Source organism: Quercus robur, chromosome 11, assembly GCF_932294415.1.
Source record: "Quercus robur chromosome 11, dhQueRobu3.1, whole genome shotgun sequence".
NCBI classification, from domain to species: Eukaryota; Viridiplantae; Streptophyta; class Magnoliopsida; order Fagales; family Fagaceae; genus Quercus; species Quercus robur.
Genome location: NC_065544.1, coordinates 16,008,150 through 16,152,328, shown reverse-complemented (window position 1 = coordinate 16,152,328; position 144,179 = coordinate 16,008,150). Strand labels below are relative to the sequence as shown.

The following is a 144,179-nucleotide window of genomic DNA, read 5'->3' as shown; positions in this document are numbered from 1 at the left end:
CGCGTTTTTTAAGCCGCGGCCTTAGGCCACGTTTGAAATGCGGCCTAGGAGTCCAGTCTTGGGCCGCGTTTGAAACGTGGCCTAAGGGTGAACTCTTGGGCCGCGTTTCAAACGCAGCCCAAGGTTGGACCTTAGGCCACGGTTAAAACGCGGCTTAAAGGTGTGTTAGAGGCCCTCAACATGGAGGGTATGGCCACACTTCTTAAACGCGGCCTAAGGGTCCAGTCTTAGGCCGCGTTTAAAACGTGGCCTAAGGTCCAACCTTGGGCTGTGTTTAAAACGAGGCCCAAGACAGCACCCTATGGCCACGTTTAAAACGCGGCCTAAGACGGGACCCTTAGGCCGCGTTTTAAACGTGGCTATAGGGCTCGAGCTGGGGCCGCGTTTAAAAAGTGCGGCCATAGGACCATCAGTCCTATAGTCACAGGTTTTAGGCCACATTCTGAACCGTGGCCTAAAAAAACGTGGCTATAATTTATAGCCACGTTTTTCTGGCATATAGCCGCGTTTTTAAAACGCGGCCAGAGGGCCTTTTTTTTGTAGTGAGAAAGTAAGAGGGTCCAATTTACAACGCTTTTCTCACTGGTAAGTTGTAACTTCTTGTTAGTAATTTTTTCATAGTCATCGTGATCTAAAAGTGGAAGACTATGGTCAGCGCTTCTCTGTTTTTTGAATAACATTTTTCTTTTTCTTTTAGGATTTGTTTGCAGCTAAGTTTCGATTTTTCATTTTCATTTTTTGGCTGTTTTCATTTTTCTTTAATAATTGGAAACGAAAACTTTTCTTCTATTTTCTAGTTTTGTACATTAAGCAAATAAGCTGAAAGCAAAGCAGGAGCCGATATTTGTTGTTACATGTGGCAGCACCTGCTTGTGAAGATCTATATCTAATCCCAAAATTTTGGGAGTAAAATTTTGATTATGACACAGTTTGTTCAGGCCATATATGATGCTTGCATTCTCATTCAACTAGATAGAAAGCGGCTATAATGATTCTTCTGTTATTGTGTTCTTAATGTAACTAGTTTCAACCGTTCAAGTTGTGCTGCCACTTCCTTGTACTACTAGTTGAAAACTTTAGAGCCAAAACCCTTAGTGAGTTATGGCTTATGAAATTGGACTAAGATAAGGAACGACTTTATAAAGAAACTGGAAAACCAGAATATATTACCTCGAATTCATTAAAGAGAATTTAAGCCCAAGTCCTGAGATTGTCTTATTGTAAAAAATGAGAGTTAGCTCTGAAAAGTGTTAGTTGATTGTAATGTAGCCCAAGTATAGTCACAGGTCAACGAATAATTTACTTTTTATGTAATTTTGTTCAATCAAAGAGGTAGCTTAATTACCAAGATTAAGAAACGAAAGTCTTCTTTTGTGGCTATACCTTTGGACTCATTTTCTTGAGCTTATTTACCATAATTCTGAGTCATATTAAAACAGTTAAATCCAAATCAATTGCATGCTCATATGCATATGCGTGCATACTCACACACACAGGCGCACATGTGCTTCATTTATGTCTAATATGATTTGATTTTTATGACAGTTAAACAAAGATGCCTCCTAAAAGAAGAGGAGAGATAGAGGTGACTACAGAGGAGAGAGTGAACTCATCGCCTCCAACTTGTTTTCAATCTTCTTCTCCCTCGAGTTGCAAACCTGCTCTTGGACCTCAGATCAATCTAACAAGACAGAAATCATATTCCTTTGAGGGGTCAAGCTTTCATCAGCTGCAGCCTATATGTAATTCTAACTCCAGCAATCAACTCTCTGCACTGCCTTTCTCTCATAGAATAAATCTTAGCACTTCAATTCCAGGACCCAGTATTGGAGCCATGCCAATGGAAGAAGACATTTGTCTGGATGCTGCGGGATTAAGTACTCAAACACCTAGTGGATCACAAATTGAATGTGCAACACCCAATAGAGAATTGTCATATCTAATTCTTTGTGACGGTAAGTATCGCTATTTGTGGACTAATATTTGCAGAAAGGTCTGTACATTGTACTAGAGTAATTGCCCATATAGTGCTTGCTAGATAGCTTTTGGGTTTTTGCCTGGTCAGAGTCCTATATTAGCCCTCAATGCTAATCAGATGCATCATTTCTCCAGCTAGGAAACGTTGATGGAACTTTTTTGTGAAGTATGAACACTAATTGGTATTGGATCATGTATATAGTTAAGTTATATCACTTTACATATTTATAACATATATGAGGAGACGTGAATTTGCAGAAAAAAAAGGGTACCAAAAAAAAAATCATTGCAAAGAGTGTGATGTGTTTTGTGGTTGGAAAATGCTGAAGCTACAAAAAAATTTACTACAATATATGTACAAATTAATGTGGCAATAGATGTGATTGATGGACTAATTAATGAATGTTTAGTTTATTTTTTGTTGATTGGTGACATCACTCTTTGTGGTTTGACAATTGGAGAACGCTATATAATTGCAAGCCTCTGATTTTTAAAACTCTGCAGGAAAAAAAAGAAATGACAACCACGCCTTGTGTCTAGCTGCACTTAAGGGTGACTGGAAAACTGCAAAGAGCTTCATCGATAAAGATCGGAGCATGCTCTATGCTAGATTGACAAAATCATGGGACAGACTGATTCACATAGCAGTTCATTCAAAATGCATATATTTTATAAAAGAACTGGTGGAATATGGGACTGTGGAAGATCTTGCTATAGAAAATCTAAATAAAGACACAGGCCTTAGTATTGCTGCTGTATCTGGAATGGTCGAAGTTGCGAAATTAATGATAGAAAAGAATAATAAACTAACAATGAAACGTGGTACTAGGGAATTAATACCTTTTGGCATGGCAGCTGAAGTTGGACACAAAGAAATGGCCGAATATCTCTACTCGAAAACTGAATTCGACTGTCTAGATCATTCTGGACGCATTAGGCTTTTTTTTATTACCCTTTCCAGCAATCTGTATGGTATAACTTCATTCCTTTGTGCTCCCAAATTTGTTACTTGTCTGTCTGAATATATAACTGATTACATTCTACTTTTTATCATGCTTTGTATTAGCAAATTAAAATATATATCATACATATTCCAATATTTTGTTGAACTTTTAGACTTTGTTTTATAGGTACAATCTATGTTAGAATACAGTCCCTATCCCAGAGTTTCTTTCAAGGACAAATCAACTTTGTCTGCAGTAACTCATATACTAACTTAATTTTTAATAATGATACTATGAAATTTTGATAAAATTCTTTGAATTTTTGATAAGTTCCTTGCTCTCTCTGCTTCTAATTTCATTGCATTACTTCTTAAAAAGTTGCATGCCTTACGCTTATGTTTTTGGGCAAGCACTTGACATAAATGTGGCACTACACTAAACGTTGCTTCTTACTACAATAAATCTCATTCCATGTGTAGGTTTAGCATTGGAGATACTGACTAGATATCCAACAATGGCTTGTGAACGAGACGAGAATAATGATGGGAAAACAGCTTTGCATGTGTTGGCTCAAAAGGCTACAGACATTGCCGGCGGCAGTCTGCTAAAGATCGTGGCACGATACACCAGCTTATGTACGTTTTTCTAAACCCAGGATCCAGTTCTCACAACAGATATTTAGTGTTCAGAATGCTATATACTCTTTTAAGTTCCCAAATCAGCATAACAATTTGGGAAATTATTGTTTTACACTCACATGATATAAAAGAATGTGGACATGGTTGAATTTAAAACATTTTTGAAAGGATCTGTAACGAAGCTTTTTTATCAGCATTTTGCATTACTCCAACATATTCTACTTTCTTTTTCAATTTAAATACTTTCATGATCTGAGGAACAACTTTGTTGCTTCCAATTTCCCATTGATAGAGGTCATTTTTTCAATTAATACTTTTAACCCTACTTCTAGACTTCAAAAACTTCTACAAGCAAGCATCAATGCCAATATTGGATCGTGATTTAATTGAAAGAATTTGGGAGCAAGTTCTACAGCGATCAGATGAGGAAATTTCGGACCTGATAAGAAGGCCTTCAGGAGTACTTTTCGACGCTGCATTGTCAGGAAATGTTGAGTTTTTAGCTTTGCTTCTTTGCAAGTATCCTGATCTTTTATGGGAAGTTAATGAAAAAGAGCAAAGTGTATTTCATGTTGCTGTTATGCATCGTCACGTTCATGTGTTTAATTTAATATATAACATAGGAGCAGCTAAGGATTACATAGTTGGAAATGTTGATGTTGACAAAAACAACATGTTGCACTTAGCTGGAATGTTGCCACTCGCGGAAAGACTTGGTGCCCCACGAGCAAACCTTCAGATGCAACGAGAGCTATTGTGGTTTAAGGTATTCCTTATCACTAGATCTTCTATTTTTTCTTGTTCTTTTTCTTTTTCAATTTACAATGGCATATAGATTTTAATTTTTGGATTTGGTAGGGTCGTATCATTTAAAATTTTTAGACTAAGTTTAAGTACACAATTTTTGTGTCACAATTGTTGGGAAAAAATGGCTAAGTAAAAAAATTTTGATTCAACAATATAAACCCTAAAATATTATCAATAAGTAGTGTTATCCTGCCATTGGAGAGAAAGAAAGGATATAAATAATAAAGCCCAAGAGTGATAGGAACAAGTCCAAGCTCAAGTCCAACAATTAGCCCATAATTTTTAAGATATCTCTTAAGTAGTGCAATGGTTTATAAATACATAAGATGACTCGTTTCTTAAGTTTGAAACTCAACCCACTCCAAAATTTGTTTGACTCTAACTTTTTCGTTTAATTTTTAACTTTTATGTTTAACTTTTTAAAATACACATGAATGTGAAAGTGATTATTGACTCAGTCAACCACTTCATGAAGGTTTGACGAAAGTTATAGTTGTAAAAACACTAAAATTATAAATGACATGATTATAAGCATGTTATTTAGTTTAAACAATGAAAATGAATCCACCTTATATGGAGAGGATCTAAACACCATTTCAATTCATCTTTGATATGCTATGTAATATTCATTTTCATATGTTAAAAAAATGAGTAAGACTTAGATACAGTACTTATATGCTACTCCTTAAGTTCTCTTTTTAAGATTCTGCCATGTGGATTTTTTCTCATGAGATGGAAGTGTATTTTTAAGTAGTCACATGGTTGAATTTTAAAAAGGGAATCTAAGGAACAACATTTAAGATACTATACCTAAGTTTTGTCCTAAAAAAATTATTTATGTAACGTTTCAACCCGCCTTTCAGTCCAGGAAGTGGAAAAGATTGTCCGACCATTTCATATGTATATGAAAAATTCTGAGGGAATGACACCCATAGAAGTATTCAATAAGGATCATAAAGAATTACTTAAAGTAGGTGAAGAAGCAATGAAGGAGACAGCCAATTCATGTATGCTTGTAGCAACTCTCATTTCTACAGTGGTCTTCGCTGCAGCTCTCACTGTTCCTGGTGCTAGCAATAAGATATTAAATACTCCTTTTTTTGGCAAAGAGGAGTGGTTTATGATTTTTATCCTTTCAAATGCAATTTCACTCTTTGCCTCTGCAGCATCAATAGTGTTGCTACTATCCATTCTCACATCAAGATATGCACAAAATGATTTTATGTATTCATTGCATGCAAGGTTGATGTTCGGGCTCACAACACTCTTCATCTCCATAACAACCATGGTAATGGCCTTTATCGCTGCCATCTTTTTGATCTTTGACTACAAGATGGAATGGGTTCCATATGTCATTGCTTCACTTGCTTGTGCTCCTGTTGTTTTATTTCTTGTGTTACATTCTAATCTTTGGGCTGATTTGATCCACTCTTATTACTGGTCTAAGTTTTTATTCCGGCCAAGCAAGTATCGAATTTTTTAGTGAGAATTTTGAATTGTAAAAGCACTTTAGTACTGATCAGTATATTTTATGATTTCCAGTTGTACTTAAAGACCCCATTAGTTGTAACCTGTTTTGAGCAATATGCATGGACCACGTGAATTTCTTTCCTCTATCAACGTATCTCATCTGTAGTTGTTGGCCAATGTGGATACAAAGCAGGCATAACAAATAATGAACTAAAATCTAAACCTGAATTTCTAAAATTTATAATGATTGGAAATTAAAGTCTTCTAGGCTAAATAAAAATATACTTTTGACATTTCAATAACTTGATATAATCCTCAACCTTTGCAAGGCATAACTTGAAATTAATTATCTTTTGCCTTCATCAAATTTGCAAATTGCAATTACCACAAATCTATATAATCTATATTGTGGGGGGTCCAAGGACCGAGGAGTCCTAGTCGAGAATAAATTCGCCCAATCTGGGCTAAGATGGGTAAAGCAAACTCTGAAGACTACGCCTACCCGAGGAGAGCAAGAGAATCAAGACAACTAATATCCCTTAGAAGCCTATAGGAGAAGAAATAGTGGCAGGAGCAAGGTTGGTGGGAGGAAGTTTCCTGAAGGAGATACCTTCCACCTCCACATTGAATGCTCTGCACTAACTTTATCAGCTGCATTAATGAAGAAATGACCCCTGAATAACAATATCATAGCTAACAACTCTCTCTACCACCTCCAAAAGGATCTTGATGGGACAAGTATCCTAAGGAATCACCTAAAGTGTACAGATCGAGGGCTAGGATGCTAGGGAAGGGACCATAAATGGAAAGGAACCCCCCATAAAAAGGGGATGAACTATTTCTAAGTAAAAAGAGACCAGTGAGGAGAATTTAGGATTACCTTGTAAAGAAATAGAACTTAACTTATATACAAGAAACTGATCCTTGAACTTGCCCAAGGAGGATATTATCCTCAATTGTTGTTCCAATTGCACTTATCTACTACTTTGGATTCTTCGGTTTTAAACTTGGACATATCCTTGTATTGTACTTGAGTTAGTTACCCGCTCTCTTAAAAATTCTATTGTTTGGGCTTGATTTGAGGGACAAGATACCATTGTTCTAGGTGGGCTTAGGCCTTTACTTTCTGAGTCCTTACAATTGGTGCTATCTGTGGGGATCATTTGCAATCTTCTTTATCCAAGCTATGACAAAATAGAGAGGAGTTCGTTGGCTCACTACATGAGGATCACTTTGTTAATCTGAAGCAGAGGAGAGATAGAGAGCATAATCGAACTCTAAGCATTAGGGTGGAAACGCAACATACAAAGCATACCAGCAAGATCCAATCAAGTACTGGAAGTCATGTGTCCCATGAGCAAGAGACCCAAAATCTCAAGTTGGAGATTGATCATTTGCGCAAAAGGCTATGTCATAGGGCGCATGTTAGGAGAGATCCAACACCCCCGTCAAGTTTAGGATCTGATGATGAGGGAGACCGTAGCTACAGACCGAGATCAAGGACTCCCCCCAGCGAATCTTTCTTTGCATGTTCACGCCTAGATATGGTGGAGAAACATAGTAGAAGGCAAGGTGAAAGCTCATCCCCTAGGAAAATGGGAAATGACACAATGAGTAAAGCTCTATGTCAGATTTCTAAGTCACCTTTCACACGAAGAATTGATAGGGCCAAGCTTCCCCATCGTTTTACTCAGCCTACATTTACTATTTATAATGGGAGGACTGACTCTGTGGAACATATGAGTCACTTCAACTAGAGGATGGCCATTCACTTGAGGAATGAGGCCCTTATGTGCAAGGTTTTTCCCTCCAGCCTTGAGCCTGTTGCCATGAGATGGTTCGACGGGTTGGAAAAGGGTTTAATAAGTTCTTATGAAGAACTGACTAATGCCTTTGGAGCAAGATTCATGACATGCAGCAGGGTTCTTAGACTTTTGGACTCTTTATTATCCATGGTGATGAGGGAAGGGGAGAATCTAAAAACCTACTCTGATAGGTATTATGAAACATTTAATGAAATAGATGGGGATTTTGAAGATGTATCCATAAGAACCTTTAAGGTTGGGCTCCCAACGAAACATGGCCTGAGAAAATCTTTGACTATGAAACCTACCCAAAATATGCATTAGCTCATCGATCGCATTGATGAACATAAGTAGGTCGAGGAAGACCAAACTCAAGGAAAAGGAAAAACCAAAATCCTCCCCTCTGAAAAGAGAAATCCTTGACCAGGGGGGTATAATCACAGTCGACCTAGAAGAGAATTTGCTAACCAATCATCAAGGGCTAATGCACAAGTAGTTAACTTGGTGTTTAAGGAGCCTGTGTACCAGATCCTTGAGAAGATAAAGAATGAATCTTACTTCAAGTGGCCCAATAAGATGAGAGAAGACCCATCCAAATGTAATCAAAGTCTTTACTGCTAGTACCAAAGACTATAGAACCTTGTGTGACCATTTAAACCAGTTAGTGAAAGTTGGGAAGCTGAAGCAGTTCATGCACTAGCCTTCAAGACAAGCAAGTTAGATTGGAGTAAGGTAGCAAAGGGAAATTGCTACTCGGCCATCCTTGGGAACAATCAATGTGATTTTTACCACCCCTAGCCACAATGCAGGTTCATTTTCTAGTGTTATGTTCGTAGCTTCGAAACCAGAGCTTAAGGAACAAGTTCGAGAATCTAAGAGGATTAGGTCTAAAGCACTGTTGACCTTAGGCTTCTCGGAGGAGGATAAAGTTGGGACTTTCCAACCTTACGATGATGCCTTAGCAGTGGCTCTTCATATTGGGGGATATGATGTAAAGAGAGTCCTGGTTGATGAAGGAAGTGGGACTTAAATTATGTACCTAGACTTATATAAGGAGTTGAATTTCAAGCTCGAGGATTTAAGCAAGTACGACTCCCTTTTGGTCGGTTTTGATGGGAGAACCATGGTTCCCTAAGGGATGATTAGGTTACTCGTGCAAGCATAGAACGAAGTGGTGGAGGTGGACTTTATTATGGTTAAAGCTTATTCCCCCTATACGGCTATTTTGGCGAGGCCTTGGCTCCATGCCATGGGAGCAATGTCATCTACGATGCATATAAAAGTCAAATACCCCACCAAGGGGTAAGTGGGAGAGCTTGTTAGAAGTCAGACAATGGTCAGGCAGTGCCTAGTGGCCGCAATTAGACATCAATCGTTGGATAAGGCTTCTTCTACATTAGAAGAGGCCTCGTAGCAATTAGCTAACCCCGAGGGAAAACTCGAAATTGAAATGCAAGGTTTACTTTGTGAGGAGTTAGCTAGAAAAAGTGGTTCTTGGATCAAACAAAGATAGGCATTTTCAAGTGGGGGCTTAACTATCCCTTGTTGAAAAGGAGGAACTTATAGGTTTTTTAAAGGAGAACGTGGATGTTTTTGCATGGAATGCTTATGAGGCATTGAGGATTGACCCAGACTTTATATGTCATCATCTAAATGTAAACCTTGCAGATGTACCAAAAAGGCAAACACCTTGGTGCTCTTCAAAGGAACATGTCGAAGCAATAAAAGAAGAGGCAAATAAGCTCAAGTGAGCAAGGGCGATTAAGGAAGCTTTTTACCCTGAATGGCTAGCTAACACTGTGGTAGTGAAGAAAAAGTCGGAAAAATGGAGGGTTTGTGTGGATTTTACTGATTTAAACAAGGCTTGCCCAAAAGATCATTTCCCCGTTCCTCAAATTGATCAGCTAGTGGATGCGATGGATGGACATCCTCGGATGAGTTTTCTAAATGCCTTCTAGGGCTATCACCAAATACCTTTGGCTCTCTCTGACCAAGAGAAGACAGCTTTCTTAACCCACACTGGGAATTACCACTATTGTGTGATGCCTTTCAGAACACCTAAATGACTTGGGAAGCGTGTTCTTGGTTCTTAGGAAGCATAAGTTGCATCTTAATGCCTCTAAATGCTCCTTTGGTGTCAATTCGGGCAAGTTTTTTGGATACATGATCACTCATCGGGGAATAGAGGTCAATCTCAATCAAATCAAGGCCATAAATGACTTGCACCCACCTCAGAACCCCAAAGAGGCACAGAAGTTGACAGGAATGACTGCCACTCTAAACAGGTTCATCTCCCAATCCGTAAACCAATTCCGGTTGTTCTTCCAGCTCCTTTACATATGGAAAAGCTTTGAGTGGATTAAGGAATATATTGTTGCTTTTGAAGAGTTGAAGCAGTATTTATCATGCCCTCCTGTTCTCTCCCGACCCGAGAATGAGGAGGTCTTATATACTTATATAGCGGTCACTAATCATGCAGTAAGCCTGGTTCTAGTCAAAATAAAGGCTAGGGTACAAAGACATGTCTACTATATTAGCAAGTCTTTACAAGAAACTGATCCTCAGACTTGCCTGAGGAGGATATTATCCTCAATTGTTGTTCCACTTCAGTTTTAAACTTGGACATATCCTTGTATTGCACTTGAGTTAGTTACCCACTTTCTTAAAAATTCTATTGTTTGGGCTTGATTTGGGGGACAAGGTACCATTGTTCTAGGTGGGCTTAGGCCTTTACTTTTTGAGTCCCTACATATATAATGTCTAAAATTTTAAGCATAACATTTATTATTGATACGGTACTGTTTAGCTACATCAGTATAGCATTTCAATCCATGCAATCTATTTTGGTCCATTGAGTCCACTTCAGCCCCTTTCGATCCACTGGTCCACTTAAGTCCATTTAGTTAACTTCGATGATACTTTGGTAGGAGAGGTTTGTGTAGAAATAAGAGTTGCTTCATTGACAATTGTGCCACATTCTTAGCATAATGTTGATAGGTTCTTGATAAAATTACATTTTTCTTATGTTATTAAAGTCTCATTTACAATTTTTTTTTCTTTAAAAAAAACAAAAAAAATTGTCAAATTTTTCGTGCATCTTGCGAGCCAGTGACTAGTTGAATCTATTACTAGAACAAAATCTAAAGGGTTTATTATATTACGTTGAATATTATTTAATTGGAGTTAAGGAATGAATTTTAATTTGGTAATCCTAGTATAAGGTTTAAGGTTATTTAACTCTTCGAGTCAACTTCCTTTGGAGTTGCATGCTCAACGAAGAGGAAAAATAAAAAGAAGGGGAAACAAATATAAAGAAGCGGGGCAAAATGTGTGTTTATATATAAAATAAGTGGTGTTTTGGATTGGGGGGAAATTACTCGTCGAGTGAGGTTTGTGTAGAATGAATGTGATAGCAAAATGGAGTGGACATATCGGCTATACAAAATGTCAATTAGTACTTTGTTGAGCCCACTTGAGCAAGCCTTGATTGAGGACATGTGAGAGTACAAAGGGGTACGAGCAAAGCTTAGTTGGATGTGGACTTGAATTTTGTTTGATAACATCTCAGGTGAGCCCATAAAAGCTTGCTAGAGCAATGTCTATCTCCCTTGAGAGAGTTATAAAAACTGTAGATTCTACAGAATTTTGCAAAAATGTGAGGGAATGAAACTTTTTTTTCTCTCCAACTAGTACAAATTTTAGGCCTTGTACAAACTAGACTAACTTTTCGAAAGAGCCTTTTCATGTAATTTGCTTACTCGGGCAAAGAATAGGTATAAATCAAATGAGATATCACAAATTTAATGAAATTACCCATTTTTCATTTTAATCGTGGAAAAAGTACATAATTTTCTGTTGAATGCATGCTAAATTTTTTTGTTATTTTCCATAAAAATTGGCACTAAGTATACCATTTGAAACCTTATAATTAAGCATGCAATTAAAATTCACAAGTCAAAAATGATTAAGGAATTTAATTAGTTTTCATAAATTACTAGTACGATTTTTATTCAAGTCTATTTCTTCATTATATTTGGTCCTTTTATTCTTATCAAGTCATACATGTGATTTAATTGATGGGTATGTCAAATTTTATTTGTGAATTTTTAACTGTTGATTGAAAGTTTCACACAATTCTTTTAAGTGTCTTCAAGTTTCAACTTTTAATCCATTGCACAAGTTTAGACTGAATGACATGAGTCACAATTGCTAAAACATTCTAAACATCACTCATGTGAGTTATGATGGGTTTGGGAGTGTTTGGTACATGTACTTAAAAATATGTGTTTTGTTGTTTGACGACTGGACCCATTAGGATACAGACACGTGTCCAGTCTTGGACATGTGTCTGCATCACAACGTGCCCAGTGGCACTGGCCACTGGGCACAAGTTGCACCCATTTGAAAAAATGTGTGAAAACATGTGTGGATGAAAAAGTATGTGAAAATACATGTATTGTTGTTTAAAAACTAAAAACATATGTTTGAATTGTCATAACAAACAGAGCTTTACATGGGAATGCCCCTTAACCTCTACCCAAAATCCCAACAGCCAACATCCCAAAAATACCCATAAAAGTCTCTCCTTTTCTCCTCTATGGCTCTACGACTCTACCTGAAAATACCAGCCCTTTGTAGCCACTACCCTTGAACAACAACCTCACTGCAAACTCCCAAAACAAAACCAAAAACCCCAAGCAAGAAAACCAAAACCCCTAAAGCAAATCTAGAAAACACAGGAAAATTCCATCCTTTTTCCATCAATTTGAAACTACAAACACAGCCAACTCCCAACACCATCTCCCCAACCTCCAAAACCCCAAAAACATAACCAAAATATAGAAAGCTCTCTCCTTTCTACCATCAAGCCAAAAAACATAGCGAAGATCCCTCCTTTTTGCCATTTAACAACAAACAATAAACAACAACAACCCACAACCACAACAAACAACAGTAGTAGCTAATGAGAAGCAAGAAAGGCAGAGAAGAAAAGAAAGTAGAGTATCAAGCATAAATGAAGAAGCAGCACTGAGCAGAGACGACCCAATAATTTTTTCTCGCTCTTTCTTGTTTCTTTTCTATTTGTTGCTTGAAATCTAATTTAAAAGTTTGTTCCTTTTTTTTTTTTTTTAGCCATAAACAATGCAGAACAAGAGAAGCAAGGAAAAAGCAAGCAGCGGAAAGGGAAGCAATAGCAAATGGCAAACCAAAATGGGTACAACCTACTTCCTATTTCATTTTTTCATTCTATGCTATTATTTTTGGAATGCATGCTCACACGATTATAGTAGCTCAAGTGTACATAAGAACACAAGACACATACACGGCTACACCTATTCCTGCTCTCATGTACAGTGAACACAGATTCCATACAAACAGAGCATGCTTGCACAAACGTACATTCATACACACAACAACAGTAAACCCAAAGCCCCTCAAAACCCCAGATTAAACCCCAAATCAAAAACTCACAGCAAAAACCATTCGGAACCCCAAACCCAAATCAAATTTCCAATCAAACCCAAAACCTCAAACCAAATCAAGAAACCCAAAATAGTCACACCCAGGACCTGAGAAGACGAGAAGGGTTAGGTTTGGGCCATGGGTTCAATTAGGAGAGAGAAGATCACTAGTAAAGGTAGTGGCATTTGAGGTTAGAGTGGATGGTTCTAATCTGAAGGCGAGATTTCAGTTTATATGAGAACAAGCCCAGCTCTAATGGATGGTTCTAATGGAAGAGGTGGGGTTCGTCCAATCTATTTGGGCACAAGCCCAGCTCTATGCATAGACCAACCCACTTTAAAAGCCTTAGGCCCAAAGGCCCTAAACCAATAACTTTAATCAAGAAAACTCCCAACCCGTGGGTCCATAAGCCACAAATACCTTTCTCAAAATTGCTTTTTGACCCCCACAACTTTCCAATAGTATTATTTGTTCCCCCAAGGTTTCCAAAATTACCAAAATGACCTATAAAAATTGCAGAAAGACTCTTTAGGCTGCAAAAATGCTTTTTCAATCCCATGTTTTATTAAAATAAAATGTTTTCCTTTAAAATAAAATGCCTTTACAAATGACACCTTTCTCACATTTTATAAGAATTTAATAAAATTGCAATTGATATGCTATGCTATGCTATGGAGTGAAGTTTTACTTAATTACCTATACAGTTTATCCTCCTAGTAAATGTCATACGATCACATGTGTAGCCATGCACTTTTTATCTTGCTTTGTAGAATAAAATTTTCACATGTCTATACATTTTGTACATGTCTCCATGCTCACACATGTCACCCTAGGGTAAATTATACATTTCATACATCCACATGTCATCCTAGGATAGGTTTTATCTTTTTTCATTTCACATGCACATGCATATCATTCTTTTTTCAAAAACCCAAATGCCAAAATTTTAGTTGTTCTTTAAATGGTCATATTAAGATTAAATTCAAAATAGCGTTGTGAGATTCTTAACACCTTTCCTACCAGTGATGAATTTACTTATATATGTTTCATTTTTAAGTCAATCAAGACGTATAAAAGATGAACCGTTTGTAAGGAATACTAGAAACAATTTCTAACACACATTACATAATTTATAAAATATCTCACCTTATATAATAATTGAATATAAAATGCATTATATTTCCTTAAAAAATTATTTTAAAATTTTAAATTTTAAAACACTTTCAAATAACAAATATAAATAGCTTAATTTAGAAAATCTAATATATTGTATCAACTATAATTTATTAAAAAATAATCACATCATTTTAAGAATAGTTTGAGACTAATACTTATAAGTTTTATCAAATATTTTCATTTTTCACTTAACAAAAAAACAAATCATCAAATTTTCCGCACATTGCGTGGGTTTGCAACAAATTAAGTTTAATACTGGAAAAAAAAAAAAAAACTAGAGGGTTTATTATATTAGGTTAAATAGTGATTTAATTGGGGGTTAAGGAATGAATTTTAAAATCTTTTGGGAATCCCGTATAAGGTTATTTAACTCTTCGGATTAACTTCCTTTGGAGTTGTATTTTCAACCAAAAGGAAAAAGAAAAAGAGGGGAACACAAATATAAAGAATAAACTAATCCTTCAACACAATGGCAGAGCTAGAATTTAACTTCAGGAGGAGGGCAAAATTTATATCTAATATATATAAACAAAAGATATGAAATAAGTGGTGTTTTGGGTGGGGGGGAAATTGTCCCCTTCGAGCGAGGCTTGTGTAGAATGAATGTAATAGCAAAATTGAATAGACATATCAGCTATACAAAATGTCAATTAGTACTTGGCTGAGCCTACTCGAGCAAGCCTTGAATGAGGACATGTGAGAGTACAAGGGGGTAAGAGAAAGCTTGGTTGGATGCTTCTTGATATTCCTTTGATAGGCTCTCAAGTGAGCCCATAAAGCTTGCTGGAGTGAGGTTTGTCTCACTTTCAGCTAGAGAGTTATAAAAACTGTATAGATTCTACAAAATCTTGCAAAAATGTGAGGGAATGAGACTTTTCTCTCTCTCTCTCTCTAACGACAAGTACAAATTTTATGGCTTGTACCAACATGAGTAACTTTTCAAAATAGCCTTTTCAAGTCATTCTTTATTGTCTCTGTATATATATAGCTTACATTTTAACAGAGCTTTTCATTATGGAATTCTGTAAGCCACTTTAAGGATTAAAAGTTCATTCTTAAATAGACATGTTCTATCTAGAGATTTAAAATTTAGTGGCATTAACCAAATTTCCTTATAAAGAGAATCAATGTTTAAAACATGTTTTATTTCCTATGACTATCCTACTCTGTGACTATGTGTCTAAGTCTAAAATTATTCTAAAGATAAAAACTACCAAGTGCTGTTGTGAAGTGTTCAAGACCCTTTCCATCTGTCTTTCTACGCTCTTATTTGATTCAAACACTCGCAATTATTTGAATTATTGCAAAGATTCATCCATTTGTTTCTATCTACAATGGTTGTAATACTTTTCGTCCTCAACAAATCATAAACCCGTGTATTTTATAATTCTTTGGTCAAATGAAAAGTGCTCTACACGTTATGCACATAAACATGTTGACATCACTTTTATTTTTTAAGTATAAACCTCCAATAATGCTACCGACACAGTTTTTTTCATAATAAATTTCACAGTTGCTGAATTGGTCGATTATGAGTGGTAGAGGAAAAGAAGTGTGTCAATAAGTATAAGTTGTGTCCATTAGTTTCTTCATACTTCTTTCCAAAGTCTTTCATTGTCTCCATTAAGGTCTCAACTATTTCATCATGGGATCTTGACTTCTTTCTCATTTAACTTCTTTGAGCTAACACTTCTAATAGGTATATGTGTTTGGGAACTAGAACCATTTCCATTGGTCTCTTCTATACCATCTTCTTCTCAACTTCATCTATAGCCTATAGAATTTTGGCTTTTTGTCTACCATCTATCTCCTCAGTAGCATCCATAGCATTGCTCTTTTTCCATTAGCCCAATCTTTACCAAACACAATTGCTACGTCACCATAATAAGGGAAGGGCTTGTTCTGCAATCCTTTAGCATCTAGATATGATCATGATACAAAAATAATATATATATATATATATACACACACTAAAAAAACAAAATAAAAAACAAAATATATCAATTAAATAATAATATAAAAATTGATAGTTAAAAAATAAATGACAAAAAATTATATAGGTTACCTTGACCCAATCTTCAAAAACTTGTTTCTCAACCGCCATCATTTGCCCTTTATCATTCCAACGAAAACTAAAGCATTTGGAAGTTTTGAGCCACGCATATCAGTTATTGCCCAATATTGCCTTTTTAAAGTTTCTAATTTAATTTCTATACGTTGATTTGCCTTTTGTCGTTAAGCATATTCTTAAACTGGCTTGAAGATTAAAATTGGCATAAAGAGTGGAATTTGATTTTTATCTATGGAATGGGATTCTAAAAATTGCAGAATTTTACGCTGGAACAAGTGGTGTAATCGAGGGTTCTAAAAATTGCGGAATTTGATGCTCGACCAAATGGTGTACTTAGAATTCTTTCTGTTGTTGGAATTTTTTAGTAGAAATTCCTTTCCTTTTCCGATAATATAAAACATAAACAGTTACACTATTCCATACCAACCATTTCTCTTGTTTCCTAGCTTCCTCATACACTTACCACTCTTTTTCGTATTATAAGCTCAAATAAATTTTGGAAAATTTCAGGTGAGTCCACAATTTGACCTCACAAACTAGAGAGACAATATATATATATATATATATATATATATATATATATATATCGTGCTAATATCTCAAGATAATTATTGTGAGGAATTTCATATATAGGGGTGACTCCAAAATAGACTAAATTTTTTGACCTCTGAATCCAAAATTTCAGAGATTTTATAAGGTTTTAGGAACTATTAAACTAACTATTTAGAATTTCAGACAAGTGTGACGTTTTTTATTTTATTTTATTTTATTTTTATTTTTATTTTTTATTTTTTTTACTAAAAGGTGTTCATTAACTTATGTAAATTTCCTTCTTAAATGCAGCAATGTCAACGGAGCAACCGGCACAATTATTTGAAATTTTTGTGGACCCATGTTTGCAAAAACCAGATCATTTTCCTCAAGTTGAATTTCTTACTTCCAAGACAGATTTTGCACCTGACAGTAAATTTTTTTTCCCCTTGTTCTCTACATAAGTTTCAGATTTATTACAAAATGCGACTTTCATTTTGTTTTATTTTATTTTTTCCAAATTCTAAAACAAATTTTTCTACTTTCTAAAAAAAAAAAAAAAAATCCACGTATGTTGGACAATTATAAATGTTGGTTCCCGCAAGGATGGAGATTTCATGTAGGACTATAGGAAACAATTGCAAACTAACACCAATCCCCAAATAATTTCGTTAGTTAGCAACGTTTACAAACTATTTAGGAAACTAATATCTCAAGTCTAAGAAACTCAATTTTGCTCTTAGAATTCAATTATGATAGAGTCGAGTTCCACAACAAAAGCGCAACAACCCAACAACTCCTAGCAACAAAAACGCAATTCCAACAACTCCAAGCAACCCAGCAATTCCGAGCACTAGGTTTGATGATCTTGGCACCGGAGTGGCTTGGTTTTGACAATTTCAACATTGGAGCAGCTTGGGTTCGTTGATCTCGGCACCAAAGGTCTTTTTTTTTTCCCAATTTGGTTTGTCTCTGGATTCATTTTCAATGTTCTCTAGGTTGGTTTGTCTGTGGTACCAGAGGGACACTTGGTTTGATTCAACAATACCAGAGAGACACTAGTGCAAAGATCAACAATCTGTTGGTGCTGAGATCAAAACTACCGTGGGTCTTCGTCAGGTTTGGTCAGATTCTTTTTCTTCTTTAGGAAACAACCTCCTTCGTGGATTTAGGTCTTCATGGGGTTGTGTTTTGGTTTGGTTTTTGATGAACTGCAAAAATTGGAACTCGTGGATTCGATTTGGGTCTTGGTGGTCTAGAAGTTGAGTTTTAGAAACTCGAGTTCCACGTTGATTTTTCATGGAACTCGAGTCTCAGAGACTTGAGTTACAACAGTGAAATCGAGTTTGTGAGTCTCGAGATGCTAGTTTCCTAAATAGTTTGAAAATGTGGCTAACTAACAAAATAGTTTGAAAATAGGTGTTATTTTGGGAAAAAAAAATTCCCTCTTATCTAAAGGGCAGAGAGAATTCTTAAGTACTTCACAAAGGAACCCAAGGCATTTTTCTTTTTTGCTGAATGATCCCTAGGCATCTAATTATAGATGCTTGGTGCCCTTTGATGAGATTCACTATTTGTTATTATTATTGTCTTAATTGTGGGGCTTATATAATGATTTTTAGCTTCGCGTACTGTATACTTTGTTGCCTTTTACCTTTTACAGGAGAAAGCTAAAAATATGAGGCAGGCAAAAAATAATAAGAAACAAAACATGTTTACCTTAAGAATAATTTTTAGAATCCCTCTCTCTCTCTCTCTCTCTCTCTCTCTCTCTCTCTCTATATATATATATATAATAATGCATTATACCAGAATTTGTTTTTTCAAAATAACACCAACTTTCAAACAATTTCATTAGTTAGAATGTTTTAAAAACTATTTAGAAAACTAACATCTCGAGTGCAATAGACTCGATTTTGGTATACTAAATCGAGTATAATGAACTTGATTTCAGCATCGTGGCACCAGATGATGTAGAAATTTCGTCCACATTGGCATAAAACTCAAGTCCATTAGACTTAAGTTCTATCATATAGAACTTGAGTCCATAGGACTTGATTTCCTTTATAATTTACCAATCATGATAGGACCATCATTTTTTTACTACCACAACTTTACGCAATTTTAAACCTAAATGTAACTTATAATAGAAAATCCATGTAATACAAATTGCTTGAGAGGACACCATTTATTTATTTTTAGTATATACTCACTTAAAAAAAAAAAAAAAAAAAAAATCCTATACAACCATTGTATTCATATATGTATATGATAATGTAATATTCAAGGGTAGGTTGAAGGGTTCAGTTCAGCTTCTACTTAGAGAACCATATGTCGTTTTCTTCTGCAACTTCAAGAGATAGAGTTAATAAACACCTACTTCGGTCTAATTTAGTCCATTTCGGTCCCCCTTGGCTTATTTGGGTCTAATTCAGGTCCAATTAAATCTACTTCAATCCAATTCGGACTACTTTAGTCCATTTCAATCCAAATCAACCCACTTCAGTCCATTTTGAGTGAGTATAAACTAAAAATAAATAGAGTTGCTATCTTTATTATATCTATCTCTTAAAGTTGATGAAAAATACATATTATTCTTTAAGCAAGAGTGGAACTAGACCCTTCTACCTAACCTTAAATACCGTATTAGCATATAGATATAAATACAATTGTGAAATGCATTTTTTTTTCTTTCTAGTGAGTATAAACTAAATATAAATAAAGCTTTTATCTTTTTTATTTTTTTTTTTTTTATTTTAGATGTGATCTTATTTTATTAAAAATATAGTATATAATGATATATTGTTATACAACTATACCTTTAATTTTTAATATTCTTCTCATTATATTTTATTCTATAAATTTGTTATTCTCTCTCAAAAAATGTGATTATGCTCTCTCTCTCTCTCTCACTCTCTCTCTCTCTCTCTCTCTCTCTCTCTCTATATATATATATATATATATATATTTTTTTTTTTTTTTCTTGCAACTAACTTTAGGTTCATGAATTTTTATGTCCTTTTTCTTTTTCTTTTTCTTTTTTTTTTATTTTTTTATTTTTAAATATCTCTACTTTTGGTTGATATGTTTTGGTGTTGTGTTTTATTAGTTCCCCATCATAGGTGTTCTATCTCCATTTTGTAATTTGGTTTGATTTTTTTTTTTTAGTTAATCCTTTATTAGTTTGGAAGTGAGAATTTGAGTTTATTTCAAAACACAATCTACTTAACTATATGTATTTAAATGTGCCTATCTATTATTTGAGTAATATCAATGATAATTACGTGATAAGTTTTGACCATCTTGATAATCTCCTTAAGTGTTTGAAACCCTAAATTGAAATTCTAACTCCACCACTAGTCTGACTTACCTAAGGGACTACAACAACTAATATATAGTAAAGAAATCCTAGGCAATTAGAAGACTCTAGAAAAGCCTAATTAATGTTGGGAATGAAATTAAGTTAGAACATTAAAAAAAATTATCAAAAGGGACAAATTTCTAATATATATATATATATATTGAGAATCAAATTTCTAAAAATACATAATTAAATACTATGGATTATAGGAATTATCACAGAAATGATGAGATCATTATGACTTATAATTTGCAATTATGAAAAAAAATAGTAAATTTGATAAATTGAAGGTATAAAATAAGGGAATTTAAAATTAAAAAAAAAAACTACCATAGATATATACATGTTGTGAGTTTTGATCCTCATAATGGCACCCTTTAGAAAACTAAATTTCACTACGTGATTCTATTACCGGCCTCCATGATTTATACCATTACTTTTCTACTTCCTAAACTTATTGTGACTAAATGTGTGATGATATCTTTGTTCAAGGAAAGCCTGTACCATTCATTCAATATCAGCACCCCAACTTGGAAGAACTCTGTCTCGTGTTCTCATTGTTCTACTCATCTAGTGGAGATTATTCAAATAGCTAGACAACATTGAAAGTAGAGGAAATACACATTTCTGGCTAGAGTCCGACAACGTAAGCATTGTTGTTAATATGCTTCATGATCTGGAATGGCCTATACTTCTTGTCTTTCAGCTTGTTATAGGTGCCAGCAGGAAAATGATCCTTCCATATATAGACCATCACCTAGTCCCCTTGTTGAAGATCTTCTTCCGAAGTGAGCCAGTGGCTTGTAATCAGCCATCTTCTACTTACCATTGGATGCCTCGAGTCATTTTCAGACCTTTTCTTGTATTTCCTAGATGAGATCTTCAATATTCTTTAACATGATTTTGATTTAAAGAAACTCAGGTAGTCATTGTCAGACCTCTTCTTGTATTGCCTAGATGCAATATGCCATAATTTTCTGTTGCGATGCTCGTTTCAAGAAGCTTAGATAATGGCACCAAGTTTAATGTATGCTTTGGGGTTACACAAGAGACTTTTATATTCTTATATTATAATACTCAAGACTTTTATATATATTGCAAGTCTCTGATTTTTAAAACTTTACAGGGAAAAAAAGAGATCACTCCCGTGCCTTGTGTTTAGCTGTACTTAACGGTGACTGGAAAATTGCTAAGCAGTTCATCGATAAAGATCGTGGCATGCTTTATGCTAGATTGACAAAAGCATGGGATACAGTGATTCACATAGCGGTTCATTTCAAAATGCATATCTTTTGTAAAAGAACTGGTGGAATATGGGACTGGGGAAGATCTAGCTATAGAAAACATAAATAAAGACACAGGCCTTAGTATTGCTGCTGTATCTGGAATGGTCGAAATTGCAAAGTTAATGATAGAAAAGAATAATAAACTGACAATGAAACGTGGTACTAGGCCTTTGATACCCTTTGGCATGGCAGCTGAAGTTGGACATAAGGAAATGGCAGAATATCTCTACTCGAAGACTGAATTTGACAGTCTAGATCATTGTGAACGAATTAGGCTGTTTTTTCTTACCCTTTCCAGCAATTTGTATGGTAAGACTAAATTACTTCGTGCTCCAAAATTTGTCACTTGTCAGTATGGCTATATAACTAATAACATGCTACCTTCAATCTTGCTTCTGCTTTAGTAATTCATTATATATCATATCCCACTATTTTCTGGAACTTTCAGAATTTGTTTAGGATATAATCTATGTTAGAGTACACTCCCAATCCCAGAGTTTCTTTCAAGGACAAATTAACACTCTGCGGTGACTCACATACTGAATTTCTAATAATGATACTAAGAACTTTTGTTGGAAGTCAAATTTTGGATATTCCTTGCTCTCTCTCTCTCTCTCTGCTTCCAATTTCATAGCATTACTGCTTAAAAAAGATGCACCTCACTTGACATAATTGTGGCTCTACAACAAAATCTGTTCGTCTAAAATAAACATAGTTTCTAACTACAATAAAACTCTTTTCTTGTATAGGTTTTGCATTGGATATGCTGCGTAAATATCCTACAATGGCTTGTGAACAAGATGATAATAATAATGGGAAAACAGCTTTGCATGTGTTGGCTCAAAAGGCTACACACATTGCCAACGGCAGTCCCCTAAAGATCGTGGCAAGATACACCAGCTTGTGTACGCTTTTCTAAACCTGGTCCAATTCTCACAATAGATATTTAGTGTTTAGCATAATGCATACTCTTAAGTTCCCAACTCAGAGTAAACATTTCTACCCCATTATAATTAGGGAAATTATTGTTTCTTAACTTCACTATATTCACACTTTTCACACTAGGTGTCCACAATTTCCAAGCAATATTTACATTCTACTCATGATGTAAAACAGTGTGGACACTGTTGGATGTAAAATATTTTTGTAAAATAACAGAGAGTAGAGAGAAACTGAAATTCTCATTAGCTAAATGAATTATACAAATGAATTAATTGAAATATAATTACTAACTGAGCTACTTATATACAATCTCAAAACAGAGCATCACTCCAGGTGCGGTGCAAAACTAATTAACTGTTTTTCAACTAATCAACCAATTACAATTTGACAACTGGCTTCCTCTCTAACTAAACTCTGTGTTCCTTTCGCACGTGTGTCCTGTGTGACTTCATTAATCAAAACGCTCCGTTTCAAGTCTCCTCTTGCTTCTGTCGTTCTGTTCTTCAGCCTTGTTTTTCTTCTGTCGTTTTCAGTGCTGTTGCTTCTGTCGTTTGTAATGCTCCTGTCTTCAACACTCCCCCTCAAGTTCAGAGTATTAGACTCTGTAACTTGAACTAAAGAAGCTATCTGTAATTGCTCAGATTGCACCTTTAACAGCTTTGGTTGAAAAATGTCTTTCAATCCTAGTTTCTCTGTCAATCTCACAAAAGATGAAAAACCCAAAGCCTTTGTGAAGATGTCTGCAACCTGTGAATTCGTAGCAACATGGAAAGTCTTAATCATTCCCTCCAAAATTTTATCTCTCACTAAATGACAGTCAACTTCTATGTGCTTGGTTCTTTCATGAAAGACCGGGTTTGCTGCTATATATAGTGCAGCCTGGTTATCACAAAATAGCATAGCTGGTCTTGAATGCTCAATCCTTAAGTCCTTCAACAATTGCAAGACCCAAGTGATTTCACAGGCTACACTGGCCATAGCCCTATACTCAGCTTCAGCTGAGGATTTGGACACGACTCCTTGTTTCTTTGATCTCCAAGAAATTAAGGAATCTCCCAAATATACTGCATAACCAGATAGGGACCTCCTTGTGTCTGGGCATCCAGCCCAATTCGCATCACAGAAGGCCTTGATATGCAACTCTGTGTTGCTTGGGAAGAATAGGCCTTTACCTAGTGACCCTTTAATGAATTGTAGCACCCTGTGAGCTGCCTGCAAGTGAGGTTCCCTTGGCTGTGAGACAAACTGACTCAACCTATGCACTGCATAAGTCAAGTCAGGTCTTGTCAAGGTAAGGTATAACATTCGTCCAATTAATCTTCTATACTGACCTGGTTCTTCCAACAGCTTGCCTTCATATTTGGACAACTTCAAGTTTTGTTCCATGGGAAACTTAACAGGTTTACTGCCAATAAAACCAGTGTCCTTGAGGATTTCCAAAGCATATTTTCTTTGGTTAAGACTGATGCCTTCATCAGTCCTAGCAACTTCCAATCCTAGAAAATACCTCAATGAACCTAGATCCTTCAAACCAAACTTATCATCAAGAACTTTCTTCAAATTATTAACACAAGCAACATTGTTTCCTGTCAAAAGTATATCATCAACATATACCAACAAAATTGTGAATGAAGCTCCTTGTGTATGAGTAAACAAGGAGTAGTCAGACTTGGATTGGACAAACCCCATTTGTAGAATAGTTGAGGAAAACTTCTCAAACCATTGTCTGGATGCTTGTTTGAGACCATAGAGACTCTTATTCAGTTTGCAAACCAAATGATGCTCCCCCTTGCTGTGAAAGCCAGGTGGTAAACACATGTAAACATCCTCAAGTAACTCCCCATGAAGAAAAGCATTATTTACATCCATTTGATGAAGAGACCATCCTTTCACAGCAGCCAATGACAAAACAATCCGAACTGAAACTGATTTTGCAACTGGAGAGAAAGTTTCTGAGTAGTCCAGCCCAAGCTTTTGAGTGAAACCCTTGGCTACAAGCCTAGCTTTGTACCTCTCAATAGTACCGTCAGGTAAGTATTTAACTCTATAAACCCACTTACATCCAATGGCTGACTTACCAGGAGGCAAAGGGGTTAAAGTCCAAGTATCATTCACCTCTAAAGCTTCAATTTCTTTGTCCATGGTAGCTCTCCATTCAGGAAATTGCATTGCCTACTGAAAAGAGACAGGCTCGGATGGAATGGAAGAAACAGCCATGACAAAAGAATGAAAGGTAGGTCCAAGATGTGAGTAACTTAAATGATCTGAAAGAACATAAGGCAGACCTATACTGGGTTTGGTACTGGCAAAGTTACAAGAGTAATCAGACAAGTAAGAAGGAGGTTTGTGGGACCTAGTAGACTTTCTAAGGGGAACATTGGAACCAGAAGGATAAGGAAGAGGATCACAAGACTGGGAAGAAGTAGGAACATCAGAACCAATGGAATCAATAGAAACAGGTTCTGTAGAAACAGGTTCCATAGAAACAGAAACAGGTTCTGTAGAAACAGGTTCCACAGAAACAGAACTAGGGTCAGGGATAGGAATTGAAGTAGAATGAGGAATGGAGGAAGAACAAGGAACAAGGACAGTCTCAACAGAATCTATGGTGGTATGAGGAAAAACAAAATCATCCAAATAAGAAGTAGAGGGTTGAGAACTGTCAGCATAAGGAAATAGAGTTTCATAAAAGATAATATCTCTGGAAATATAGACTGAATTGGACTCAACATCAAGAACCTTGTAACCTTTAATGCCATGAGGATAGCCAAGAAACACACATTTTTTGGCCCTAGGTGCAAACTTGTGCCTATTGTGAGATAAAGTAGAAATGAAACACAAGCAGCCAAAAGTCCTTAAGTGGTGATAAGATGGAGAAGAATTGAAAAGCATTTCATAAGGACTCTTATTGCCTAATGCTTTAGAAGGAATTCTATTGATGAGATGAACAGCAGTCAAGATGCAGTCACCCCAAAAACATAAAGGAATATGAGATTGAAACTTCAAAGCTCTTGCAACATTGAGGATGTGCTGATGCTTTCTTTCAGCAATACCATTCTGCTGAGGAGTATCAACACAGGAAAGTTGATGCAAAATGCCATTAGAATGAAAAAATTGTTTCAAGAAAAACTCAGTACCATTGTCACTTCGAATGGTTTTGATCTTACTATCAAATTGAGTTGAAACCATTGATGCAAATTTAGGAAACAGAAATTGAGTTTCAGATTTATGTTTAAGCAAGTAAACCCATGTGCATCTAGTAAAATCATCCACAATAGTCAAAAAATATTTGTAACCATCAATGGTATTAACAGAAAAGGGACCCCATAGGTCACAATGAATCAATTCAAAAGGCTTAGTGGTTACATGAGAGCTGGAGGGAAAAGAAAGCCTCTTTTGCTTTGAAAAATGGCATACATCACAGCAAGTAGCCTTATTTTGAACATCAATATCTACAAAGTGCTTCAACAATTGAAGTTTTGACAAAGAAAGGTGTCCTAATCTAGAATGCCACAAATCTAAAGAAGAAATGTGACTGACACTATTGGCAAGAGCAGCTGATCTTGATGGAGGAACAGAAGCTTGAAGCAAGTATAGGCCATTGCTTTGCTTACCCAGACCAATCATGCTCCAATGAGCAAGGTCTTGGATGAAACACCAATCACCAAGAAATATAAGGCAACAAAGTGTATGCTGAGTGAGTTTGCTGACTGAAATGAGATTGAAATTAAAAGATGGAACACACAATACATCTGTGAGTGTGAGTGTAGGAGAAATTTGCACAATGCCAATGTGTGTTACTACAACCTTTTCCCCATTTGGCAAATAGACACAAGAATGGACTATAGAAGTGATTGTGGTTAATTGTGATACTGAGTGCACCATGTGATCAGTAGCCCCAGTATCAAGAATCCAAGAATTAGACTTAAAACAATGTCTATCAATGACTTGAGCTGAAAAAATAGAATGAGACAAATTGGGGGCAAACCAAAAGGGATTACCTGAGAAATTGGCTGTAGGAAATGAATTAGCTATAGAAGATGAAGAAACTAAAGCAGCTATAGGAAAAGAATTAGCTGTAGGAAGAGAAAGAACAGGTGTCATCACTGAAGCAACCTGTGAAGCAGTCTGAGTACCAATACCATTTGGAGTACCAAAACTAGAACTGGATGCAGTATGAGCCTTTAGAAAATTGAGAAGCTGTTCACATTGAACCTGAGAAATTGGGCATTGAGGCTGAGTGGTCTGTTGACAATTTTGAGGACCAAAACCACCAGGAAAACCTCCAAAATTTGGCTGTGAAACACCAAAAGGAGTCTGAAGACCAATGTTGAACTGATTAGTATCACAAGGTTGAATATTAGGAAGACCATCAAAACCAAAACTTCCTGTGATTTGATTAGCCATAGCCTTATTTCCACCTTTTGGCTTATAGCCTGGAGGGTACCCATGAAGTTTGTAGCACTTATCTGCTATGTGACCAGTGAAGCCACAGTAAGTGCAAATTGGTCCCTCCTTCTTGAAGTTACCTCCTTTACCTCCATTATTCCGAGCATAACCTTGATTACCAGCATGACCTTGATTACCTTGAAATGACTTACTACCATTCACATACATAGCAACAGGATCCAATTGCTGAACCACATTAACAGTGTTCCCAATATTTCTCCTTTTCTCTTCTTGTAAAACCAATGAGCACACCTTGCTAAGAGGGGGAAAAGGCTCAATAAGCAAGATTTGCCCAATCAAGGTCCCAAAACTATCATTCAAGCCCATTAAAAATCGAAAAACATGTTCTTTATGCTGTGCACCTAGCTGAGACGACTTAGAACCACAAACACAAGCACAATTGCACACTGTGAAAGGTTGATTATTCACAAACTCATCCCATAGAGTCTTGAATTTGGTAAAGTAAGAACTCACCGAGAGTGATCCTTGAACCAAATGTGAAATCTCCTTTTGAAGCTCAAACAGTCTTGGAGTGTTGTCCTAAGATAACCTATTCTTTAGATCAATCCACAAATCCCTTGCTGAATTGATGTACATAACACTAGCCTTAAGATCAGGACTGAGTGAATTAGATGTTTTCAATAAGGATCATAAAGATTTACTTAAAGTAGGTGAAGATTGAAGAAGCAATGAAGGAGACAGCCAATTCATGTATGCTTGTAGCAACTCTCATTTCTACTGTGGTCTTCGCAGCAGCTCTCACAGTTCCTGGTGCCAGTAACAAGATATCAAATACTTCTTATTTCCACAAAGAGCAGTGGTTTATGATTTTTATTCTTTCAAATGCAGTAGCACTCTTTACCTCGGCAGCATCAATTGTGTTGTTACTGTCCATTCTTACTTCAAGCTATGCACAAAGTGAGTTTGTGTATTCATTGCACAAAAGGTTGATGTTTGGGCTCACAAAACTCTTCATCTCCATAACAACCATGGTCTCAGCCTTTATTGCTGCCATCTTTTTGATCTTTGACTACAAGTTAGAATGGGTTCCTTATGTCATTGCTTCACTTGCCTGTGCTCCAGTGATTTTGTTTCTTGTGTTACATTCGAGCCTTTGGGCTGATTTAATCCGCTCATATTAGAATTTTGAATTGTATGAGCCTGTTTAATACTATCAATATATTTTAGATTCCCAAATGTATGATGCTATTAGTCGTATGGTTGTATTGAGCTTCATCCATGGTCCACATGAATACCTTTCCCCTATGTATGTCACTAGCTGTTGTCAACCAATGTGAATTGCAAAACAGGTAAAACAAAAGCATGAAAAATTGTTATTAATTTTTTTTTTATGGTTTTACTTGATTTACTTGGTTGGTTCCCATCAAATTAAAATCCCATCTTATTATCCCTCATTTTAATTAAATACATTATGGAAAAATATTATCAACAAAAACTCAATTCTTACATACTGATTGTTGTGGTGAATACTAGTAATGAGTTTCAAAATTTATGTTCTGTCTTTGGTATTACTCATCAACTTACATGCTCAAATACGCAAAAACAGAACAGAGTTACTGAGCTCAAATATATCATTGAAACAACCCTCACCCTGCTGTTTAAAGCTACTATTCCTTCATCAAGTCTAATTTTTGGTCTTATGTTTCTCCATTGAAACCTTTATCATTAACAAACTTCCATCTAATATCCTTCACTATAGTGTAGAAGTGGAAATTTTGCAACTAATTACAAGATGCCACGTGTTATTTAGTGGGTCCCATTGTCATTATTTAGGGACTAATGAAAATATTCCAAGTGTTATGAATAGAAAGTTACAAAGAATGTTAGGTTCTAAGACTTTAGGTTTAAATGCATTAGAATTTCAATTTGTATTGTTGGCAAACCATGAACAAAATGTTTTAGTCTTGTTTAGACTTGCTCAAAGTATGTGGTTGTATGTAAAGTTGGAATCGAGTAGCTGTAGGATTTATTATGTAAATCTGCCTGGCTCAATTGATAGAAAATTAGGCTTGATTGATCGAAACTCGTGCAGATTTTTCCAACTCAGCCCAAGCCCGTTTAACATGTAGGGTTTTATGTTTTGTCTTAAGTATAAAAGGGAAAACCCTAGCCACGTTTTAGATCGCTCCTTATGCTGTGTGTGTGAATCTTTTGTGAGATCAAGAGGTGTTTACCTTCACACATACTTAGGGTTTCTAAGGTTCAAGATTATGTCAAGAACTTGGTGATCGATTTAGTTTCTGCAATAAGAGCTTAAAAATACACAAGCGGGAGTGCTTGTACTTGCTGTGAATACAAGAAAGAAGTAGTCCGTGGACTCGGAGTTGTTACGTGGTCGTAGTAATAAGTTTCCTACTCGAGGTAACAATAGGATGTTAGTGGTCTAAGTTGCTATTATGTAAACTTCAATTCTTTCATAGTGGATTCAAGTTTACCTTGAGGATAGTTAGGTTAAATCCTCCCCAGGTTTTCACCAATTTGGTTTCCTGGGTCATCATATCTTTGTGTTTTTTATTTTTCGCACTTTACATTGATATGATATATTTATGTTAACCTAGATCTGAAATTTTACTAAGTAATCACTTGGCTAATTTACTAGGTTAATCTGAGTGTGTTTTAAGGGATCTAAAAACAAATAAGTGGTATCAGAGCTCGGTCATAGGTTCGAGTCGTTGGAGCCACATTGTGAGGGAGGGATTGTGAGGGATTTCACAATTCGCTTCAATACCAATGGGCTTGATTTGCGATCGAATGCTATAAAAGATTTGTGCCCCCTCATCCTTCACCAATTGGTCATTGGATGGATTGGTAAGGCACACGGTCCGACAAAAAACACTCAAGAGCCAATCACACCTCAACACATGTTAATATTTAATTTATATGATATAAGCAGTCTAATTAAAAGCTGCCATGTGTTATTTTAATTTAAAACACTTTGGCTAGTCAAATAATGTCACATGTCCCTTAGAGAACAAGACATAAAATCCCTCCATTTAAACTATGACACGTGTTACCACTTGTAGACAATCATGTGTCATCACACCTTCTCAAAACTCCTATAAATAAAGACTCTCATTAGTCTGGTAGGAGGACATTGACACACATTCAGAAGTCTTGAAGCTCTGCCGGAATCAAGCTCCAAAGCCTCTGAGAACTTCAACCTTCGAATCTTTAGAACATTCAAAGATTGGAATCAAGTCCAAAAGTGTTTGGAAACTTCAAGAGATTGCAAGTTAGTGAAGATCTACGGATTCAAGCCTTCAAAGTCTCGAAGAACTTCCACTACAATCTTCAAAGACGAAGAAAACACAAAGAACATTTAAAGAACATACAAAGAACGAGAAGAACACAAAGTACACACGAAGAACGTGAAGCACAAAGGATTCCTAACAAACACATAGTTATAGATTCATTGTAATTCTACTTCAAAGATCCAAAGGAGTATTCTTTTGTAATAGGATTCAATTTTAGACAATTTTACTTATACATCAATACAAATATACATTTGTGAAACTATTTTGATTTTTTGATTTCCAAACTTGAAATTTAGTGTTTACATGGAAAGGGAATGTTTATTTCAAACAGATTATATCTCACTCAAAGTATTTGACCAAAGAGCGTGTTTCTTTGTTATGCTATTAATTCCAAAGAAATATCATTGTTTAGATTTAGCAACCAACATAATTTCAGCATGTTATTTTTGACAAGTCATCTGTTTCCTTTACTCATTAGTCTTTTTCTCCACTTTCTTGAATATCTAATTCCAATACTTGGCTTCCTATTCTTTTGTTTCTTCAGCCTTGCACTATTCCTTTTCTACTTGGTCCTCTTCTCTTCTTAGCTTCACATTATGTCAGTTCTCCTCCTTGACCTTTGCTTGCTCACTCCCACTTCAATGTACAGGAGATCATAGCAATATAATTATCGGAGTACCAAGGTCGAATTACAAAGAGTAGGGTAAATTCAAAGACAATATATTAAAACAATTTGGGTGAAGAAAAAAAGTCCTTTTGCTTGGTGGTTGTTAACAAGAATAATAAGAATAAATGATTTAAATCAATAATATAAATATTAGGGTATTGGGGTGTTTTCCTATATCGATATGAAATTCTTTGTGATCTAAGAAAATATATATTTCATAATTGATTGTTCTTATACAATAAAAAACTTATGATTTGGTTGAACTGAGACAATTCAAGAACGCATGATAACCTTAATTAATAATGTTGTTAAAATAGTTTTTAGAAAAACCCATTCACTTCAAAACATGATTTCTATTTGAAACTATTAGAAATTTATCTAAACAATAAGAAAAACATGATTGAACTTATTGAAAGCATGGAAAAACTAATACATCAAAGGTAATCTAATTGAACAATCAAATATGTTATTATCTAAAATCATAGAAAGAATCATATTGAATATTCATACCGTATAGAAGAAACATAACCTCTAGCCCTAGCAAAGAGTTTAGGCTGTCATTAGAGAAAAGAAAATACAAAATTTTCTCTCCAAAATTTTTTCTTCACAGCCTCTCTTCAATGCCCTAACGTAAAAGTGTACAAAGAAAAATAAAACTTTTACTATTAAATTTTCATCTAGATTTATAGTAGCAACTTGTGAGTTAATTTCGGCCTTTAAAAATTGTGAATTTCGAAAAACGGGGAAGTTGTAGATAACTAAGTCATGGTTCTAGCCCATCTAGCCTTAAGTCAATTGGATTTTTGAGGAGAACAATACGCCTAAAATACTGATCAGTGCTCAAATCTAATTTTTCCTTTTCAGATTCTGCCTCTTTGATTTCTTTCCTTATTTGAAACTTCCAAACATGGTAAAAAACTCAAATACTCCAGCTACACCTTGTTAGACATTTAACCATGGTCCTTTAGCTCCTCTTGAATTCTAGTTTGGCCTCTATTCTCTTACAAACTTTTGTAAACTCATTTTTTTCATATGCTTTCTTAAAAGTAGAAAATTACACACAATAAAAGATATCTTATTCAAAAATTTATATAAATATAAATAATAAGGACTAATGCAAATTATAGCTTAACTAGCCGCGAACCCGCGCATTGTGCGTGATAATTATTTTTATGGTGGTTTTATTAATTTTTTTTTTTTTACAATTTAAACTAATCTAATAATGAGTAATGTATTTCGTAATTGTATTTTTATTTATTATAGGAAGAATCATAAATGTAATATAGGAACAATCCAAAACACCAAAAAAACGTAAACTAAAAAAAATTAATAAAACTTAACAATAATTAATTGAACCAATATTAGGATAAAATTTTGTTTTTGACAATCTATTAAGGATATTTTCTTTGTAGAAATTATAATTTCGGCCGCCCAAAACATATTATGAAATAAAAAATTATTAGAAAAATCTACGAATTAAATTTCTATACATGTATTGTTATAAAATAATAATAATAAAAATAAAATTGCAAAAGTTAAAATTTGTCACCTATCTAATTATTTTCGTTTGGCTAACCTTTTTTTTTTAATAAATAAATGACATTATAGAGTACTTCTAATACAACTATTAAGAGTATTTTATCCACCACAAAGGATTAGAAAATAAACAAAAATTAGTAAAGTCTCATAGTTTAACATCTAAATTGAGTACTATAAAAAATCCTGCTATGTAACAGAATAAATGCCGAATTATCCAAATCATGCTATGTAATAGAATAATATTATATTTTTATATGCTATATTTAATTCTTTATAACCCAATAGGATAACATTTAACAATCAAAGAGAAGAGAATAAAAAAATTAAAAAATAAATTAAAAAAAAAACAACAACAACAACAACAATTTAAAAAAAAAAAAACTAAATCACAATTAAAATAAAAAAAAATAAAAAACTAAATTGCATTAACCCAAAATAGAGTTTTAAAGAATATAAAAAATTATCAACCTAAAGTAGAGATGCAAGAAAAATAAAAAAAAAATCCACCAAAACATTTAGAGAGAGAGGGAACCCTTTTTTTTTTTTGTGAGGGAAAACTATGCATAGAATAGAAGAGACAGTGACAAATTTATAGTAAAAGAGTGTGAATAAGAAGAGACAAAAATAAAGGAAGATGAAGGGAAAGAGGAAGAATGATATTAATGTAGAGGGTAGTGGAGAGATGACAAGGTAAGGGAGGGAGAAAGATTGAAGAAGTAGTGGGGAGATGAAATGGTAAGAGAGAGAGAAAGATTTGAGAAGTGTAAATATTAAAAAAATAAATGTTAAAAACAATTATAAGAAGAAGAAGAAGAAAAAAAAAAAAAAAAAAACCCTAAAGCTTTAAAGGGCAAAAGGCTTCACTTTTTTTTTTTTTTTTTTCCTTTAAGCTGAAAAGGCTCACACAAAACCCTAAAGCTAAACTGAAAAGGCTTTGGGTTGGGCTTGATAGTGGAACTAAATAAATAAGAGGTGGGCTGGTTAATTATACAGATTTATTATAGAGTAATAGTGGGAGTAAATAAATAAGTAGTAGGCTGCATTTATAGGGCTAAAAATTGTAAAAACCATTTTAAAATTGTATGACAAATTATATATATATATATATTTTAAAGAAAAAAAAGAATGACGTGGTAGCTGATATGACGCAACATGAGAGCAGCAGCATTAAACGCTACGCTTCAGCTTTTAGTAATATATAGATATAGATTATACAATTCAAGCATAGTAATAAAGATATAATGCCCACATAAATATATAACAAGTATACATTTTAAGGCATTATCAACGTCTATCTCAAACGTCTCCCTCCTCTTCTCCAACTCTCTTGACTACCCTAATGATGTTGCCGAAGCCTGAAGAAACTGCACGTGTAACACCCCATAATTTTGATACCAATTAAATTATTATACGTAAATTATAAAGGAGGCCTACAATTAAATGGATTAAATTGATTTGGGCCTAAGATATTAAAAAATAAGATAAATACTATGGAATATGAAGCCCAAGTGAGCTGGCATAAGTAAATATATGGGCCTTGATAACCATAGTCTTTTTCCTCTTAAGTTACACGTGTATTTACTGATGGGGCCTCCTTTTGCTTCAGCCGACTAGTGAACGTTGCTTTTCTTCACCGTGGCTGTGAGTTGGAGTCTATAGGTATGGTTTACCACTCTTATAGGAGGCATCTCTTATTTGTTTACCTGATAGAATAATAGGTATGGCTATCTTGGATCTAAATCTATGATTATTTTAATGGGGAAAGGATGTTCTATGGTTATTATATAATTGTATATAGCCTTAATGATTTCTCCACCTATCTATTTATTAAAGGGAAAAGGGTGATCGTGGTTAATATGTATTCACATATAGCCTCACTTGTTTACCGTCAAACCATAACACTTTTGTTATGGTCTAAGTACTAGTCCAGCAGCATCAAGGGAAAAATGTAGGCAACGGGATTGATAAATTAAGAATACTATATGTGGCTTCCAAGATTTGATTGGATAGATTTAATGTTAGATTGAATAGATAGGAATAAATCATATGGCTGTTACTTCCAGGTGGATCAGATATTCATTATTCGCCCATATTGAAGTATCATGAATACCTATGATTACTTTAATGGAAAAATTTGATTAGGCAGCAATATTTTTAAGTCCAAAAATCTAATCAAAGATAAAAGTGGATTGGATAGTTAAGTGAATAAATGGAGAATTTTGGATATATCAATATTGTCTAGGATAAAACCATTTTAAGTGTGAAAATAGATTTTTAAGTGGGAAATTGTGTATTGATGAACCTATTTTTGGTGTTGCTAGGTTCTAATTCTCCCGAATTGTTGTGATTCAAGGGAGGTTGATTTCCTTTATTTTTGCAACTAAGAGGTAAGTGGTGTTTACTAATTCTGGGGGGTTTTCCCAAAACAGTGTTGATTATTAAACTATTTTATATCAAAGAAATATGTTGATATTCTATATATAAATTGATATTTTATAAATGTTTGATGTGCTCATTAAATATTTGTTTTATGAAAAACTTGTGGGACAACCTAAATTTATTTAAACTTGTATGTGTGAATATATCTTTATATTTTGAGAATTATGAATGGATTATTTTTGTGAGCATATTGAAATGTGTTTTGAAAACCTATGGCAAGTCGTGATTAAAAGCTCAGTATTGTATTTAGTCTTTAGCAAGGGACAATCATACTATAGCTAGTCCTTAGTAAGGGACAGTCCTAGAAAAGGGGACAGTGCACATTTAATAGCTCCTTAGCAAGGGAGTATACTATTGAGGATCCAAAAAGGGAGCTCCTTAGCAAGGGAGTGCACCTTCAGGTTCCAAAGGAACCACCCATAAGAGAAGGGAAGAAAAAGGGGTTCCAGTCCTAAAAAGGGGACAGCACAACCCTATCAACGGGGCGTAAACGTTGACCACGAGAAAAGCCTAAGAATTTGTTTATATGATGGTATTTGATATATATTTATATATATATATATATATATTATGATAGCTCACAATATAAATATATTTTTTTATGTGAAATATTTGATGATAAAATATTGATGAGTTACAAGTTATGAATTTATTGTAAGAATTATTTATTTGAAAGGTTTGTTCCCACACCCCAATGTTAATGAATTCCACTTATTGAGTTATCTCGCCCCCCCTTTGTTTCCCCTTACAAATACATTAGAGAGATTATTGGAGTAGAGATTCCTGGAAGACAATAGTTATAAATTATTTTGTGGAACTAAGGATTTTATTATGATTTTTATGGCATTAAACATTGTACTGGGGAATTATTTTGAGGATGTTTTGTCTTTGGTGGATCAAAGCTCTGACATTTGTAATGAGATTTTAGGTTGCTGGTTTCTTTTATTTATTATTTTTATGGATTATTTAGATTAAATAGACTTTTATTGTTTATGATTTTGGGGCGTTACAACACGATACTCTCTTAATGAAACAGAAACTAAACTATTAGTTTCTGGTAGTAAACCTCGAATCCATGAGAGATTTTCCTAAATTCACAAGAAGATAAACTGGAATCCACCAGAGAAAAAATTTGACAAAAGTCTGTATTTTTATTGATAATAATCTAATTTGTCTTTGATGGCTACAAAACATATAAATACTGAGAAAGTAAAACCTTAGGACAATTAAGAAACATCTGAAACCCTAATTCGCACTGATTACGAGATTCAATGGCAAAATACTAAATTTTACCAAAAATAATAAAATTGAGTTAAATGCAAAATTATAAACTACTGACCCTAAGGGTCATTCCAATCAAACAGGACATTATTCTAACTTTTAAACTAAAAATTATTTTAAAAAAAATCAAATATTACTATAAATAGCAAAAACACTATTTTAGGAGCCTTAACAAAGAAATTTGCCTAAATTTAGGTGATGCTAGAAACTCAAGTCTAGATTAGAATGTCGTTTTCCTTCAATCTGCCAACTTTCATACAATTCCGACACTGTCGTCCCGATGGCCTCTACTGGCACTCCCTTGATCTTGCATTATGACTTCTAACGCCCCTACTACTCCAGGTCAGCATGTAGTGTCTATTCTACATCACCCAGGGCCATCTTCTCTCCTCCACATTCAGTGTCACCTCTTTCCCTACACAATTCAAACACACCTTTCCCAATTTCCCCTCCATTACCTACACATCCTATGAAAATCCGTTCTGGTATTTTCCAAGAGGAAAAAATGTTTTCGCTCTTTTATCATTGACTATTTAAACACCGAGCCTCCCTCTTTTCATGTTGCTTCTAAGATATATTTCACAATGGCATCAAACTATGGATGCTAAATTTACTGCTTCAGAAAAACAAGGCACCTGGAGTTTAGCCATTTGTTGGGTGCAACTGGGTATACAAGTTAAAAGAAGACACTCTAATGGTAGCATTGCTTGTTATTAGGCCTAATGTGTTGCTATGGGTTATCGTCAATAGTTTGGCCTAGAATTTGATGAAGATTCAGCCCAATCATCAAGCCTGCTATTGTTTGCATCATATTATCACTTGTTGTCCAATTTCAATGGTCTCTTCGATAGTTCGACGTCACCAATGCCTTCTTGCTAAAAGTTCTCAAGGAAGAGGTCTATATGACTCAATTACCTAGCTTTGTTGATCTGATAACCCCAATCATATTGATAAACTTCATAAATCCAAAAATGTTATCAAGCAAGCACCCCATGCTAGCTTTGAGCGTCTCACCTCTCATATTCAAACTCATGGTTTCCATGGATTTATTGCTGACTCCCGTCATTATTCATCCACTGCAATGGTCACTCCATTAGTCCATTACCTTATTGCTTACAGGGAATGATATTTCCTTCATTGACAATTTAATCCATCAGTTGGGCTCCTTCAGGTATATATGTCCACCAGCAAAATTATGTCTCTAATCTCTTAAAACGTCATAATATTTTCAACTACAAGCGTTGCAATACTCCTTGTGCTCCTGCAACTCAGTTCAGTAAACGCAATGGTAACCTCCTCTTCGATCCTTCTCTACATTGTAGCATAGTTGGTGCATTGCAATATCTAACATTTACACAGCCTAATATCTCATTTGGCGTGAATCAATTTAGAAAATTTGTGCAAGCTCGAATTGATATTCATTTCAAGTGTAAATTAGCTCACAGGCCTCTTTACTAAGGGCCTCAATTCTCAGCGTTGTTATCAATTGAAAACTAGACTCATGATCACCCCATGCCCTTTTGATCTATTGCAGTAAAATATAGAAAGCAAGGCATGTGCCATGTGGCTATACTATATCCCTTGTAACGTATAAGAAAGTGTTTTTTTATAAATAAATAATAAAAAAATAAAAAAAAATAAATAAAAAAAAACAATATAAGTGTTTGGTATAGTAAAAACAACTAAAAAGCCCAAAGAAAATATTACTCGTTAACTCAGACCAAGTACTTTTGTTTATAAAAAATTCATTAAGACAAAATAACATAATGCATAATTCAGTGGAACAATTCATAATAAGAAATAAAAAGTACAAACCTCAACTATAAGGGAACAAACTAATGGCTACTCCCACAAGGACTACTTCTGCAGATTCCACTAAAATTCAATTGTAAAGCCTATGTTTGAATGGTCGGAAGAGAAACCTAGACCAACATGTTGATCGGATTGTATCAGCCCAAAGGTGAAAATGTTGCCAAGCGAATAATGCGACTATGACACCAGCAAGAGACGCAATAACAATAGGAACCCGATCAAATTTATGATCATAGATCATAAAGATGGCTGCACCATAGGCTAGCACCATTGTAGCAATGGAGACAAATAGTGCCGACAGTCCAAACATCAACCTTGCAGGTAGTGATACAAGAAAATCGTTTTCAGCATAACGTGACGTAAGAATGGACAAGAACATTATTATTGAGGCTGCGGAAGAGAATAGCGCTACTGCATCTGATATGACAAAAATCAGAAACCACTTCTTTTCTAGAAATAGAGGAGCACCCTTTTCTAGAGGTGGAGGAGCACCATTGTCATTATTATCTCCTCCTGGCAGAGTAAAGATTGCCGCAAATACCACAGTTGCAATGAGTGTTGCAACAAGCATGCATGAAGTTGCAGTGCTCTTCATCCACTTCTCCCCTTCTTTTAATAAGTCTTTGTGCTTCTCCGTAAACAGATCCTTAGGTGTCTGGTTTTCTGAATTCCTCATCTTAATATATGAAGGTGGCACAATTTTTTCCACTGCCTATAATGGTCATTAAATTAAAGTTATACAAATCCAACATAATCAACAAAAAGGTCCAAGTCAAACTTACAAAAAATTTATGAATTACGGCAGATCAGCAAAATATTACTTGCAAATCTGTTATATGCAATCAACCCGAATACATTGAAGAAATATACTAGTTATTAAAAATATCAATAATTATAAATCAATTTGTGTTATTTATTTACCTTGAACCACAATAGCTCTCTTTGCATTTGGAGGGCAGCTCCTGATACAATTTGGAGTCGACTAGGAGGTGGCAAGTTTCCAGCAAGATGCAGAATGTTATTATTTTTGCCATCCTTGTATGCTGCTATCAAATCTTTAATTGCTCCAAACTCATATATTAGATTAAATATGGTCCGGTGACGATATAGAACAGCAATATGAAACAAACTTCGATTATTATCATCAACTTTCCATATAAGATCAGGATATGAGCGAATAAGGATAATCAGAAACTCAAGACTGCCTAATTCTGCAGCATCAAAGAGTAGTCTCGAAGGTTTTTTAATTAGTTTTGAAATCTCCGAATCTTGCTGCTGTAGAACATGTTCCCAGAGTTTTTTGACTAGTTGATGGGCTAACGTCCGCATCAAATCCTCATGATAAATCCCTTTGAAGCCTATAGGTAGAATTAATGTTGATTCAAATATGTCATTATACAGAAAATATGCAAACTAAATTAGATGCTTATTCCAAAATAACAATTGACTTATTTACAGCATCCTATTATTTATTAAGAAAACTGAAATCGCATGTTGACCCTAGATAACTTTAGGGGAAACACAAATCAGCCACTGGAGATTAAAAATAAAACATTTTATAACCTTGAACTTTCTAAGGCATTTAAGATGATCTCAATGACAAAGGGAATATGTATAAATGGATTTTTAAGGTGTAGAGTGGATACTGATTAAGTGTATTTGCCTATATAAAGTGGCCGCACCTTGATACATAAGTGTACTTTCCCAACACTTTCAAGGTTTAGCAAATAGTATATGCTAAGAGATTTTGAGTGGGCTCAAAATACTAACATGAATTGATGCATCTTTTCCAGATTCCCAGCTGACTGTTGTTGGCAATTCTTGAAGGCTTTCGAGCCAATACATGCAAGGCTGTCTCATTGTTCGCATCTCGAGCAAAGGCTAATGATGTGTCTCTGTCCAATATTTTCAAAGCTAGATCTGTCCACAAAACACAATGGTTCACTATTAGAGTTATAAACTGCCTCTTTATTCTTAGAGATATTCAGGTGTAATGGAGACTAAGAAGAGGATGCAAAGCATGTTGAACTGTCTTACATCTAAACCAAGTGTGACAATTTTATTAAGTTACTTTTAGGTTTCTAATTCAAATAACTAAGGTGTGATATAACCCAATTGGATAAATACGATTTTATGGTTTAAGCTATCTATGTAGCCTTCACACAGAATGAAGGTGCTTCTCAAAGAAATACATTAATACGGGACAAATGAATAAAATAAATCACTACATTGTGCACGCATGGTTAATTATTCATTGCATTTAACAGTCTTGGAGGATTTTTTTTGTAGAAAAACCTGTTTTAAACTAGAGAATCAAGTAACTTGTTATGCACAAATGTTACCAATTTTTCAATAGTTGATAGAATTACGCTTAGTGGCCAAAAAACTTTTTATTCAGTGCAATAAACAAAGATTCATTTCCTTGTGATCACTAAATAAGCACCATTAGCCTTGTATAGACAAAGTGAGCACCCTCTAAAAGGGCCGACTAGCAAGAGGCCATAGCACGAAAATTCATTTCCAAAATGCAATATGGGTGAGGCAATTGTGGAAGGTTATTTCATGCCATAGAAATATATAGATATAAGGGCATCATACCATATAAATCAGCTGAGATAGTACCAAGAAGGAGGCTAATTCGTTCCTCACGAGTTAGGCTTTCAAAATCAGTTTCATCATATAGATATGAGACCATATCCCTGTGTCCAAACAAAGCTGCCATGTATAAGGGTGTCTTTCCTTGATTACCTCGAATCAGAGGAAGGTCTTTATTTTTTTTCACCATCACCATAGCAATTTCCACAATTCCTGATGCGGCAGCAAAACAAATAGCAGTGTTTTCATCTTTATTTTTCAAGGCTAGGTCATCTTTTTCCATACGTTGAACCAGTTCCTTTACAAAAGCAGTGCGTTTTGCTGCAGCAGCAATGTGCAGAGCAGTCTCCCTTTTTCTCGTTATCCCAGCGCGAACAACATCACGATCTTTGTTAATGACATCATTAGCAGTTTTCCAGTCACCTTTGATGGCTGCTTCATATAATGGTACACAAAGGGAGAGGTAGTCCTTTCTTCTATCCCCTGAAAATTTTCAACCATGAGGAAAATGTATTTGAGTTTTACAAGACTATATCTTCCCCAATAGCCATTTGATTCCCCAATATTTCCCCTGCCTTTTTAAAATTTAACATGTACTTAACAATGTGTAATGCCACAAGAAATTGTATATTACTTGCATAGTAAATGAAACCTGCACCTTAACATTGTAAAAGGTCCATGGAGAGATTTGATTTTTGTATTATATGCGCCTGGAACAATTTAAGTGATTTTAAATGCACCTCTTAGAAACATGATTCCTTAAGCCAAAGAATTTGCTTCCTTCAAATTTTCAGGCAAGGTTGAAGGTGGAGATGGCAAAGAATGTTTTAATCTTGACAGTGGCATACATTGTGAAATGTTTCTTTCGGTTAACCAGACCAAAAAAAAAAGAGCTGCAGAATACTCCAAGACTTATTGAACCCTAAAGTTAAGTCAAAAGATTACACATTTATATGCATGAAACAAAACCCTAACCATGATAGGAAAATAGAAAAATCATGGAAAGAAAAAAAAATTACATCAAACCTGACAAATGAACAGAACCAACCAAAACAAGAAACCCTGCAAAAGACTGGATCCCAAATCCCCATAATTGACCAAAAATGAAATTTACCTGAGATGCTTTTTAAATGCCTTGAAAAACAATTGAACTTTTGATTTGGGGGTCTCAAAATTTGTTTGTTGCACTACTTTAATTCTCATTGAGAACTTTCTGTTAAGTGATTATGACTGTGAGTCTCATAACTCATCTCAAAACAAAAATCATGGCCTTTTAAGTTTTACAATGAAAGCCCTTCAATACCTTCTGCCTGGGGCTTTCATCTATCTTTTGACTCCGAAAGAGTCCATAAAGCTTCTTAGTCAATGCCCATGGCAGATATAATGATATATGCTGTTATTTGAATTGTCAATTCTTCAGTAGCATATATCTATAGTTATGATTCATGATATGCTAGTACTCCAGTGATCTACTCAAAATTGGAAAATTTACATTTATCTTGCTCATATGAAGTTTGAACGCTCAGTGAGAAAGGTTGCCTTTAGTTGTTTCATTTAGAAGCTAATTTGCAAAAATAAGACAATAGCTACCTTGCACTTCAGAGGTCATGATCTCTACACATTTCAGGAACCAAGGTATAGGTTTTAAGGGTGCTTTAACTAACTTAATATGAGCAAGATAAAAGTAAATTTTCCAATTTTGAGTAGATCACTAGAGTACTAAAATATCATGAAACATAATTATAGATATATGCTACTGAAGAATTGACAATTCAAATAACAGCATATATCAGGCATAGGCATTGACTAAGAAGCTTTATGGACTCTTTCAGAGTCAATAAATGAGCAAGATAAATGTTATTTGAGCAATGCCTAAAGCTGATGCCCTAGGTTTGTAGCTAATCTATTAGCAAATATATGGAGTTACTGATGCAACACAGACTTGAAAATGCGTATAGGGATTTAGGGAGAGAGCAGAACAATGCCTAGGCTTCATCACATAGAGGTTGTTTGAACCCCTAGGCTTTACCACCCAAGACTACTAGGAATTACTATCAAGAATGAGAGGAAAATCTTAATTCAATATTATTCATCAAATTCAAGATGTCCTACAATGTATTTTTGGAGTCTTTAAGTAGAGCTTCAAAGGTTAAAACTAATAAGAAAAGTAAAAATGTAATCAATTACATTAAATTCAGATATAAAATCCATCAGCATATTTCTGGTAGTGATCTCTGCATCAGTTGGCATGTAAACATACCATATTTATGTTGACCTACATTCAAGATATAGTTGGACTTTTATCAAATTTAAAGCTACGGGAGCCAATCTAGCACCCTAGAATCTAATTTAGGGCTATCATTCTGAGAACTACAGATGTGAGAATAACCTAAAACATGAGCATTTGGGCCTACAGAGACAACACTTCTACATTCCCAGCTAGCAAGACTAAACAAGTTTCATAGGCCATTAATAAGGCCTCAGGGTAGATTCAAGGACTACTATAAGTACAATTCCGCATCTACTCCCCTAAACTAATTTTTCACTCAACAGGCAGAGCTTTAGAAATGAAGGTCCTGAGTTTAAGTTGACTTTCTATAGGAAAATGGCACATTATGAGCCCAAACAGGTACTACATGCATGTCTGCCTGAAGTTGAATACTAAGTACATGTTATACATCATGTCATTCATAAGAGTTTATACAGAACCTTGCAATTATTTAATATTTTTCTGCAAAACAAACATACTTATATATGATATGGATATGTAAACTAAAATAACTCAACTATATAACAGTCTATCCACATGATCCAAAAAGTAAAGTGCCATCAAAGTCGGGCTGGTCATCCACCAAAACTGATTGGGTGTGTGATTAGCATTGAGGACTAATATAGACTCTAGTCAGGCAAAAGCTCAAATCTATCTAGGAAGCTCAATTTGGGAAAATACTCTAGCACTGCATACAGATGTTTCTGCAAATAATACCATACACAAGCAGTGATACTTACCTTCATAAGGAATTGGTTGTGTCAAATCTCTATTGGGTGTTGGACATTCTTGATGTCCATTAGCTGCTTGAGTACTCAATTCTGCAACATCCAAACGCACTTCTTCTTGCATTGGCACGGGTCCATCTGAAGTATCCATCATAGATGTTTGGGGCAACAAATTTACTCTTCCTGCTGTATTCACCTCTATCTCTCCGTTTCTTTGAGAAGACTTGGTTTTGACTGTGATAAACATCCAATCATATGAGAAGTAAATCAAGCACATGTGTGTGTTTGTGCATGCACATTCATGTGTATGTGAGCACACGCTTGATTTGGAGCTAAATTTTTTCATATGACACAGAATTATAGTAAACAAGTTCAAGAAAATGGGTACAGACTCAAGAGGTAAATGATGACTTATCTTTTCTTAATCTCAGTAATTAAATTCCACCTGTGATAGAACAAAATTATATCAAATGTAAACTATTCAGTCACTGGTGACTATATCTGGGCTGCATTACAATCAAATAACTCTTTTTAAGAGCGAATTTTCATTTTTTTTTTTTCAATAAAACAATCTCAGGAATAGGGATTAAATTTTCTTGTTGAATTTATTGGTAACACATTCAGCCTCCCTAGTCTGTTTTAAAGCTGCTCTTCATCTTAGTCCACCATGGATTGGGGTAATGGTAATGTGATACCCATTAGAATGTGAGATTCAGGTAATGTGCAGTGTGGCACAATCAACCAACCAAACATGATAGTATTCTCAAATTCCTGTGAAGTTGCGGTAATGTTGATAATATTCTACAAACTGAACACCACCTTAATGGTTTTGGCTCTCAAATTTTTGACTAGTGGTACAGGCAAGTGGTTGTACAAACTAAACCAAGTAATATAAAGAACACAAAGATAGAAGAGTTATTACTGCTAACAGCCCATCATGGAACATTATTTTCACCTAGATCAACCATTGATGCCACTTTTATTATGCACTAATCGCAACAAGCCATGTCAACAATTGGTGAAAAAAATTATGAAAAATGTTGTATTCTTTACCGTTATTAAATTTCTCCATTTGTTTCAACAATATATGTTTTCCAGGAAACGTTTATGGTATTTTTTGGTGTTTGGTACACTGGAAAACGTAATTCAACAGAAAACAAGCCCAATATTCCAGAATGTCACATACTCAATGAACCGTCACAAATATATTCTGCCTATTTTCAAGGTCACAACCAGACACCCAAAAGAAATAGGCCAATTTTCTGGAAAATGCTTTCTAGAAAATAACTAATAAGTCATATTCTGGAAAACATTTTCTGTTGAAACAACAACAAAAGATCATAATTGAATGAGAAATGAGAATGAAAACGTTATGTATGACCTGAATAAGCTCAGCCATAATCAAGTTAAAGTCAACTAGAAAAATTCTTCTATTCTTCTGTGACAACCAGCATGAAAAATATTTATATTTCTTCTTAAAATACTTTATTTCTTTCTCCTCTATTATTCTAATAAATTTATTTACACACAAGCATTACTGTTTGCAGCACAGGTAACAGGAGAATAAAAAATAAATAGCTAAAATATATAAATTAAAAGAAATAGTGAACACTAAACAAATCCCACATTTTGTAATGTTGCCATAAAACTATATAAACTCAAGAATGACTATAACAATTGAAAAAAATTACTAGGAACTTAATGACTTACTGGTAGATTGTACTCTCTTACTTTGTCACTCTTTGGGCAGCTGGACAAAAGCAGCAAAATTTTGATTAGTGCTTCAACAAGGCAGTACTGGATTGGTCGGAGTATTGAGTTATGGGAATTCACAACACAACAATGTAGTTCATGATTGCAGAGCTAATGCAAGAATGAAGAAGACTTTATATATTACAAGTCAAAAAGTAAGTCAATGATTGAAGTAAGTGTTAAGAACATTCATTATTAAAGACAAAAGAGTGTCTACGCGTCTCATGCATTAACGCTTTCACTCCCTCTCAACTCGGAAGGGAATTGAAATTATAAAATAATTTCAAAAAAATAAAATAAAGGAAAGAAACGAGAAGGAACCACAAATAAAAGATTAGTAAGTTCATGCGAAAGTTATTTATTAGCACTTATTCTCCATTAAATTAAAATTGTGACAAAGGTTATTGCCACAGTTGACCACCTATAACTATTTGTGGTGTGTCATGGCCTTAGAAATTTATTCTTTCACCTTTGTTTGTGTGTTTAATTATGACAAAAATTATAATAACATTTTGTATTGTTTGTCTTTTTCATGGAAAGAATCAGATTAGAATCTTCTTCTTCTTTTCTTATGGAAAGGGAAACGCAGTCGAAGATGCAAAATGCCACGTTATCGAGAGGTCGGTGGATGTCTACTTGGACTTTGTTGCCACTGACTTAATAGGGAACTTCCGTAACATAACATGGAAAATTCCCTTTCAAGAGAATATGAACTCATCTCACGAGTTTATACATTTATTAAGTAAAAACTAAAAAGAAACAAAATAATTTCATTACAATATTCACAAATTTTTGTTATTGTCTTGGGCTTAGCCAGGGGCCGAACTAGGTGCGCGCCCCCAAATTTTTGTTATTCTCTTTTACCTTTTCATCTCTCCACTACTCTCAACCTTAATGTCACTCTTCATCTATCCCTTCCTCTTCCTTTCATTTTGGTTCTTTTTATAAAGGAAGAGAATACCGTACCATATCAGTACATGTACCGATACCGAAACTTCAACATTTCGTATCGGTTTAAATATTGCTTTTATGTTTTTTTTTTGCACTTTTGTTATTAGCATTTTGATTCTCTCTTGTCAAAGCACCATTAGCATTTTGTTCACCATACTTTTGGAATTTTGGTCTTGATTCTCCACAATAAACACTTCTAAAGAACCCAAGGGGAGATTTGGGCCGTTCTCACATTTTTTGTCCTTGTCGCAAAAACGTCCCCTACAACAATGAACAATTAAAAGTCTAAAACCATGAATAATTTGCTCTAAATTGAGGTAATATTTTATGGTGAACTTTTATTTTTATTATATATATATATATATATATATATATATAATAGCGGTAAACTCAAAACGGTACAACGGTATTGATCAGTACCGAAATATATCGTTCCACTAGTCAAACCGATATAACCTCCATACGAGATTGACTCCCTTGCTTTTTATCCCCATTCTATTACTATAAATATGTCATTCTCTCTCCCATTCTATACATATTTTCTCACATGATAAAGGTTATTACTCTCTCTCTCTCTCTCTCATGTTTTATTTTTCTGTGAATTTTTTAATTTTTGTATCTCTATTTTAGATTGATGAATTTATGTGTTCTTTATAATTTTACTTTGGGTTGATGCAAGTTGATTTTGTGTTTTTAAGCTATTATCTTTTTTTTTTCTCTTTTTTATGATTTTTAAATGCTATTCTATTGCATATAAAGATAGTTTACAAGAATATAATGTTATTCTATTATATAGAATGGCTTAGATAATTTGGTGTTTGGCTTATGTCTATATTTTTACTTTGACGCTTCTTCATCTCATTTTATTTTCCATTTCTCTCCCAAAAAAGGTGATTATTCTCTCTCTCTCTCTCTCTCATATTTATTCATTTTTGCAACTTTACTTTAGGTTGATGAATAATTATAATTTTTTTATAATACTATTTTGGGTTAATACAATTTGGTAGTGTGTTTGATTTTTTAAGTTTTCCATCACAAGTCTTCTCTCTCCCACTTATAGCTTTTGTTTTGTTTTTGTTTTTTTTTTTTTTTTGACATAATACTTAGTTATTTTGGAAGTGAGATTTTGAATTTATATCAAAATACAATATTAGTGTGGGGTCCAATGATTGATGGGCCAGGCCCACTTGCTGATGGAGAGTTCAAAGGCCTAAGCCGAAAAAGGTCATGGCTCGAGCTCAAGAATAATAAGGCCCAATTGGCCCGGGGAAGCAGCCGAGGACAGTGCAGTCCTCGGCTGACCCAAAGATCCACCAAGAAGAGGGGCAAAACGGTAAAGGGACATGCTCGAAGGGAAATCAAAAATATCTAGGAAAGGCTGCCTTTACCATCTTCCCCATGCATATCTCTGCGCCTAACAGAGCCTTATCCTTCAACTTTATTAACCACTCCCAACAACTTTGGATTTGGATTGACAGGACAAGTATCAGTCTTGGAAATGTCAACCCTACACGTGGACGAAGGAAAGCGAATGCAGACTAGTATAAAAGAAAAAATAAGTAATCTAAGAGGGGGGCCTGGGACGACTGGCCAAAAAAGAAAGGCTCCCAGTCTACCTCTAGAAGAAAGGCCCCAAGGGTGAAAACGCTTAAATCACATATGAACACCACCAGAACCACCACTGGGTAACTAAGGCCTAGCCTTTCGAATCCACTCTCTACAAATGATATTGTTTGGGCTCATTCACGTGCGAACCCAACTCTACTGCGGTTCGTCGCGAAACGTGACCCTACAATTGGCGCCGTCTGTGGGGAAGGCTTGCGCGTTAGCTCGAGCGGTGGTGAAGTTGAGCTTCTGTCGAACAAGGGTCTATGAGGGTGCCTTTATGACCGACGACACATTGTTGTTATTCCAACATAAGTTCCCACTAGGGGCTACGTCTCACAGTGTCAATGGCATGGGCAAGTCTAGGGGCTTCAAACATCAGGCTAGCTTCCCCCACCTTGTTCGTGGAGATAAACCTTCGAAAGATAAATAAATAAAGAAGAATACAAGTTTTGGACAGAACCAAGGCCTTGCATGGTCCTCGGACCCAAGCCTCTGGGGAAACCAACTACTTACAAAGACAATACAAGTTTTGGACAGAACCAAGGCCTTGCATGGTCCTCGGACCCAAGCCTCTGGGGAAACCAACTACTTACAAAGACAATACAAGTTTTGGATAGAACCAAGGCCTTGTATGGTCCTCGGACCCAAGCCTCTGGGGAAACCAACTACTTACAAAGACAATACAAGTTTTGGACAGAACCAAGGCCTTGCATGGTCCTCGGACCCAAGCCTCTGGGGAAACCAACTACTTACAAAGACAATACAAGTTTTGGACAGAACCAAGGCCTTGTATGGTCCTCGGACCCAAGCCTCTGAGGAAACCAACTACTTACAAAGACAATACAAGTTTTGGACAGAACCAAGGCCTTGCATGGTCCTCGGACCCAAGCCTCTGGGGAAACCAACTACTTACAAAGACAATACAAGTTTTGGACAGAACCAAGACCTTGTATGGTCCTCGGACCCAAGCCTCTGGGGAAACCAACTACTTACAAAGACAATACAAGTTTTGGACAGAACCAAGGCCTTGCATGGTCCTCGGACCCAAGCCTCTGGGGAAACCAACTACTTACAAAGACAATACAAGTTTTGGACAGAACCAAGGCCTTGTATGGTCCTCGGACCCAAGCCTCTGAGGAAACCAACTACTTACCGAAGACAATACAAGTTTTGGACAAAACCAAGGCCTTATATGGTCCTCGGACCCAAGCCTCTGGGGAAACCAACTACTTACCGAAGACAATACAAGTTTTGGACAGAACCAAGGCCTTGTATGGTCCTCGGACCCAAGCCTCTGGGGAAACCAACTACTTACCGAAGACAATACAAGTTTTGGACAGAAACAAGGCCTTATATGGTCCTCGGACCCAAGCCTCTGGGGAAACCAACTACTTACCGAAGACAATACAAGTTTTGGACAGAACCAAGGCCTTGTATGGTCCTCGGACCCAAGCCTCTGGGGAAACCAACTACTTAAAAGGAGAAACTACGTTACATGGATTCTTTAGTTTGCCCTTGGATCCTCAACATTAAAGGGACCAGTACGGAATGGAGTAACGTGTTTCCAAAAGCATAATCGAAGTCATGCAATGCTCGGTCACTCCCTCGGATGAATTATTAAGAATTTTTCGTTCTCAGACAGTATTCTCGCACTTATTACAGAACGTTCAACCGTTATCTCGGTTAGTTTCCTAAGTTTAACTTACTATGAGTTATTATTATTATGCCTGATAGTGTCGGTAAATTAGAATTAGTTGGATTGTGTTTCAAGAGTTCTTGCTTTAAATACCGCCGAGGAGAAACACACACATGGAGCACACCCATTCACAAAGTAGTGTTGTCAAAGGAACAGTATTCAAAACAAGTAAAGAAATTTCCATTTTTTTTTTACTAAAACAAAGAAATAGTACAGCGTACAATGAAAAGCTGGAATCAGTTTGTGTCAAAGCTCACTACATAACCAAAAAGAAAGGAAGATACAAGAGAATAAGATAAAGCCGAGGAAGTAGATCAGAGGAGAGGTTGGCTACAGCTCCAAGACCCTGTTCTTTCTCAATGCTTTCACATGCCCACAATTCAAACAGCAAAAGAGACCCAACTTGAGCCTGACACCGCTGAAGGAAAGGTGCAGGGAGTTGGAAGTTGAGGGGCTTTCTCTAAATATTTGCCCGCCACAAGGCAGAGGCGCTGATGGCGGAGAATCTTTCTTCTGACACACCAAAATTCTAGCATGAACAGAACCTGCTTCGGATTTTGACTAAAAGAGGGAGAGACATCATTTCCCCTCGATCGAAATGGAGTATTCTCTTGAACTTATGCTTCCTGTGCCCATACCTCACTATTTTGAGTCTCATGAGGGCACGGCGCTTCCGTGGCGGAGAGAGTTCCTTCTTCCCAGCCCTCGCCTCAAACATGTTGTGCTAAGGGAGGACAACACTGAGTATAGGAGCTGTGATTTGGGAGGAAACTAAAGAATTGGTGCGAAGGTGAAGTAACTTTCTCTCCTATTTATTTAAAGAGATAAGATGGTGGCATTTAATTCATGCAGCGTCCCAAGGAACGCTACAGACAAGATGGCTTTGGCTCAATCTCCAACACCACCTGCAACCAGGGGATTAAAGGAGTCTCTGGAAGGTGCACCTCGAACATTGGGACGCCAAAAAGTACTGCGTAACCAAAAACTACATAAATACCCTTTAAGTTGTGGGCCAAGTGAATTCGCGGCCCAGGCCTGTTCTGCATGGGGGCCCAGGGACAATGGCCCACGCCGAGGAATAACCGTTGCCAAGGACAACCTCCTGCTCGGCACCTCGTGAAATACCTGAGGAAGGGGAGAATCTGAACTCAAAAAAGTTTTGGACAGAACCTAGGACTTGCATGGTCCTCGGACTCAAGCCTATGGGGAAACCAAGCACTCGAAAAGTTTTGGACAGAACCAAGGCATTGCATGGTCCTCAGACTCAAGCCTCTGAGGAAACCAAATACTAGAAAAAGAATCTAGGCCTTGCATGATTCTCGGACTCAAGCCTATTGGAACGTCAACTACTCGGACGGCAAAGTCCTCGGCTCAAATACTATAAATTATTAAGGCCAGTGTGTTAAGATGGCAAAATGACCCACTATTCAATAGCCTAAGGAAACTGTTCATTTTACGGACGACATGTCCTCGGATAGTTACTTCCTACACCGCATCAAGTAATCAATTCTAATCTCGGCATTGTTTTGGGGTAAGTATCGTTATTCACAGACAAGCATTGTTGTATCCAATAATTTCGTTAAAGTTATGGTGACGTCTTTTTATTAGCAAGTGTTGTGGTCTTAAATGCTATATTATCGTGCCGAGCAGTGCTTGCAAATTTATAAAAACATAGAAACAGAACATGCGAAGTAGAATAACAATAACTTTTATTAATATGAAAAATTATTACAACGTACAAAGAAGGGCTTAAACAAGCCTATACAAAAGATGAACTGCCAAAGCAACAATAGCATCCGCAATACAGATAAGTAAACAGTCAGGTGTCTTTTAAACTCGCCTTCAAAGTCTCTCCAATCTCTGCCTCAGTACTGCTCATATCAGGAGAAGAACCTTCTTTAGAAAAAGATGAAGGAGAAGGAAGAAGAATTGGAACACATGGAAGCACTTCAGCAAGCTCTTGTCATCAAGGAGCGCAAAGGAAGAAGAGGATGGAGGAGATGAATGAGGAAGATGGAGGACATGAGCAGAAGATGGAGGAGATGAATGAGGAAGATGGAGGACATGAGTAAAATAAGGAGGAGAAGAAGAGGGAAGAGATGAAAAGAAAGAAAAATGAGTAAAAGAAAGAGAAAGGAACAGGATGGATCTGGTGGTGGAAAGAAGAAGAAAGAGAGGCAGAAGGAGGCGCCAGTGAACGAAGAGAAGAAGAAGCAGGGGCACTTAGTCCCTGCCCCAGTCCTGACTCCTAACACACTGGTGCCATGTTAGATATGCTCATGACAGAGCGGAGGGTGGTGATAATGGATGTCTTTGACTCGGTCACACCGAAAGTGAGATGTGACGAGTCCCTGCTTCGGATTTTGGCTAAAAGGAAGGGGAGACAAATCTTGAGTCTCCGCCATCCTTGCCCTGACTGAGCCATCTTGAGCTTTATTAGGACATGGTGTTTTTGGGAATGAAGTGGTTTATTCATGGCTGACTACTGTGGTGAATTTTCTATCGAATAAGGTATAACCAGAGAGAAGAAGTGGACTCTGGGAGGAATCTGAGGGACTCAGGTATGAGAAAGTAAGTTTTTGTCTTCTCTCTTTATATAGGGGACGAGGAAAAGAGTACATAATACGTTCAGATCTCCAAGGAAATCTGCAAACATGAATGCGTTCGTTTCATTCCTCCACGCCATCAAAAACCGTTGAATCTGGGAGGCCTCGTAAAGGGAAGACATTAAAGACTCGCTTCAGATAACCAAACGGCATAAACACGTCGTGCGCAAATCAAGGGAAACGTCTTGTAGGCCGGTACATTCCCTGGACAGGTGAAGAGTCGCCAGCACCAGTCAAGGGATGAATTAAATGAGCCATAATAAAGGCTCGGTATTACCAAAACCCCCCTCTCCAACCATGATGTCGGACAGCAGGGTTTTGAGGGGCTATTGTGGGGTCCAATGATTGATGGGCCAGGCCCACTTGCTGATGGAGAGTTCAAAGGCCTAAGCCGAAAAAGGTCATGGCTCGAGCTCAAGAATAATAAGGCCCAATTGGCCCGGGGAAGCAGCCGAGGACAGTGCAGTCCTCGGCTGACCCAAAGATCCACCAAGAAGAGGGGCAAAACGGTAAAGGGACATGCTCGAAGGGAAATCTAAAATATCTAGGAAAGACTGCCTTTACCATCTTCCCCATGCATATCTCTGCGCCTAACAGAGCCTTATCCTTCAACTTTATTAACCACTCCCAACAACTTTGGATTTGGATTGACAGGACAAGTATCAGTCTTGGAAATGTCGACCCTACACGTGGACGAAGGAAAGCGAATGCAGACTAGTATAAAAGAAAAAATAAGTAATCTAAGAGGGGGGGCTGGGACGACTGGCCAAAAAAGAAAGGCTCCCAGTCTACCTCTAGAAGAAAGGCCCCAAGGGTGAAAACGCTTAAATCACATATGAACACCACCAGAACCACCACTGGATAACTAAGGCCTAGCCTTTCGAATCCACTCTCTACAAATGATATTGTTTGGGCTCATTCACGTGCGAACCCAACTCTATTGCGATTCGTCGCGAAACGTGACCCTACAATTAGCTATGTATTTGAATGTATCTATCAGCTACAAAACCTCCCAAGATGAATATATATAGACAATATTTTTGTTTTAATTTTTCATTTATTTATTATTTAGTTCTAACATCAAAATTAAAGTAGATGAACATATAAAGTTAAAACTGCCTCAGATGAATTTGTAAAGCCAATATATATATATATATAATATTGTCAAAAAATTAAAAGTAAAAAATAAATAATAAAAAGAATAATGATGTGGCGGATGAGAAGACTCAACAAGAGCATAACAACAAAAATACGATATTAAGATCCAGTTAAAGGCAATTCAATCTTAATAAATGAAAGTGTATATAGTCAAAAAAAAAAAAAAAAAAGTTACATCACATTCTCTTTATGTTGTTATACAAATTATTTTCTTTCATTTCAATATATAGGTGAAGTGTTCAATTTTAGACAAAGTCTAATTTTTTCCTACATATTATTGTAAATATTATATTTATAATATGGTATAGTCTCTTAAGAATGTCTAAGAAATTTGTAGTTCCAATCTCATGTATCTATATTAGTAAACAAAATTCAATCAATAGTTCAAAAGTACTCCTATGATAAGAAAAATTATAAATATAATAATATCTTTTTAAGAGAATAAAAATTTTGAATAATATATTTGAAATTCAAATGGTTTAGTTGTATAGGAAAAACAAATTAGGAAACTATAACGCATAATAACATAATTTATCAAAATATGGACCGCCTAAAAAATGGATAATATCAATCAAACAAATCCAAATATTAAAATGATGATATTTTGTTGATATAGATAAATGAAAAATAATTTTAGAAATTGTTTAATTTTTTCGGAAAACAAATTATTTGCCACAAAATTTAAAGAACAAATTATATATTATACCATAAATAAAATATAATTATCTAGTTTCACGTGCCCGAAGTCCAATACATCAGAAACGACACCCTTAGTCTTAATGAGGAACGACAGCGTTTTACTCTAGGCGATACCTGCGTTTTACAATCTGAACAGACGTCACCGTTATGGATTTTACCGTTGGAACAGTATCATCATCTTCTTTATTTGAATTCTCAGGTTTGCTGTTACAGCTTTGTATAGAATCCACTCCTAATGTGCGAGCCCGAAGAAATGCTTCGGGACTATCTTTAGGCATGCTATCCAAACTAGTTTGTGTCTTCAAACTTCATGAACCAAGCTAAATCCTTACAGGGAATGATATTTACTTCATTGACAATTTAATCCATCAGGTTGGACTTTATTTTCTAACTCAAGGATTTAGGCCCCTTTATACTACTTTCTAGGCTTATAGATTGAGTCCTTTCCTTCAGGTATATATGTCCACCAGCAAAAAAATGTCTCTAATCTCTTAAAACATCATAGTATGTTCAACTGCAAGCTTGCAAGACTCTTTGTGCTCCTGCAACTCAGTTCAGTAAACACAATGGTAACCTCCTGTTCGATCCTTCTCTGTATAGTAGCATAGTTGGTGCATTGTAATATCTAACAATTACACAGCCTAATATCTCATTTGCTGTCAATCAATTTAGAAAATTTATGCAAACTCCTACTGATATTTATTTCACTGCTGCTAAGAGAATTCTACTGTATCTCAAAGGTACCCTACATTATGATCGCCATTTTATGCCCATTTTTACACCTAGCTTTCTCCCCCTTTTTGTCTATACTAACGCAGATTTGGGATAATGACCACTCTGACCAACACTCAACTTCCAGTTATGTAGTCTTTCTTGGATCTAACCCCCACATGGTTTGCACAGAAGTAGTCCACAGTTTCTAGATCCTCAACCGGGGCCAAATAATGTTCTCTTGATTCTACTACTGTTGAGTTATCCTAGCTCTGAATGGTTCTTCAATATATGCATTTTTCTCCCCAGTGCCCCTTGCATTCGGTATGATAAAGTCTCTGCATTCGTTCTTGCATTGAACCGCATGTTTCATCCTTGAACCAAACCTTTTGAAGTAGATTCACTTTGTTTGCAGTGAATTTTTCGTAAAGATTTAACTATGAACATCATTTCAAGCGCAAATCAGCTTATGGACATCGGTTCTCAGCATTGTGATCCATTGAAAACCATACTCATGGTCACCTCCATGCACTTTCAACCTAATGCAGTAAAATATAGAAAAGCAAGGTATATGGATATACCCTATATCCCTTGTAACACATAAGAAATTCTTTAGTGCATTAAAAAGAACTGCAAATCTCAAGAAAATATTACTCATTAACTCAAACTAAGTACTTTTGTTTATATAAAATTCATGAACACAAAATAATATAATGTGAAACTTTGTGGAAAAATTCATAGTAAGACATATAAAATACAAGTATGCATCTCAACTATAATGCTTCTTTAGCATCTAGGGGAACAAACTAATGGTGGTTTCCACAAGGACATCAGCAATTCATTTATTCAATGGTAAAGCCTATGTTTCGGCTGAAAGAGAAACCTAGACCAATATGTTGAGCTGATTGTATCAGCCCAAAGGTGAAAATGTTGCCAAGCAAATAATGTGACTGGAACACAAGCGAGAAGCACAATAACGATAGGAATCCGAACATGTTTATGATCATATATCATAGAGATGGCCGCACCGTAGGCTATCACCATTGTAGCAATGGAAACAAACAGTGCTGAGAGTCCAAACATCAACCTTGCAGGTAGTGATACAAGAAAATCGTTTTCAGCATAACGTGATGTAAGAATGGACAAGAACGTTACTATTGAGGCCGAGGAAGAGAATAGCGCTACTGCATCTGATATGACAAAAATCAAAAACCACCTCTTTCCTAGAAATAAAGGAACACCCGTATCATTATTAGGTCATCCTGGTAGAGTAAAGATTGCTGCAAATACCACAGTGGCAATGAGTGTTGCAACTAGCATGCATGAAGTTGCAGTGCTCTTCATCCACTTCTCCCCTTCTTTTAATAATTCCTCGTGCTTCTCTGTAAACAGATCCTTGGGTGACTGGTTATCTGAATTCTTCATCTTAATATATGAAGGTGGCACAATTTTTTCCACTCCCTATAATGGTCATCGAATAAAAGTTATACAAATACAACATAATCCACAGAAATGTAGAAATTCAAACTTATAAAAATTTCATAAATTATTGTAGAGCAACAAAATATTACTTGAAAAACTGTTATTTGCAATTAAACCAAATAAATGGAAGAAATATGCCGCTATATATTAAGAAAAAAAAATTAAATCCAATAACTATAAATTGATTAGAGTTATTATTTACCTTAAACCACAATAGCTCTCTTTGCATTTGGAGTGCAGCTCCTGATACAATTTGGAGTCGACTAAGAGGTGCCAAGTTTGCAGCTAGATGTAGGATGTTATTATTATTCTCGTCCTCATATGCTGCTATCAAATCTTTAATTGCCCCAATCTCAAATATTAGATTAAATATATTCTCATGACGATTTAGAACTGCAATATGAAACAAACTTCGATTTTTATGATCAATTTTCCATATCAAATCAGGGTATAAGTCAATAAGGATAATCAGAAACTCAAGACTGCCTAATTCTGCAGCATCAAAGAGTAGTCTTGAAGGTTCTCTAATTGGTCTTGAAATCTCTGAATCTTACAGCTCTAGAACATGTTCCCAAAGTTTTTTGACTAGTTGATGAGCTAATGTTCGCATCAAATCCTCGTGATAGATCCATTTGAAGTCTACAGGTAGAATTAATATTAGTTCCAACATAGCATTACACAGAAATGATACAAAATTATTCGCAATAGTAAAAAAAGGGTGCCCTGTTGTTATTCCATAACACTTTGTGTCTCTTGTTTTTCCATAATAGTTTGTCCTTCATTTTTCCATAACATTTATCTAATTAGGTCTTTCACATTCTAGAATTTTCTATTACAAATTGAAGTGTCATTAGAATAAAGACAACTCTTGTAATTCCACTTGGTTGGAACTCTTTAAAAGGGAGTGGAGGTTTGGTGTGTAAGTGTGTGAGAGAAAATTGTAAAGAGTGAGAAAAAATTGTAGAGATTTCTAAAGGCAGCAATCTAATGTCTTGTAGTATGTTAGAAAAAGTTTTTGGAGAGTGCTCAAGATAGTAGCGTTATTTGCGGAGACTTCTATACAATGCAGCAGCTTGATTTCTCTTTATTTGTGTGCTTGAAGTATTCTAATAAAATTATTGTTTCCCCTCCTCTTTGTGACTATTTTGTTATACTTCTTGTCAAGGCTTTGTAAAGCCAACAAAGTGGTATCAAAGCTTTCACTATTCCAAACAAAATAAATGAGATGCCTATTCTAAAATAACAATTGACTTATGAATATTATTCAATATTTATTAAGAACAATTGAAATTGCATGTGGATCCTAGAGACTTTAGGGTTTTACACTAATCAACCCCTGAAGATTAAAATAGAATATTTTATACTCTTGAACTGTCTAAGGCATTTAACGTGGTCTCAATGCCAAAGGAATCATGTATAATTGGATTTTCAAAGTGTAGAGTGGCATATTAACAAAGTGTTTTTGACTAGATGAAGTGGAACCCAAAATAAACGTATTTGCCCAACCCTTTCAAGGGTCAGCACATGGTATTTGCTAAGAGATTTTTGAGTGGGCTCAATAGACTAACAAGAATTTATTCTTCTTTTCCAGATTGATAGCTGACTTGTGTTGGCAATTGTTGAAGGCTTTCGAGCCAAAACGTGCAAGGCTGTCTCACCCTTCGCATCTTGAGCAGTGGCTAATCATTGGTCCTCTTTCAATATTGTTAGAGCTAGATCTGTAAAGAAAACACAATGGTTCACTATCAGAGTCAAACCTTGCCTCTTTAACTCTTAGATATATTCAGGTGTAGTGGAAACTTAACAAAGAATGCAAAGCATGTTGAAGCTGCCTTATATCCAAACCAAGCATGGCAATTTTATTCAAGTACTTTGGGGGTGGGGAATTAGCCAGCTAGCTTATGATTCCGATGTTTACATGCTAGTTCAAATAACTTAGATGTGACAGAACCCAATTGGATTAATTTTATGTATTAAGCTATCTATGGCAGGTTTCAAACAGAAGGAAGGTTCTTCTTAGAGAAACACATTGATAGTTGATAAATGAATAAAATAAATGACTAAATTGTGCACCTTTGGTTACATTTCTGTTGCACTAAACATTCTTGGAGGATGTTTTCGAGGAAAATCTGTTCCAAACTACAGAAAAGTAACTTGCAATAGAAAAGTAAATTGCAATGCACAAATGTTACCACTTTACCAAAATATACTAGAATTACACTGAGAGGTGAGGTCCTTTTATTTTATCCTTCACAATGAACAAAGATTCATATCCTTATTATCACTAAATGAGCACCATCAGCCAGGTACAGACAAAGTGAACTCCCTCTAAAAGGGCAAAAACTAGCAAGAGACCACGACATGAAAAATCATTTCCAAAATTCAATAAAGGTGAGGCTATTTGGATGACTATTTAATGCGATACAAATATCTAGTTATAAGGGCATCGTACCGTATAAAATGTCAGGTGGAAGTTTAATATTTTATTTTCTGAATTTGAGCACAGAAAATGTCAGGTTATTTAAAATTTTAATGACAAGACATTGTATGCATATGTAATATTTAATATGAACAATGTAATGGGTTCATTTCAAATAAAGAGGATCTTAATACCATTTAAATCCATCTTTGATATGTTATGTAATATTCATTTTCTTGTGTCAATAAAATTGTCTATTTAACTTTTCACCCTGCTTATGATTCTAGGAAGTGGAAGAGATTGTCCAACCATTTCATATGTATATGAAAAATTCAGAGGGAATGACACCCATAGATGTTTTCAATAAGGATCATAAAGATTTACTTAAAGTAGGTGAAGAAGCAATGAAGGAGACAGCCAATTCATGTATGCTTGTAGCAACTCTCATTTCTACTGTTGTCTTCGCAGCAGCTCTCACAGTTCCTGGTGCCAGTAACATTATATCAAATACTCCTTTTTTCCACAAAGAGCAGTGGTTTATGATTTTTATTCTTTCAAATGCAGCACTTTTTACCTCGGCAGCATCAATTCTGTTGTTACTGTCCATTCTTACTTCAAGCTATGCACAAAGTGAGTTTGTGTATTCATTGCACGCAAGGTTGATGTTTGGGCTCACAACACTCTTCATCTACATAACAACCATGGTCTCAGCCTTTATTGCTGCCATCTTTTTGATCTTTGACTACAAGTTAGAATGGGTTCCATATGTCATTGCTTCACTTGCCTGTGCTCCAGTGATTTTGTTTCTTGTGTTACATTCGAACCTTTGGGCTGATTTAATCCGCTCATATTACTAGTCTAAGTTTTTATTCCGCCAAGCAAGCAACGAATTTTTGAGTTAGAATTTTGAATTGTATGAGCCTGTTTAATACTATCAGTATATTTTAGATTCCCAAATGTGATGCTATTAGTCGTATGGTTGTATTGAGCTTCATCCATGGTCCACATGAATACCTTTCCCCTATGTATGTCACTAGCTGTTGTCAACCAATGTGAATTGCAAAACAGGTCAAACAAAAGCATGAAAAATTGTTATTAATTTTTTTTTATGGTTTTTCTTGATTTACTTGGTTGGTTCCCATCAAATTAAAATCCCATCTTATTATCTCTCATTTTAATTAAATACATTATGGAAAAATATTATCAACAAAAACTCAATTCTTACATACTGATTGTTGTGGTGAATACTAGTAATGAGTTTCAAAATTTATGTTCTGTCTTTGGTATTACTCATCAACTTACATGCCCAAATACGCAAAAACAGAACAGAGTTACTGAGCTCAAACATATCATTGAAACAACCCTCACCTTGCTGTCTAAAGCTACAATTCCTTCATCATTTTGGTATTTGGTATTATGTTTCTCCATTGAAACCTTTATCATTAACAAACTTCCATCTAATATCCTTCACTATAGTGTAGAAGTGGAAATTTTGCAACTAATTACAAGATGCCACGTATTATTTAGTGGGTCTCATTGTCATTATTAAGAGACTAATGAAAATATTCCCAGTGTTATGAATAGAAAGTTACAAAGAACACTCAAGAGCCAATCACACCTCAACACATGTTAATATTTAATTTATATGATATAAGCAGTCTAATTAAAAGCTGCCATGTATTATTTTAATTTAAAACACTTTGGCTAATCAAATAATGTCACGTGTCCCTTAGAGAACAAGACATAAAATCCCTCCATTTAAACTATGACACGTGTTACCACTTGTAGACAATCATGTGTCATCACACCTTCTCAAGACTCCTATAAATAAAGACTCTCATCAGTCTGGTAGGAGGACATTGACACACATTTAGAAGTCTTGAAGCTCCGCCGGAATCAAGCCCCAAAGCCTCCAAGAACTTCAACCTTCAAATCTTCAGAACATTCAAAGAGAAATCATTCAAGTCATCTTTCTAAATCTCAAAGTGCATTGGAATCAAGTCCAAAAGTGTTTGGAAACTTCAAGAGATTGCAAGTTAGTGAAGATCTACGGATTCAAGTCTCCAAAGTCTCGAAGAACTTCCACTACAATCTTCAAAGATGAAGAAAACACAAAGAACATTTAAAGAACATACAAAGAATGAGAAGAACACACGAAGAATGCGAAGCACAAAGGATTCCTAACAAACACTTAGTTATAGATTCATTGTAATTCTACTTCAAAGATCCAAAGGAGTATTCTTTTGTAATAGGATTCAATTTTAGACAATTTTACTTATACATCAATACAAATATACATTTGTGAAACTATTTTGATTTTTGATTTCCAAACTTGAAATTTAGTGTTTACATAGCTTTCCATGGGAATGTTTATTTCAAACAGATTATATCTCACTCAAAGTATTTGACCAAAGAGTGTGTTTCTTTGCTATGCTATTAATTCCAAAGAAATATCATTGCTCAGATTTATCAACCAACATAATTTCGGTATTTTATTTTTGACAAGTCATCTGTTTCCTTTACTCATTAGTCTTTTTCTCCACTTTCTTGAACATCTAATTCCAATACTTGGCTTCCTATTCTTTTGTTTCTTCAACCTTGCACTATTCCTTTTCTACATGGTCCTCTTCTCTTCTTAGCTTCACATTATGTCAGTTCTCCTCCTTGACCTTTCCTTGTTCACTCCCATGTCAATGTACAGGATATCATAACAATATAATTCTCAGAGTACCAAGGTCGAACCACAAAGAGTAGGGTAAATTCAAAGACAATATAATAAAACAATTTGGTTGAAGAAGAAAAGTCCTTTTGCTTGGTGGTTGTTAACAAGAATAATAAGAATAAATGATTTAAATCAATAATGTAAATACTACGGTACTGAGGTGTTATTCTTTGTGATCTAAGAAAAAATATATTTCATAATTGATTGTTCTTATACAATTAAAAACTTATGATTTGGTTGAACTGAGACAATTTAAGAACGCATGATAACCTTAATTAATAAAGCGGTTAGAATAGTTTTTAGAAAAACCCATTCACTTCAAAACATGATTTCTATTTGAAACTATTAGAAATTTATCTAAACAATAAGAAAAACATGATTGAACTTATTGAAAGCATGGAAGAACTAATACATCAAAGGTAATCTAATTGAACAATCAAATATGTTATTATCTAAAATCATAGAACGAATCACATTGAATATTCATACCATATAGAAGAAACATAACCTCTAGCCCTAGCAAAGAGTTTAGGCTGGCATTAGAGAAAAGAAAATACACATTTTCTCTCCAAAATTTGTTCTCCACAACCTCTCTTCAATGCCCTAACGTAAAAGTGTACAAGGAAAAATAAAACTTTTACTATTTAATTTTCATCTAGATTTATAGTAGCAACTTGTGAGTTAATTTCGGCCTTCAAAAATTGTGAATTTCGAAAAACGGGGAAGTTGTAGATAATTAAGTCATGGTTCCAGCCCATCTAGCCTTAAGTCAATTGGATTTTTGAGGAGAGAAATATGCCCAAAATACTAATCAGTGCTTAAATCTAATTTTTCCTTTTCAGATTCTGCCTCTTTGACTTCTTTCCTTATTTGAAACTTCCAAACATGGTAAACGACCCAAATACTTCAGCTACACCTTGTTAGACATTTTAACCATGGTCCTTTAGCTCCTCTTGAATTCTAGTTTGGCTCTATTCTCTCACAAACTTTTGTAAACTCATTTTTTTCACATGATTTCTTAAATGTAGAAAATTACACACAATAAATGATATCTCATTCAAAAACTTATATAAAGATACATAATAAAGACTAATGCAAATCATAGCTTAATTATACAAATCAAGCATAGTAATAAAGATATAACGCCTACATAAATATATAACAAGTATACATTTTAAGGCATTATCAACGTCTATCTCAAACATCTCCCTCCTCTTCTCCAACTCCCTTGACTACCCTAGTGATGTCGCTGAAGCCTGAAGAAACTGTATACGTGTAACACCCCATAATTTTGATACCAATTAAATTATTATATGTAAATTATAAAAGAGGCCTACAATTAAATGGATTAAATTGATTTGGGCCTAAGATATTAAAAAATAAGATAAATACTATGGAAAATGAAGCCCAAGTGAGGTGGCATAAGTAAATATATGGACCTTGATAACCCTAGCCTTTTTCCTCTTAAGTTACATGTGTATTTACTGATGGGGCCTCCTTTTGCTACAGCCGACTAGTGAACGTTGCTTTTCTTCACTGTGGTTGTGAATTGGAGTCTATAGGTATGGTTTCCCACTCTTATAGGAGGCATCTCTTATTTGTGTACCTGATAGAATCATAGGTATGGCTATCTTGGATCTAAATCTATGATTATTTTAATGGGGAAAGGATGCTCTATAGTTATTATATAATTGTATATAGCCTTAATGATTTCTCCACCTATCTATTTATTAAAGGGAAAAGGGTGCTTGTGGTTAATATGTATTCACATATAGCCTCACTTGTTTACCATCAAACCATCACACTTTTGTTATGGTCTAAGTACCATCAAACCATCACACTTTTGTTATGGTTTAAGTACTAGTCCAACGGCATCAAGGGAAAAATGTAGGCAATCGGATTGATAAATTAGAATACTATATGTGGATTCCAAGATTTGATTGGATAGATTTAATGTTAGATTGAATAGATGGGAATAAATCATATGGCTGTTACTTTCAGGTGGATAAGATATTCATTATTCGCCCATATTGGAGTTTCATAAATACCTATGATTACGTTAATGGAAAAATCTGATTAAGCAGCAATATTTTTAAGTCCAAAAATCTGATCAAAGCTGAAAGTGAATTGGATAATTAAGTGAATAAATAGAGAATTTTGGATATATCAATATTGTCTAGGATAAAACTGTTTTAAGTGTGAATGTATTGATGAACCTATTTTTGGTGTTGCTAGGTTCTAATTCTACTAAATTGTTGTGATTCAAACCTTTATTTTTGCAATTAAGAGGTAAGTGGTGTTTACTAATTCTGGGGGTTTTCCTAAAATAGTGTTGATTATTAAACTGTTTTATATCAAAGAAATATGTTGATATTCTATATATAAATTGATATTTTATAAATGTTTGATATGCACATTGAATATTCGTTTTATGAAAACTTATGGAACAATCTAAATTTATTTAAACTTGTATGTATGAATATATCTTTATATGTTGAGAATTATGAATGAATTATTTTTGTGAGCATATTGAAATGAGTTTTGAAAACCTATGGCAAGTCATAATTAAAAGCTCAGTATTGTATTTAGTCTTTAGGAAGGGACAATCATACTGTAGTTAGTCCTTAGCAGGGGACGATCCTAGAAAAGGGGACAGCGCACGTTTGATAGCTCCTTAGTAAGGGAGTATACTATTGAGGATCCAAAAAGAGAGCTCCTTAGCAAAGGAGTGCACCTTCATGTTCCAAAGGAACTACCCATAAGAGAAGGGAAGAAAGGGGGGTTCCACTCCCAAAAAGGGGACAACACAACCCTATCAACAGAGCGTAAACGTTGACCACGAGAAAAGCCTAGGAATTTGTTTATATGATGTTATTTGATATATATATACATATATATATATATATATATATATATATATATTATGATGGCTTACAATATAAATATATATTTTTTTATGTGAAATATTTAATGATAAAACATTGATGAGTTACAAGTTATGAATTTATTGAAAGAATTATTTATTTGAAAGGTTTGTTCCCACATCTTAATGTTAGTGAATTCTACTTATTGAGTTATCTCACTCCCCCTTTATTTCCCCTTACAGATACATTAGGGGGATTATTGGAGTAGAGATTCCTGGAAGACAACAGTTACAAATCATTTTGTGGAACTGAGAATTTTATTATGATTTTTATGCCATTAAACATTGTATATATTGGAGAATTATGTTGAGGATGTTTTGTCTTTGGTGGATTAGAACTCTGGCATTTGTAATGAGATTTTAGGTTGCTGATTTCTTTTATTTATTATTTTTATGTATTATTTAGATTAAATAGACTTTTATTGTTTATGATTTTGGGGCATTACAACACGATACTCTCTTAATGAAACAGAAACCAAACTATTAGTTTTTGGTAGTAAACCTTGAATCCATGAGAGATTTCCCTAAATTCACAAGAAGGTAAACTAGAATCCACCAGAGAAAAAATTTGACAAAAGTCTGTATTTTTATTGATAATAATCTAATTTGCCTTTGATGGCTACAAAACATATAAATATTGAGAAAGTAAAACCTTAGGACAATTAGGAAACATTTGAAACCCTAATTTGCACTAATTACGAGATTCAATGGCAAAATACTGAATTTTACCAAAAATAATAAAATTGAGTTAAATGCAAAATCATAAACTGCTGACCCTAAGGGTCATTCCAAAACAAACAAGACATTATTCTGACTTTTAAACTAAAAGTTATTAAGGAAAAACAAATATTACTATAAATAGCAAAAACGCTACTTTAGGAGCCTTAACAAAGAAATTTGCCTAAATTTAGGCGATGCTAGAAACTCAAGTCTAGATTAGAATGTTGTTTTCCTTCAATCTACCAAATTTCATACAATTCTGACACTGTCGTCCTGATGGCCTCTACTGGCACTCCCTTGATCTTGCGTTGTGACTTCTGACGCCCCTACTATTCCAGGTCAGCATGTAGTGTCTATTCTACATCACCCAGGGCCATCTTCTCTCCTCCACATTCAGTGTCACTTCTTTCCCTACACAATTCAAACACACCTTTCCCAATTTCCCCTCCATTACCTACACATCCTATGAAAATCCATTCTGGTATTTTCCAAGAGGAAAAAATGTTTTCGCTTTTTTGTCATTGACTATTTAAACACAGAGCCTCCCTCTTATCATGTTGCTTCTAAGATATATTTCACAATGGCATCAAATTATTCATGCTAAATTTACAGCTTCAGAAAAACAAGGCACCTGGAGTTTAGCCATTTGTTGGGTGCAAATGGGTATACAAGTTAAAAGAAGACACTCTAATGGTAGCATTGCTTGTTTTGAGGCCTAATGTGTTGCTATGGGTTATCGTCAATAGTTTGGCCTAGAATTTGATGAAGATTCAGCCCAATCATCAAGCCTGCTATTGTTTGCATCATATTATCACTTGTTGTCCAATTTCAATGGTCTCTTCGATAGTTCGACGTCACCAATGCCTTCTTGCTAAAAGTTCTCAAGGAAGAGGTCTATATGACTCAATTACCTAGCTTTGTTGATCTGATAACCCCAATCATATTGATAAACTTCATAAATCCAAAAATGTTATCAAGCAAGCACCCCATGCTAGCTTTGAGCGTCTCACCTCTCATATTCAAACTCATGGTTTCCATGGATTTATTGCTGACTCCCGTCATTATTCATCCACTGCAATGGTCACTCCATTAGTCCATTACCTTATTGCTTACAGGGAATGATATTTCCTTCATTGACAATTTAATTCATCAGTTGGGCTCCTTCAGGTATATATGTCCACCAGCAAAATTATGTCTCTAATCTCTTAAAACGTCATAATATTTTCAACTACAAGCGTTGCAATACTCCTTGTGCTCCTGCAACTCAGTTCAGTAAACGCAATGGTAACCTCCTCTTCGATCCTTCTCTACATTGTAGCATAGTTGGTGCATTGCAATATCTAACATTTACACAGCCTAATATCTCATTTGGCGTGAATCAATTTAGAAATTTTGTGCAAGTTCGAATTGATATTCATTTCAATTGTAAATTAGCTCACAGGCCTCTTTACTAAGGGCCTCAATTCTCAGCGTTTTTATCAATTGAAAACTAGACTCATGATCACCCCATGCCCTTTTGATCTATTGCAGTAAAATATAGAAAGCAAGACATGTGGCTATACTATATCCCTTGTAACGTATAAGAAAGTGTTTTAAAAAAAAAAGTGTTTGGTACAGTAAAAACAACTAAAAAGCCTGAAGAAAATATTACTCATTAACTCAGACCAAGTACTTTTGTTTATAAAAAGATTCATTAACACAAAATAACATAATGTATAATTCAGTGGAACAATTCATCATAAGAAATAAAAAGTATGAACCGCAACTATAAGGGAACAAACTAATGGGCTCCACAAGGACTTCTGCTTCCACTAAAATTCAATTGTAAAGCCTACGTTTGAATGGTCGGAAGAGAAACCTAGACCAATATGTTGAGCGGATCGTATCAGCCCAAAGGTGAAAATGTTGCCAAGCGAATAATGCGACTATGACACAAGCAAGAGACACAATAACAATAGGAACCCAATGAAGTTTATGATCATAGATCATAAAGATGGCTGCACCATAGGCTAGCACCATTGTAGCAATGGAGACAAACAGTGCCGACAGTCCAAACATCAACCTTGCAGGTAGTGATACAAGAAAATCGTTTTCAGCATAACGTGACGTAAGAATGGACAAGAACATTATTATTGAGGCTGCGGAAGAGAATAGCGCTACTGCATCTGATATGAGAAAAATCAGAAACCACTTCTTTTCTAGAAATAGAGGAGCACCCATTTCTAGAAATGGAGGAGCACCATTGTCATTATTATTGTCATTATTATTTCCTCCTGGTAGAGTAAAGATTGCCGCAAATACCACAGTTGCAATGAGTGTTGCAACAAGCATGCATGAAGTTGCAGTGCTCTTCATCCACTTCTCCCCTTCTTTTAACAAGTCTTTGTGCCTCTCTGTAAACAGATCCTTAGGTGTCTGGTTTTCTGAATTCCTCATCCTAATATATGAAGGTGGCACAATTTTTTCCACTGCCTATTATGGTCATTAAATTAAAGTTATACAAATCCAACATAATCAACAAAAAGTCCAATTCAAACTTAAAAAAAAAAATTTATGAACTACTTGCAAATCCGTTATATGCAATTAACCAGAATATATTGAAGAAACATGCTAGTTATTTAAAAAAAAATCAATAACTATAAATTAATTTGTGTTATTTATTTACCTTAAACCACAATAGCTCTCTTTGCATTTGGAGTGCAGCTCCTGATACAATTTGGAGTCGACTAGGAGGTGGCAAGTTTCCGGCAAGATGCAGAATATTATTATTTTCGCCATCCTTGTATGCTGCTATCAGATCTTTAATTGCTCCAAACTCATATATTAGATTAAATATGGTCCGATGACGATATAGAACAGCAATGTGAAACAAACTTCGATTATTATCATCAACTTTCCATATAAGATCAGGATATGAGCGAATAAGGATAATCAGAAACTCAAGACTACCTAATTCTGCGGCATCAAAGAGTAGTCTCGAAGGTTTTTTAATTAGTTTTGTAATATCTGAATCTTGCTGTTGTAGAACACGTTCCCAGAGTTTTTCGACTAGTCGATGGGCAAACGTCCGCATCAAATCCTCATGATAAATCCCTTTGAAGCCTATAGGTAGAATTAATATTGATTAAAATATGTTATTTGACAAAAATTATAAAAACTAAATGAGATGCCTATTCCAAAATAACAATTGACTTATTTGCAGCATCCTATTATTTATTAAGAAAAATTGAAATTGCACGTTGACCCTAGACAGCTTTAGGGGAAACACAAATTAGCCACTAGAGATTAAAAATAAAACATTTTATACCCTTGAACTTTCTAAGGCACATAAGATGATCTTAATGCCAAAGGGAATATGTAGAAATGGATTTTTAAGGTGTAGAGTGGATACTGATTAAAGTGTATTTGCCTATATAGAGTGGCACCTTGATGCATAAGTGTATTTGCACAATACTTTCAAGGGTTAGCACATAGTTTATGCTAAGAGATTTTGAGTGGGCTCAAAAAACTAACATTTATTGATGTATCTTTTCCAGATTCCCAGCTGACTTTTGTTGGCAACTTTGGAAGGCTTTCGAGCCAATACATGCAAGGCTGTCTCATTGTTCACATCTCTAGCAAAGGCTAGTGATGTGTCTCTGTCCAATATTTGTAAAGCTAGATCTGTACACAAAACACAATGGTTCACTGTTAGAGTCATAAACTGCCTCTTTATTCTTAGAGATATTCAGGTGTAATGGAAACTAAGAAGAGGATGTAAAGCATGTTGAACTGTCTTACATCTAAACCAAGTGTGAAAATTTTATTAAGTTACTTTCGGGGTGGGGAATTTGCTAGCAATCTTATGACTCCCTAATTTACATGCTAATTCAAATAACTAAGGTGTGACATAACCCAATTGGATAAATAAGATTTTATGGTTTAAGCTATTATGTATGTAGCCTTCACACAGAATGAAGGTGCTTCTCAAATAAATACATTAATACGGGACAAATGAATAAAATAAATCACTACATTGTGCACGCATGGTTAAATATTCATTGCATTTAACAGTCTTGGAGGATTTTTTTTTTAGAAAAACCTGTTTTAAACTAGAGAATCAAGTAACTTGTTATGCACAAATGTAACCAATTTTTCAATGGTTGATAGAATTACCCTTAGTGGCCAAAAAACTTTTTATTCTGTGCAATAAACAAAGAATCATTTCCTTGTGATCACTAAATAAGCACCATTAGCCTTGTATAGACAAAGTGGGCACCCTCTAAAAGGGCTGACTAGCAAGAGGCCATAGCACAAAAATTCATTTCCAAAATGCAAAAAGGGTGAGGCAATTGTGGAAGGTTATTTCATGCAATAGAAATATATAGATATAAGGGCATCATACCATATAAATCAGCTGAGATAGTACCAAGAAGGAGGCTAATTCGTTCCTGATGAGTTAGGCTTTCAAAATCAGTAACACCATAGAGATATGAGACCATATCCCTGTGTCCAAACAAAGCTGCCATGTATAAGGGGGTCTTTCCTTGATTACCTCGAATCAGAGGAAGGTCTTTGTTTTTTTCCACCATCAACATAGCAATTTCCACAATTCCTGATGCGGCAGCAAAACAAATAGCAGTGTTTTCATCTTTATTTTTTAAGGCTAGGTCCTCTTTGTTCATATGTTGAACCAGTTCCTTTACAAAAGCAGTGCGTTTTGCTGCAGCAGCAATGTGCAGAGCAGTCTCCCTTTTTCTCGTTATCCCAGCACGAACAACATCACGATCTTCATTAATGACACCTTTAGCAGTTTTCCAGTCACCTTTGATGGCTGCTTCATATAATGGTACACATAGGGAGAGGTAGTCCTTTCTTCTTTCCCCTGAAAATTTTCAACCATGAGGAAAATGTATTTGAGTTTTATAAAACTATATCTTGCCCAATAGCCATTTGATTCCCCAATATTTCCCCTGCCTTTTTAAAATTTGACATGTACTTAACAATGTGTAATCCCACAAGAAATTGTATATTACTTGCATGGTAAATGAAACCTGGGCCTTAACATTGTAAAAGGTCCATGGAGAGATTTGATTTTTGTATTATATGCGTCTGGAACAATTTAAGTGATTTTAAATGCACCTCTTAGAAACATGATTCCTTAAGCCAAAGAATTTGCTTCCTTCAAATTTTCAGGCAAGATTGAAGGTGGAGATGGCAAAGAACGTTTTAATCTTGATAGTGGTATACATTGTGAAATGTTTCTTTCAGTTAATCAGACCAAAAAAAAAAAAAAAAGAGCTGCAGAATACTCCGAGACTTATTGAGCCCTAAAGTTAAGTCAAAAGATTACCCATTTATATGCATGAAACAAAACTCTAACCACGATAGGAAAATAGAAAAATCATGGAAAGAAAAAAAAAATTACATCAAACCTGACAAATGAACAGAACCAACCAAAACAAGAAACCCTGCAAAAGACTGGATCCCAAACCCCCCATAATTGACCAAAAATGAAATTTACCTGAGTTGTTTTTTAAATGCCTTGAGAGACAATTGAACTTTTGATTTGGGGGTCTCAAAATTTTTTTGTTGCACTACTGTAATTCTCATTGAGAGCTTTCTGTTAAGTGATTATGACTGTGAATCTCATAACTCATCTCCAAACAAAAATCATGGCCTTTTAAGTTTTACAATGAAAGCCCTTCAATACCTTCTTCCTGGGCTTTCATCTATCTTTTGACTCCAAAAGAGTCCATAAAGCTTCTTAGTCATGCCCACGCCAGATATAATGATATATGCTGTTATCTGATTGTCAATTCTTCAGTAGCATATATCTATAGTTATGATTCATGATATGCTAGTACTCCAGTGATCTACTCAAAATTGGAAAATTTACATTTATCTTGCTCATATGAAGTTTGAACACTCAGTGAGAAAGATTGCCTTTAGTTGTTTCATTTAGAAGCTAATTTGCAAAAATAAGATAATAGCTACCTTGCACTTTGGAGGTCATGAACTCTACACATTTCAGGAACAAAGGTATAGGTTTTAAGGGTGCTTTAACTAACTTAATATGAGCATGATAAAAGTAAATTTTCCAATTTTTAGTAGACCACTAGAATAATAAAATATCATGAAACACAATTATAGATATATGCTACTGAAGAATTGACAATTCAAATAACAGCATATATCTGGCATAGGCATTGACTAAGAAGCTTTATGGACTCTTTCAGAGTCAATAGATGAGCAAGATAAATGTTATTTGAGCAATGCCTAAAGCTTATGCCCTAGGTTTGTAGCTAATCTATTAGCAAATATATGCAGTTACTGATGCATCACAGACTTGAAAATGCGTATAGGGATTTAGGGAGAGGGAGCAGAACAATGCCTAGGCTTCACCACATAGAGGTTGTTTGAACCCCTAGGCTTTACCACCCAAGACTACTAGGAATTACCATCAAGAAGGAGAGGAAAATCTTAATTCAATATTATTCATCAAATTCAAGATGTCCTGCAATGTATTTTTGGAGTCTTCAAGTAGAGCTTCAAAGGTTAAAACTAATAAGAAAAGTAAAAATGTAATCAATTACATTAAATTCAGATATAAAATCCATCAGCATATTTCTGTTAGTGATCTCTGCATCAGTTGGCATGCAAACATACTGTAAGGTTGAATTTATTCAACCATCTAATTGGCTTTATTCCGTGCCAAATTTGCTTGTAATTCAGCATTTAGTAACCCTGTATTTAGGTGGGTTTGTTGTAAGGGTAGTGAGTGAGATAAAGTGAAGTTTGCTCAAGAGTGTGCAAGAAAACAGAGACTCGCGGCTGGGACTCGCGGGTGGACTCGCGGCTGCAAGCCGCCAGAAGCAGCACACGTGCCAAGCATGCTGGAAGATGAACAGTCATGCTAGCTGGAGCACTACAGGACAACTGGCCATACGGTTAACTCGCGACTGGATCTCGCAACTTGGTCAAGCCGCGAGCCACCCCTGTTTTGTAAAACCTGACGTTTCACATTCCTCTCCCACTCCAGTATAAATACCCCTTTTACCCACGATTGAAAGAGAGTTTCCAGAGAGAATTTTGAGAGATAAACCCTAAAGAAAAACCAGATTGCTTCACTCACAATCTCTACCTTAAAGTCTCTTCAAATTCCTCAACTCTCTTCCTCTCCATTGTCAAATCCTTGAGAGGCATTATACCAAACCTGGTTCTCACCATTATCATCTCTGTGAGACAGTTGTTTGGATTTCTGGGAAGCAGTTAGAAAGGAACCAATCTTCATTGGTTGATGCTATGGTCTAGTAGCGGAATCCGGAAAACTAGAAAAGAAAAAGGTTCGGCGCAACCTCGTTGGAGCAAGAAGCTTGGAGGGCTTAGGTGCACTGGGTAGATTAGGCTTGGAGGGTCTATTGCTGTCCTTGTATCCCAACTGTATTTTCTAGTTGATTGATTACCGCTTGGAGGGCGGCAGAGAGGTTTTTGGCCGAGGACTTCGGTTTCCTCTTCGATAACACATCACGTGTTGTCTTTGTGTTTGCATCTTCCTTCCTCTCTATCTTTGCCTTTATATTATCTGCTGTGGATTTTATTTTATTATGGCTTAGATAGTTTTTAACCAAATTCAGATTATAACATGTGTTAAGTTTCCGCACACTAGTTGTTTGACATACTGCTTGTTTTGGTTAAGTTGTATTTTGGGGGTCTAAACGTTCAAAGGTGTTTTGTACACGTTTTTGAACTTTCAATTGGTATCAGAGCGGGTACACTTGTTGTGGTTTTATTACCTAAGTGTGATCCCAGACCCCTGAGTTGTGGTTGTTGTTTTGGATTATACCATGCTGAATTGTAGCTTAAGTGTTTGTGAAAATGACTCTATGCATATGTCTGAAAGGTGTCTTACTGATGATCTTGTAGAGTAGTTAAAAACTAAGAAACATGCTAGAGTTATTGTTCACATGCTGGAATATCTTGAAAATCAGAATCTTGTCTTACACAGTAGCATATCTGAATCTAAATCATTGATTAAGAAATATAAAAGAAAGAATAGAATGTTGCGTGAGATGATTGAGAATCTGAAAATAAAAAATCAATCTGAAAGAAGCATGAAAACTGATGATGAGTTTGAAGGTCAAGAATGTCTATCACATGTGAACCTATTTGTGCATACCTCATTGAAGGTGTTTAATGCGTGTTTGTGGTATCTTGACAGTGGGTGTTCTCGCCATATGACAGGGGATAAGTCACTGTTTAAGACACTCAAAGAAAAGGTTGGTGACTATGTGACCTTTGGTGATGGAAGTCATGCTCAAGTCCTAGGCAAAGGAACCATTGAGATACCTGGTTTGCCTCTGTTGAAAGATGTGTTGTTCATAAAAGGGCTGAAAGATGTGCTGTTCATAAAAGAGCATCACTCAAATTTGTGATGATGATTTCCTGGTACAATTCTCTAAGAAAGGATGTTTGATCATCAATGAAGAGGGGATTCAGGTTTTGGAAGGAAATCGGACTACAGATAACTGTTATGGAATAGTTCCCACGGCACCAATATCGTGTAGAAGTGCTCGGGTGGATATGTTGGAGCTGTGGCATCACAGATTTGGGCATGCCAACTTCAAACAAGTAGCAAAAGTCTCCAAACTTGAAGCAGTCGAGGGACTTCCTAAGTTTGGAAAAGTGAAGAAGACCGTTTGTGGTGCATGTCAAATGGGGAAGCAAACTAAGGCAAGTCATCACAAGGTAAATGTGATAGCCACCTCTCGGTGCTTGGAGTTACTTCATGTTGATCTAATGGGGCCCACCAGAACTGAAAGCCTAGGGGGGAAGAGATACATTATGGTCATTGTGGACGACTACTCAAGATACACTTGGGTTGAATTCCTTAGAGAAAAATCAGAAGCTTGTGAGAGGTTGGAGATTTTGTGCAAGAAACTACAAAACGAAAAGGGGATTTCGATAGCCAAAGTTAGAAGTGATCATGGGAGGGAATTTGAGAATGCAAGATTCGAGTCCTTCTGTGAGAAGAATGGAATTAAAAGAGAGTTTTCAGCTCCCAAAACTCCACAACAAAATGGAGTGGTAGAGAGAAAAAATTGTGTGATTCAGGAGATGGCAAGAGTCATGTTGCTAAACAAGCAAATACCTCAAAAATTTTGGGGAGAAGCTGTCAACACCTCGTGTCACATTGGCAACAGGATTTTCTTTCGAGTTGGTACCAAGAAGACTGCATATGAGATATGGAATGGGAAGAAGCCTAAAGTGAAGTATTTCCGGGTATTTGGAAGTAAATGCTATATCTTAAATGATAGAGAGAATCTTGGGAAGTTTGATGCGAGAAGTGATGAGGGTATTTTTCTTGGCTACAAGAAGACTGCATATGAGATATGGAATGGGAAGAAGCCTAAAGTGAAGTATTTCCGGGTATTTGGAAGTAAATGCTATATCTTAAATGATAGAGAGAATCTTGGGAAGTTTGATGCGAGAAGTGATGAGGGTATTTTTCTTGGCTACTCTACTACAAGTCGAGCGTATAGAGTGTTTAACAAGAGAACAAAGGCTGTGATGGAATCCATAAATGTCAAGATTGATGATGCCTTACCTAAGGTGGAAATGATTGATGATGTAGAAGGGCCGAGCACCGAAGAGCCTGATGTTGAGGTAGAAGCTTTGGATATAGAAGGTGAAGAACCTATACCAGAAGTAGAATCAACTCCCATCAACCCAAGAATGGAAACGAGATCGATGTCTAGAACTTCAAGTCCTCTTACTCCTCCAGAAGTTCATCCTCCTATCTCTCGTAGTGATGAAGTTTCCACTTCAAAAAGGCCATCTTCAAGAGTCATCAAGAATCATCCGGAAAGTAATATCATAGGATCACTTGATGACGGTCTTCGCCTCAGGAAAGGAAATATTCTGCTAGCCAATCATGTAACATATCACTGTTATCTTGCACAGTTTGAACCAAAAAGGGTTGAAGAGGCTCTTCAAGATGAGAATTGGGTTGAGTCAATGCATGAAGAGCTGAATCAGTTTGTGAGGAATGATGTGTGGGAACTTGCTCCACGGCCTGAGAACGTTCATGTTATAGGCACAAAGTGGATTTTTAAAAACAAAACTGATGAAGATGGAGAGATAATTCGAAACAAGTCTCGGTTAGTAGCTCAAGGATACACTCAAGTAGAAGGAGTGGATTTTGATGAATCATTCGCTCCGGTGGCAAGACTTGAATCCATTCGAATCCTCATGTCCATTGCGTGCACTTTGAATTTCAAACTTTATCAAATGGATGTTAAGTGCGCATTTCTGAATGGATATCTAAATGAAGAAGTATTTGTTGAGCAACCAAAAGGATTTGAGGATCCTCATTTTCCAGATCATGTATTAAGATTGAAGAAAGCCCTTTATGGCTTAAAACAAGCGCCTAGAGCCTGGTACGATCGTCTTACACATTATCTTCTAGATAGAGGTTTCAAGAGAGGGTACGCCAATCGAACTCTGTTTGTCAAAAATGATGAAGATTATCTCTTTGTGGCACAAGTCTATGTTGATGACATAGTGTTTGGGGCAACTATCGAAGATCGTGCTACTGAATTTTCTGAGGAGATGAAGAAGGAGTTTGAGATGAGTATGGTGGGGGAGCTCACATTCTTCTTGGGTCTTCAAGTCAAACAACAGAAGGAGGGTATATTTGTATCTCAAGAGAAGTATGCTAGAAACATTGTTAAGAAGTTTGGACTAGACTCCAAAAAACATGCCTCCACTCCCATGAGCTCTTCCACTAAACTGAATGTGGATTCGTCGGGAGTTGAAGTAAGTCCTACATTGTATAGGAGCATCATAGGGAGTTTGCTCTACCTTACAGCCAGTAGACCGGACATTGCTTTCAGTGTAGGCGTTTGTGCCAGGTATCAAGCTAATCCGAAGGAATCTCATCTGACTGCTGCTAAGCGAATCATTCGATATGTGAATGGTACTGCAAACTATGGTCTGTGGTATTCAAAAGACTCAAATGCTTGTCTTGCTGGGTATTCAGATGCTGACTGGGCTGGCAGTGTAGACGATCGGAAAAGCACTTCAGGCGGCTGTTTTTATCTTGGTAACAATCTTGTCTCGTGGATGAGCAAGAAGCAGAATTCAGTGTCTCTATCTACTGCAGAAGTAGAATACATCGCTGCTGGAAGTTGCTGCACTCAGCTTCTTTGGATGAAGAAATTACTTCATGACTATGGAATTCCTCAAGAAACGATGTGTGTCTTCTGTGACAACACCAGTGCCATCAATCTTTCCAAGAATCCTGTCCAGCATTCAAAATCCAAACACATAGAGATACGTTACCATTTCATTCGGGATTTGGTAGAGGAAAGAGTTGTGTGTCTTGAGTTCATACACACCGACAATCAAAAGGCGGATATCTTCACCAAGCCTCTCGATGGTCCACGGTTTGAATCACTCCGTAAGACCATTGGTGTTGGTACAATTCCTTGACTCTCTTGTGTGTTGTGTGCTTCACATCTTTATAATATGATAAGTCTGTCTGTGTTGGGGCACACACCTCTTTGATTAGCTTTTTGTGCAACATGTGTCTTGTTTGTTTGTCCATTTGTGAATACTGTTGCTTCTTTTTATGTTTGTTCAATCATTTTTGTTTCTTGTGTCAAAAATCGAAAAATCACATAAAAAATTAGAAAATCAAAAAGCTTGATTGACTTTGTTGAGTATTGTCTCAAAACTTGTTTTGCCTTGTACCTTTGTGTTAATGGCTTTGTGCATTTTCGAGCATTGCTTGCTTTCATGCACTCATATCACTGTGGGAAAAATCTTGAAATCTATGTGATTGTTGTAAATAGATCTTCAAACTTGTCATGAATGATTAGTGAATGGTTATGTTGATCTTGAGACATGCATAGACTTGTGTCTACATATCTTCCCACTTTTTATTTTTGTTTTGCTAAAAAGAGCTCACCAAATGTAAATCTCCAAATGAAAAGAGATATTGAGCTGCAAAAGCCTGTCGCACATTCTAGTATTTGACTAGGAAAAAGGGTAAGCGACCTTATATTAAAGTAAATGTTTATTCAAAAAGGCCAAAGGCCTGTTTCTTTAAAGTGAAATGTCATATATCACTCTCACAATGAGAGATGATTGCCTCAAAAGATCAAAAAGATCAAATGTTATGATTGAAAGTGGAGTCAAATGATAAGCTCCAAGTTATGATTATCAAGTTGTGTGGGAGGTCATATATACATATTTCTATAATTGAGATAGGTCACATGATCTAGCGCTAATTGTGTATGCCTTGGTTGAATCGATCATTGAAGCTTCACATTAGACGAAGGACTATCTCATTGTTGATATCCACACACAACACACAAGTTTATGTTCATTAAATGCCATATTCATTTGTGTGATTGTACTTGATGAAATGTGTTTTCACATGCTCAATCTTTGTTAATTCAAGCACAAAAAGATTTTTGAGTGTTTTAGGTGTTTTTGGAAAGTATTTTGTTTGAAAAATCTGAAAATTTCAAAAATACAGTTTTGCCCTGTTTTGGCGGCTCAGTCGCGGGTATGTCAAGTCGCGAGCCTCAGTCGCATCTTCGCTGGTCATTTTTGGCGACTTGTTCGCGAGTGGAAGGTCCAGTCGCGAGGTTCACTCAGAGATTTTCGCGGCTCAGCTCGCGACTCACTCGCGGGTAGACCTTCCAGTCGCGAAAAACACTTAGAAAAATTTTTCAACTTTTTGTCCTTGAGTGTTTTGGCGGCTTGATCTGGCGACTTTTTGGCGACTCGTTTCAGTCGCGAAAATCGCGTGTTTTGGATAAATAGGGGCAGTTTTTAAACTTTTTATTTTTCCCTCGATCTTTTTGTGACTGTTCATTGTCTTTCTCATCTGCTCTTACACATTGTCACCGTGCCTCCATTTTCGATCTCCAATACTTGCTTCTTTTCAGCTCAAAATCGTCAACTAACAGGTATGGTTTTCTGTCCTGCACTCTATTTTTACTTGTTGTTATGGTTTTCCCTCTGGTTTATTCACATTTGAGTGTGATTTTGTGATGGGTTTTTAGCTCAACTATTATTCTTTGTCCATGCTTCGCTTGGATGCTTGTGTTTCTGTTTTTGAGCTAGTTTATGTTGGTGGTTGTGTTCTTCATCATGTGCTTAGCTAGGGTTAGCTATTTTTGTCTGATCTGCTGTTGATGTCGTGTTTCCCTATGATCCTGTGTGGTATCATGTTGATGTGTTGTTGGATGTGGGTCCTTTTTCAGCTGATTATGTGGTTATATTTGGTCTCCCTATACTGTGTAGTTCAATTTGGGCCATTTGTGTCCCTCATTGCTATTTTATGACCATTCTCATCCAGCTATTAGGGTTTCTTCATTGTCCCTAAAATTCCACTAACCCACTGCTAATTTAGTCTGTTGGATTGTGTTCTGTCATTTCCCTTGTTCATAATGCAGACTGGTCATGTCACCATTCAAGAAAGCTGCTGTGAAAGGAGGTAGTTCCAAAGGGAAGGAACCCGTAATTGATGTTGATGATTACCCACCTCAGCCGAAAGGGACTCGCTCTTCATCAAGGAGATTCGATCCCAACAAGTTCAGATCATATGCAGCCTATCAGTCTTATGAGAATTTCTTTCTACATGCCACACCATTACTAGAAAGAGCTTTGGATCAGTCCTCACTTCATGACACTGACATTCCGAAATGGTTTGCTCACAAGGATTGGAATTACCTTCTATCTGATCCGGATGACGTGTATGAAGAGTTGGTAAAAGAATTTTATGCTAACGCAATTGTGGAAGGAGATGAACTTAAGTGCTGGGTTCGGAACAAGAGCTTTTCTGTCTCTCCTACATATCTGGCAGAAATTCTTCACATCAACAGACCCATTTTCCGACATTCACCGGTTTATGATGATCTCTGTCCTGATGAGGAGCTTCTCAAAGAAAGTCTTGGTCAAGACTTGGAGTTCTCACCCAATGGCAAATCCATCAGTGTTTCCTCCCTTTCTCCAAAACTGAGAGTGCTTACAATTGTGATGTTTCACAATTTGTACCCTTTATCAAGCACTGGGTATATGAACCTCGGACGTGCTTTGTTTCTTCATGATCTAATCTCTGATGTGGAAATAGACATCTGTGCTCATATCTTTCATGTTCTGCGCAAAACGGTTCTTCGAAATGAGTCTCGGATATGCGTTCCTTTCTGCAGTCTCATTTCACGGATCTTGAAGCTCAAGGGAATTTATCCAACGGCTGATGAATCTCCTCTCTCCAAACCAAGTCCAATCAACATGCGTACATTCAATGCAAGCATTGGACATAGTCGGAAGAGAGCCAAACCAGAAACTTCTGCATCTCACAGTGACTCTCAGTTTAGCACTCTCTCCCTAGATGAGAAACTTGATCGCATTGTATCCTCTGTCCACGAGTTGAATACCAAGATGTCTGGACTCACAGCTTCTCTACACCATCACAGCACTCGATGGGATATGAAGTTTACTTCTCTTCAAACTCAATTGGATCAAATTCAGAGAAAGCTGGAAGAGGATGACTAGCCTATTCCATGACAAAAAGGGGGAGTGATGGGCATGATCAAAGGGGGAGAATATTACTTAAGGGGGAGTGTCTTTACATTCTTCTTCAGTTTCAATTTTTTTCTTTAAGTTGATATATTGTGTTTTGTAAACTGTTATTCAGGATATTTTTTTGGTGTTTGTACCCATGTGCTTTTGTAAGCTTTTAGGGTTAATGTTTTATGCATAGTTTGTAGGCTTTATGGTATGTACCTTGCTTAATGCAGCCTTTATGCTATGTTGTAATCAGTACTTTAATCTAAATGTTCTGCATTTTGGTTTATGTACTGTCACTCTTGTGCCCTTGTAGGATTGTTCCTAGATGCATATGCCTTGTGTGTTATGCATTGGTTGAGTGTTGAGCATACAAGTGTCTTGCCTTGTGCTTGTTAACTTGTATGTCCTTGTGTTCATTCCAAGTGTGAATGAGCACTGTGATCACTACCTTGTGGTGTTCACTTGGTTGATCAAGCCATGGTTTGTTTATTAACCCCATCTTTGCTTGATCACATATTGCCTGTTTCATATGCATTTATAATTTTCTGCTTACAATGATCATGGTGTATTGTTGTGTTTCAGGAGTATTATGTTCATATGATTCAAGTGCTTCACAGCTTCTAGAGTTAGGTGTGAGTGAGTTTTGTTCAACTGTTCCCAACTCACATGTTAAGTCTAGAGTCTGTTTTAGGGTTTTGTCACGGAATAGCCAAAGGGGGAGATTGTAAGGTTGAATTTATTCAACCATCTAATTGGCTTTATTCCATGCCAAATTTGCTTGTAATTCAGCATTTAGTAACCCTGTATTTAGGTGGGTTTGTTGTAAGGGTAGTGAGTGAGATAGAGTGAAGTTTGCTCAAGAGTGTGCAAGAAAACAGAGACTCGCGGCTGGGACTCGCGGGTGGACTCGCGGCTGCAAGCCGCCAGAAGCAGCACACGTGCCAAGCATGCTGGAAGATGAACAGTCATGCTAGCTGGAGCACTACAGGACAAAACAGGACAACTGGCCATACGGTTAACTCGCGACTGGATCTCGCGACTTGGTCAAGCCGCGAGCCACCCCTGTTTTGTAAAACCTGACGTTTCACATTCCTCTCCCACTCCAGTATAAATACCCCTTTTACCCACGATTGAAAGAGAGCTTCCAGAGAGAATTTTGAGAGAGAAACCCTAAAGAAAAACCAGATTGCTTCACCCACAATCTCTACCTTAGAGTCTCTTCAAATTCCTCAACTCTCTTCCTCTCCATTGTCAAATCCTTGAGAGGCATTATACCAAACCTGGTTCTCACCATTATCATCTCTGTGAGACAGTTGTTTGGATTTCTGGGAAGCAGTTAGGAAGGAACCAATCTTCATTGGTTGATGCTATGGTCTAGTAGTGGAATCCGGAAAGCTAGAAAAGAAAAAGGTTCGGCGCAACCTCGTTGGAGCAAGAAGCTTGGAGGGCTTAGGTGCACTGGGTAGATTAGGCTTGGAGGGTCTATTGCTGTCCTTGTATCCCAACTGTATTTTCTAGTGGATTGATTACCGCTTGGAGGGCAGCGGAGAGGTTTTTCGCCGAGGACTTCGGTTTCCTCTTCGATAACACATCGCATGTTGTCTTTGTGTTTGCATCTTCCTTCCTCTCTATCTTTGCCTTTATATTATCTGCTGTGGATTTTATTTTATTATGGCTTAGATAGTTTTTAACCAAATTCAGATTATAGCATGTGTTAAGTTTCCGCACACTAGTTATTTGACATACTACTTGTTTTGGTTAAGTTGTATTTTGGGGGTCTAAACGTTCAAAGGTGTTTTGTACACGTTTTTGAACTTTCACATACCATATTTATGTTGACCTACATTCAAGATTTAGTTGGACTTTTATCAAATTTAAAGCTAAGGGAGCCAATCTAGCACCCTAGAATCTAATTTAGGGCTATCATTCTGAGAACTACAGACGTGAGAATAACCTAAAACATGAGCATTTGGGCCAACAGAGACAACACCTAGCTAGCAAGACTAAACAAGTTTCATAAGCCATTAATAATGCCTCAGGGTAGATTCAAGGACTACTATAAGTACAATTTCTGCCTCTACTCTCCTAAACTAATTTTTCACTCAACTGGCAGAGCTTCAGAAATGAATGTCCTGGGTTTAAGTTGACTTTCTATAGGAAGATGGCAGATTATGAGCCCAAACAGGTAGTACATGCATATCTGCCTGAAATTGAATACTAAGTACATGTTATACATCAGGTCATTCATAAGAGTTATACAGAACCTTGCAATTATTTAATATTTTTCTGCAAAACAAACACATTTATATATGATACGGATATGTAAACTAAAATAACTCAACTATATAAAAGTCTATCCACATGATCCAAAAAGTAAAGTTCCATCAAAGTTCGGGCTGGTCATCCACCAAAACCAATTGGGTGTGTGATTAGCATTAAGGACTAATATAGACTCTAGTCAGGCAAAAGCTCAAATCTACCTAGGAAGCTCAATTTGGGAAAATACTCTAGCACTGCATACAGATGTTTCTGCAAATAATACCATACACAAGCAGTGATACTTACCGTCATAAGGAATTGGTTGTGTCAAATCTCTATTGGGTGTTGGACATTCTTGATGTCCATTAGCTGCTTGAATACTCAATTCTGCAACATCCAAACGCACTTCTTCTTGCATTGGCATGGGTCCATCTGAAGTATCCATCATAGATGTTTGGGGCAACAAATTTACTCTTCCTGCAGTAGTCACCTCTATCTCTCCGTTTGTTTGAGAGGACATCTTGGTTTTGACTGTGTGATAAACATTCTATCATATGAGAAGTAAATCAAGCACATGTGTGTGTGTTTGTGCATGCACAAGCATGTGTATGTGAGCACACGCTTGATTTGGAGCTAAATTTTTTCATATGACACAGAATTATAGTAAACAAGTTCAAGAAATCGACGGATTTAAGTGAAAAATGGGCCGCAATCTAGAAAAAAGAGGCCGAAATCTGGAAAAAAGTGGCCGGATCTAGAAAAATGGCCGGAATCTGGAAAAAATGGCCGGATATTGAATGGACTTCGGTTCGGGTCGGGTTAGGAAAGTCGGAAACCGCGTCCGGCCGCCGGAGTCGTCGGACCGGGTGGCGGCGGGTCGCCGGTTTGCCTGGACACCCTATTTTCAACAATTGGTGAAAAAAATTATGAAAAATGTTGTATTCTTTACACTTATTAAATTTCTCCATCTGTTTCAACAAAATATGTTTTCCAGAAACGTTTATGGTATTTTTTGGTGTTTGGTACACTGGAAAACGTAATTCAACAGAAAACAAGCCCAATATTCCAGCATGTCACGTACTCAACAAACCACCACAATTAAATTCTGCTTATTTTCAATGTCACAACCAAACACCCAAACGAAATAAGCCAATTTTCTGAAAAATGCTTTCTAGAAAATCACTAATAAGTCATATTCTGGAAAACATTTTCTGTTGAAACAATAACAAAATAGCATAAATGAATGAGAAATGAGAATGAAAACGTCATGTATGGCCTGAACAAGCTCTGCCATAATCAAGTTAAAGTCAACTAGAAAAATTCTTCTATTCTTCTGTGACAAAAAATATTTATATTTCTTCTGAAAATACTTTCTTTCTTTCTCATTCTTTATTATTCTAATAAATTTATTTACACACATGGATTACTGTTTGCAGCACACGTAACAGAAGAGAATAAAAAATAAATAGGTCAAAAATATAAATTAAAAGAAATAGTGAACACTAAACAAATCCCACATTTTGTAATGTTGCCATAAAGATATATAAACTCAAGAATGACTATAACAATTGAAACAAATTACTAGGAACTTAATGACTTACTTGTAGATTGTACTCTCTTACTTTGTCAGTCTTTGGGCAACTAGACAAAAGCAGCAGGAATTTGATGGTTGAGTTTGATGAGTGCTTCAACAAGGCAGTACTGGATTGGTTGTAGTATTGAGTTATGGGAATTCACAACACAACAATGTAGTTCATGATTGCAGAGCTAATGCAAGGATGAAGAAGACTTACTATATATATTACAAGTCAAAAAGTCAGTCAATGATTGAAGTAAGTGTTAAGAACATTCATTATTAAAGACAAAAAGTGTCTACGCGTCTGCATTGACGCTTTCACTCCCTCTCAACTCGGAAGGGAATTGAAATTATAAAATAATTACAAAAAATAAAATAAAGGAAAGAAACGAGAAGGAACACAAATAATTGAGAAAGATTGTAGAAATAACTTTTGTGCCCCAACTCAGTGATTGAGATTAAAGATCAGTAAGTTCATGCGAAAGTGATTTATTAGCACTTACTCTCCATGAAATTAAAATTGTGACAAAGGTTATTGCCACAGTTGACCATCTATAACTAATTGTTTAGAATATACTTTCTCAAAAAAAAAAAAAAAAAAATTTATTTAGAATATAGATTCGATAACATCGTAATTATGACATTTTGAATGGAGTTTGTGGTGTGTCATGGCGTTAGAAATTTGTTCTTTCACCTTTGTTTGTGTGTTTAATTAGGACAAAAATTATAATAACATTTTGTATTGTTTGGTCTTTTTCATGGAAAGAATCAGATTAGAATCTTCTTCTTCTTTTCTTATGGAAAGGGACACGCAGTCGAAGATGCAAAATGCCACGTTATCGAGAGGTTGGTGGATGTCTACTTGGACTTTTTTGCCACTGACTTAATGGGGAACTTCCGTAACATAACACGGAAAATTCCCTTTCAAGAGAATATGAACTCATCTCACGAGTTTATACATTTATTAAGTAAAAACTAAAAAGAAATAAAATAATTTCATTACAATATTCACAAATTTTTGTTATTGTCTTGGGCTTAGCCAGGGGCCGAACTAGGTGCGCCCCAAACACCCCCCACCCCCCCCCCCCCCCCCCCCCCGCCCCCCCCCAAAAATAAATAAATAAATAAATAACAAAGTCAAAATTAAAAATTGGGAAATGTCATTTTTAGAAACTTTTTTGTGAAAAAAAAAAAAAAAAAAAAAAAAAAAAAAAAAAAAAAAAACCTGATTTTTTACCACTTTTTATATTCCCATAAAAGTAGTATCAAAAATTTCCTAAAATTATCCATTATCAAAATGTCCTTGTTGAGAAATGAGAATAAATAATAAATTAAGGGTACGCTTGGTACACTAAATGAAAATTATGACAGGAATTGTAATCTTTATTACTAGAAATAAAATGTGTTATAACGTAATAACTAAATCAATTCATAAGTTTGGTTATAAGTTATAATTTATATTATATCTAAAAGCTGAAGCGTAACATTTATTGTTGTTACGCCCATGTTGAGTCATATCAGCAATCACATTATCTACCTACTTTCCATTTCTCTCCACTACTTCCAACCATAATTTCCCTTTTACCTTTTCATCTGTCCACTACTCTCAACCTTAATGTCACTCTTCATCTATCCCATCCTCTTCCTTTCATTTTGGTTCTTTTTATAAAGGAAGAGAATACCATACCGTACCTGTACGTGTACCGATACCAAAACTCTAACATTTCGTATCGGTTTAAATATCGGCTGAACTGGCCAATTTCAAGCATTTTGGCTGGTACTGGGCATATTGGCCGATACAAAAAAAAAAAAAAAAAAAAAAAAAAAGGCCCATTTTTTTTAGTTTTGTAATTTTCAAATTTTTGTAAGAATAGAAGGATAACTTATTTGTTTTCTTAGTATACAATTGTTGATACCCATTTTTGCGACACATTCTCTATAAGCCCAACTCAATCGAGCCCGACCTTATTATGGGCCCGATTCATGTATTATATTATTTCTTTTATTCTTTTAAGTATGGCCCAAGCCCATGTGGTTTATGGGGGAAATTTAGGAAGTGTGGTTTGGAGGTTATGGATCGGTTTCTTTCGGAACTTTGTATGAGCCCAGACCAAGCATGCTACCAAGTGGGTAAGGGATAGTAGTAGCACCTTAGGCTCATTAAGGAGGTCTTGTACTCGAAATTTCCACCTCAAAAGAGTTTTTATGCTCTGACTGACTATGGCCTAAATTTTTTGCCCTAACCCACTTTTACCTTTAAAACATAGTTGGCTCTTATTGGCCAACTCCTGCAACTAGTCCTCACTTAGGTGAGTATTCCAATAATCTGAAATGTTCAACCAAAGGCAGCCAATTAAAGCAAACCCCCTTTATTTCCCAAATGATGTTTAAAGCATGTCAAACTCTTCCCTAAATAAAAGCAACCCAAGCCAAGACACCAAATTAGTGTCATGGGGGATAAAAGCCCCTTCTACTACCAAAAAACCAATCATTAACAACACCCCAAACTTAATATAAGACTCTTTCTTAAGCTCAAAAATGATCCATCCATGTTTTCCCTATAAAGCTAAAACTTGAGAGCAAAAACCCATTGAGTCAAGAAACATTCTCACAATTTTGAACCTTAGAGGTGGAAATATGAGTATAGGGAAACATTCCTTCTCTTCCTCACAATTTCCTTTTCTCGCTGACTGTGGGTCCAACTTTTAGACCTGTTATATTTTTATACTTTTTTTGCACTTTTGTTAAGCCCATTCAGCTAGCTAACATTCTCGTAATTCTGAAGTTTAGGGGGGGGGGGGGGGGGGGAATATAGGTACAAGGGAACCTTCCTTCTCTTTCTCACAACCTCTCTCAATTTCCTCTTGTCGTTGACTGTGGATCGAACTTTCAGACCTGTTATGTTTTTATGCTTTTTTTGCACTTTTGTTATTAGTATTTTGATTCTCTCTTGTCAAAGCACCATTAGCATTTTGTTCATCATACTTTTGGAATTTTGGTCTTGATTCTCTACAATAAACACTTCTAAAGAACCCAATGGGAGATTTGGGCCGTTCTCACATTTTTGGCCCTTGTCGCAAAAATGTCCCCTACAACAATGAACAATTAAAGTCTAAAACCATGAATAATTTGCTCTGAATTAAGGTAATATTTTATGGTGAACTTTTATTTTTATTATATATATATAATAGTGGTAAACTCGAAATGGTAAAATGGTATTGACCAGTACCGAAATATATCGTTCCACTGGTCAAACAGATATAACCTCTAGTATGAGATTGACTCCCTTGCTTTTTATCCCCATTCTATTACTATAAATATGTCATTCTCTCTCCCATTCTATACATATTTTCTCACATGATAAAGGTTATTACTCTCTCTCTCTCTCTCTCTCTCTCTCTCTCTCTCTCTCATGTTTTATTTTTGTGTGAATTTTTTAATTTTTGTATCTCTATTTTAGATTGATGAATTTATGTGTTCTTTAGAATTTTACTTTGGGTTGATGCAAGTTGATTTTGTGTTTTTAAGTTATTGTCTTCTTTCTTTTTTCTTTTTTATGATTTTTAAATGCTATTCTATTGCATATAAAGATAGTTTACAAGAATATAATGTTTTTCTATTATATAGAATGGCTTGGATAATTTGGTGTTTGGCTTATGTCTATATTTTTATTTTGACGCTTCTTCATCTCATTTTATTTTCCATTTCTCTCCCAAAAAAGGTAATTACTCTCTCTCTCTCTCTCTCTCTCATATTTATTCATTTTTGCAACTTTACTTTAGGTTGATGAATAATTATAATTTTTTTATAATACTATTTTGAGTTAATACAATTTGATAGTGTGTTTGATTTTTTAAGTTTTCCATCACAAGTCTTCTCTCTCCCACTTATAGCTTTTGTTTGCTTTTTTTTTTTTTTTTTTTTTTTTTTTGACATAATACTTAGTTATTTTGGAAGTGAGATTTTGAATTTATATCAAAATACAATATTGGCTAAGTATTTGAATGTATCTATCAGCTACAAAACCTCCCAAGATGAATATGTATAGACAATACTTTTGTTTTAATTTTTCATTTATTTATTATTTAATTATAACATCAAAATTAAAGTAGATGAATATATAAAGTTAAAAATGACTAAGATGAATTTGTAAAACCAATATATATATATATATATATATATATTTAATATTGTCAAAAAATTAAAAGTAAAAAATAAATTATAAAAAGAATAATGATGTGACAGATGAGAAGACTTAATAGGAGTGTAACAACAAAAATACGATATTAAGATCCAGTTAAAGGCAATTCAATCTTAATAAATTAAGTGTATATAGTCAAAAAAAAAAAAAAAAAATTGTTACATCACGTTCTCTATATATTGTTATACAAATTATTTTCTTTCATTTCAATAGGTGAAGTGTTCAATTTTAGACATAAAGTCTACTTTTTTCCTACATATTATTGTGAATATTATATTTATAATATGGTATAGTCTCTTAAGAATGTCTAAGAAATTTGTAGTTCCAATCTCATATATCTATATTAGTAAACAAAATTCAATTAATAGTTCAAAAGTACTCTTATGATAAGAAAAATTATAAATATAATAATATCTTTTTAAGAGAATAAATTTTTTGAATAATATATTTGAAATTCAAACAGTTTAGTTGTATAGGAAAAAGAAATTAGGAAACTATAATGCACAATAACATAATTTATCAAAATATGGACCTCCTAAAAAATGGATAATATCAATCAAACAAATCCAAATAATAAAATGATGATATTTTGTTGAGATAGATAAATGAAAAATAATTTTAGAAATTGTTTAATTTTTTGGGAGAACAAATTATTTCCCACAAAATTCAGAGGACAAATTATATATTATACCATAATAACTAAAATATAATTATCTAGTTTCACGTGACTGAAGTCCAATACATCAGAAACGGCACCGTTAGTCTTAGTGAGGAACGACAGCGTTTTACAATATGAACAGACGTCACCGTTTTGGATTTTACCGTTGGAACAGTATCATCATCTTCTTCATTTGAATTCTCAGGTTTGCTGTTACAGCTTTGTATAGAATCCACTCCTAATGTGAGAGCCCGAAGTACTGCTTCGGGACTATCTAATTTTTTTCCCTGTAGAAGAAGTTCAGAAGAGCCCAATTCCACAACGCCAATTTTGAAGGGTACGCACATCATGGTCTGGAGCCCAGAATGCTGGCCCTGACGAGCCCGGTCATATGGCGAACTTGCCAGTGAGCTCACACTAGGCAGTAGCCACCCAAACTGGATTTGAAGTGGTAAAAGCTTTGCCTGGGAGCTCACTGCCGTTCACGAAGGACAACATTTTCGATGCCAAGAAGAACCACTCGGTGTCGGTGAGCTCTTGTTCGTCAACAGAATCCGAGCTCAATAAACTGAGGTTTCCTTGTAAGGACATACAACTTTACTCCAACGAAGATCTTCGAATTCAGGCACATCTATACTCTCATTTTTACTTTTAATATTTCTTTTGTTTTCTTTTGTATTCCGCATATCTTTAGGCATGCTATCCAAACTAGCTTGTGTCTTCAAACTTCATGAGGGAATGATATTTCCTTCATTGACAATTTAATCCATCAGTTGGACTGTACTTTCTAGGCTTATAGATTGAGTCCTTTCCTTCAGATATATATGTCCACCAGCAAAAAAATGTCTCTAATCTCTTAAAACATCATAGTATGTTCAACTGCAAGTTGCATTGTAATATCTAACATTTACACAGCCTAATATCTGAATCAATTTAGAAAATTTATGCAAACTCCTACTGATATTTATTTCACTGCTGCTGAGAGAATTCTACTGTATCTCAAAGGTACCCTACATTATGATCGCCATTTTATGCCCATTTTTACACCTAGCTCTCTCCCCCTTTTTGTCTATACTAATGCAGATTTGGGATAATGACCACTCTGACCAACACTCAACTTCCAGCTATGTAGTCTTTCTTGGATCTAACCCCCACATGGTTTGCACAGAAGTAGTCCACAGTTTCTAGACCCTCCACCGGGGCCAAATAATGTTCTCTTGATTCTACTACAATCGAGTTATCCTAGCTCTGAATGGTTCTTCAATATATATGCATTTTTCTCCCCAGGGCCCCTTGCATTTGGTATGATAACGTCTCTGCATTCGCTCTTGCATTGAACCGCATGCTTCATCCTTGAACCAAACCTTTTGAAGTAGATTCACTTTGTTTGCAGTGAATTGTTCGTAAAGATTTAACTATGAACATCATTTCAAGCGCAAATCAGCTTATGGACATCGGTTCTCAGCATTGTGATCCATTGAAAACCATACTAATGGTCACCTCCATGCACTTTCAACCTAATGCAGTAAAATATAGAAAAGCAAGGTATATGGATATACCCTATATCCCTTGTAACACATAAGAAATTTTTTAGTGTGTTAACATGTATTAGGGTATGTGGGCTTTAGGCCCACTTTATTTACTTGTATAGCACACTTACTTATACTACACACTCTGCCTCCTATATAAAGACACTTATGTATATTCTATTACTTGAGAAATACAATACAATCATTCAGTATTTCTAACATGGTATCAAAGCCACTACTCTAATCCTTTGGTGTGCCGCTCTTAAGCAGTCTTGTCTTCTTGGGTGTCCTCTATAGCCGTTTTTGTGAGCAGCACCGTTGCCTTCACCGCGACTCCAGTACATCAAAGACCACTGCCTTGCCGCCACCACCGCTTCCGCTTCTCCGATCAGACCACAGATAGCATCATTGGAAAGTAATCTCTCTGATCTGCCTTTCTATGAAATTTCGTCTTCATCGGACCTTCCACGCACCCCCACGCGCCACCAGAATTCTCGGTGTCATAGGCACGCGCCACCACGCGCCACCAAAACTCGTCACGCGCCTCCTGTCTCAGTCACGCGCCGTCATGCGCTTCCCACGCTCCAGAACTTGTTTGCTGACGCCATCATCCAGCCTGCTTACGTCAGCCCTAGCTGACGTCACCTGCTTACGTCAGCGCCACATCATCTGCTGACGTAATCACCTGTCAGCCTGCTGACGTCATCCGCTGACTTTGACCAGGTTGACCGTTGACTTTTAACCAGAGTTGACTTTTTGCAGTCCAGGTCCTCCTTACCCAGTTTTTCGCGTAGATTTCATTTTTGCAGTCCATTTTTGCATATTTTGCTTCTAAATGAGAAACAAGGACATGTCTTCTTCTTGTTGTAATAATTGTCGCCAACAATCCAGCAAACGTCTTTACAGTTTTTACAAACGTTTTGGCCACAATATTGAGACTTGCTATCATCGCAATAAATTAGCTGTGTCTATTTCCGCTGCTACTGTTGCTAACACTGAGAGTGTCCAACCAATGGCTCTCGTCTCTGCACAGTCTAAGTCTTTAGGACGCACTTTCACCATGTCCACAGATGACCTTAAAAACATCATCACCAATGTCATTCGTGTGGTTGGTAATGCATCTTATTCCTCTTCTCTCTCATCTTTATCTGGTATGTCTCCTTCCTCTTGGCTTATGGATTCTGCTTGTTGCAATCACATGACTCCTCACTCGTCCTTATTTTCTGAACTTAAACCTGCACCACACCCTCTTAATATTCACACAGCAAATGGTTCCACTATGTCTGGTCATAATATAGGTTCCGTTTCAACCTCCAGTCTCTCGGTTCCTAGTGTCTTTAATGTTCCTGACCTTTCTTACAATTTATTTTCTGTGGGCCAATTAGTTGAGTTAGGTTATCGCATTATCTTTGATTATTCTGGGTGTATTGTGCAGGATCCAAGGACGGGACAGGAGCTTGGGATCGGTCCCAGAGTTGGGCGTATGTTTCCCGTTGACAACCTTCGTCTTCCACTTGTTGCTCCTGTTTCTGTTATTGCAGCTGCTGTAGTTTCTTCTACTCCTTCCCTTGCACTTTGGCATGCTCGACTTGGTCACGCATCTTCCTCTCGTGTACAACAATTGGCTTCTAGAGGTCTGTTAGGTTCAATATCTACAGAAAATTTTGATTGTGTTTCATGTCAGTTAGGAAAACAACCAGTTTTTCCTTTCAATACTAGTGAATCAATATCCACTGATATCTTTGACCTTATTCATTCTGATGTTTGGGGGCCTTCCTCTGTCTCTAGTATTGGTGGGCCTCGATATTTTGTTGTCTTTGTTGATGATTACTCTCGCTATAGCTGGATTTTTAATATGAAACATCATTCTCAGTTATTGCAAGTATATTCTAATTTTGCAAAAATGGTTGAAACTCAATTTTCAAAACGTATCAAAATTTTTCGATCTGATAATGCTCTTGAGTACACTCAATATACTTTCCAAGCTGTTTTGCATTCCTATGGCACTGTTCATCAACTAACTTGTCCAGGTACCTCTCAGCAAAATGGTAAAGCCGAACGAAAACTTCATCATATTCTTGACACTATTCGTGCTCTTCTTCTCTCTGCCAAAGTTCCTGCTCCTTTTTGGGGTGAAGCTGCCCTTCATGCTGTTCATGCTATTAATCGCATTCCAAGTCCTGTTATTCAAAATCAAACTTCATATAAGCGCCTTTTTGGGTCACCTCCAGACTATCACCACCTTCGCTCCTTCGGTTCTGCTTGTTTCGTTCTTCTTCAGCCACATGAGCATAACAAACTTGAGCCTCGGTCAAGGCTTTGTTGTTTTCTTGGCTATGGCGAAACTCAAAAGGGGTATCGGTGTTATGATCTTATCTCTCATCGTCTTCGTATCTCCCGCAATGTTGTCTTTTGGGAACATCGCTCCTTTATCGAGCTCTCTCACTTCCGTGCCTCCCTATCTTCCTCCTCTGTTTTAGATCTTTTTCCAGATGAGGCACATATTCCTTCTGTAACTACTCCTGATCCTTCTATAGTTGCTCCTGATCCTCCTATAGACTTCTCTATCTAACCACCAAATACCTTTGATCCCTTTCCTAGTTCATACTTTAATGAACAGGTGAAAGATGCACAGGTTGAAGACGAGCTACCCAACCCTGAGCTTGGATCCCCTGCTCCTGCTTCGCTTGAAGATCTTGCACAAGACATTCCACCTCGTCACTCAACTCGGGTAAGATCCATTCCTATACATTTACTTGATTATCATTGTTACACTGCCCTTACTACATTGCATGAGCCTCACACCTATTATGAGGCTTCCACTGACCCTTTATGGCAGATTGTAATGAAAGAGGAACTTGATGCATTATCTAAAAACCATACTTGGGATTTGGTGACTCTCCCCCCTGGGAAATCTGTGGTTGGTTGTAAGTGGATCTACAAGATTAAGACTCGCTCTGATGGGTCCATTGAGCGCTACAAAGCTCGTCTTGTTGCAAAAAGTTTTACACAGAAGTATGAGATTGATTATGAAGAGACCTTTGCTCCGGTTGCTCGTATCACATTTGTTCGAGCTCTCTTAGCTGTTGCTGCTACCAGAAAATGGGACCTTTTTCAGATGGATGTCAAAAATGCATTCCTTAATGGGGATTTAGGTGAAGAAGTTTATATGCAACCTCCTCATAATCTCTCTATTGAATCAAATAAGGTTTGTTACCTTCGGCGTGCTCTTTATGGCCTTAAACAAGCTCCACGAGCTTGGTTTGCCAAATTCAGCTCTATCATCTCTCGCTTAGGTTACATGGCCAGTCATTATGATTCTGCCTTATTTCTTCGTCGCACTGACAAAGGCACTATTTTACTTCTCCTATATGTGGATGATATGATCATAACTGGTAATGACCTCAGTGGCATTCAAGAACTCAAGGATTTTCTCAGTCAGCAGTTTGAGATGAAAGATCTTGGCCATCTCAGCTACTTCTTGGGTCTTAAAATCACTCATTCTACAGATGGACTTTATATTACTCAAGCCAAGTATGCCTCTGAACTCTTGTCTCGAGCTGGACTCACTGATAGCAAGACTGTTGACACTCCAGTTGAGCTTAATGCGCATCTGACTCCATCAGGGGGGAAACCGTTGTCTAATCCCTCTCTTTACAGACGCTTGGTTGGCAGCCTAGTTTATCTCACTGTCACTCATCCAGACATTTCCTATGCTATTCACCAGGTGAGTCAATATCTGTCTGCTCCACGATCGACTCACTATGCTGCTGTTCTGCGCATCCTTCGATACCTAAAGGGCACTCTCTTCCATGGTCTTTTCTACTCTGCTCAGTCTCCTCTTGTTCTCCGTGCATTTTCTGATGCTGATTGGGCAGGAGATCCCACTGATCGCAGGTCCACCACTGGTTATTGCTTTCTTCTTAGTTCTTCTCTGATTTCTTGGCGAAGCAAGAAACAAACTCATGTGGCCCGCTCCAGTACTGAAGCAGAATATCGTGCCCTTGCTGATACCACATCTGAGCTCCTCTGGCTACGGTGGCTTCTCAAAGATTTAGGTGTATCCACATCCTCTGCTTCTCCTCTTTGTTGTGACAACCAGAGTGCCATTCATATTGCTCACAATGATGTCTTCCATGAACGGACTAAACACATCGAGATCGATTGTCATTTTATCCGTTATCATCTTGTCCATGGTGCTCTCAAGCTGATCTCAGTTTCTTCTAAAGATCAACTTGCAGATATTTTCACCAAGTCACATCCTAAGGGACGTCTTCGCACTTTGGTTGACAACCTCAAGTTGGTCTCACATCCACCTTAAGTTTGAGGGGGGCTGTTAACATATATTAGGGTATGTGGGCTTTAGGCCCATCTTGTTTACTTGTATAACACACTTACTTGTACTATACACTCTGCCTCCTATATAAAGGCACTTATGTATATTCTATTACTTGAGAAATACAATACAATCATTCAGTATTTCTAACATAATGCATTAAAAAGAACTGCAAATCTCAAGAAAATATTACTCATTAACTCAAACTAAGTGCTTTTGTTTATATAAAATTCATGAACACAAAATAATATAATGTGAAACTTCGTGGAAAAATTCGTAGTAAGAGATATAAAATACAAGTATGCATCTCAACTATATAATGCTTCTTTAGCATCTAGGGGAACAAACTAATGGTGGTTTCCACAAGGACATCAGCAATTCATTTGTTCAATGGTAAAGCCTATGTTTCGGCTGAAAGAGAAACCTAGACCAATATGTTGAACGGATTGTATCAGCCCAAAGGTGAAAATGTTGCCAAGCAAACAATGTGACTGGGACACAAGCGAGAAGCACAATAACGACAGGAATCCGAACATGTTTATGATCATATATCATAGAGATGGCCGCACCGTAGGCTATCACCATTGTAGCAATGGAAACAAACAGTGCTGAGAGTCCAAACATCAACCTTGCAGGTAGTGATACAAGAAAATCGTTTTCAGCATAACGTGATGTAAGAATGGACAAGAACGTTACTATTGAGGCCGAGGAAGAGAATAGCGCTACTGCATCTGATATGACAAAAATCAAAAACCAACTCTTTCCTAGAAATAAAGGAACACCCGTATCATTATTAGGTCCTCCTGGTAGAGTAAAGATTGCTGCAAATACCACAGTGGCAATGAGTGTTGCAACAAGCATGCATGAAGTTGCAGTGCTCTTCATCCACTTCTCCCCTTCTTTTAATAATTCCTTGTGCTTCTCTGTAAACAGATCCTTGGGTGTCTGGTTATCTGAATTCTTCATCTTAATATATGAAGGTGGCACAATTTTTTCCACTCCCTATAATGGTCATTGAATTAAAGTTATACAAATACAACATAATCCACAGAAATGTCCAATTCAAACTTATAAAAATTTCATAAATTATTGTAGAGCAACAAAATATTACTTGAAAAACTGTTATTTGCAATTAAACCAAATAAATGGAAGAAATATGCTGCTAAATATTAAGAAAAAAAAAAATTAAATCCAATAACTATAAATTGATTAGAGTTATTATTTACCTTAAACCACAATAGCTCTCTTTGCATTTGGAGTGCAGCTCCTGATACAATTTGGAGTCGACTAAGAGGTGCCAAGTTTGCGGCTAGATGTAGGATGTTATTATTATTCTCATCCTTATATGCTGCTATCAAATCTTTAATTGCCCCAATCTCATATATTAGATTAAATATATTCTCATGACGATTTAGAACTGCAATATGAAACAAACTTCGATTTTTTTGATCAATTTTCCATATCAGATCAGGGTATGAGTCAATAAGGATAATCAGAAACTCAAGACTGCCTAATTCTGCAGCATCAAAGAGTAGTCTTGAAGGTTCTCTAATTAGTTTTGAAATCTCTGAATCTTGCAGCTCTAGAACATGTTCCCAAAGTTTTTTGACTAGTCGATGAGCTAACGTCCGCATCAAATCCTCATGATAGATCCATTTGAAGCCTACAAGTAGAATTAATATTAGTTCCAATATAGAATTACACAGAAATGATACAAAATTGTTCGCAATAGTAAACCAAAAGGTGCCCTGTTGTTTTTCCATAACACTTTGTGTCTCTTGTGTTTCCATAATAGTTTGTGTCTTTCGTTTTTCTATAACGTTTATCTAATTAGGTCTTTCACATTCTAGAATTTTCTGTTACAAATTGAAGTGTCATTAGAATAAAGACAACTCTTGTAATTCCACTTGGTTGGAACTCTATAAAAGGGAGTGGAGGTGTGGTGTGTAAGTGTGTGAGAAAAAATTGTAAAGAGTGAGAAAAAATCTAGAGAATTCTAAAGGCAGCAATCTAATGTCTTGTAGTATATGAGAAAAGGATTTTGGACAGTGCTCAAGATAGTAGCTTTATTTGCGGAGACTTCTATACAATGTGTGGTGTGTAAGTGTGTGAGAAAAAATTGTAAAGAGTGAGAAAAAATGTAGAGAATTCTAAAGGCAGCAATCTAATGTCTTGTAGTAAATGAGAAAAGGATTTTGGACAGTGCTCAAGATAGTAGCCTTATTTGCGGAGACTTCTATACAATGCAGCAGCTTGATTTCTCTTTATGCATGAGCTTGAAGTATTCTAATAAAATTATCATTTCCCCTCCTCTTTGTGAGTGCCTATTTTGTTATACTTCTTGTCAAGGCTTTGTAAAGCCAACAAAGTGGTATCAAAGCTTCCACTATTCCAAACTAAATAAATGAGATGCCTATTCTAAATAACAATTGACTTATGAATAGCATATTATTCAATATATATTAAGAACAATTGAAATTGCATGTGGATCCTAGAGACTTTAGGGTTTTACATTAATCAACCCCTGAAGATTAAAATAGAACACTTTTTACTCTTGAACTGTCTAAGGTATGTAACGTGATCTCTATGCCCAAGGAATCATTTATAATTGGATTTTCAAAGTGTAGAGTGGCATATTAATAAAGTGTTTTTGCCTAGATGAAGTGGAACCCAAAATAAACGTATTTGCCCAACCCTTTCAAGGGTCGGCACATGATATTTGCTAAGAGATTTTTGAGTGGGCTCAATAGACTTACAAGAATTTATACTTCTTTTCCAGATTGATAACTGACTTGTGTTGGCAATTGTTGAAGGCTTTCGAGCCAAAACGTGCAAGGCTGTCTCACCCTTTGTATCTTGAGCAGTGGCTAATGATTGGTCCTTTTCCAATATTTTTAGAGCTAGATCTGTAATGAAAACACAATGGTTCACTATCAGAGTCAGACGTTGCCTCTTTAACTCTTAGACATATTCAGGTGTAATGGAAACTTAACAAAGAATGCAAAGCATGTTGAAGCTGTCTTATATCCAAACCAAGCATGGCAATTTTATTCAAGTACTTTGGGGGTGGGGAATTAGCCAGCTAGCTTATGATTCCGATGTTTACATGCTAGTTCAAATAACTTAGGTGTGACATAACCCAATTGGATTAATTTTATGTATTAAGCTATCTATGGTAGGTTTCAAACAGAAGGAAGGTTCTTCTTAAAGAAACACATTGATAGTTGATAAATGAATAAAATAAATGACTAAATTGTGCACCTTTGGTTACATTTCTGTTGCACTAAACATTCTTGGAGGATGTTTTGGAGGAAAATCTGTTCCAAACTACAGAAAAGTAACTTGCAATAGAGAAGTAAATTGCAATGCACAAATGTTACCACTTTTCCAAACTATATTAGAATTACACTTAGAGGTGAGGTTCTTATATTTTATCCTGCACAATGAACAAAGATTCATATCCTTATTATCACTAAATGAGCACCATCAGCCAGGTACAGACAAAGTGAACTCCCTCTAAAAGGGCAAACACTAGTAAGAGACCATGACATGAAAAAAGAAAAGTAACTTGCAATAGAAAAGTAAATTGCAATGCACAAATGTTACCACTTTTCCAAAATATATTAGAATTACACTTAGAGGTGAGGTCCTTTATATTTTATCCTGCACAATGAACAAAGATTCATATCCTTATTATCACTAAATGAGCACCATCAGCCAGGTACAGGGAAAGTGATCTCCCTCTAAAAGGGAAAAAACTAGCAAGAGACCATGACATGAAAAATCATTTCCAAAATTCAATAAAGGCTATATTGGATGGCTATTTAATGCGATACAAATATCTAGTTATAAGGGCATCGTACCGTATAAATCAGCTGAGATAGTAACAAGAAGGAGGCTAATTTTTTCATCATGAGATAGGCTTCCAAAAGTAGTAACAGAATAGAGATATGACACCATTTCCCTATGTCCAAACAAAGCTGCCATGTATAAGGGTGTCTTTCCCTGTTTACCTCGAATCATAGGAAGCCTTTCGTTTTTTTCCACCATAACCTTAGCAATTTCCACAATACCTGATGCAGCAGCAAAACAAATTGCAGTGTTTCCATCTTTATTTTGCAAGGCTAGATCGTCTTCAGTCATACGCTGAACCAGTTCCTTCACAAAAGCAGTGCGTTTTGCAGCAGCAGCAATGTGTAGAGCTGTCTCCAATTTTCTATTTATCCTAACGCGAACAACATGAGGGTCTTTGTCAATGACAAGTTTAGCAGCTTTCCATTCACCTTTGATAGCAGCTTGATATAAAGGTACACATACGGAAAGGTGGTCCCTTCTTCTTACCCCTGGAAATTTTCAACCATGAGGAAAATGTAATGGAATATCATCAAACCATATCTACCCCAATAGCCTGCATCCCCAAAACATTTCCCCTGCCTTTTAAAAATTTAACATGTGTTTCACTATGTGTCATGCTACAAGATCCTATATTACTCGCATTGTAAATAAAACCGGCACCTTAACATTGTAAAAGGTCCACTGAAAGAATTGATTTGCATATTATATGTCTCCAGAACAATTTAAACAGCCCTAAATGCACCTCTTAACATGATTTCATAACCCAAAAAATTTGATTGTTTCAAAATTCTAGGAAAGGTTGCAGGTGGAGAGAGTACTCCAGAGATTTATTGAACACTAAATTTAAGTCAGAATATTGCAAATTTATACTTGGGAATCAAAATCCTAACCCTAATAGGAAAATAGAAAACTCATAAAAAAATAAAAAATAAAAATAAAAAACTGCAAAAGACTGTACCCCAAGCCCCAATAAATGACCAAAGCAGAAATTCTACTGGAGATGTTTACTAAAATTCCTTGAAAGACAATCGAACTATTGTTTGGGGGTCCCAAAATTCATTTGAGGCACTACTTTAGTGCTCATTGAGAGCATTCAGTTGATACAGTGTAAGTCTCTTAACTCTTCTCAAAATATAAAATTATGGCCTTTCTAAGTTTTACCACGAAAGCCCTTCAATAAATTCTGCTGGGGCTTTGATCTATCTATTAACTCTAAAAGAGTCCATAAATCTTCTATGTTATTTAATTTTGTCAATTCTTCAATAGCTTATATCTTTAGTATGTTTCATGAAAAGCTAGTACTCTGATGACTCAACATTGGAAAATTTACATTTATCTTGCTCTATAAGTTAATCAAAGCACCTTTAAAAGTTACCTTTGTTCCTGAAATTTGTAGAATTCATGCCCTCTGAAATGCGAGGGTGTTTGTCTGTCTTTTGCAAATTAGCTTCTAAATGAAACGACTAAAGGGCAATAGAATGGAATACATCTAACAGTGACAGCCCAACAGCAAAGAAAACAGAACATTGTAATTTTTGAAAGATTAATGTATACAACAAAAATTGAAATGAAATGCATGACCGTAACAGTTCATTAATTTGAGTAATAATTCTTATTTTAGAATTCTATTTGAGATTAGAAATGCCTAAAGCTGAGGCCCTAGGATAGTAGCTAATCTATTAGTAAATGAGCGGAGTTAGTGATGCAGCACAGAATTGCAAAGGGCATATGCATAGGGATTTGGGAGAGAGCATAAGAAACCCTTAGGCTTCATCACATATAACTTGTCTGAACCATAGGCTTCACCACCTAAGACTGCTTAGAATTACCATCAAGCAAGAGAGAAAAATCTTAATTCGATGTTATTCATCTAATTCAAGAATCCCACAATGTTTTTATTTTTTATTTTTATTTTTAGCCTTCTACGTAGAGCTTCCAAGGTTAAAACAAATAAGTAAGGAAAAAATGTAATCAATTACATTAAATTCAAATATAAAATCAAAATAAAATTCAAACCAAATAAAATCTATCAGCATTAATTCTGGTTGCACTCCCTGCATCAGTTAGCATCTAAAAGATACCATATTTATGCTGACCCACATTCAAGATATAACCAAATATTAAGAATGAGGATGATCAACATTCAACAGAAACTCTCTCTCTCTCTCTCAACAAAAAAAAATAAAAAAAAAATCTAATTCACATCTTGTCACACAAACGACAGCCAACATTCTCAATTTACCAAGTAGAAATGAAGGCTAAACTATTGTCTATTGATGCATGTCTGTTCTTCACTGCTACTTTCCTCTATTTCTTTGATATTTATAAAGGTGTGTGGTTAAAACTTGAAAAGGCATTCAGAAAATTATTTAATCCTTCTTGTACATTTCCATTTATTAGTGTTTCAAAATCAGTTCTTAGGTTTCATAGAAACTTCAAATGTGTGAAATAACCATGTTAAACATGACATACGTTTATGGGTACAAAAAATGTGCCCAAGCCCAACAATACACACTGCTGAACCCACTAACATGAGCATCCGACAAAGCATCAAAGGCACATAATCAGATAATCCTAGAAGATGCAATGTTTTGGCAGAATAAATTACATATGTTTGACAAGATATATGGCACCATTAAATGAAGAATAGAAGCAACTGACGGTGTAATGATTTAAATATGTCTCTGTACAAAACAGCATACAAACCCAGTACATCAAATAGAGAAATTTGTCCTCATTAAATTAAAAAATCAATATGGTTGGCCTTTTATCAACTTTAAAGCTAAGAGAGTCAATCTAATAACCTAGAATCTAATTTAGGGGCCTTCCTAGTGAGCAACACTAAACAAGATTCCTAGGCTATGAATAATGACTCGCAGTAGGTTCAAGTACTGCACTCACTACAAATTCTGCTTCTACTCTCCAAAACTATTTTTTCACTTGACAGGCACACTTTCTACATAAAGATGGCACAATGTGAGCTCAAATAGATACTACATGCTTGGCTTCCTGAAATTAATCGAATTACATGCTGTAAATCATGTCTTTTGTAAGAGTTATACAGCACCTTGCAATTATTTAAGATTTTCTGCAAAACACATTTGCCTATATATTTTAGAGATATGTAAACTGAAATAACTTACGTATAAAAGAGTCTATCCACACATGCTCCAAAAAGTTTTCACAAACAAGTGCCATCAAAGTTCTCAAGCTGAAGAAAAAATGCCTGTAAAGTTTGGGCTGGTCTAGATTTAGCGAAAAGGGTTGGGAGTGAGATTAGCATTGAGGGCTAGTATAGGACTCTAGTCAGCAAAACCAAAGCTATCTAGCAAGCCCAATTTGGGAAAATACACAAGCACAGTGTACAGACCTTTCTGCAAATAATACTACACACAACCAGTAATACTCACCGTCATAAAGAATTCGAGGTGGCAATTCCCCATTGGGTGTTGGACATTCAATTTGAGATCCATTGGCTGTTTGAGCGCTCACTAGTGCAATATTCAGACGCACATCTTCTTGCATTGGCATGTCTCCATCCTCAGTAATGATCACAGATGTTTGAGGATTAATGGTTTCAATACCGGGTGCCAAAGTGGAGGTGCTAAGACTTATTACATGAGAGGAAGGCACTGCAGAGAGTTGATGGCTGGAGTTTGAATTATATATAGGCTGCTCCTGATGAAAACTTGTTCCCTCAAAGGAGAAAGAATTCTGTCTTGTTGAATTGTTCTGAGATACATGAGCAGTTGTGTAACACGGGGGAGAAGAAGATTGAGAATTGTTTGTAGGCAACGAATTCACTCTCCCCACTGTAGTCACCTCTATCTCTTCTTTTCTTTTAGGTGGCATCTTGGATTAACTGTGTGATAAAAATCAAACATATGAGAAGTAAATCAAGTGCATGTAAGCGCAGATGCACGCGCGCACATGTGTATGTGAAAACATGCTCAAATCGGATCTAACTTTTTTCAAATGACACAGGATTATGGTAAACAAGCTCAAGAAAATGAGTCCAGACTCCATAGTTAAAGGATGGGTTTCATTTCTTATTCCTGGTGAATAAGTTTCATCAGTGATAGAACAAAATTATATTAAAAGTAAAATATTCAATCACTGGTGACTATAGATGGGCTACCATACAATCAAATAACTGTTTTGAGAGCTAATTCTCATTTCTTACAATAAAACAATCTCAGGACGTGGGCTTGAATTTTCTTGACGAATGTCAGGAGCATATTCAGCCTCTCCCATTTCTTTTAAAGGTGTTACTCATCTTAGTCCAGCATCCCATGGGATACTAGTAATGGGATAACCATTAGAATGTGAGTTTTCTGTAATGTGTTGCACAATTAACAAATCAAACATGATAATTTTCTCATACATTCCCGTAAGGTAACAGAAATGCTGATGACATTCCAAAAACCAAGCACCACCTTAAGGGTTTTGACTCTGAAATTTTTAACTTGCAGTACAAGCAAGTGGCCGTACAACCTGTAACAAGTCATATAAAGAATACATTGTTCCCAGAAGAGTTGTTACAGCCTCATTTTTCTAATGAGTAATGTTAGGGAACACAACCTTGTTTACAACGGTTGACATAACCTGTTGTAATTTGGAATAACATCACTTTCACCTGGATCCTCTACTGATATCATTTTTATTACGCATCAATTACAAGAAGTCATATCAACTGTTGTGAAAAATGCTGTGTTCTTAGACTTATTAATTGTCTCTGTTCATTTTGATGGAATATGCTTTCCGGAAAACGTTTTCTGTATTTTCCCCTGTTTGGCACACCACAAACGCGTCGATAAAAACGTTTTCTACCACAAACAAATTGTGCTCATTTTGAAGGTCACAACCAAACACAAAAAACAGGACAGTTTTCCAAAACATGTTTTCTGGAAAATAACTAACAAGTCATTTTTCTCTAAAACATTTCTGTCAAAACAAAAACAAACGGAGCGTAATTGAATGAGAAATGAGAATGAAAACATTATGTAATTCAAACTTTCAACTCTCTGCAGTGCCTTCCTCTCTGCCATAATCAAGCTAAAGTCCACTAAGAAAATTCTTCTATTTCTTCTGTGACCACCAGCATGAAAAATAATTATATATACTTCTTCAAAATACTTTCTTTCTCAATCTTCATCATTCTTCCAAATTTATTTACACACAAGCATTACTGTTTGCAGCACAGGTAACAGAAGAGAATAAAAAATAAATAACGAAAATATATAAATTAAAAAGAAATAGTGAACAGTAAACAATTCCCACATCTTGTAATGTTGCCATAGTTAAAGATATAAGCTCAAGAAGGACTATAACAATTGAAAACTTTACAAGGAACTTATAACTTACTTGTAGATTATACACTCTTACTTTCTCAGACTTTGGGTAGCTCCTAGATTTTGATGGTTGAGTTTGATGAGTGCTTCAACAAGGCCTTACTGGATTGGTCGGAGAACTGAGTTACGTAAATTCACATCACAACAATGTAGTTGATGATTGCAGAGCTAAAGCAAGAATGAAGAAGACTTACTATATATATTAGAGATCAAAAAAGTCAGTCAATGATTTAACTTTAAGTATATATTGAGAATCTTTATGAAAGACAAGAGTTTCTTTTCTATCCATTTTATTTTTCTACACGGCTGCTTTGACTCTTTCGCTCAACGCGTATGGGAATTGAAATTATAAAATAATCACAAAAATAAAATAAAGGAAAGAAAGGACAACCACAAATAATTAAATAGAAAGCTTGTATATAACTATTTTCTTTTATAATAAAATTGGAGTGGTGACAAAAATTACAGCAAAGCTTATCACATACAAAAGTAATTGTTTAAAATGGTTAATGGATACTTTTTACTTTTATAACATTTAATAGTGGACAGTTTTATGAAAGTTTTAATAATACTTTTATAGGAAATACTAAAAGTTTTAATATTAGTACAAAAGTTTGGCTATTTTGTAGTTGCACTTTGATTACATAATATATGATAAACCTAGTTTAAAATACTAATATCATTATTTTTGTATGTGTTCTAATAAGTATTATTGTTTACTAAAAAAAAAAGTTATAAAAAAAAGTTAATTATTTTTTACTTTTTTTATAAAAAAATTAAATTTTTTTTTTCCGTAATACAATAAAAGTGTATTTTAATACAATTTATGTAAAATATTAAATAAAATGTTAAATGCACACCTGAAAATATCATATTATGGTTTTTTTTTTTTTTTGAAAAATATTTATGGTTTTTTAGTAGAACTTATGATGTTCATTTGTTTTAGAACCATATTTTTTCTCCTTTAAATATATATATATATATATTTTTTTTTTTTTTAATACCATAATTATGATAAAAATTATAGCACAAAAAGTTGTGATTAACTAATTATATATTTGATAAACACACACATATATACTAATTATATATAATTGTGGCACAAATTATAATTATACGTGGCAAAAGTTTTGAGAGTCAATGGTATTGTTCGGACTTTTTCATGGAAATAATCAGGTAGAACCTTCTTCTTTTCTTATGCTTACAGTTGAATTATTAAAATGGGTATAAAAAAAAAAAAAAATTGAATTATTAAAGCAAAACATGGCATAATTTGAGAAAGTATAATGATACAACATTATACTACATCATTGGAATGATACAACATCATTGGAATTTCCCAAAACAGAAAAAGTAAACGCTGTCCACGATGCAAAATGCTACACTATTAAGAGGTTGGTGGCCACCGTTTACTTGGATTTTGCCACTGACCTAATAGGAAACTTCCGTATACCTTTCAAGAGAATATCATTAACTCGTCTCACAAGTCAGTGGGTCACAACCTTATACATTTATTACAATATACACGAATTTTCTTTATTGTCTTGGACTTAGGCAGAGGGAAAGACTGAAAGGATTTCCAATGTTTCTGACAAGACAATGATATGAAATTTAACTGAAAATTAGTGAGGGGGCCATTTATGATGACATGAGTTGCTACGAGGTTTCATTAACTAGTAATCTGAGTGATATTACAAATTTTACTCCCTCAAAGTATCGAAAACAAGTTGATGTATGATGTATCAACCTTTTCTTTTTCAATAATAATTGTATAGTTACATCTCTACATGATATATTAACTTTTAAACATAAAATAAGAAAGAAATTTACTTTTTTTTTAAATGTTATTAAGATGGTATCAATTATTGTTATGAACTTATTATTACATTAATTTTTGTAAATTATTTTTTAGTGAAATTGATAATGTTTTTAGTATTTTTACTCACTAATTATATCTTTTTTTCAAAAGATAAATACACACACAAAAATAGAGGGAAGGAGATTTTGCAATGGGACTCTATAAATTTTTTGGTTATTAAGAAATTTAAATTAAATAAAATTTATTAAAAAGAGAACTTGAATATATCTAGTTATAAAAAAACTCAAATATATGAAATTTTACCATTCCTTTTTATTGTTTTCATATTTTAAAATTGTTATATGATAATTTATTATCAATTATTATTATCTATTGTAAATGTGCAACGCAAGACTTTAAACTTGCACACATCACTCTTTTTCCCTCAATGTGAGAACTTTACCTCTTGGAGGACTTTTTGTCAACTGTACATAGGGGTGTCAATGTTCGACCCAACCCGCAAATACAACATAAACCTGACACGAGTTTTTGAGGGTTAGGGTTGAGCCTTAGCGGGTTTGAGTTATAAACGGGTTGATTCGAAAGCAACACGATAAGAAAATGGTCATAAGGGGGTCAACCCGCAATAAACAAATTTGACACGTCAATTTATTTGTGTTAACCTAAAATGACTCATTTAACGCAACCCGTTTAACTTATAAACTTAAAAGGCTACATTGGGTATGGCATTTATTTAGGCTTTTGACCCACCAATAGTTTGGGCTTTAATAAAGTTTGAATACACGGATTAAGTTCATTGCCAACATTTTTTCTTTACACAGATTGGGTTACGGCCCATGTTCTCTCTCACTCTCTTCACAACTTGGATCCCACAACAATCAGTACACTTTATTTACGCAAAATGCGATTGGGTATAAAATAAGCCCATGATATTAGAAGACAAAGAAGAAATTGGGCTTATTCTTCGAGACAATACCCAAGCCCACCGTTTCTTTTATCAATCGGGCCATTGAACCATAAAGCACTCAATGCTCACACCCTTAATAAAGCAAATGGGCTCTTTCTATAAAATAAGCCTTCAAATCCCATTTTGCTTACAGCTAACACTTAAACAGGTGGACAAGGATAACTTCTCTTATATAACGCAAAATTACAAGTTTTCTATCAAAGAGTTTGAGCTCGTTTGCTTAGGTGTTTAGAAAGCACAAAACGGCAGTTAAGCAAAACACAATTTTGATGATACATTTGGCTAGGCAATGTTTGTGGAATTGCCTTTTTAATTTCGCAGATTTTTATAATTTATAAAATGCAATTCCCACTACGTTTTCAGCATCGCGCGATTTACAAGATTACGTTACTGCTTATATTTTCTATTGAAAACCTAAATTAGCCTCAACTTCATGCTTATGGTCTGTTTGGATAGAACTTATTTTGCTGAAACTGAAAACTGAAAACTGAAAACACTGTAGCAAAATAATTTTTAAATGTGTGAATAGTACCGTGGGACCCATTTTTAATGAAAAAGTTGATAAAAAATGAAATTTGTGGGTTCGTGAACAGTGCACTGTTCACGGAAGACCGGTCAAAAGTTGCGGCTATTGTTGAATGAACAGTAGCCGCTTGTGGGAAAAACGCGTGAAAAAAAAAAAAAAAAAAAAAAAAAAAAAAAACAGAAGGCAGAAACGCAACGCAGCAAAAACGCAACGCTATCCAAACATTACCTTAATGACCAAAATACCGAGCTTTCCCTTTCCCATATATATATATATATATATATATATATACACACACTCAGTCCTTGGTTCTCTTCATTAGTTTTACGATATTTGGTTTTCTACTCTCTGTTCTTGCTCAATTGCTCTGCTACGATTCCCTTCGTTGTTCTCCATTACCAAGACACTAAAACAAGCTAATTTCTTCAAAAATTTGACAGGTTTGGCTTATATCCAGTACTTTTTTAACAGGAATCTTCTTTTATTTTAATGAGAAACTGCCACATCACCCACTAACTAAATAGAAGGTGGAGATTAAAACCTACTACCACTTGTCATTGTTATTTAAAACATAAGGAAGTGTCCAGTTAAAAAAAGTACTGGAGGTAAGCTAAATCCAAATTTGACACCTACAGCAAGGAGATGTGATGATTTGTGTCATCAAACTTCGTGAACCAAGCTAATGCTTTGTGAGGGTTCGTTGGGAATTTGGTGTTATTTCTCACAGAATGTGAATGTTGAAGTCTAGGTGGTGCCCAAAACTAATGGAAAAATATTGTAATTCACCAAATTCTGAGCTCTTAAACGCAGCCAAGATCGGATCGCTGATCAGAATAAGAAACTAAGAAAGGGTCATTCTCATCAAGACCAATAATCAAGGAGGCAACTAGAAATCTTTTAGAGGGCTGACCTCTAGAATTAAAATAATTTGTGCGAAACTCAAGTCATGTATACACACACACACGCTTACGTATGAGTTTTCTACTCTGCTTGGATAAGTGGGTGAGAATTTTCATATCATATTTAGAGAAATTCTTAATTCCAATTTCTTCTTTTTTTAGATTTAATGAAGTCAAAAATGGTCATCAGTCAATAGCTTCGTTAGAGCTTATGAGGAGGTTACGTTCCCTGCAAAGATGAGAGAAAAAGACACGACAGTAGCGTTAGCCAACAGTTATCCGATAATTAAGAGCCCGTTTGGTAAAAGATTTCTAGTAACATTGTTTATATTTTTTGGAAATACGTGTGAGTGAAAAAAGTGTGTAAAAATATGTGTATTATTGTTTAAACATTGAAAAATGTTGTTTAAACAACGGTAACAAACGGGCCCTAAGTCAATAAAGTTCTCAATATTTCTCAGAGAATAAGAAAGTAATTCTGTAAGTTTTTATTTGTGTACCTTGTTTCTGGTGCTTGGTGGCTTATTTATAGCCTTGATATAGTCGTTGGCCTCTTAATGGCTCTTTTGGCTGTTTTAAGTAATGTCTGTCTAAGCTTAAATGAGGCTTAACTAGCTCATGGCTAGTCATTCTAATTGTTGGAGCTCATCAGTTACGAAACCATTAATGACTACACCATTAATGCTATATGGTCGTCTTCTCATATGACGACCTTGTAGATTGTGTACTTGTCATCTGTGTGGACAAGCTTGTGGCTTGAAGGTTCGTCAGCTATATGACGAGCCCGTAATTTTAGTAGTCATCAAGATTCTTTATTACATCATAATATCATATGTTGTGATTGGGAATGTATACTATTTTTCAAAGAAAATTGAAAAGGTAATATATAATTGAATATCTTTTTTAAATTCATATTACCGAGTAATAAAAAATATGAAAGTTTTATGTTAAAAAACAAATTTAAATTGAGCATTTACATGGTATCTATAGTATATTTCTAACTTTGTTCACTTTGTATGAGATCATTTTTGTTTTATTAGAACTTTCACTCTCTTCAACATTTGAAATTCTGACAAGCATGTCAAATACATTAGATTCCTAATATCTATACAAAAATTATTTGACTCACAAATAACGAAGCTATACAGTCATCAGGAATTAGATTAAAAAATAAATATCTCAAAATAACTCGTTTTTTTTTTTTTTTTTTTTTTTTTTTTTTTTTCACTTAACATCTCATGTGACTTTTCACTCTTTTATATCCTAAAGATCAACAAAATACTAGATTAAAAAAAAAAAAAAAAAAAAAACATATTTGAATACTATATAATTACAAAAACTAAGCATATTGAAGTTGATGGTGAACTAAAATCGAACTATCTCCAATTCGTCCATAAGAGTCGTATAGGACCAAAAAGGTTAAGCCAACATAAGAAGGTCGTCCACCATCAGGAAGTCGTCCGTGGGTACGAAGGTCGTCCATCAAGAAAGCGTCTGGATGACCTCTCAACACTTAGAAAATTTTTAGAATGAATTTATGTACAAAAGCTTATAATTCTGACCATGTTATACTATTTCAAAATATGAGTAAAATCCTTGTTCATCGTAGGCCCTGACGTGATTCTAAACTTTGATTAGTCTGCGACTTGGTTGGTGGGAAGATTGTTGATATGGAATGAGAAATTTGTGAAATCGTTTCATTGTGTGCTAAACCACTAGAACAAGAATCTTTTGCTAAGAAAATTGATGCTATGGAAGGAATAATTGCATGAATGTGAAATGCTATCTTCACTCATTGGGCTACTAGGAGGAGATTTGGTGGGTGGGGCAATTGATTCCATCAAAGAACCAGAGAGGTATAGAATTTCTAATTATTAGGAAACATATTGTAAGTTTAAGTTTTCAACCTTCAAGCCGTATATCTCTACCATGTCTTTTCAACTGTGTCCATGATTGCCAACTTCCTTCAAATAAAATCACACATAACCAACAACTACGAAATCAAATAAGTTATGAATTTCAATAATCTCATTCAACTAAAAACTTACTTTAAATTTAAAATCATTACCTTATGAGTGGTTCCAAATTCCAACAGACTAGACTTTGGGATCAATCCGCTGCTGCGACATGAGATTTCGAAGCAATATTTGACAACGATGGTTGAAGTTTGAGGTGCATATCAACTGAAAGCTCATTTAGTGTGTAAAACACTAGTAAATATTTAGACCCTCAATTTCAAAAATACCAACACAAGCTTATTATATTCAAACAATATATGTGCGGAATGATAAATATAAGTTATATCCAAATAAACAAACTACTCTAAGCCATAATTTAATTACAACACAGCAGTAATTAAATGCAAAGAGTAAAGAATAGGCGAGGAAGTTTCCTGTGGATTCTTTTGATCACTTTTTTCTTTTCTTTGGAAGAGTTTTGAAAACTTGACTAGCATTTTGGGGATTCTTTTGATCACTTTTTTCTTTTCTTTGGAAGAGTTTTGAAAACTTGACTAGCGTTTTGGGTGGTAGAAGACTTTTGATAACTTGATTGTCCCAAAATCTCACATGTCAGCTAGGCATTGATCCCGAACTTTAATCTGTTGGAACTTGGAAGCTGGATCCACTCACGAAGTAATAATGAAAAGCAAGCTTTAGTCAAAGGACAATTTTATGTTTTCTTTTCCTTGACAGTGTCCCCAAATCCTCAAAGGCTCAAACCCAAAAGGTCTAAACCCCCACCTCCATTCCAGAAAGTATTATTATTCTCCCCTATTGAAATGGATTCAGAAAAATTGTCATCCATAAAGCTTTTTAAAGCCAAAGACAATTGACATTACCAAAATGTTTAGGGTCAGCTGTTCAACTTGCACCCAAGAAGGGTCTGATCACCTTCCTTAGCATTTGCCTTCGCTTCCTCTGCATTGTGATCGAAATCATAAGCTTTCTAGACTATTTCTTTTCTTTTGTAAGCCACTCTTAATAAATTTCCAATAATAGATTTCTCACTGTCATAAACCATGAGAGTTTGAACATTGAGAAATTGTTAATTGTTGTAGAATAGATAACACAGACTTTCCTTAAATAAAGAGAGCATCGTAAGTCAATATGCAAGCAGTTCAGAAAGAAAAGAAAGATTAGTAGAAATTTTCAATGCAAATGAAATTAATTGATGATGTGTGAACTCGGGTAACTTGAAGGGAATTACTATGAGGATCAACATATACATGATCAACATAAGCCAATTAACAAAGTCAAAATTAAAAATTGGGAAATGTCATTTTTACAAAAAAATTTGTGAAAAATAGAACTTTTATATTTCCCATAAAAATAGTATCAAAACTTTTCTAAAATTATCCATTATCAAAATGCCATTTTGAGAAATGAGAATAAATAATAAGTTAATAGCTAAACCGTTGGATTTGATGGACTATAAAATGCTGACTCTTCATCTGCTTCTGACCGGATTTCTTCCAAGAATACTCTTCTGGCGTAGTAACAGCGATTTCGGAACTGTTCAGTGGGACCTTAATTGTTCTCTTTCACCCGTTTAGAATGAGAGTATATTTTGTATCTTTTAATGGATCTATCTCTTTCTTTGCATTCTAAACTCTCAATCTGAGACTTGGTTGGCAGGAAAATAAACGGTATGGCAGGCAGAGTACTTGATTCCATCAAAAAGAAGCTAGCCAAATTAATGGGAGATTAAAATGGTCAATTGTTGTAGAACAGACAACAAATTTTCCTTGAATAGAGAGGCTGCTGTAATTCAATATGCAAGAAATGCGTAAAGCAGGAAAGCATTATTACAAAGACAAAATTTAGCTACAAAATTGATGGTAGTTTTAGTATACAACTTTACTCAATATTTTTTTATTGGAAATGAATTTTAACAAATCCACTATTAGATTACATTTTCTTCTTATATCCTCCATGCTTATAAAATTTCTAAAAAATTAAAAATTAATAACCATGTCATTAATAAATTGTTTAAATTGAAAGTTTTTGTAGTTTAAAATTACGTATAAAATATAAGCATATAGATCATATAATAAATAATATCCGATTGATACAAAATTTGACATGTGTATTAAAAGTGTAAAGAGCATGTAATTCAACGGTTAGATTTGCAAAATATGTAGTAATGTTTATTTTATTGAGTAAAGTTGTAATTTTAAGTTACAACTAATTTTGTAGCTAAATTTTATCATTTTTACAAATTATCATAGCAAACAAGTTAAACTACGACAAACGTTGGTTACAAACTTCATTGTAGTCAATCACTACAAGTCCTACTAAAAAACATTAATATATCTATATATTTTGAAAATTTAACGATCGAATTTCAAGTATAGGATCCATTCCTGATGTGAGAATTCGAAGTACTGCTTCTCCCGATGTGAGAGTCCGAAGTACTGCTTCGGGACTATCTAAATTTTCTTCCTGTAAAAGAAGTTCAGTAGAGCCCAATTCCACAACGCCAATTTTGAAGGGTACGTACATCATGGTCTGGAGCCCAGAATGCTGGCCCTGACGAGCCCGATCATATGGCAAGCTTGCCAGTGAGCTCTCACCAGCCACCCAAACTGGATTTGAAGTGGTAAAAGCCTTGCCTGGGAGGTCGCTGCCGTTCACGAAGGACAACATTTTCGATGCCAAGAAGAACCACTTGGTGTCAGTGAGCTCTTGTTCGTCAACAAATCCCGAGTTCAACAAACTGAGGTTGACCAACACCTTCTTAACATGCTCCTGTTCCACCTCAGATGTTGTCTTGGCCTTAAGATTGTCTTTGTTGCCTTGGTAGTATCCGAAATCCCAGGCCAAAATTGACTCACCAGAATAGTCGTGCAATAACTTCCAGAAGACGGCATAGGTCCATTTCATGTGGACGTCGTCCTCAATCAGCCACTGGAGCCGCCTTTGAAGGGTTTGCTTGTAAGGACATACAACTCTACTCAAATGAAGATCTTTGAATTCAGGCACATCTATACTCTCTTTTTTACTTGTAATATTTCCTTTGTTTTCTTTTGTATTCTGCATATCTTTAGGCATGCTATCCAAATTATTTGTATCATCAAACATGTTTGGCGGGAAGATTGACGATATGAAATATTGAGAGAATCGTGTTAGTCCTTCATTGGATTCTGAACTTTGATCAGTTTGAGAATTGGTCGGCAAGAAGATTGAGGGTATGGAATGTGAGAATTGTCCAAATCTTTGATTGGATTCCAAACTTTGATCAGTTTGAGGCTTGGTCGGTGGGAAGATTGGAGGTATGGAATGTGAGAATTGTCCAAATCTTTGATTGGATTCTGAACTCTCAGTTTGTGACTTTGTTGGTGGGAAGATTGACGATATGGAATATTTAGAGAATCGTGTTAGTCTTTGATTGGATTCTGAACTTTGATCAGTTTGAGAATTGGTCGGCGGGAAGATTGAGGGTATGGATTGTGAGGATTGTCCAAATCTTTGATTGGATTCCGAACTTTGATCAGTTTGAGACTTGGTCGGTGGGAAGATTGAAGGTATGGAATGTGAGAATTGTCCAAATCTTTGATTGGATTCTGAACTCTCAGTCTGTGACTTTGTTGGTGGGAACACTGACAACATGGAATTTTTAGAGAATACTTTTAGTCTTTGATTGGATTCTGAACTTTGATCAGTTTGAGACTTGGTCGGTGGGAAGATTGAGGATATGGAATGTGAGAATTGTCCAAATCTTTGATTGGATTCTGAACTCTCAGTCTGTGACTTTGTTGGTGGGAAGATTATCGATATGGAATTAGAGTATTGTGGAATCGTTTGATCAGATGCTGAACCACCAGACCTAGAATAGTTTGGTGGGAAAATTGAAGCTATGGAAGGAGTAGCATGTGGAACTCTATCTTCACTCATTGGGCTACTAGGAGGAGATCTAGTGGGTGGGGCAATTGATTCCATCAAAGAATTTCTGAATATTATGGAACATAATATAAATTTTCAAACTTCTTGTCGTAAATCTCTACCATGTCTTTTCAACTGCGTCCATGATTGCTATCTCCCTTCAAATAAAAACACACATAACCAATAATTACGAAATCAAATAAATGACGAATTTCAATAATCTCATTCAACAAAACTTGCTTTATATTTAAAATCATTACCTCATGAGTGGTTCCAAATTCCAATAGACCAGACATTGGGATCAATCCCTTGCAGCAACATGAGATTTTGGACCAATCTTTGACAACGATGGTTGAAGATTGAGATGCATATCAATGGACAATGATTAGGCAACGGACCGTGCATATAAAGGCCAAGGGCAAGTCAAGTTATCAAAAGTCTTCCATTTCCCACATAAAGAAAGAAGAAAAAAAGTGATTAGAAGTACTAAGAATCCACATGAAACTTCCTTGCCTCTTCTTATTTCTCTTGAGATTTCATTGCACCTTCCTTCTTCTTTAGCTTGAGACATACATGGAAGGATTTACAGATGATGAAGCAACTGATGATGTAATGATTTAGTGTGCGTTTGAATACCACTTATTTTGCTGAAAACTGAAAACGACAAAAAATTATTTTTCGGTTACTATTCACTTTTAAAATTACTGTTCACATGCCTATTTGCATTGTTCATGTCCCACGAACAGTGCAATAGGCGCTGGTTTAAAAAAAATAATAAAAAACACCTGAAACGCGGACGTCCAAAATGCGGACGCGCAAACCAAACAAACCTTAATCAATTGTTTGAACGAAAACAACATAAAAACCTAGTACATTTATAAACAATTTTTCCTAATTGAGGTGAGAAATCAGTATAGTTGGCCTTTTTATCACCTTTAAAACGAGGACCAACTCTTCAACTAGCCACTTAGGCAATGTCCTAAGACCCCCAAGTTAAAGGAAGCCCGCTCTATTATCAATGTAAGATTTCAATGGTTTTTAAACAAATGTGTACAATATTATTACTTCTAAAAAAGTATAGTACATACAAAAGCAAAAGGCAAGCCCAATGATCAAAAGTCTTAAACCAATTAAAGACAGTCAAGTTATGAAAAGTCTTCCACCACCCAAAAGGTAAGTCAAGTTTTTACAACTCTTCCAAAGAAAAGAGTGATTAATCAAAAGTAATAAAGAGGAAACCTCCTCGCCTCTTCTTATTCCTCTATGAGATTTTGTTGCACCTTCCTTCTTCTATTCCTTGACAGTGTCCCCCAAATCCTCAGGGGTCAAACCCAAAAGGTCTAACACTCACCAAACCAATTAAAGGCAGTCAAGTTATGAAAAGTCTACCACCACCCAAAAGGTAAGTCAAGTTTTTACAACTCTTCCAAAGAAAAGAGTGATTAATCAAAAGTAATAAATAGGAAACCTCCTCGCCTCTTCTTATTCCTTTATGAGATTTCGTTGCACCTTCCTTCTTCTATTCCTTGACAGTGTCCCCCAAATCCTCAGGGGTCAAACCCAAAAGGTCTAACACTCACACCCCCCCCCCCCCCCCCCCCTTTTTCTCTTCCATTCTAGAAAGTATCAGCATTCTCTCCTATTGAAATGGATACAGAAAAATTGTCATCTATAAAGCATTTCAAAGCCAAAGACAATTGACATTACCAAAAAGTTTGAGGGTCGATCAGGTGTTCAACTCGCACTTCAGAGGGTCCGATCACCTTCCTTAGCATTTGCCTTCGCAGTGCATTGTGCTCGAAATCATAAGTTTTGGATTTGTTATAACCATCCAATTTTATCCCTACACTTTTCTTTTGTAAGTCACTCTTAAATCTTAATAGATTTCCAATAATGCATTTCTCACTACCATAAACCACGAGAATTTGAACATTGTGAAATTATTAATTATTGTAGAATAGATAACACAAACTTTCCTTAAATAAAGAAACTATCATAAGTCAATATGCAAGAAGTTCGGAAAGGAATAAAGCTTAGTAGAAATTTTCAAAACAAATGAAATTAAACGATAATATATGAATTTTGGTGACTTGAAGGAAATTACTAAGAGGATGCAAAACACATGGCCTTATGGTCATGATTAACATCTCTTTTTGGGTGAATTCCCTCATTTAAACTTGATAAAAGCAACCAAATTAGCCTAATTAGGTACAAAACCTATACCAGACATTTAATCGATCATCTAGAGTGTACCATCCACTCCAAATATCTTAAATTTATTTGAAACGAAAACGTCATTTTAAATTGATCAGATGGTATTGATATGGAAAGGCCCATACCCATCACAAGACAATCTCCCTAGACCGAAAGACTCATACCCACCAAAAGACAAGTTATGATGTCAGCAATACTACAATTTTACTACAATTTTTACTCCGTTGAAGTATCAAAACCATCAACCTTGATTTTTTTTTTTTTCAATAACTATATAGTTACAACTTACAACAAACCGAGAGCCATCTCAATCTAATGTGTTTAATCGTAAAATATAAAGGCAATTGACTTTTTATAAAAAAAAAAAAAAAAAGTAATTGACTTTTGAGAAATGCTATGTACTGTACATAATATTTTTACAATAGACTTTAAATGACAAATTGTTATTAGTGAGTAAAAAGGTTATTTCACTGGTGTAAAAGTGTTATGAAAATGTTATTGATGTAACACTTTTCATAATTTCTTTTTTAAATGCTATTAAGATGATATCAATTATAGTTATGAACTTATTATTAATTTGTAAATATTTTTCAAGTGATATTGATAATAATTTTAGTATTTTTCCTCATTAATGTAGTGGAGGACTTTTTTGTCTTTTTTGGGATCATAACCCGTTTTTATTGGTCCACTAATGGTTCCATAATACAAAAATTTCTTGTACAACATGTGTAAAGTCTGAGCCAATCACTCTTAACTTCATCTACATAGCATGCGCCTTAACCAACCTGAATTTCTACATGAAATGAGTCATCCAGTGAGTTAAATATACTTCAGTTCAACAATTAATTTTATGATTAGTAAGTAAAGCTTTAGGACTTTTAATTGTTTGAATTATCAAGGATTTTTTTTTTTTTTTTTTTTTTTTGGCCAAAGACCTTGTAGCTGAATTGGCACCTCCTCATGTACAAAGTGCTTGGGGGTCTGGGGGGAAAGGGTTCGAATTATGGGGTTAGCATCATGTTGTAATTATCTCTCAAAAAAAAAGTTTTTTTTTTGAGAAAAATTTAAATTATCAAGTTCAAGTGATATACAAGTAATAATAACATTTTTTGTAATGTTTTATGTATGTAATTAGAACTCCATCTCCCTAAGGGTCTGTTTGGTTAGAGGGGTAGAAAAGTGAGAGGATAGAAAATAGTGGGAGGATGGAAAAGTGAGAAGAGAGAAAAGATTTTAATTTCCCTCATTTTTGTTTGGTTGAAAGTGAAAATGTGGAGGGATGAAAAAAGTGAATTTGGATAAATTTACACAAATAACCTTGTTAAAAATGATGCCCAATTAAAACAAAAAAAGTGACCTAAATTTATTATAAAAGTAAAAATCATGTCCAAAAAAGAAAAGAAAAGAAAATAATATGAGCATTGGACAAGCCAATGTCTCCTTATGGGTGCAGGTTTGGGGTTTGCCTTTTGATTTGCTTAATGCAGAAGCGGGCTAGTGATATTGGCCAAGGTGTGGGGCAGGTCATTGAAGTTGACAACACGACATTCTCCTCTGAAAAAGCTAGGTTCCTCTGGGTTAGAGTTGAAGTACCGCTGGATCAACCGCTACGATGGAAAGGTCCGATAGTTAGCTCGGAAGGCGACAAGTCATGGGTTGCTTTTAAATATGAATGCATCACTAGGTTGTGTTTTTCATGTGGCAGACTTGGACATGAGATGTGAGCATGTACCCACTCGAATCCAAGCACAGGTGAAGGAGTGATGCCGTATGGAGATTGGCTCAAGGCCAATGGCCGACGAAATCCGATGGGAGATAAACGAAGATCCAGTATCCTGCTGAAGCATTCTCCAATGAACCCAGCCCTACCATAGACGGCGCCACCCAATCTTAGGATACCATAGTTGACTTTGAGCGTGGAAACCCAAAAAGGAATGCCTTAGGAAGGAAACTCTAACGATGTAATGGCCCACCATGTTCAAGAGAGAATCACAAAACCTAATTTTAAGCATATTTTTTTCCCAAAAAAAGCCACAGGACCAAAATTTGACACAACTATCCCACCCCATCTAGAGCAAGTAATTCCAGAAAACATTAACACCCCTTTGCATGGCCATGCAACGTGCCTTGACACTAACACCCTTTTGCATGGCCATCCAATGTGCCTTGACCTCCCACCACAAGGGACTTTGACAAGAAAGTGAACGAAGATATCAAGGCCACAAAACCAAAATATGGAGACAACTGAACCACTTATGATTGCTAGGGTGGGACAGAAAAGGCAAAGTGAGGAAGCGCTTAAGACCCCTAAAGTGAGTAATGATGGTGACCAGAAGAAGAGTAAAAACACAGGAGAATATCTTTTCTCATCCTAACAATGGCAGAGGCTGGTGCCCAGCTCTGTCGAGTGCAATGATCATCATGAGTTGGAACTGTCGGGGATTGGGAACCACTATTTAGTTTAAGTACTCACCGACATGGTGAGATCAAAAGGACCCATAGTCTTGTTTCTCATGGAAACGAAACTGTCAATACAAGAATTGGATCCAATCAAAATTGAGATAGGCTTCAACTCCACGCTAGCTGTTCTGAGTATTTGAAGAAGAGGTGGTATCACCCTGCTACGAAAGGATTCTATCATGGTTGATCCTTAAACCTTTTCTCTTAACCACATCGATGTATGCATTTTTGTCCCTATGCAAGAGCAATGGTGACTCACTAGGGTTTATGGCCACCTTAAGGACCAACGGAAAAAGGAGACATGGGCCTTAATGGGACATCTCCAGAATTGGACAGAGAAACCATGGGTGTGCATCGGGGATTTTAATGAAGTCCTCTGGTCTGATGAGAAGAGGGGCAGGCTAGCAAAACTGTTGAGTGTGATGTAAGAGTTTAGGAGTGCCTTGCTACATGGTGACCTAGCTGATTTAGGGTATCAAGGTTACACCTATACGTGGTGGAATGAGTGCTTTAGCGATGACTTTGTGGAACAATGTCTAGACCAAGCTTACGCAAACCCAAAGTGGAGGGAGATGTTCCCAATGGCCAAAGTAACACAACATACAACCTCATATTTGAACCATGATCCCATTACCTTGAACACCGAGTACGATAGTAGTAGGCTGAGACGAAGAAGGAAGATGCAACGGTTTGAAGAAAAGTGGGTGGCACATGTGGACTGTGAGAACTTGATTTAGACTTCCTGGACTGAAACTCAACCGAGGGGTAGTCCGATGTACTGTTTGTTCAAAAAAAAAAAAAAGTGCCGACATGACCTGGTGCAATGGAGTCGTGATGTCTATGGGGATACGAGGACCAAGCTAGGTGCAAAATAGCAGGAACTCCAGGACTTGACAACTATCGACTATGCTCATAACTTGGACCAAATCAACTCGGTACATAAGGAAGTAAATGAGTTTCTTAATCATGAGGAGGTATTTTAGCGGTAGCATTCTTGGATTATTTGGCTCCTAGCGGGAGATAAAAACACCAAATTCTTCCTCCAAAGAGCTAGTCAACGCCGAAGGAAAAACCATATAGAGGGGTTGATCGATGAAGATGGGATTTGGCAAACAGAGGAGAATAAAGTGGCTGAGATGGTGGAAGAGTATTATAGGGGTTTGTTCACGATCTCAAATCTGACAAATATTAGTGAGGTCTTAAACGCTGTGGAACACGTAGTAACTGATGGGATGAGGCAGTCACTACTACTACCATATTCAGAGGACGAAGTACGGGTAGCTTTGTTTCAAATGCATTTGTCAAAGTCACCTGGCTCGGATGGAATGTCCTTATACTTTTTCCAAAAGTTTTGGCATATTGTAGGTACTGATGTAACCTTTGCAGTGATTTCGGTACTCCACTCAGGCCGATATTTACACAAGATGAATTATACCCACATCGTGCTCATACCGAAGTCGAAAATCCTGAAGCACGTCATTGAATACAGACCCATTAGCCTGGGAAATGTGGTCTCTTAGTTGGTGTCGAAGGTACTAGCCAACAAAGTAAAGACCATCTTACCAAATGTTATCTCAGACTCTCAAAGCGCTTTCGTACCCGGTAGATTGATTATAGACAATACTACAGTGGCTTATGAGATGCTTCATTGCATGCAAAATAGGAAGAAAGGAAAGATTGGCCACATAGCGGTCAAGTTGAATACTAGCAAAGCATATGACCGAGTGAAAAATACTTAAGGTTGCCAATGGTGGGTGGCAAGTCCAAAGTGAGTACCTTTAAGGAGCTGCGTGAGAGGGTCACAAAGAGAGTGCAGGGATGGAAGGAGAAACATATCTCAAAGGTCGGGAGAGAGGTGCTAATCAAAATGGTAGCCCAAGCCAGACCCACCTACTCCATAAGCTTGTTCAAAATTCCTAGAATTATCTGTGATGGGATCAACTCAGCACTATCCAAGTACTGGGGCGGACAAACTTGGAATGAGAAGATAATACATTGGATTAATTGGGGTAAGTTGCGTGGCTCGAAGAAGAAAGGAGGAATGGGCTTTCGAAATATCCACGTGTTCAACTTGGCCATGCTGGCTAAATAGGCGTGGCGGCTGATTAAGGAGACACATTCATTGTTCTACCAGGTGTATAAGGCAAGGTATTTCCCCCATTGCTCATTTATGGAAGTTGAATTAGGCTCAAACCTTTCTTTGGTTTGGAAGAGCCTGCTGCAAGCTTGAGATGTAATCCGAGAAGGGTTTGTATGGGAAGCGGGTGATGGGAGGTCCATAGGAATCAGCTCACATAAGTGGCTCCCACACCCTTCACAGTTCAGAGATGGGGTCGTTCGAGATTTGAGAGTATGTGGCTTGATCAATGAGGTGACCCACTAGTGGGACTGAAGTATCCTTGTTGCCACCTTCACTCAAACGAGCCACAGTGGATTACATATCAAGTGGCCCTCTAGCTCAAACATAAAGGATAAGTTGATGTGGAAGGAAAATAAGCTTCAGGAGTTTACGGTGAAGACGACATATCAAGTGGCCCTCTGGCTCAAACACCCCCACTCTGGGGAGCACTCCTTTACCTCCCAAGATCAGTGCTTGTGGAAGAGGCTGTAGTCCCTAAATGTCCCTCAGAAGGTTCAGACTTTTATGTGGAGAGTGTGTTGCAATATTCTCCCTACGAAATCCAACCTCGCCTAGCGAAAAGTGCAGATTGATCCAAAGTGCTCATTTTGCGGATTGAAAGATGAAACAACCGAGCATATTTTATGGGAGTGCTCATTTGCTCGGAATCTATGGGATTTGGTAGGGCCGGCCCAAGCGTTTCCGAGACCTAAAGCGAAATTTTCAAATGGGGCATTTATGTTATCACTTAAATAATATTTAACTAGCATTTTATATAATAATTTTATTAAAATCCATTCTTTTTACTCTTTAATATGATTTTTTTTTTGAGAAAATGCTAAAGTTATATCAAATTTTACTACAAACTGGTGTTGTAATGAATCTGATCAATGACATGGGGCTTATAAAAATACTAAAAATATTATAAAATTTACAACATGAGAATTACAAAAATATATTACCAATCACAAATATTCATTCAAAAATACATTCAATAGTTTGTTGAAATCTATCTATTATATTCATTGTCATATCAAATTATAAAAGTTATGGAGACCACCACGCATCCTTGGTACAATGATCATTCCATAAGTATAAGTTTTTGTGGGGTGTGGGGGGCAATGACCAAGATTTAAGTCTCTAGAAGAGAGTTTCACACATATATACACTTAGATTAGGCTATAGTATAATTTTTATCTTGTATAAAATAATTAAATAAATAAAAGTTATGTAGTAAAATTTATAGTATTTTTAGCATTTTCCTAATTGAATTATTTGTGATCAGTAACACGTCTATCTCTAGCATTATTTAATTCTTTGAGCCTTCTTAATAGTGAAAAAAAAAAATGTAAACTAAAATGTTTTAATATCTTCCAAAAATATTTATATATAAAAAATAAAAAAATTTGCCCCCAAATTTGTGGCCTTCTCTAGTAAGGGGCCCTAGGCAATGGCCTAATTGGCCTAAGCCTAGGGCCGACCCTGGGCTTTGGTTTAGGGTAAACTGTAGAAGAGCAGCTTCAGGACAAAAGACTTCTTCATGCTCGCACGACAAATGGTACACATGCTTGGCGGAAAAGACCTTGAGTTTAAGCATGTTCAAACCCACCCGTTCGAGATTTTCAAGCGGGCAGACTTCTTACTTGAAGAATACCAGAGACTTGCAAAGTCTCCCCCCAAGGATGATTTATACATTTACGTTGTATGCATGGCCCTTTTTTTTTTTTTTTTTGTCTTAAAGGTTTGAGAATAAGGTGGCCAAAATAGGCATTTGCTCCTTTCACTCAAAACAAGTAGCAAAATGTCCATGTTCTAAAACTATTTAGCCATATGCCTCTTTTTTAAACTCGATTTTCCAAAAATCAAGTTTCAATGAAAAACTTGATTTTTAGAAAATCAAATTATAGGCAAAAAACTTAAAAAAAAAAAAAAAAATTACATGGAACTCGAGTTCCATGTAACATTTTGCAAGTAACTCGATTTTCATTAAATCGAGTTTTTCATTGAAACTCAAATTTTTAAAAATCAAGTTTCAGAATAAGGGTATTTTACTACTTGTTTTGAGCGAAAGAGATAAAGGCCCATTTTGGCTAAATAAGACTACATACCATGATTTCTAGCACATCCACATTTATTTAGGCTTTATGACCCACCGAGGCACCAACAATTTAGGCTTTAATAAAGTTTTAAAACACAGATTAGGTTCAAGGCTAACATTTTCCTCTACGCAGATTACGGCCCATGTTCTCTATCTTTCTTCACAACTTGGATCCCACAATCACTACACTTTCTTTATGCAAAATGAGGAATGGGTAGAAAATAAGCCCATGATATTTAGGAGACACCCAAGCGAACGGTTATCAATCGGGCCATTGAGCCATTAAGCTCTTAATGCCCACACCCTTAATGAAGCAAATGGGCTCTTTCTATAAAATATGCCTTCAAATCCAATTTTCCTCACAATTAATTAACACTTATAAACAGGTCTACAAGGACAATTAATTACTGAAACTTTCTATCAAAAACTTTAAGCATCAATGCCAAGACGGTAAGGAGATTTGATGATTTTTCTCTTCAAACTTCAAAATCATGAACCAAGCCTATGCATTTTCGTGAGTGTAAGTTGGGAATTTGGTGTTATTTCTCACGGCATTTTGTTGAAGTCTAGTCTATGTAGTGTCCGGAACTAAGGGAACAATATTGTAATTCACCAAATCCGGGAGCTCTTAAACGTAGCCAAGGTCGGATCGCTAATCCATAGTAGAAAATGAAGAAAGGTTCATTCTCATCTAGACCAATAATTAAGGATGGAATTAGAAATCTTTTTTTAGGGGTCGACTTCTTCTAGAACCAAAATTAAATTATATGAAACTCAAAGTCACACACACACACAATTCATGTATGAGTTTTCTATTTTTCTTGAATAGTTGACTGAGAATTTTCATGTTTTTAAAGAGAGATTCTTAATTCAAATTTTTTTTTTTTTTCTCTTTTCATATCATAATATCATATGTTGTGATTGGGATTAGATACTCTCTTTCATAGAAAATTGAATAAATAATATATTATTGAATAATTTTCTTTTAAGAATCATACTACATAGTAATTAAAAGATCTGTAAGTTTTATATTACAAAAATAATTAATATTGAGAATTTACGTGGTGTCTATAGTATATTTCTAGGTTTTTTTTTTTTTTTTTGGAGAAAATATTTCTAGCTTTAATTGTTCATGTGTTATGATAATTTTTTTTTATTAACTTTCACCCTTTACAACATTTGAAATACTAACAAACATGTTGAATAAACTAGATTCCTAACATATATAACAATAATTTGACTAACAAATTTTATAAAAAATATTTCACTCACAAATAACAAAACTATACACTAATCAAGAATTATTTTAAGAAATAAAATTTTCAATAAATCTCTCAAAATAACTCTTCTTCTTCTTTTTTTTTTTTTTTTTTTCAATCAACATCTCATGTGACTTTTCCTTCTTTTATGACCTAAAGATCAACAAAGTACTAGGACAAAAAAAGGAAAAAAAAAATTGAGTATCATCGAAAATTACAAAAAAAAATCTATTTATACATGACAATAAACAGTAAACTTTCCCATGGCCGAAAAGGAGTTGCCACTTGCCAAGAAGTCATAAAATAAAAAATAAAAATATTAGCATAAAAGAAATAGAAAAGAGCTCATCATGGTCTTTGACTCTTTGAGACCAATTTGCAAGGAACGTATAACTTACAAGTGAGAAAGGTGTTGTAAAGTGGACACTATTGAATCTTTTAGTTTGACAAGGGCTTCAACAGAGAGGATTGCGTTGACTGGAGTTGTGAGCTTGAGTTATGTGAATTCACAGCACAAGAATGTAGTTGCAGATTGCAGAGCTAAAAGTCAGTCAATAATTAAAGTGTGTTAATAATTTATATGAAAGACAAAAGAGAGATTTCCAGCTTTTAGTTTCTACACACGGTTTATGCTTTCATGCTTTCAATCCCTCCCTTCAACACAAAGGAAATTTTAAGGAGAGAGAGAGAGAGAGAGAGAGAGAGAGAGAGAGTTTTATTTATTTTTTTTTAACAATCGACAGTATAATCTCACCTCGGGACCACTCGAATCTGGGTCCATGAACTCCTCAAGCCTTTAGGGTGTGTTTAGTTGGGACGAAAGTAGAGAGGATGGAAAATAAGGAAAGAAAAATAGGGTGGAAAATGTTGTTTTCTACTGTTTGGTTGAGAAAAGAAAATAGGAGAGACAAAAAACAGGGGATAAAGTTTTCCCTCCCGGACCCACTTTTTTTATTCTCCTAAATTGGGAGGAAAATGGAGAGGGAAAAGTGCTGTGAAATGCATTTTACACAAATACCCTCTCACCTACCCCTTACTTTATTCATGACCTGATGACTTTTGCATCTTCTTATCCTTATTACTTTACCTTCTCATAGCACAGTAATGTCCAGGTTTTATTCTCTCCTTTTATTTATTTATTATTTATTTATTTTGCCTTGTTTAATCAGCACAACAATGTTTTTGTAGGCTGAATATAGTGTAAATTTGTTGACCACATTTTTGTGGGCTACAAAATCTTTTGCCCAATTAAATTTATATGTACGCTATTGTAATTTTTACATTATAATAATAAAAATATAAATATAAATTTATATGTATGATGTGATAAATTTTATATTATTTAATGAGTAAAAATAAATTTATTTCTTACATATCATGTAATAAGGGTATAATAGTTAATTTATATAAATTACATTTTCCATCATTCCTTTTTTCTCTCCAACCAAACAAAAGAGTTTTCCACCCTCTCACTTTTTCACCCCTCCAACCAAACACATAAGAGGGAAAACCAAATATTTTCTATTATTTCACAATTTTCCATCCTTCCACTTTTTCACTCTTCCAACCAAACAGACCCTTAAGGTTTGAAAAAGTACCAACTTGCCTAACGTGAGATAGTGGTGAGAGAGAGAATCTTTAGTACAACATTTTTTTGTAATAATAATAAATTAATAATAAGTTAGGATATTTCAATACAGAATGATCTAAAAAATGCATGTATATATATATATATATGCTTGTTTCATCTTGTGCAGCACATATCTACATAATTTTTTTAGTATAATTGTGACCATATTTGATGAAAAAATCATAAAATACAGTTTTTTCTTTCAAATTTTGCCTTTAACTACCAATTTGAATCCCTAAAATTTTAATATGATCCTTAAAACTCATCCTTTTGTCTAGTAACACGAGAAAATACCGGTGTATTAAAAAAAATAAAAATAAAAAACCATGACTTTCCTCGTCCCTAAATTATGACCATAATGCAAAAAATGCTTTTACGCGCTACTGACTACCGGGTCTGAGACGTTGGCCCTTGGGATGGACCTTTACTTGGATTTTGCTATTAACCCAATTACAAGAAACTTCCTTAAAATTACATCGACATTATCTTTTATTATTATTGTTGTTATTATTTTATTTTTTATTGCTGAGTGGCAAGTTGATTTTGGAATACCGATCTCACGGGCCATTTCTGTGTGTTTTTTTTTTTTTTTTTTTTTTTTTTTTTTTAAGTATTTTTCAAAAATATTTGTTAAAATAACAGTCTTTAAAAGTTTTTGCCTTTTTGGAGTTTCGGAGATGAATGGGCTCAGAAATTTTGAATTTTTTTTTTAAATTTCTTTTAAAATATAATTATATTTTTAAGTAGTTTTTAGGAAAATTATCATTCAATCCACTCAAAATTTTTAAACATTTATATTCCTTTTAACCTAAGGAAATTTTTATTTATTTTTTTGATGGGAATTAACCTAAGCAAATTTATAGAATACTCAAACAAATTATATCATAACCCTCCCAATATATACGTCAGGTGATGCTACATGTGATAGATTATAATTTTAGAAGAAGAGGTTTTTGTGAAAAATGCAATATGTCTTTAACATTGATTCCTTTCTTATTATGCCATTTAGATTTCAATTGTTTTCATCACATATTTATGATTTATAATTGATTTAATCATAATCTTAGTGTTACCTACTATTAGCAAATTGTTAAAAAAGTATTTCATAGTTTCATATAATATTCATGTAGTGCACATAAATCATTGAGCACATGACATGTGATTTTAGAATATATATAATATTTTTTTATCTAAAAATTTTAAATAAAAAGTAATATATATAAAATAAATAAAGTTGAAAATGGAAAAAATAAAAAAAATCATACACATAGCAAATTGTAATTGGTAAAATATAAAGTGGTACACAAAAAGTATTATAGAGGGCTTGTCGTTTTTTATTTGAGGGTTGAGGCAATTGCTTAGGAATATAAATCCTCTGTACTATTTTATGTGTTTTACTTTATGTTCCTCCAATCACAGTTTATCATATATTTGTTTAACTTTCCTTATAAATTAGTCAAAGTTTAAAATGAAAAAAAATAAATAAATAACAAACTGTAATTAGTGGAACACAAAAAATAGTATAAAAGATTTCTATTCATTGCACAGATTGAGCCAGCATTGAAAATAAGCTAAATAACCAAATAAAATCTTATTGGCTTATTCGTAGAAAGTTCGAGGAAAAAAAAAAGAAGAAAAAGAAGAGCAGCTCTAGTTGCTCCTACTGAAAGAATGCTAGGCCAAGTTTGGCCAATAACGCTAGCCTGAGCTGCTCTTGTGTGTAAAATCCACTTTCCATGTTCACCACAGCATGTAGCATCATCAAATCGTTCACCACTGTCCAGGTCGCATTGTACACATCTAACTCTAGCTCCATCAACGCCACCATTAAGGTCGAGGGTGAGTGATTCTTACTACATTGGATCAAAATCGTCGCATTCCTTCCCGCTATCCCCACGTTGATATTATTCACCAAGCTCTCCAATTGCTTCTGCAAGTACTCCTTATGGCACTCCGAACTCTGGTGTTTCCCCTTCAGCTCGTTTATATACGTTGTCGTGCTGTCGAGGAGGCATTCCAAGCTCGTTTTTGAATTGGCTGGAACCATGACTCGAAGCATATGTATCAGCTGCTTAATCTGATCTCTGCTCAGCCTTTCTTCCACTCTACTCAGAGGAACTCTTTCAGGTTCAGACAATCGGATTGAAGTACTGTTTTGGATTGATTCAGTAGAATGTTCCAATTTATTTGATCGGAAATGTGCTTGTATTGAAGTAGAAGAAGAACATTTATGCAGGCTATCCGAACTGCTTGTATGCGACTTGGTTGGCTGGAAGATTGACTGTATGGGATGAGTCTGTTGTGGTTGTAGGTTTCTTTCATTGGATTCTGAACTGTCAGACTGAGACTTGGTTGGTGGGAAGACTGATGCTATGGAATGAGAGATTTGTGGAATTGTTTCATTAGGTGCTGAACCAGAAGACTCAGAATTGTTTGGTGGAAAGATTGAAGCTATGGAAGCAGTAGCTTCTGGAACTTCACTAACTGGTTTACTAAGCTGAGACATGGTAAGTGGGGCAATTGATTCTATCAAAGAACCCGAAGGTGGATAATTTATAAACGCAAACAGTTTCTAAACATATCTTTCAACTGCGTCCATGATTTCCATCTCCCTTCAAATGAAAACACACATAACCAACAATTATGAAATCAAATAGATGATGAATTTCAATTAATATCTCATTCAACTAAAACTTGCTTTTAAATCATTACCTCATGAGTGGTTCTAGCCTTATTGGTTCCAACAGACTAAACTTTGATAACATTTGGGAAAGATTGATGCAAGTACTAACTAGTAGGGATCCACATATGGAGTTGCCGTGCATATCAATAATAGAATAAAAAAAAGGATCGTACATATAAAAGCAAAAGGCAAGCCAAGTGATCAAAAGTCTTCCACCAATTATAGAAAGAAAAAACAATGACCAAGAAAAGTAGTGAAAATTTACCGGAAAATATCTTTCAGCTACCATATTTTTATAACATACAATAAATTCTAGATGGTAAGTTATTTATTAGTTTTAATTTAAACCAACTACTGAAATTACTTTTTTACCAACCAATAACAATTTGTCATTTATTATGAAAGTGTTGTGAAAATATTATAAAAATAAGGAAATAGCATTTCTAAAAAATATATAGCTAAGATAACTCTTGAGATTTCTTTGTAGCTCCCTTCGTAATTTCCTCAAGAATTCCCCCACGTCCTCATTGACTCACTCCCAAAACGCCAAAAATATTAGGTTCGTTTATTGGAATTGTAACCTAGCTTTTATTTATACATTGTAAACTCCTTTTTATAATAGATTTGTCTAAATCGGGATGAGTCATTTTTGTAGTGGTTTTTTGGTTTTCCTTGTCAAACGTCCTCCATTAGTTTTCCTTTTTGTCACTATATCTTTGGTGACTTGCTGGTTTAATTGGTTAAATATGCTTGTAACATATTCACGTGTATGTGGTGTAGATGATTAAGTAGAATTGTCCCAAATTGGATACTAATTAAGGGGATAATAAGATGTTAATATAACATAATTGGAACCAAATTCTTTGGTTTAAACTTTTGGGTCAAATGATGTCTTTATATGTTATATTAGTCCTTCAATTGGAGTCTCCCCAAGATATGTTCCCCAACAAATGATGACCTATAAAAGTAAAATGAGATAAGACTTAAGTGAATAAACATAAGGGGGCGATAAAAGAAAAATAAAAAATAGAAAGGAAAAAAAGAAATAATAAGGAGGAGAAAAAAAGAAAGCTAAAAACAAATGGTGGCAGAATAGCTAAGTTAAAAAAGATATACGTGATGTAAGGGATGCTATTAATTTTATTATATAATCTTTACAAATTAATAAGTCATTAATTAAAAATAATAAGTTTGACATTTGCATATTATGTTATTGACATTTACCAATCACATTTATTATTATATTAATTTAAAAATGTTATGTAGTAAAATTTGTGATATCTTTAGCGTTTTGTCCCAAAAAAAAAAAAAGAAAAAAAACATTTAGTTTAGTAAATTCTCATTTATTAAAATTATGGTAACTTTGAAACGATATATACTGTTATTGAAAAAATTTCATTCCCTTGTCCAAATCAAAACAGCCCCTGATACAAAATTGGCTGAAACCATGGTTTGGAGCTTATGTATCAGCTGCTCAATCTGATCTCTGCTCAGCCTTTCTTCAATTAGAAGAACTCTTTCAGGTTCCGCCAATCGGATTGAAGTACACTGTTGGATTGATTAAGCGGTTCAGTATTCCAATTTATTTGATTGAAAATGTGCTTGTATTGAAGAAGAAGAAGAAAATTTATGCAGGCTATCAGAACCCATTAGAATGTGACTTGGTTGGCTGGAAGATTGACCGTATGGGATGAGACAGTTGTGGTTTTGGGTGTCTATTATTGGATTATGAACTCTCAGACTGAGACCTGGTTGGTGGGAAGACTGACGCTATGGATTGAAGTACGCTATGGTGGGAAGGCTGAGACTTGGTGGGTGAGGAAATTGATCCTATCAAAGAACCCAAAGGTGGAGAATTTATAAATATAACCAACAACTATGAAATCAAATATAGAATGAATTTCAATTCTCTCATTCAACTAAAAGTTTCTTTTAAGACTAGAATTTCGGTCAATGTTTTGAACCAAAATTACAACAATTGTGGAAGATAGGGAGTTTCCGTGCGTATAAATAATTAGGAAACTTCCTCGCCCCTTCGTATTCCGCTTAAGATTTCCTTGCAATTTCCTTCTTCTTCTTCTCCTGGACAGTACGTGCTCCCCAAGTCCTCAATCCCAAAACGCCAAAACCCTCACCTTCATTCCAGAAGTATCAGCATTCTCTCCATTTGAGATGGGTCCCAAAAATTTCTATAAACTCCACCCACGGTTGACACCAACAAAAAGTTTGAGGGTCAAATAGAAGACGTTCTACTTGCACCCAAAGATGGTGGACTAGTTAATATCTTTTTACTGGATACGAATTTGAATAAATCTATTGTTTGATTAAATTTTTTTTCTTATATTTTATATGTTTGCAAAATTTCAAGATATTCTTATATCAATAATTATGTTCTTCATCAAGTGTTTAAATTTAAATAATTTTTTATATTTAAAATTGCAAATAAAATATGAGTTTCTATATCAAATAGTAAATAACATTCAATTGACATAAATTTTAGTATTCTTGTTAAGAATATAGAGAATATGTAATTCATCGATGAGGTTTTTCAAATATTCTAACATCCAAAGGCTTTGTAGTTGAATTGGCACCTCCCCATACACAAAGTGCTTGGGGGTCTGGGGGAAAAGGATTCAAGTTATAAAATTAGCAGCATGTAGTAATTATTTCTCAAAAAAAAAAAAAAATTCTAACAAAAAAAGTTATTTGGTTAAACTAGGTGTAACTTAAATACAACCAATCAAAAGTACGAGAAGTTTTTTTTTTTTTTGTATTTTTCTTTTTTCATAACACTAATTTTTTTTTTTTAGTTCAAGAAATATTTAACACATAATTAGATTATAAATATGACATTTATTTGATTGAAAAGTTTATTGGAAATGACTTTTGATTGATCACATAATATCGTGCTAAATAAATAAGCTTTTGAGGCCTAAAAAAAATATCATTATTCTCATTTATATTTTTAATTGAATTTAAATTATTTTTCTTAATTAAATCCTTCCATTTAAATTTTGTTACATTAAATTAATTTTAAATACTAGAATATATAATTCTATATAGTATATACAAATATAAACACAATAAATGTCTAATGTATTAATATATAATTTTGAATACAAACACAATTATAATAAATGTCAAGTAATAACTATTATCATTATCAAATTTCATATTTAGACAAAAAAAATTGAATTATGATATATCTTGGTCAAATATACTTTAGCATGCTTTTAGCATAAACATAAATTAGTTTAATATACCTCATTCAAATTTCATCTTCTGAACATTTTACAAAAAAGAAAAAAAAAGAAAAAAGAAAAAAGGAAGAATTATCAATTGTACGTGCGGGCCTTCTCTTCTTGGGGTTCTTAGAAGGCTTGAAGTGCTCGAGCTTCCCGCATTCATTAACAGTAAATTAAGCAAACGAATAAGAACTATACAATCTTGAAATATGAATATCATATTTAGCTTTGTGCTGCTCAAGCACGTTTGGGAACGAGTTTCCACACTCCATTTTTCGGACACAGTGGTCAGAAACCATGCTTGACCATAGTGTGATCACTAACGCCAGTTATTGACCCGAATCTAGTCCCACAATGTACACATAATATCTCTAATGCTGATACTTATTATGTACTACTACATATCCACTAGTTAACTTCTCAATTCCACACATATACGGAGCATTTGTTATTAGTTCCCTCCAATATTTCAATAATTTTTCTAGTAAAAATTTGTAAATTTTAGTGTTTTGTTTTATAGAAAAAAAAAGAAGAAAAAAAGAAAAAGAAAAGAAGAAGACAATAATAGTGCAGTGATTTAATCTTGCAACATCTATTTACAAATTAGAAAATTACATGATATAATGATTGATACACACATACATATATATATAGGCATGTTTCACGCCTATAAAGAATGAAAATATTATATTTCTTCAATAAAAATGCAAATATTATTGAGCTATTTAACTACATTCTAGATTATGTGATTTTTATTTATTTATTTATTTTTGTTGGACTTTGTTTCAATGGCTGCAAAAGCAACTAAATTTGAGCAAAATACAATATTTTAAATCGATTTTTTTTAACATAAATCATAGAAAAATAACATCGGAATTTCACTATACTTAAAAAATTAATGCATTGACTAAAATAATTAATATAACAAAATAAATGTATTTATCTTATTAATAATCTTTTTAATTGCATAGAATAAATAAAAAAATTAATTTCATATATATATATATATATATATCAATTTTTTCTCACATAAATCATAGAAAAATAATAACCTCAGAATTTCACTATAGTTAAATAATTAATGCACTGATTAAAATAATTAATATAAAAAAATAAAAATATTAATCTTATTAATAACATTTTTAATACATAGAATAAATGGAAAAAAAAATTAATTTAATGTGTGTGTGTGTGTGTGTGTGTGTGTGTGTGTGTGTGTGTGTGTGTGTGTGTGTGTGTGTGTGTGTATGACATCACTTAAAAAATTAAGAAAATTAAATGGTCAAGATTCGTTTTAGTTAATTCACAAATAATTAATTTTTGATGGCTTTTGTGTTAAATTGTTGTTATAGCAATTAAACACGAGGAAAAATGTCATTTCTAAATAAATTATTATTTTTACAAACAAAAAGAGTTTGTTATATAAAATTTATAACAATAATTATATAAACTCTTTTAACTTAAAAAATTAATGCACAACTATTGATAATTAATATTATATGCATTTACTAGATTTGCTTAATTCAATGAACTATTATTTTCATATAAATGTGAGCTTTGTTGAGATGGAAGCTTAAATTAAGAAAATATTAAAGAATTTCTCACATGGCAGAACCTTATGCTTTATTTTCATATTAATTTATTTGGCTTTGCCTTCACAAAAACATTTTTTTTTTTTAAAGAGTTTCAATTTATGGCATCTGCTCCTGATGATAGCTCTTTATCATCAGACTAAGACACCAATCAATTTTTGGTATAAGCAGGAATTAAATTCTAGATCTTTTATACAATCATCAAAGACTTTACTAGTTAAGCTAACTGAAACTCACTCTTTCACAGTAACTTGGTAACCAATAAGGATGACAAACACTTTCATAGTTATGGCATAATTTTAACTCTAAAAACATTTTAGAGTGAAGAACTTTGTGCTTAATTAATATATACAGTGTATTCTTTTCAAGTGCCTCATAGGCTAACCAAAAAGTTCATTGAAAAAAAATTTATTAATTCAAGAGAAATAGATAAATTTCGCAATCCATCAAATTCAACACTCTTCAAATTAGTTTAAAGTTAAGGAGAAAACTAAAAAGCTTTTCTACTTATCCAAATGACCTTCCAAATCCATTGTAAGATTTCTCCATCAATTCTACCGTTAATGTTAGCATCAAAAGGGATTCAAATTAGGCAGCGCCGACTCAACAAATTTGGGGGCCTTAGGTAAAAATTTAGAGTGAGGCTTTTTTCAATTATTTAAATATTAATTAAAAAAATTTATTTAAATTTTGATTTTTTTAAAAAAAAATTATTTAGAATCTATATATCATTCTCTTTGAGATGGAAAATTATTAATTAAATTTTTACATTCAAGTTTCATTAACATTTCCTTTTACTATCACTTAATCTTTTAGTAAACATTTATAATTAAAATAAAACATGATTTATAATAGAAAAATTATAAATTATCTAGAATAAAACAAAAATTAAAGTATAAAATAATAAAACCTGGTTTATCAAAACACAATTGCAACCTTAGAAAATAATATGATCACTTTACACTCTAAACTTGTACAAATAAAAAATTATTTATCACATAACTTAACAAATTAATTTTAATATAAAATATATTATTCTAAACTTATAATTTTATTAAATTAAGATAACACTCGCACGTATAACAAATTAATGACTTTCTAAATGGATGGGAAAAAAAGCAAAAAATAATAATAATAATAATAATTACTAGATAGTCAAAGTCTAGATGTAGGTCGAACAAATAGAAGCACTAAAATAAAAACAGGTGACCGGCCAACTCAGTATTAAAGCTTGAATTAAAACTTAACTCAAAAAAAAAAAAAAAAAAAAAAAAAACTTGAATTAAAACAAAAATATATATATAAATTAATTTTCAAAAATTGCTTAATTGTAAGAAATGTGTAACTATAGTTTGCAATTCACATGGGTTCTGATAACTCCTGCAGATTGACATGATAACTCATAGCATAGAAAAAAGTGGAATGCTTCCTAGCCATAAACGTGTACACTTTGGACTTTGGAGAAAAATATTAAAATTTTTAAAAGTCTAATAAAAAGACTTGTAGTGGTGACTACGACTAAAGAGTGTTTAGTTCCAATTCCTTAACAAAAAAGAAGAGAGAGAGAATCCCAAATCAGTGAAACTCAGCAACAAGTGAAAAAAAAAAAAAAAAAAAAAAAAAAAAACCTCAGTAGCAAGAAGAATAAAAAGAAAGGAAGAGCAAATAGAAGCAAACCTGAATGAAGATCAAAGAAGAGTAGCTAGCAAACAACGAAGAATGCTATAAAAATAGAATCAAGATGGAGACTAGAGAGAAGCAAGGTGAGTAGGGAAAAAAAAATACTAATCGATACTGTTTTTGATTTCTTGAGATTTAAGATGGAGAGAATACGTTTTTTCTGTCTATTTTTTCCTTACATTCAAGTACTAAATGTTAGTTTTTGTCAATGAAGTTATTTATAAAGCCATTAATTCAGATTTTAAATAGGAACATTATCTCTTCAATTTCTATGTTTTGGGAAAGGGGGCTTAAAATTTTTTTTTTTGGATAAACCATCAGTTACCAAGGGGCCTTATTTTCTCTCTTCAAGGGCCCTAATTTTCGTTCTTCATATCAATTTATTTCTATTAGTGGCGCCTTAAATTTTTTTTCCTAGGTGCAGGAGCCGTAATTAATTTGTATTGAGGGGCCTTTCTGTTTTATTTGGGGGCCTTAGGACATTGCATCAGTTGTTTCTATGGTTGAGCCGGCCCTGAAATCATGTGCAATATCTAGGGAATTGCACCTGATGCAATAGTAAAACACTGTTGAAATTGAAAATTCAAAAAATAAACTTTTAATTTCAACCATTAAATAAAAAAAGTAAAAAAAAGTTGAAAAAGTTAAAAAGTTAAAGTAAAAAAATGAAAGTGGTAAAAATTGATGTGAGTGAGTGTGGTGTAATTGCACCCGGTGCAATACCCTAAGTATTGCACCGGATCCAAATCCCATCAAAAGCGTTAAATTAATTTAATGGGAGGATTTTTAGGAACTACTATAATAGTATAACTAGTCGTTAACCCGTGCGATGCACGGGATAGTTAGATAAAAAAATAATTAATCAACCTCACAGTAAAAGAAAAGGCTAAAGGAATTGAGAAGAGGTTGATTTTTCCATTAAAAAAAAAAAAAAAAAAAAAACCTATCTACAAAGAATTGCAACTGTTTGTATGTTTACCTAGCTTGGCTCAAAGCCAGAATCCAAATTTAATTTTGCAACAATAAAAACATACAACTTCATATTAATTGTAAATCAACCTCACTACACGAATCTAATTTTCGCTCTACTGTATTTTTGGAGATCGTGCTCCTAAACATTCAATGCGTCAAGAATTTCAATAAACACTATTGCCACATCTATCTTTTTTCTAGACATTTAATTTACACATAAGCCAATAGCAACTGCAATTAGACAATTTTGACCCAAGCTTTCTCCTTCTAAAATCTCATTTCTTTCCTTTAAACCTGCACGTCAAAAGTGATTTCTAGCAAATATTACATTTACACAAAATCTAAGCAACCTAACTCACCTTACATCTTATAATTAAGCTGATAAAATCTTATAATTTCATTTTACAACTATAGCGTCTTGCTCATTAAAATGCATATGAGTAGGTTTTGCCTTTCGTAGTTGTGTGCTCTTACTATGTAGAAAAAAGAAAAAGAAAAATAAAAACACCTTAGACTTTCTTGGATTTTGACATCTTATAACATTGCACATCATCAAACAAAATCAGCATAAGATAATGTTATTTCTATGAAGTGAACAAATCTGAAACAAAATTAATGTGTAAAATTCTAAATAGAGTTACAATTCAACTGAGCATCAATAATTGCATGAATTAAAAAAAAAAAAAAAAAGATTCAAAAGCAGAACTCAAAGCTTTTTGTTATATAATCAAAATCACAAATTCTCTTTTTAAATAACCCGCATTTCCTACATTTGTTTACAATAATTGAAAGAATTAAAAGAAAAAAAGCTCTAATTTATTTTGATTCAACTACATGCTAGGAGGATATTATTCTTAGTAATATCATGGTTTACAATTTTGTCAACATGATTCACACTCACACATGCGAAAAGAAAGAAGTGAAAGGATGGTAGTCATATCCATAAAATATAATGTGATCACTTAATTTAGTGCCACTGAGCACCCATTCTCTTGCAATAAATTCATCAAAAAACTGATATGCATCTTCGACTAACATTGTTCTTTTCAAAGTAAGGAAAATAATCTCCAAAGACTTTATATGCTTTCTCACCAAAGCATCTCTAATGATGCTAACACAAAATGTGCAGAAAATTATGAAAGCATTAAATGATTAAGAATGATCCATGCATGCTAAGAACTACAGTAATATAGAGAAACAAAAATGTCCATATTTAGCTGGGATATTGCAAGCAGAAAAACAGAGACAAAGGCAAATGCAAAACTCAAATGATATGATCAATACTGGCTAAGAACTACAATAATTCTTTGCATCGGAGTGGTAAAGGTTGAGCATGAGAAAATCAATTCATAGGTATAAATAATTATAGATATAAACATGTTCGGAACTCTATTTTAAAAGATTTCAGCCACAGAAAATTACAAAAAGGCTACAAATATAATTCCTATGTCAGTATTTGTTGTTGAAATTGTAACTTGGTCTAAAATATAAGTTATATAACTTAGTTATATATGATTATGCAAGATGGGCATGGTATTAGATATTATAAATTTGAGGAAGAGATTCAGAGAGAGGGTTGAGAGAGACTTAACAAATAGCAAGCCTTAATGAATGCCTCTATCATTATGCAAAATCAAATGGCATATTACATATTTTTAAATGAATTTTAAGTTGGATGAAAAAAAAAAAAATTCAATACCAATGATGTAAACTTTTTTTTTCCTGCAAAAGAAACAAAAACGTTGAATTTATGGCTTGAGTGAAACTTACAAAATACAGATTGTGTTTGAACAAAGTAAATTAGCCAAACAAACTCTTAGAATCATAAGGAAGAAAGGACAAACACAAGCATCAAATCATCAACAACAGGTTATTAGCTTCCAAAATTAAAACTTTAACTCCTAATCCTTTACAGCTAAGACATAGGCATAAGTCCACGCTAATCTCAAAAAAACCTAAGTACAAAAGCTGTTGCTCTTGGCCTAATATGCGGAGCACTTATCCTAAAATAAGTAAGATTGTTGAAAATAATAACATGTAGATAGTCTTTCAATTGAAATTCTTACCTCGGGTTTAGAATTTGCTCTTCAAAGAAGGCTGGCTTCAATTGCAGATTCTTTGATTTTAGCGCTGGGATTCAGATTTTGCTCTCCAATCTCCAATCTATCTCTCAAGAGAATGAGTCGCATAATAGGTCAAGTCAGGGCCGTGGGTATAAAATCTTCTTAGGTTTATTAGGTTTTATGTATTATCGGGTTTTAGAGAAAAAAAAAATCAGAATTTTTGGTTTTTTTTTAAAATGATGCTGACGTGGAAAATTGTGGTGCAAGCAAAAGCTTCGGTTTTATATATATATATATATATAGATGAGGTAAATGGACTAGGCAAACAAAAGAGAAATTAATGAGGCAAACACAGTATTACAATAGGCGAATTAAGTTAATATACTAATATTAAATCCCATTAATTTGTTTTAGACTTTTAGGTGAATTAATAGGTAATTTTTTATAATAAATTAATAGGTATGTAATTACTACAAACTACAAAAGAATCAAAAAGTGGGTTTCAGCTAATTTAACTGGTAAAATCTCTTATGGTTGAATAAAAAATTTGGGGTTCAATCCCTGCCTACACAAAAAACATATTAGTGTCTTAGTCTGATGATAAAAAAGCTATTATCAGGAATGAATGTCATAGGTTGAAACTCTCTCTCTAAAAAAAAAAAAAAAAAATCAAAAGAAAGGCAGAGGAAAAACATAAAGCTTAATGTGTTTAGTGTCATTTTTTTATATATTAAAATATGTTAAATAATACCCCATATTGGAGTAATTTAAGGAAATGGGAAACCCATTTACTCTTGAATTAAATAAATATTTGAATAATAAACTTTACAAATGTCAATATGTATAATAGTAATTTACTTAAGAGTATTTAACGATACTCATTATAATGTGTCAAGTATTTATAATGTGTACAAATCCTTGTTTGCCATATGAGTCCAAATCTTTGGTCTATAACTCTACATGAGTCCAAATCTTTTATATCACACTCTTCCTAGTCCACTTTATACTGTGGGTTCCAGTTAACTCAACTGGTAAAGTCTTTGATGATTGTGTAAGAGATCTGGGGTTCAATCCCTTTCTACACTAAAATGAGCATTTCTTATACTCTCTAAAAATAAATAAAAAATAAAAAAAAAATTACACTATTGGTTCATGAAGTTTACCCTGTGTGTCAAATCAACAAAGGAATCTACCAGCTATTTTCACCGATGGTCAGCATCGAGCGACCGATTTCTCACTGTGTTCTCTTTCTCGTGGCGTTGTCGGAAACCAACAACCGGTCCCGCAATTTTTGAGACGGACCGGTTCTGTGCCGGAAGCCATCAATCTCCGCAATTCCGGCAATCCCGAGGTCGTTGGAGAGAGAGCTCTCTTAGGCTCTAAACTGCAATAGGAAGTTCCAGAATAAGCAGAACGAGAACCCGTAGCTTCACCGACAGTCGGCTTCGATGAAGGTTCTGGTGCTGTCGAAGGCGATGGCAGCGAAGAATCGGAATGGGATGATTGCCGATGACGTGGCGGTGGACGATTTGGAGGAGTACAAGATGTTGCCGCCACACGAGATTGTGGCGCGAGGACGATTTAGACAAGGACAAGATGTTACAAATTAAACAAAATCTGATATTAAAAAAAAGTCATGTTTTTAATTAATTTAATGAAGTGGCATGTTTTTAATTAAAAAAAAAGTTAAGTCATTGTTCCATTAGCCATGTAAGTAACACTATTATTAGCAGTTAGTAAAAGGACTAATACAACTTAGTTTTAAAACTTAAGGGACTAATTGTGCTCGTTTCAAACTTTTTTTTTTTTTTTTGAGAAACAACTCGTTTCAAACTTGAGGGACCAATTACGCACATAGGGTAAACTTCAAGGACCAATAATGTAGTTTCACCAAAAAAATAAAAAAAAAGAGCACTTTATACTCTACAAATAAAAATGACACGTCCATCAATTTAGTTAAAATGAGCACTTCGGTCAGTTTGGGGTGGGCTGGACCATGGTGCTTGACGCACCCAATAGCAACCATCAACACAACTTCCCCTTGTCGTGGTTATTGCATAGGTTGAAACTCTCTAAAAAAAAAAAATCCACTTTATACTCTAGGAATAAAAATGACACATGTCCATCAATTTAGTTAAAATGAGCACTTCGGTCAGTTTGGGGTGGGCTGGACCATGGTGCTTGACGCACCCAATAGCAACCAACAACACAACTTCCCCTTGTCATGGTTATTGCTTCATCGAAATATTGATTGATGGTCACAACTTGAATAAGTTAAGCAGTGAGCAACCCACAGATTAGACCTAGCTAGCTGAAGTTGGTACAAGTTGTTCAGCAAATATAAGGCATAAGTGTGAGCCCAGTGTTATCATTTTTCTTTTTACTGTCTTCATATTTATCGCGTTCACAGATGGACTCAAGCCAAGCTTTGACTTGTCATCTTCAACTTACTACCAAGCAAATCATTTTTTCACTTCCTTTGCACTTTAAATTAACGAATGACTCTAGATCGAGTATGGCAGGATCATGGACCCAAGTCATTATTTATACTGTCAAGGAATATCTCAAACTTGTGAAATCAAGCACATGATGGCATACAACTAATTAATTACTTTGACATTGCTGCATTCATTGCTAAAAGTTGTGGTAATCCCACGCATTTAAAGCCGTAGTGACCCATGCACCTACAACTTATATTACTATCAAAATCTTATTCTACTAATTGAAGCTCATGGAATTGTTAAATTCCTCAGTCTTATGTGTTTTTACATGGCCACAATTACTAAAAGAGATATTTTAGAGCTCATAGACTCATCTATATGAAGTGATTCTCATTACTAAAGGTCCTTAAGGGGAGGAAAAGTGTGATTAATTAGGGTGGCTCTACATAGAGTTCAAGGTGGTCACAGAACTACCATGACCTAGAAAAAAAAAATTATTATGTATAAATTTTAAAAATTTATGATTTTTTATCTTTGAAAAAACTTTGTGACCATCCCTAAATTTTTTTTAGGTTCAACATAATTAAATTTTGGACAAAATTTGACAACAAGCATGGTTGTAGACTAAGGCTACAACTCTATTCAATATATATATATATATATTTTATTGAATGTGAATTTTAACAAATCTACCTGTAGGGACACGATTGTTTAACGGCCCAAGAATGACGTTGGGCTCGTACAAGAAAGATCCCTCACAATATGATTTGTAGAGAGTGGGCTTAAAAGGCTTGCCTTTGGTCGCTGGGCAACGGTCTGGTCCTGATTTTAGGGGGGCTTATGTAGAAGGGAGTTCGGCCTGAACATCCAAGCCCTACAACGATGTAGCCTGAAGGGTTGGACTCCTCGGAATTGGTCCGAGGAGCATTAAGTTCTCCCCCGTTCTTCTCCTTTTTTCTCCGCCCTCCCCCCCTTCTTCTTTGGCTTTAGTCCCCTTTTATACTCGTATTCCTCCTCCTCTTTGGGGTCCACGTGTAGATTTAGAGTTATGGTGCTGATACTTGTCCCATCAGTCCTTCCCTAAAGTCGTTGAGAGTGGTTGTAAAGGCTGAAACAGGGTTCAGTCAGTTGCAGAATACTTAATGTATTGGCAGCAGCTTTTTCTTAGATATTTTTGTGCTTCTTTTTGTCCTTTTCTTTCTTAATCCTTATCCTCTTTCGTGGAGTGCGTCACTTTCTGATGGCTAACTATCTCCTTTTCTCCTTGGCCTGGCCTGTCCGAGGAGGAGTTTTTCCTTGGGCTGGGCCTTGATGTATAATGGGCTTGGGCCCTGAATTCTCAGGCCCCACACTACCATTTAATTATATTTTCTTCTTAAATCTTCCATACTTGCAATATTTCAAGAAGATAAAAGATCAATAGGTATGCCGTCAATCAAATATTTAAATTTCGAGTTTTTGTAGTTTAAAATTATACATAAAAAATAATTTTATGGATCGAATGGCAAATAATATCTGATTGGCATGAATTTTTAATGTGTTTTAAGAATATAGAGAACATACAATTCATCAATTAGATTTTCAAAATATGTAACGATGTTAATTCATTTAGTGAGAGTAACTACAATTAAGTTTGTAGCCAAATTTTGTTCTTAAACTTTGGTCTCCTTACAAATAAAAAGAAAAAATCCAAGAAATTTTTTATTTAACTAAACTTTTGAAGAAATGTAGTTTGCAATATTGATAATGAGATTATCATGTAACGATTTCAAAATAAATAATAATAAAAAATTATTGAAGGAAATTGTAAGATTTTATATATTTGTGTGTGTGTGTGTGTGTGTGTTTTTTTTTTTTAGTCAATGTATGAAATTCTCTTTTTATTAGATTTTGTATAATTTAAGTTTCTTAATGATCACTCTCAAAAAAATTTCTGGAGTCGCCACTGTGATTAACCCTATTGTTTTTTTTGCCTACTATGTTCCTTCGTCTTAAGTAACTAATCAAGCATATCTAATTAACTTTGCTATGATTATGCTCAATAAAAAGAGACTTTACTAGTTGAACTAACTAAAATTCACTAAGTAAGATTATTTTATCTTATTTTATGTGTTTTAGGCATTTTCTTAAACGACATTGAATGTTAAATTAAAAGGCTTTAAGAAAATCTCATAACTTTAACTAAAATATTTTATGGGTTGATGCCTCTTGTGTGGCAGATCCATATCATAAAAACATGATAAAGAGGCTTCATTCTTCATGGACCCAATCACAGAATTCAAGGCTTCAAGAGTGATGCCCGTGGGAATTCGGATTTGATTCAATAACTTGAGCAGGGATTATCAATGAGTATAAGATGTCGCAAGTAATCTCCACATAGAAATAGTCTGTTGGGTCTTTTGCAGCTGGTATATAACTCTACTTCATCTTCAGTACATTAAGGAGGCTTGGCCTTTTGGTTCAAGGCTTTTCATGGGTGGTCCAAGTTGTGGTTATAGCAAAACCACCTCAGTACCCAGCAATCTCTTAAAATCTTCACAATCATAGCAACCTCCTCCCAATATAATAATTAATTTGCAACTTCTCTAAGCTGATACAGTACCCATAGACCTACCAAAGTCATTCAAATCCATCAAAAACATTTTAGGCTCACAGCTCACTTGAAACTCTCTTTAGGCCCAACCCGTGCCATTAGGTCCACTCATGATTTGGGCCACCTTCAATCAAAGCAAACCCACTCACACCAAAGGCCATGCCTCTCTATTGAACCAGGGTTGAGAAGACTTGTACGAGATAATTGCCGGTGGCTTCCCCAGAGCTTCAATGTTTGAGAAGTGTGAACAATCAAACACTTACTGATCATATATATAATTGACAATTTTACTTGCACATAGAAAATACAAAATAAAATATTATACAATCTTTGGTAATGAGTTGTACGCACTCATTAAAATGTCCGGGAAAAAAAAAAGATTACTCTTTTTTGTTTGAAAATTTTTCGATTTATTTATATATTTCTTAGCCTCTCTTTTTTCCCCTTAATAGAAACAGACACAAAAAAGAGGAAAATAAAATGAGATTCTATCACGAAGGCGAGTCAATAACAAATGTTGCGGTGTTGTTAATATAGAGGTAAGTAAACTATACACACAACTCCTTTCTCAAAAATAAATATAAAAAAAAAATTTCAAACCCAATTAATTATAATGAAGCATTCAAATCATAGATTAGGGTAGGTCCACCTGGAGGACTAATGAATTGATCCACCCTAGTCTTCCTAATAATAAAACATGGTCACTTATACAAGTGTGACATCACCGATGGTTTTTTTTTTTTTTTCATTGCATTGATTATAAACCCGACTCACACCTACATAGGTGTAGTCAGCATTTCATTGGTTTGGGAGAACCGTTTTAGTGTTCTTTCTATTGGACCTAATAATTTAGAGGAGGCAATTTCCTCCCTCACCTAACAAGAAGTTATAAATTAATAATAACTTTTCGAGTTCCAACCATTGTTTTCCTTTCTAGTTTTCATTTGAATATATATATATATATATATATTGAATTTTTTGGTGAATTTATTATTATTATTAATATTATTAGGCGAAACTACACTATTGGTCCCTAAAGTTTACATTGTGTGCGCAATTGATCCCTCAAGTTTGAAGCGAGCACAATTAGTCCCTTAAGTTTTAAAACTGAGTTGTATTGATCATTTTACTAACTGCTGTTAATGGTGTTACGTACGTGGTTAAGGGAACAATGACTTGGCATTTTTTAAAATGATGTGGCATGTTTTTAATTAAAAATTAAAAAAAAATAATTCCACGTTAGATGAAATTGAAAAAACATATTGACAAGATTAAAAATAAATCTGATATTTGTTTAACAAAGGCACGACGGAGATAGTGGAAACACATATTTAAAATCATATGAACTGTTAAATAATTTTTTTTTAAAAAAAGCATTTAGGGTGTTCTAGATAGTAGAAACACAGATTTAAAATCTTTTAGCATCACCAACAACAACAAAAGTAATTTTAACAAAGAGTTGCTTCAAAATAATTTTTTGACATCAATCAAATAGTTGTCGCATACCCAAGGGTGTCCAAGAGACTGACTAACTTGACCCACCTAAGGGATCCAATCGGATTCAAACCAGACTTGATCAAATATGATGGCCATGGAGGTCGATGATAGGTCTCTGCCTTCAAAACCCAACTCTAGCGGGTTGATTGATGATGACCCAAGTACAATCCGGCTAGATCTACCGGATTCAATGAGATCTAATCTAAACTAGATCTCACCAGATATTCTCCATTATTCG

General features: G+C 35.0%; 5 protein-coding genes and 1 long non-coding RNA gene across 27 annotated transcripts in view; 3 read left to right on the top strand and 3 right to left on the bottom strand.

Moving 5' to 3' along the window:
• Positions 1-5,982, top strand: part of LOC126706513 (ankyrin repeat-containing protein ITN1-like) — a 6,175-nt gene extending 193 nt beyond the window's left edge. Inside the window, exons 2-8 of one of the 4 annotated variants that reach the window (XM_050406018.1) lie at positions 549-585; positions 1,546-1,955; positions 2,482-2,949; positions 3,401-3,556; positions 3,892-4,074; positions 4,189-4,325; positions 5,235-5,982. In XM_050406018.1, coding sequence (XP_050261975.1) covers positions 1,556-1,955; positions 2,482-2,949; positions 3,401-3,556; positions 3,892-4,074; positions 4,189-4,325; positions 5,235-5,849 — 1,959 coding nt within the window. In that variant the 5' untranslated portion in view covers positions 549-585; positions 1,546-1,555 and the 3' untranslated portion in view covers positions 5,850-5,982. Of the gene's footprint in view, positions 1-548; positions 586-1,545; positions 1,956-2,481; positions 2,950-3,400; positions 3,557-3,891; positions 4,326-5,234 lie in introns of those variants that run through there. The other 3 variants (XM_050406017.1, XM_050406020.1, XM_050406019.1) reach the window with 3 other exon arrangements.
• Positions 5,983-16,785: 10,803 nt separating this feature from the next.
• Positions 16,786-22,707, top strand: LOC126707302 (uncharacterized). The gene is made up of 4 exons (XR_007648893.1): positions 16,786-16,861; positions 17,195-17,314; positions 21,370-21,838; positions 22,279-22,707. It is a non-coding gene; the product is annotated as an uncharacterized LOC126707302 (long non-coding RNA).
• A 4,902-nt stretch (positions 22,708-27,609) lies between these two features.
• LOC126704767 (ankyrin repeat-containing protein NPR4-like) lies at positions 27,610-28,062 on the top strand. The gene has a single exon (XM_050403778.1). It carries the CDS (start codon positions 27,610-27,612, stop codon positions 28,060-28,062), a length of 453 nt encoding a protein of 150 aa, XP_050259735.1.
• A 9,774-nt stretch (positions 28,063-37,836) lies between these two features.
• LOC126706523 (ankyrin repeat-containing protein At5g02620-like) lies at positions 37,837-103,545 on the bottom strand. Of its 18 annotated transcripts, none has more exons than XM_050406029.1 (7): positions 103,316-103,542; positions 101,362-101,813; positions 97,960-98,439; positions 96,853-97,002; positions 95,323-95,759; positions 94,521-95,098; positions 37,837-38,043 (listed from the first exon to the last, which is right to left on the bottom strand). In XM_050406029.1, exons 2-7 carry the CDS (start codon positions 101,801-101,803, stop codon positions 38,004-38,006), a joined length of 2,127 nt encoding a protein of 708 aa, XP_050261986.1. In that variant the 5' UTR covers positions 101,804-101,813; positions 103,316-103,542; the 3' UTR covers positions 37,837-38,003. The 18 variants fall into 18 exon arrangements, with proteins under 18 accessions (XP_050261986.1, XP_050261991.1, XP_050261995.1 ...); XM_050406034.1 differs by lacking the exons at positions 94,521-95,098; positions 95,323-95,759; positions 96,853-97,002; ... (1 more) ...; positions 101,362-101,813; positions 103,316-103,542 and adding exons at positions 66,831-67,444; positions 67,638-68,074; positions 68,486-68,635; ... (1 more) ...; positions 82,103-82,327; positions 83,398-83,678; XM_050406038.1 differs by lacking the exons at positions 94,521-95,098; positions 95,323-95,759; positions 96,853-97,002; ... (1 more) ...; positions 101,362-101,813; positions 103,316-103,542 and adding exons at positions 38,855-39,291; positions 39,704-39,853; positions 40,532-40,951; ... (1 more) ...; positions 82,103-82,327; positions 83,398-83,607 and having other exon boundaries at positions 37,837-38,645.
• An 8,216-nt stretch (positions 103,546-111,761) lies between these two features.
• Positions 111,762-114,044, bottom strand: LOC126707259 (uncharacterized). Of its 2 annotated transcripts, XM_050406849.1 has the most exons (4): positions 113,656-114,043; positions 113,038-113,553; positions 112,786-112,953; positions 111,762-112,701 (listed from the first exon to the last, which is right to left on the bottom strand). In XM_050406849.1, the coding sequence occupies exons 2-4, from the start codon at positions 113,450-113,452 to the stop codon at positions 111,827-111,829; spliced, it is 1,458 nt and encodes a 485-aa protein (XP_050262806.1). In that variant the 5' UTR covers positions 113,453-113,553; positions 113,656-114,043; the 3' UTR covers positions 111,762-111,826. The 2 variants fall into 2 exon arrangements, with proteins under 2 accessions (XP_050262806.1, XP_050262804.1); XM_050406847.1 differs by having other exon boundaries at positions 111,762-112,953; positions 113,656-114,044.
• A 12,679-nt stretch (positions 114,045-126,723) lies between these two features.
• On the bottom strand, positions 126,724-127,986 carry LOC126706009 (transcription factor MYC2-like). The gene is made up of 2 exons (XM_050405262.1): positions 127,888-127,986; positions 126,724-127,787 (listed from the first exon to the last, which is right to left on the bottom strand). Exon 2 carries the CDS (start codon positions 127,679-127,681, stop codon positions 126,836-126,838), a length of 846 nt encoding a protein of 281 aa, XP_050261219.1. The 5' UTR covers positions 127,682-127,787; positions 127,888-127,986; the 3' UTR covers positions 126,724-126,835.
• Positions 127,987-144,179: the final 16,193 nt, after the last annotated feature.

Bases quoted from the DNA above. Each gene is read 5' to 3' on its own strand.
- LOC126704767 (XM_050403778.1), top strand. From the start codon at position 27,610: ATGAAGGAGACAGCCAATTCATGTATGCTTGTAGCAACTCTCATTTCT.
- LOC126706523 (XM_050406029.1), bottom strand. From the start codon at position 101,803: ATGCCACCTAAAAGAAAAGAAGAGATAGAGGTGACTACAGTGGGGAGA. The intron at 95,099-95,322 runs GTAAATAATAAC...TGACCATTATAG, and splicing joins GAGAGCTATTGTGGTTTAAG to GGAGTGGAAAAAATTGTGCC. The intron at 38,044-94,520 runs GTTTCTCTTTCA...ATGTTGGTCTAG, and splicing joins CGTTCAACATATTGGTCTAG to GTTTCTCTTCCGACCATTCA.
- LOC126707259 (XM_050406847.1), bottom strand. From the start codon at position 113,452: ATGGAATCAATTGCCCCACCCACTAGATCTCCTCCTAGTAGCCCAATG. The intron at 112,954-113,037 runs CTTCAATCTTCC...CACAATCCATAC, and splicing joins ACAATTCTCACATTCCATAC to CCTCAATCTTCCCGCCGACC.
- LOC126706009 (XM_050405262.1), bottom strand. From the start codon at position 127,681: ATGTCTCAGCTTAGTAAACCAGTTAGTGAAGTTCCAGAAGCTACTGCT.